At 38.9% G+C, this 144,179-nt stretch overlaps 1 protein-coding gene and 17 non-coding genes across 18 annotated transcripts; 1 reads left to right on the forward strand and 17 right to left on the reverse strand.

The window, feature by feature from the left end:
• Window positions 1-8,331: 8,331 nt before the first annotated feature.
• Window positions 8,332-8,453, reverse strand: TRNAL-CAA (transfer RNA leucine (anticodon CAA)). Its single transcript has 2 exons — window positions 8,416-8,453; window positions 8,332-8,377 (listed from the first exon to the last, which is right to left on the reverse strand). It is a non-coding gene; the product is annotated as a tRNA-Leu (tRNA).
• Window positions 8,454-13,901: 5,448 nt separating this feature from the next.
• TRNAL-CAA (transfer RNA leucine (anticodon CAA)) lies at window positions 13,902-14,023 on the reverse strand. Its single transcript has 2 exons — window positions 13,986-14,023; window positions 13,902-13,947 (listed from the first exon to the last, which is right to left on the reverse strand). It is a non-coding gene; the product is annotated as a tRNA-Leu (tRNA).
• Window positions 14,024-16,348: 2,325 nt separating this feature from the next.
• On the reverse strand, window positions 16,349-16,470 carry TRNAL-CAA (transfer RNA leucine (anticodon CAA)). Its single transcript has 2 exons — window positions 16,433-16,470; window positions 16,349-16,394 (listed from the first exon to the last, which is right to left on the reverse strand). It is a non-coding gene; the product is annotated as a tRNA-Leu (tRNA).
• Window positions 16,471-21,295: 4,825 nt separating this feature from the next.
• TRNAL-CAA (transfer RNA leucine (anticodon CAA)) lies at window positions 21,296-21,417 on the reverse strand. Its single transcript has 2 exons — window positions 21,380-21,417; window positions 21,296-21,341 (listed from the first exon to the last, which is right to left on the reverse strand). It is a non-coding gene; the product is annotated as a tRNA-Leu (tRNA).
• An 815-nt stretch (window positions 21,418-22,232) lies between these two features.
• TRNAL-CAA (transfer RNA leucine (anticodon CAA)) lies at window positions 22,233-22,354 on the reverse strand. Its single transcript has 2 exons — window positions 22,317-22,354; window positions 22,233-22,278 (listed from the first exon to the last, which is right to left on the reverse strand). It is a non-coding gene; the product is annotated as a tRNA-Leu (tRNA).
• A 437-nt stretch (window positions 22,355-22,791) lies between these two features.
• Window positions 22,792-22,913, reverse strand: TRNAL-CAA (transfer RNA leucine (anticodon CAA)). The gene is made up of 2 exons: window positions 22,876-22,913; window positions 22,792-22,837 (listed from the first exon to the last, which is right to left on the reverse strand). It is a non-coding gene; the product is annotated as a tRNA-Leu (tRNA).
• Window positions 22,914-23,728: 815 nt separating this feature from the next.
• On the reverse strand, window positions 23,729-23,850 carry TRNAL-CAA (transfer RNA leucine (anticodon CAA)). Its single transcript has 2 exons — window positions 23,813-23,850; window positions 23,729-23,774 (listed from the first exon to the last, which is right to left on the reverse strand). It is a non-coding gene; the product is annotated as a tRNA-Leu (tRNA).
• A 626-nt stretch (window positions 23,851-24,476) lies between these two features.
• Window positions 24,477-24,597, reverse strand: TRNAL-AAG (transfer RNA leucine (anticodon AAG)). The gene is made up of 2 exons: window positions 24,560-24,597; window positions 24,477-24,512 (listed from the first exon to the last, which is right to left on the reverse strand). It is a non-coding gene; the product is annotated as a tRNA-Leu (tRNA).
• A 1,202-nt stretch (window positions 24,598-25,799) lies between these two features.
• Window positions 25,800-25,921, reverse strand: TRNAL-CAA (transfer RNA leucine (anticodon CAA)). Its single transcript has 2 exons — window positions 25,884-25,921; window positions 25,800-25,845 (listed from the first exon to the last, which is right to left on the reverse strand). It is a non-coding gene; the product is annotated as a tRNA-Leu (tRNA).
• An 815-nt stretch (window positions 25,922-26,736) lies between these two features.
• On the reverse strand, window positions 26,737-26,858 carry TRNAL-CAA (transfer RNA leucine (anticodon CAA)). The gene is made up of 2 exons: window positions 26,821-26,858; window positions 26,737-26,782 (listed from the first exon to the last, which is right to left on the reverse strand). It is a non-coding gene; the product is annotated as a tRNA-Leu (tRNA).
• A 996-nt stretch (window positions 26,859-27,854) lies between these two features.
• Window positions 27,855-27,975, reverse strand: TRNAL-AAG (transfer RNA leucine (anticodon AAG)). The gene is made up of 2 exons: window positions 27,938-27,975; window positions 27,855-27,890 (listed from the first exon to the last, which is right to left on the reverse strand). It is a non-coding gene; the product is annotated as a tRNA-Leu (tRNA).
• Window positions 27,976-33,457: 5,482 nt separating this feature from the next.
• TRNAL-AAG (transfer RNA leucine (anticodon AAG)) lies at window positions 33,458-33,578 on the reverse strand. The gene is made up of 2 exons: window positions 33,541-33,578; window positions 33,458-33,493 (listed from the first exon to the last, which is right to left on the reverse strand). It is a non-coding gene; the product is annotated as a tRNA-Leu (tRNA).
• Window positions 33,579-34,952: 1,374 nt separating this feature from the next.
• TRNAL-CAA (transfer RNA leucine (anticodon CAA)) lies at window positions 34,953-35,074 on the reverse strand. Its single transcript has 2 exons — window positions 35,037-35,074; window positions 34,953-34,998 (listed from the first exon to the last, which is right to left on the reverse strand). It is a non-coding gene; the product is annotated as a tRNA-Leu (tRNA).
• Window positions 35,075-39,618: 4,544 nt separating this feature from the next.
• On the reverse strand, window positions 39,619-39,741 carry TRNAL-CAA (transfer RNA leucine (anticodon CAA)). The gene is made up of 2 exons: window positions 39,704-39,741; window positions 39,619-39,664 (listed from the first exon to the last, which is right to left on the reverse strand). It is a non-coding gene; the product is annotated as a tRNA-Leu (tRNA).
• Window positions 39,742-54,354: 14,613 nt separating this feature from the next.
• TRNAL-CAA (transfer RNA leucine (anticodon CAA)) lies at window positions 54,355-54,476 on the reverse strand. The gene is made up of 2 exons: window positions 54,439-54,476; window positions 54,355-54,400 (listed from the first exon to the last, which is right to left on the reverse strand). It is a non-coding gene; the product is annotated as a tRNA-Leu (tRNA).
• Window positions 54,477-58,882: 4,406 nt separating this feature from the next.
• On the reverse strand, window positions 58,883-59,004 carry TRNAL-CAA (transfer RNA leucine (anticodon CAA)). The gene is made up of 2 exons: window positions 58,967-59,004; window positions 58,883-58,928 (listed from the first exon to the last, which is right to left on the reverse strand). It is a non-coding gene; the product is annotated as a tRNA-Leu (tRNA).
• Window positions 59,005-65,105: 6,101 nt separating this feature from the next.
• Window positions 65,106-65,227, reverse strand: TRNAL-CAA (transfer RNA leucine (anticodon CAA)). Its single transcript has 2 exons — window positions 65,190-65,227; window positions 65,106-65,151 (listed from the first exon to the last, which is right to left on the reverse strand). It is a non-coding gene; the product is annotated as a tRNA-Leu (tRNA).
• Window positions 65,228-103,092: 37,865 nt separating this feature from the next.
• LOC149623934 (uncharacterized) lies at window positions 103,093-104,024 on the forward strand. Its single transcript, XM_089852239.1, has 2 exons — window positions 103,093-103,269; window positions 103,341-104,024. Exons 1-2 carry the CDS (start codon window positions 103,093-103,095, stop codon window positions 104,022-104,024), a joined length of 861 nt encoding a protein of 286 aa, XP_089708365.1.
• The last annotated feature ends 40,155 nt before the right edge of the window (window positions 104,025-144,179 follow it).

Genomic DNA, 144,179 nt, shown 5'->3' on the forward strand with positions numbered 1-144,179 from the left:
CCAAAAACCCTTACATATTTAAACAGCATTAAAAAACAATATAAACAAAAAAACCCTTTTACCCAAAAAAAAATCCCTATTAATTAATTGTTTTTAAAAATTTTTTTTCAAATTCCGTTATCCTTTGGCGAAAGCGTTGGTCGTTGATGAGGTCAAAGTTCACGCGAGACTCGGAGGGTAGTTGGTACACACGCACTACAGAAGAAAACACGACGGATTTATGCGCACGCGCACTTTTTCGTTTCCCGACCGCTCTTTGTTGGTGGCTGGGCATGTTTGGATTAGAGGCTCGCAAACATCCTCGCCCTCGCTGGTCGGGAATTCGGGAAACCCCTGACGCAGTGGTTTGTTGTTGCACGGTTTTTTGGAAACCATCGGACACGATGGACTGTGCTTCCGATGTTCCCTCGATGGATGGTCCGTGCAACGCCACTGGTACAAGGCGATGCCGCAAAAGGCGCAGCGCGTCGTCTGTGTTTCTACATCTGCAAGATAGAAACCGTCTTTGGCCAGGGCTTCGATAGGAACGCAAGATTCCCACAAGCCCTCAAAAGTATGTCTTCGCCTAGCCTCGTAATTCATGCGAAAGAGATGTTGAAGCGGGTGTTGCCTCTTTGAAACCGTAGGGTCGACTGGTTGTCAAATCGGCGTTCAACAATCTCTTATTCGAGGTTTGGCGAAATCTTTTGGTGATTTTAACGGCCTCTAGCTGCAGCTTGTATTTATCCCGTTTAAAATTAAAAGGGACATTGACTGTAACTTCCTTTTCCGGGTTCATCGCTACACTTTCAAAGGTTTCAAAGTCAAGTTTTTCAAGATTTTCTCGATTTAACGTCAACCCTTTAATTTTCTTGACTTCTTTTCCTTTGCTAGTGCGAAACGAGTAACTTTTGGCACCGGTACTACAAAAGGAAGTTATATAATCACCGCCGAGTTCGTCCGCCCAGCAACCAATATGATTGCCAGTTGGAATGTCAAACTTTTCCGGTAGATGGCGGTAGATTATCGAGTCGGTGTCACAATACAAAGCTGCGCGGTCTAATTGAAGCAACATCTTGTTCAATTCGAGTCGCCCGTAGCAAGAAACAAAGCTCCCCACAATGGCGGACCCCAGTTTGTAGTCTAGAATGTAATCGCTTTTGGCTTTGTACGATAAGAGAGCGATCGACTCTGTAACTGGCCGTAAGTCGACTAATTCCAGAGTGTAATCGCTCGCGTATCGTATCAATTCGTAACAATTGTTGATAAAGATGCTGCGAATCTTTCCCGTATTCAGAGCCATGCGACCCCAAAGAGAATTTAAATTAATCTTAGCGATATTACGCAGGGAAGGATTTGATTGAATATCCGCCACTGTCAGAGAAAGCTTTTCATTCTTGTTTATATCAGCGATATACGCCTCTTTTTGCAGAGGCGTTTGCGCGTGAGCGGGAAATCCGGAATTCTTCACTTTCAAGGCGATAAAATCAGTCATGTACTGGGCAAAGAAATATTCCGTTTTTGGATAATGGTACACCTCGAATATATCGAGGAGTTTATAACCATGTTCCATAGCGGCATAGACTTCGACCGTTGGCCAGACTGATTCGAAAGCCCGTTCATTAACAGTGTGATCGCAGATTTCCGCTCGCAATTCTAGGCACGTGCGACAGAGGGCGTAAGCTAATTTACCACCGCTGCGAAAGGGAATTAAGGGAATGTGGAGATCTTGAGGGGCCAACAGACGACAACTCATAACGCCAAAATACCACCCTGGCGATTTGTCAAAATCTCTGTTATAGATTATGGGGTGGCCGCTAGGGTACGGACAATCGCGACAAACTTTCGGGTACAAAGAAATAATATCCTTGTAGAAAATTTTCTCCTCACCTTGCACGTGGCAGTTAAGAACAAAATTTTCCGTTCGTCCCCCATAGAGAGCGCTACGGGCTGATATTTGAGGTCGAAAAGTTAAACTTTTGCAGAAAGCCTTTGCTTCGGCGTTTTCTTTTAAAAGCTTAGCAAATTGACACTCAAAAATCGAGGTATATTCATACCCGACCATCTTCTCTTTAATAAACAGCTCTCTATCTAGAGTCCGTTCGTACAGAAATCTGTTGCTGGCTTTGAGTTGGGTATTGTAGGCATTAAGTTTTTGGCATGGACAACCGTGAAAGTAGCAACCGTGGAAATCGTAGATTTTGGGCGGAGTTTCGCTATAGCCGTCGACTAAATAGCGCCCCACCCGATATTCACCCCCATAGCTTAAAGCCGTTCGCAATTTTATATTTTCCGTTTTCTCCACCCAAGCGAGATATTTTAAGCTAATCTGACTGTGATTAAATTTTGCGTTATAGCCGTTAGAAGGAACAATACCCATGCTGTAAGGTTTATAGTAATTGTTAAGATAAATAGTGGTTAAAGCACCCGCCAAAGTAATATTTTTTAAGCAAAAAGGGTCTAATTTTGTTAGATCTACGTAAATTTTTCTAAAAGCTTCGACGCCTTGTCTTAGGACTTTGACGTCTTGAATGCAATATTTAATAAGCTCCTCTTTGATGTTATAAATAGATCCTTCCATTGACGCGTACCAAGTTTGAAAATCTCGATAATCATTGGCTTTCATTTGAGCTACGTTAAAGTACGACGCTTCAGGGATGACACCAATGTAATTAAGATTTTCTTCGGTATGAAAATCAAATGGAAAGAATCCTTTCGCCACATCGCGGAGGCTAAACATGCTAGTGAAATTACGCAGAGGTTGACTAATGTAATTAAAGCTATCGAGGAATCTAATTTGCGGTCCCTCGAGATGAATCATGAGAATTTTACTACCATCGAAAATAACGGCAGGGGTAACGTGTCTATGAACTAAAGCGTTAAGAATTAAGAAGTTATCAAAAGCTTTCGCGTAATGAGCTACGACTTGAGTGTTAGTAAAGCGCGGTTGGTACGTCTTACGTTTTTGTCCAGTCAAAACTACCTGCTCTACGCTAAATAAATAATTTAAAAATTGCTCGACGCAATTGGCGCCGTAAAAAATTTTAGTTTCAAAGCCGGCTTCAGTCTCTACATCGCAAACTAATAAAATGGGGACGTGAATATTATTTCTAAGAATAGTCTCAATGTCGTAATAAATAAACCGCGAGGCTTTCATTTTGGTTTCCAAAGGCATAACAAAATGTTCACCTGGCGGATGGACTATTTTACATTGAGAGCATTCGGGATTGCAGTCGTGATCGTCACCCATTAGTCGCCCACATTCTAAACATCGTTTTTGGCTCGCGCAGGTGCCATTAAGTAAATGAGTTTCGTAGCAGGGGCCCGGGAAAAAGTAGCGGTGGCATTCGTCACAACGTTTTAAAGCATCCTCGTTGGTTAAATGAAAAGCTTCTCCTTGACACCGAAAACATATATAGGGCTTTGTATCCTCGGGGCATTTATGCTCTTTTAACAATTCGTATTTGTAAAAGGATTTTAAGCATAAATCGCAAGAGACACAACCGCCCATCATACCGTGCCAAGTTTTCGCGGGGTGGATATGATCGCCAATTTTTAATAAATAAATAAATTTAGGAGCTTGGGGGCCTTTGAAAAATATGGTAAAATTATTCGCAGCATCAACGATTACGATTCGATAATGGGGAGCTAAATAATTTTGAAATTTTTGAATATCTTCTAGAGTAACGAAACCCTCGGGGACGCCGGCTTTCCTGTGCAAGATTTTCGCAATATTACCTTGAAGGTCGCTATTGCGTCTCAGTTTGTCAAAATTGTTCCGGTTAAATGGCTGACCTTGCTTTTTTTGTCGATAAAAATTGCGATCGGCTAGCTCTTTACCCAAAACTAAACTCCGAGCAAAACAAAGGTTATCATTGTTCTCCATAAAAATAAATTGGTTATTTTGTTTAACGAAATAATCCAAATTAACCAAAGTTCTATTTTTTATAGATTTATAATAAACTCCTATATTCGCGTCGAGGTTTAAAAAAATAATGTCAAACTGAAAATCTTCCCCATTAAAGACAAAGTCCCGACTAGATTGCGTTATTCTATAGATGGTTCGCATGATTCGCTTACTGGTGAATTTGTCAATTTTTATAAATTTAATATTAACGGGAGTCGTCAATCCGGGGGAGCTTAAAACAAATCGAACCCGATTATACCCGGGATTCTCGGTTACTAATTTACGTATAACTTCGTCGAGAATTTTTCGAAAAATTCGAAAAAAATCTCTTGTTGGGATGTCATTCAAATTTTTAAAAGCTATACGCAAATCGATTTGTTTACACTTATGTCTACAAAATAGTCCCCTTTTCGCGGGGGGACTCGTGTCTCGAAGTATTGGCCGTCACTCCTCAACCTGTACGACCCTTCAATGCCGTGAATGCCCACGACGTGTTTTTGTAGTACGTCTTGGACGAACGTCTCGTCGTCCGAGTCGATTAACACCTCGACAGGGTCGGGCTTCAAAAATTGATTTATGGTCCACTTACCGCTGCTGGTGCCGGCTCGATCCCCAGGAGAAGACGGTGGAGAGTCAAACATAGACTGTGATTCTTGAGGATATTTGCTACTCATGGCTGGATTGATTGTGAAAATCCAATGCCCATGCTCGAGCTTTTATACCCAAAATCTCAGGGGCATTTTTTTTTTAAAATACAGGCCCAGACATGGTTTTTTATAACACAACTTTATTCGATTCATATTAAGAGTTTCAAAAAATATAATTATGTCTGATACGTTATTTTTTAATTTAACCTAAAATACATTTTTTTTATTGCGAAGTTGATACTAAAGATTAAAGAGGACCTTAATATATCTATCTATATAAAAAATAACCTCTCTAGTTTAATATTAATATACATTTATTTAGATTTAAATCATGTTAAAAAACAATTTCCGTCCCTCCCAAAGTAATTAGTTTTAACCTTCACTAATAAATTGTTTTTCTTATATAAAGCGATCTCGTGAGAATTATTCAAATTATTCGAAACACGCCTAAACAAGCTTTCGCATACGAATAACATTTCTCCCCTTAGGCATTTATCAAAGTAACTTCTTTTTAACCTTCGCTAAAGGGTTTTTTTATATAACACGATCTCGTTTGAATTATTTAAAACACACCTAGACAACTTTTTTGCATACGAAAAAAAACTTAGACCTCGGAGAGATTTTGTAATTTTATGTCTATATATCTAATTAACTTTTTGCTATTTATTGAATTTTAAGAATCTTGAAAGTATTGGCTAGACACTATTAGATTTGACCTCGCTAATTTTGTATATAAGCCCCAAGTTTCAAATTGAAAGTTATCAGTTGTTTAACTTCTGTTTCTGAAACACTATCCCAAAAACTTTAAGATGTCTTTTTCCACCGCTCCTCGTTTGCCCTGCCTGCCCGTGATCAAAATCCATCCGGCAGCGCTTACTCCCCGTCGTGCCACCCCCCAGTCGGCCGGACTGGACTTATATTGTCCAGTGGATACCGTAATCGACCCTCACGGTATCAAAATCGTGTCGACTGGGTTAGGTGTGATGCTGCCCGAGAACAGCTACGGCCGCATTGTTGGCCGTAGCAGTTTAACGGCCCAAGGGCTGTTTGTCGCCGAGGGGACGATAGGTATGTTTATTAGTTATTTTATAGTGCGTAAAAGTATAATAATTCTTAACAATAATAGACGCCGACTATCGGGGACCCCTAAAAGTCGTCATCGCCAACGTCGGGGACACCGCCTACAATATTCGGCGGGGCAATAGGCTTGCCCAATTGATAGTGACCCCGGTTATATTGCTAAGACCGGTGGAAACGGCGGTAAATATTTTCAAGTTTTTAATTTAGGTTTCAACATGTAACACATTTTTATGTTGTTTCTAGAGTCTGACCCCTACATCACGTGGCACTGGGGGGTTCGGCTCGACCGGTGTTTAATCTTTTTAAATGGTGGTGGGTTTTTCATATAAATATTTGTTATTGTATATATTATATTGTTTGTTATTAAAAAATTTTTATTTCTATATTTGTTATTCTTGTCAGACTTATAATTATAGGCTTATTTTCTAACTCCACCTTAATTATCCTATCCAATGATATTATCTCTTTACTTACGCTCCGCCTAATGTGACAAATAGGATCCAATTAAAACTGCCGCTTAACTCTCTAGTATGTTACATATAGCACGTATTAGCAATTTAAATATCATTTGCTATCATACCCCTCGCAATATGTTGTGCCTCATTTTCTTTTTTGTTTACGGGTTAATAGTCAACGTTTTGTTAACTCTTTACGAAATTGAACGGCGAAGCAGAAAACAATTAGAAAATAAACCTAAACGTCCCTCCGCCGATTGCACTTCCGAGTCAAATAACGATACAGGGTCAACGTGAAAAATGAACTCTTTAAAACATGTTTGTTTATCCTTGCTGGTTGTTGATTATTTTGTACTATATATTCTGTATTTATTTATTACGCATATCTGTACATCTTATAAAAAGTAAATATTTGATGTCTTAAAATATGTGTTTTTATTAACTTTAGGCTTACAGAAAGCTGGAGTGGTTAAAGGGTAACACCCAATGTTAGCAAGCCAGGGATGACGTGAAGGTTGACTATAGCTTTTAGTTTTAGTTTAAGTTAAGAAGATGATGTCATGGGGGTTGAAACTAACAGCTCGGGCTAGTCCAGACTTGTCTGAAAAGTTGGTTTGAGTTGGTAGATGGGGAGAGGGCGGCCATCTTGGGGTGGCGGCCATCTTGGATCCATGCGTATTTGTATAGCTATCACTACTAATTTGGACCTTTTAAAAATTACATCTATTCCAGTAAATTTCATAAAACATCGTGTCAGAAATGGGATTCGAACCCACGCACACATACGAGGACCAGAATACACAGATTCACCTCGCGAACGAAGGAAAGTAAGACCCTTGAGTTTGGCGCCTTAGACCGGTCGGTAATCCTGACATAGTTTTATGCAATTTGGACGTTTTATAAATTACATCTCTTCCATTTAATTTCATAAAACATATCGTGTCAGAAGTGGGATTCGAACCCACGCCCTACTACGAGAACCAGAATACACAGATTCACTTCGTGAACGAAGGAAACTAAGACCCTTGGGTCAGGCGCCTTAGACCGCTTGGCCATCCTGACGTGGTTGTACGTAATCTAGACGTTTTATAAATTACATCTCTTCCAGGAAATTTCTTAAAACATATCGTGTCAGAAGTGGGATTCGAACCCACGCCCTCATACTAGGACCAGAATACACAGATTCACCTCGTGAACGAAGGAAACCAAGTCCCTTGAGTTTGGCGCCTTAGACCGGTCGGCCATCCTGACGTGGTTTTTTGCAATTTGGACGTTTTATAAATTACATCTCTAACAGTTAATTTCATAAAACATATCGTGTCAGAAGTGGGATTCGAACCCACGTCCTACTACGAGGACCAGAATACACAGATTCACCTCGTGAACGAAGGAAACCAAGTCCCTTGAGTTTGGCGCCTTAGACCGGTCGGTGATCCTGACATAGTTTTATGCAATTTGGACGTTTTATAAAATACATCTCTAACAGTTAATTTCATAAAACGTATCATGTCAGAAGTGGGAATCGAACCCACGCCCTACTACGAGGACCAGAATACACAGATTCACTTCGTGAACGAAGGAAACTAAGTCCCTTGAGTTTGGCGCCTTAGACCGGTCGGTAATCCTGACATAGTTTTATGCAATTTGGACGTTTTATAAATTACATCTCTTCCATTTAATTTCATAAAACATATCGTGTCAGAAGTGGGATTCGAAACCACGCCCTACTACGAGGACCAGAATACACAGATTCACTTCGTGAACGAACGAAACTAAGTACCTTGAGTCTTGCGCCTTAGACCGCTCGGCCATCCTGACGTGATTTTTTGCAATTTGGACGTTTTATAAATTACATCTCTAACAGCTAATTTCAAAAAACATGTCGTGTCAGAAGTGGGATTCGAACCCACGCCCTCATACGAGGACCAGAATACACAGATTCACATCATGAACGAAGGAAACTAAATCCCTTGAGTTTGGCGCCTTAGATCGCTCGGCCATCCTGACGTGGTTTTATGCAATTTGGACGTTTTATAAATTACATCTCTAACAGCTAATTTCAAAAAACATGTCGTGTCAGAAATGGGATTCGAACCCACGCCCTCACACGAGGACCAGAATACACAGATTCAACTCATGAACGAAGGAAACTAAGTCCTTCGAGTTTGGCGCCTTAGACCGGTCGGTAATCCTCAAATAGTTTTATGCAATTTGGACGTTTAATAAATTACATCTCTAACAGCTAAATTCTAAAAACATATCGTGTCAGAAGTGGGATTCGAACCCACGCCCTCATACGAGGACCAGAATACACAGATTCACCTCGTGAACGAAGGAAACCAAGTCCCTTGAGTCTGGCGCCTTAGACCGCTCAGCCATCCTGACGTGGTTTTATGCAATTTGGACGTTTTATAAATTACATCTCTAACAGTTAATTTCTTAAACATATCGTGTCAGAAATGGGATTCGAACCCACGCCCTCACACGAGGACCAGAATACACAGATTCAACTCGTGAACGAAGGAAACTTAAGTCCCTTGAGTCTGGCGCCTTAGACCGCTCGGTAATCCTCACATAGTTTTATGCAATTTGGACGTTTTATAAATTACATCTCTTCCATTTAATTTCATAAAACATATCGTGTCAGAAGTGGGTTTCGAACCCACGCCCTTCTACGAGGACCAGAATACACAGATTCACCTCGTGAACGAAGGAAACTAAGTACCTTGAGTCTTGCGCCTTAGACCGCTCGGCCATTCTGACGTGGTTTTTTGAAATTTGGACGTTTTATAAATTATATCTCTAACAGCTAAATTCTAAAAACATATCGCGTCAGAAGTGGGATTCGAACCCACGCCCTCATACGAGGACCAGAATACACAGATTCACATCATGAACGAAGGAAACTAAGTCCTTTGAGTTTGGCGCCTTAGATCGCTCGGCCATCCTGACGTGGTTTTATGCAATTTGGACGTTTTATGAATTACATCTCTAACAGTTAATTTCTTAAAACATATCGTGTCAGAACTGGGATTCGAACTTACGCCCTCATACGAGGACCAAAATACACAGATTCAACTCGTGAACGAAGGAAACTTAAGTTCCTTGAGTCTGGCGCCTTAGACCGCTCGGCCATCGCGACGTGGTTGTACGTAATTTGGACCTTTTAAAAATTACATCTATTCCAGTAAATTTCATAAAACATATCGTGTCAGAAGTGGGATTCGAACCCACGCCCTACTACGAGGACCAGAATACACAGATTCACTTCGTGAACGAAGGAAACTAAGACCCTTGGGTCAGGCGCCTTAGACCGCTTGGCCATCCTGACGTGGTTGTACGTAATCTAGACGTTTTATAAATTACATCTCTTCCAGGAAATTTCTTAAAACATATCGTGTCAGAAGTGGGATTCGAACCCACGCCCTCATACTAGGACCAGAATACACAGATTCACCTCGTGAACGAAGGAAACCAAGTCCCTTGAGTTTGGCGCCTTAGACCGGTCGGCCATCCTGACGTGGTTTTTTGCAATTTGGACGTTTTATAAATTACATCTCTAACAGTTAATTTCATAAAACATATCGTGTCAGAAGTGGGATTCGAACCCACGTCCTACTACGAGGACCAGAATACACAGATTCACCTTGTGAACGAAGGAAACCAAGTCCCTTGAGTTTGGCGCCTTAGACCGGTCGGTGATCCTGACATAGTTTTATGCAATTTGGACGTTTTATAAATTACATCTCTTCCATTTAATTTCATAAAACATATCGTGTCAGAAGTGGGATTCGAACCCACGCCCTACTACGAGGACCAGAATACACAGATTCACCTCGCGAACGAAGGAAAGTAAGACCCTTGGGTCAGGCGCCTTAGACCGCTTGTCCATCCTGACGTGGTTGTACGTAATCTAGACGTTTTATAAATTACATCTCTTCCAGGTAATTTCTTAAAACATATCGTGTCAGAAGTGGGATTCGAACCCACGCCCTCATACTAGGACCAGAATACACAGATTCACCTCGTGAACGAAGGAAACAAAGTCCCTTGAGTTTGGCGCCTTAGACCGGTCAGTAATCCTGACACAGTGTTATGCAATTTGGACGTTTTATAAATTACATCTCTTCCATTTAATTTCATAAAACATATCGTGTCAGAAGTGGGATTCGAACCCACGCCCTACTACGAGGACCAGAATACACAGATTCACCTCGTGAACGAAGGAAACCAAGTCCCTTGAGTCTGGCGCCTTAGACCGCTCGGCCATCCTGACGTGGTTTTATGCAATTTGGACGTTTTATAAATTACATCTCTAACAGTTAATTTCATAAAACATATCATGTCAGAAGTGGGATTCGAACTCACGCCTTCATACGAGGACCAGAATACACAGATTCACCTCGTGAACGAAGGAAACCAAGTCCCTTGAGTTTGGCGCCTTAGACCGGTCGGTAATCCTGACATAGTTTTATGCAATTTGGACGTTTTATAAATTACATCTCTTCCATTTAATTTCATAAAACATATCGTGTCAGAAGTGGGATTCGAACCCACGCCCTACTACGAGGACCAGAATACACAGATTCACTTCGTGAACGAACGAAACTAAGTACCTTGAGTCTTGCGCCTTAGACCGCTCGGCCATCCTGACGTGATTTTTTGCAATTTGGACGTTTTATAAATTACATCTCTAACAGCTAATTTCAAAAAACATGTCGTGTCAGAAGTGTGATTCGAACCCACGCCCTCATACGAGGACCAGAATACACAGATTCACATCATGAACGAAGGAAACTAAATCCCTTGAGTTTGGCGCCTTAGATCGCTCGGCCATCCTGACGTGGTTTTATGCAATTTGGACGTTTTATAAATTACATCTCTAACAGTGAATTTCATAAAACATATCATGTCAGAAGTGGGATTCGAACCCACGCCTTCATACGAGGACCAGAATACACAGATTCACATCATGAACGAAGGAAACTAAGTCCCTTGAGTTTGGCGCCTTAGATCGCTCGGCCATCCTGACGTGGTTTTATGCAATTTGGACGTTTTATGAATTACATCTCTAACAGTTAATTTCTTAAACATATCGTGTCAGAAATGGGATTCGAACCCACGCCCTCACACGAGGACCAGAATACACAGATTCAACTCGTGAACGAAGGAAACTTAAGTCCCTTGAGTCTGGCGCATTAGACCGCTCGGTAATCCTCACATAGTTTTATGCAATTTGGACGTTTTATAAATTACATCTCTTCCATTTAATTTCATAAAACATATCGTGTCAGAAGTGGGATTCGAACCCACGCCCTTCTACGAGGACCAGAATACACAGATTCACCTCGTGAACGAAGGAAACTAAGTACCTTGAGTCTTGCGCCTTAGACCGCTCGGCCATTCTGACGTGGTTTTTTGAAATTTGGACGTTTTATAAATTACATCTCTAACAGCTAAATTCTAAAAACATATCGCGTCAGAAGTGGGATTCGAACCCACGCCCTCATACGAGGACCAGAATACACAGATTCACATCATGAACGAAGGAAACTAAGTCCCTTGAGTTTGGCGCCTTAGATCGCTCGGCCATCCTGACGTGGTTTTATGCAATTTGGACGTTTTATGAATTACATCTCTAACAGTTAATTTCTTAAAACATATCGTGTCAGAACTGGGATTCGAACTTACACCCTCATACGAGGACCAGAATACACAGATTCAACTCGTGAACGAAGGAAACTTAAGTTCCTTGAGTCTGGCGCCTTAGACCGCTCGGCCATCCCGACGTGGTTGTACGTAATTTGGACCTTTTAAAAATTACATCTATTCCAGTAAATTTCATAAAACATCGTGTCAGAAATGGGATTCGAACCCACGCACACATACGAGGACCAGAATACACAGATTCACCTCGCGAACGAAGGAAAGTAAGACCCTTGGGTCAGGCGCCTTAGACCGCTTGGCCATCCTGACGTGGTTGTACGTAATCTAGACGTTTTATAAATTACATCTCTTCCAGGTAATTTCATAAAACATCGTGTCAGAAGTGGGATTCGAACCCACGCCCTCATACGAGGACCAGAATACACAGATTCACCTCGCGAACGAAGGAAACCAAGTCCCTTGAGTTTGGCGCCTTAGACCGGTCGGTAATCCTGACATAGTTTTATGCAATTTGGACGTTTTATAAATTACATCTCTTCCATTTAATTTCATAAAACATATCGTGTCAGAAGTGGGATTCGAACCCACGCCCTACTACGAGGACCAGAATACACAGATTCACCTCGCGAACGAAGGAAAGTAAGACCCTTGGGTCAGGCGCCTTAGACCGCTTGGCCATCCTGACGTGGTTGTACGTAATCTAGACGTTTTATAAATTATATCTCTTCCAGGTAATTTCTTAAAACATATCGTGTCAGAAGTGGGATTCGAACCCACGCCCTCATACTAGGACCAGAATACACAGATTCACCTCGTGAACGAAGGAAACCAAGTCCCTTGAGTTTGGCGCCTTAGACCGCTCGGCCATCCTGACGTGGTTTTATGCAATTTGGACGTTTTATAAATTACATCTCTAACAGTTAATTTCATAAAACATATCATGTCAGAAGTGGGATTCGAACCCACGCCTTCATACGAGGACCAGAATACACAGATTCACCTCGTGAACGAAGGAAAACAATTCCCTTGAGTTTGGCGCCTTAGACCGGTCGGTATTCCTGACATAGTTTTATGCAATTTGGACGTTTTATAAATTACATCTCTTCCATTTAATTTCATAAAACATATCGTGTCAGAAGTGGGATTCGAACCCACGCCCTACTACGAGGACCAGAATACACAGATTCACTTCGTGAACGAAGGAAACTAAGTCCCTTGAGTTTGGCGCCTTAGACCGGTCGGTAATCCTGACATAGTTTTATGCAATTTGGACGTTTTATAAATTACATCTCTTCCATTTAATTTCATAAAACATATCGTGTCAGAAGTGGGATTCGAACCCACGCCCTACTACGAGGACCAGAATACACAGATTCACCTCGCGAACGAAGGAAAGTAAGACCCTTGAGTTTGGCGCCTTAGACCGGTCGGTGATCCTGACATAGTTTTATGCAATTTGGACGTTTTATAAATTACATCTCTTCCATTTAATTTCATAAAACATATCGTGTCAGAAGTGGGATTCGAACCCACGCCCTACTACGAGGACCAGAATACACAAATTCACCTCGCGAACGAAGGAAAGTAAGACCCTTGGGTCAGGCGCCTTAGACCGCTTGGCCATCCTGACGTGGTTGTACGTAATCTAGACGTTTTATAAATTACATCTCTTCCAGGTAATTTCTTAAAACATATCGTGTCAGAAGTGGGATTCGAACCCACGCCCTCATACTAGGACCAGAATACACAGATTCACCTCGTGAACGAAGGAAACCAAGTCCCTTGAGTTTGGCGCCTTAGACCGGTCAGTAATCCTGACATAGTGTTATGCAATTTGGACGTTTTATAAATTACATCTCTTCCATTTAATTTCATAAAACATATCGTGTCAGAAGTGGGATTCGAACCCACTCCCTACTACGAGGACCAGAATACACAGATTCACCTCGTGAACGAAGGAAACCAAGTCCCTTGAGTCTGGCGCCTTAGACCGCTCGGCCATCCTGACGTGGTTTTATGCAATTTGGACGTTTCACATCATGAACGAAGGAAACTAAGTCCTTTGAGTTTGGCGCCTTAGACCGGTCGGTAATCCTCACATAGTTTTATGCAATTTGGACGTTTTATAAATTACATCTCTAACAGCTAAATTCTAAAAACATATCGTGTCAGAAGTGGGATTCGAACCCACGCCCTCATACGAGGACCAGAATACACAGATTCACCTCGTGAACGAAGGAAACCAAGTCCCTTGAGTCTGGCGCCTTAGACCGCTCGGCCATCCTGACGTGGTTTTATGCAATTTGGACGTTTTATAAATTACATCTCTAACAGTGAATTTCATAAAACATATCATGTCAGAAGTGGGATTCGAACCCACGCCTTCAAACGAGGACCAGAATACACAGATTCACATCATGAACGAAGGAAACTAAGTTCCTTGAGTTTGGCGCCTTAGATCGCTCGGCCATCCTGTCGTGGTTTTATGCAATTTGGACGTTTTATGAATTACATCTCTAACAGTTAATTTCTTAAACATATCGTGTCAGAAATGGGATTCGAACCCACGCCCTCACACGAGGACCAGAATACACAGATTCAACTCGTGAACGAAGGAAACTAAGTACCTTGAGTCTTGCGCCTTAGACCGCTCGGCCATTCTGACGTGGTTTTTTGAAATTTGGACGTTTTATAAATTACATCTCTAACAGCTAAATTCTAAAAACATATCGCGTCAGAAGTGGGATTCGAACCCACGCCCTCATACGAGGACCAGAATACACAGATTCACATCATGAACGAAGGAAACTAAGTCCCTTGAGTTTGGCGCCTTAGATCGCTCGGCCATCCTGACGTGGTTTTATGCAATTTGGACGTTTTATGAATTACATCTCTAACAGTTAATTTCTTAAAACATATCGTGTCAGAACTGGGATTCGAACTTACACCCTCATACGAGGACCAGAATACACAGATTCAACTCGTGAACGAAGGAAACTTAAGTTCCTTGAGTCTGGCGCCATAGACCGCTCGGCCATCCCGACGTGGTTGTACGTAATTTGGACCTTTTAAAAATTACATCTATTCCAGTAAATTTCATAAAACATCGTGTCAGAAATGGGATTCGAACCCACGCACACATACGAGGACCAGAATACACAGATTCACCTCGCGAACGAAGGAAAGTAAGGCCCTTGGGTCAGGCGCCTTAGACCGCTTGGCCATCCTGCCGTGGTTGTACGTAATCTAGACGTTTTATAAATTACATCTCTTCCAGGTAATTTCATAAAACATATCGTGTCAGAAGTGGGATTCGAACCCACGCCCTCATACGAGGACCAGAATACACAGATTCACCTCGTGAACGAAGGAAACTAAGTCCCTTGAGTCTGGCGCCTTAGAGCGCTCGGCCATCCTGACGTGGTTTTTTGCAATTTGGACGTTTCATAAATTACATCTCTTCCATTTAATTTCATAAAGCATATCGTGTCAGAAGTGGGATTCGAACCCACGCCCTACTACGAGGACCAGATTACACAGATTCACCTCGTGAACGAAGGAAACCAAGTCCCTTGAGTTTGGCGCCTTAGACCGGTCGGTAATCCTGACATAGTTTTATGCAATTTGGACGTTTTATAAATTACATCTCTTCCATTTAATTTCATAAAACATATCGTGTCAGAAGTGGGATTCGAACCCACGCCCTACTACGAGGACCAGAATACACAGATTCACCTCGCGAACGAAGGAAAGTAAGACCCTTGGGTCAGGCGCCTTAGACCGCTTGGCCATCCTGACGTGGTTGTACGTAATCTAGACGTTTTATAAATTACATCTCTTCCATTTAATTTCATAAAACATACCGTGTCAGAAGTGCGATTCGAACCCACGCCCTCATACGAGGACCAGAATACACAGATTCACCTCGTGAACGAAGGAAACTAAGTCCCTTGAGTCTGGCGCCTTAGACCGCTCGGTCACGGTTTTATGCAATTTGGAGGTTTCATAAATTACATCTCTTCCAGTTAATTTCATAAAACATATCGTGTCAGAAGTGGGATTCGCACCCACGCCCTCATACGAGGACCAGAATACACAGATTCACATCATGAACGAAGAAAACTAAGTCCCTTGAGTTGGGCGCCTTAGACCGATCGGCCATCCTGACGTGGTTTTATGCAATTTGGACGTTTTATGAATTACATCTCTAACAGCTAATTTCTGAAAACATATCGTGTCAGAAGTGGGATTCGAACCCACGCCCTCATACGAGGACCAGAATACACAGATTCACATCATGAACGAAGGAAACTAAGTCCCTTGAGTTTGGCGCCTTAGATCGCTCGGCCATCCTGACGTGGTTTTATGCAATTTGGACGTTTTATGAATTACATCTCTAACAGTTAATTTCTTAAAACATATCGTGTCAGAACTGGGATTCGAACTTACGCCCTCATACGAGGACCAGAATACACAGATTCACCTCGCGAACGAAGGAAAGTAAGACCCTTGGGTCAGGCGCCTTAGACCGCTTGGCCATCCTGACCTGGTTGTACGTAATCTAGACGTTTTATAAATTACATCTCTTCCATTTAATTTCATAAAACATACCGTGTCAGAAGTGGGATTCGAACCCACGCCCTCATACGAGGACCAGAATACACAGATTCACCCCGTGAACGAAGGAAACTAAGTCCCTTGAGTCTGGCGCCTTAGACCGCTCGGCCATCCTGACGTGGTTGTACGTAATCTAGACGTTTTATAAATTACATCTCTTCCAGGTAATTTCATAAAACATATCGTGTCAGAAGTGGGATTCGAACCCACGCCCTACTACGAGGACCAGAATACACAGATTCACCTCGTGAACGAAGGAAACTAAGTCCCTTGAGTCTGGCGCCTTAGACCGCTCTGCCATCCTGACGTGGTTTTTTGCAATTTGGACGTTTTATAAATTACATCTCTAACAGTTAATTTCATAAAACATATCGTGTCAGAAGTGGGATTGGAACCCTCGCCCTCATACGAGGACCAGAATACAAAGATTCACCTCGTGAACGAAGGATACTAAGACCCTTGAGTCTGGCGCCTTAGACCGCTCGGCCATCATGACGTGGTTTTATGCAATTTGGAGGTTTCATAAATTACATCTCTTCCAGTTAATTTCATAAAACATATCGTGTCAGAAGTGGGATTCGAACCCACGCCCTCATACGAGGACCAGAATACACAGATCCTAAGAAAAACACTAACATGTACAAAAATGGGCCAAGCCTCGCTTCGTGCCCTCTCCGCCGTAAAAAGTTCTGAGATCCCATGTAGAGCCAAGTCTGCCTTTTGTTCTCATTCAATCGCCAATTGAACAATTATGTTATAAATTAAGTCCTTTTCCTAATTAATAACCAATATTCTTTGACTCTATCATTATTATACATCTTTGTTCGTATCAAAAATATCGTGACTTGGCAATCGCAGATAAGTAATAATAAAAGGAAGTCGAGGGGATATTCACTAAATCGTTTATGGTCGAGGGGATATGTACAAGTTTATAAGATGAGTCATGCACAACCCTATGTACAAATTATATGGTGAGTTATGCATAACCCTATTTACAAGTTTATAAGGCGAGTTATGCATAACCTTAAGTACACCTGCGCTTGCCAAGTCACGATATTTTTGATACGAACAAAGATGTATAATAATGATAGAGTCAAAGAATATTGGTTATTAATTAGGAAAAGGACCTTATTTATAACATAATTGTTCAATTGGCGATTGAATGAGAACAAAAGGCAGACTTGGCTCTACATGGGATCTCAGAACTTTTTACGGCGGAGAGGGCACGAAGCGAGGCTTGGCCCATTTTTGTACATGTTAGTGTTTTGCTTAGGATCTCACTTCTTTTTGTAGACCCTCTCGTTATACTTCGGTAGTTATATTAAAACAAGACCCTCTCGTGGTACTTCGTTTGCCAATATAATCGCTAACGTTTGTCCATATTTACGCTGAATTACCCCTTTCGACCCGCAGAGAATATGCAATAAAGATAGTACGCGATATCCTAATAAAAGAATGTAGCATCAGTTACGACAGATTTCTATTAAACTACTACTCCTATTAGCTTTAATATATATTTAACTTTTGGTTAGCTTTGGACCATTACGTCCTTTCATCAAGAACACACACTATTTCTGTTGAAAAGACGGCAGCGCCATCTAGTTTTAAAATAAAGAACTTAATAACAATTTTATAAAAATTTCGGGATGTTTTAATTTTTCTGTGCTTTATAAAATAAATGAAAACTAAATCCTGAATTTTAAGTTTCTATCTCCTCTAGAAGTACCTTAGAATTTTGATGATCGGTGAGTGAGTGAGTGAGTGACAAAATAAGGTAAATTTCACCTGCGATATTTCGAAAAGTATATAGGGTAGGAACTTGAAATTTGAACACTATAGCTACGATTGACAGTCCTCGCTGCAAGCAAAACTTCAGACTTTTACCTGTATCCGTCACGAAGTTACAGTGGGCTTAAAAGTGCCACGAGTTGCTTCGAGAAAAGGATGTCAGTGCTCGACTTGGCTGGGAGCACTGCCGTGCTCCCAGATTCACATCATGAACGAAGAAAACTAAGTCCCTTGAGTTGGGCGCCTTAGACCGATCGGCCATCCTGACGTGGTTTTATGCAATTTGGACGTTTTATGAATTACATCTCTAACAGCTAATTTCTAAAAACATATCGTGTCAGAAGTGGGATTCGAACCCACGCCCTCATACGAGGACCAGAATACACAGATTCACATCATGAACGAAGGAAACTAAGTCCCTTGAGTTTGGCGCCTTAGATCGCTCGGCCATCCTGACGTGGTTTTATGCAATTTGGACGTTTTATGAATTACATCTCTAACAGTTAATTTCTTAAACATATCGTGTCAGAACTGGGATTCGAACCCACGCCCTCACACGAGGACCAGAATACACAGATTCAACTCGTGAACGAAGGAAACTTAAGTCCCTTGAGTCTGGCGCCTTAGACCGCTCGGCCATCCCGACTTGGTTATACGTCATTTGGACCGTTTAAAAATTACATCTATTCCAGTAAATTTCATAAAACATATCGTGTCAGAAATGGGATTCGAACCCACGCACACATACGAGGACCAGAATACACATATTCACCTCGCGAACGAAGGAAAGTAAGACCCTTGGGTCAGGCGCCTTAGACCGCTTGGCCATCCTGACGTGGTTGTACGTAGTCTAGACGTTTTATAAATTACATCTCTTCCAGGTAATTTCATAAAACATATCGTGTCAGAAGCGGGATTCGAACCTACGCCCTCATACGAGGACCAGAATACACAGATTCACCTCGTGAACGAAGGAAACCAAGCCCCTTGAAACTGGCGCCTTAGACCGCTCGGCCATCCTGACGTGGTTTTATGCAATTTGGACGTTTTATAAATTACATCTCTAACAGTTAATTTCATAAAACATAACGTGTCAGAAGTGGGATTCGAACCCACGCCTTCATACGAGGACCAGAATACACAGATTCACCTCGTGAACGAAGGAAACTAAGTCCCTTGAGTTTGGCGCCTTAGACCGGTCGGTAATCCTGACATAGTTTTATGAAATTTGGACGTTTTATAAATTACATCTCTTCCATTTAATTTCATAAAACATATCGTGTCAGAAGTGGGATTCGAAGGACCAGAATACACAGATTCACTTCGTGAACGAAGGAAACTAAGTACCTTGAGTCTTGCGCCTTAGACCGCTCGGCCATCCTGACGTGATTTTTTGCAATTTGGACGTTTTATAAATTACATCTATTCCAGTAAATTTCATAAAACATATCGTGTCAGAAATGGGATTCGAACCCACGCACACATACGAGGACCAGAATACACATATTCACCTCGCGAACGAAGGAAAGTAAGACCCTTAGGTCAGGCGCCTTAGACCGCTTGGCCATCCTGACGTGGTTGTACGTAGTCTAGACGTTTTATAAATTACATCTCTTCCAGGTAATTTCATAAAACATATCGTGTCAGAAGTGGGATTCGAACCTACGCCCTCATACGAGGACCAGAATACACAGATTCACCTCGTGAACGAAGGAAACCAAGTCCGTTGAGTCTGGCGCCTTAGACCGCTCGGCCATCCTGACGTGGTTTTATGCAATTTGGACGATTTATAAATTACATCTCTAACAGTTAATTTCATAAAACATATCATGTCAGAAGTGGGATTCGAACCCACGCCCTCATACGAGGACCAGAATACACAGATTCACCTCGTGAACGAAGGAAACTAAGTCCTTTGAGTTTGGCGCCTTAGACCGGTCGGTAATCCTCACATAGTTTTATGCAATTTGGACGTTTTATAAATTACATCTCTAACAGCTAAATTCTAAAAACATATCGTGTCAGAAGTGGGATTCGAACCCACGTCCTCATACGAGGACAAGAATACACAGATTCACATCATGAACGAAGGAAACTAAGTCCCTTGAGTTTGGCGCCTTAGATCGCTCGGCCATCCTGACGTGGTTTTATGCAATTTGGACGTTTTATGAATTACATCTCTAACAGTTAATTTCTTAAAACATATCGTGTCAGAACTGGGATTCGAACTTACGCCCTCATACGAGGACCAGAATACACAGATTCAACTCGTGAACGAAGGAAACTTAAGTTCCTTGAGTCTGGCGCCTTAGACCGCTCGGCCATCCCGACGTGGTTGTACGTAATTTGGACCTTTTAAAAATAACATCTATTCCAGTAAATTTCATAAAACATATCGTGTCAGAAATGGGTTTTCGAACCCACGCACACATACGAGGACCAGAATACACAGATTCACCTCGCGAACGAAGGAAAGTAAGACCCTTGGGTCAGGCGCCTTAGACCGCTTGGCCATCCTGACGTGGTTGTACGTAATCTAGACGTTTTATAAATTACATCTCTTCCAGGTAATTTCATAAAACATATCGTGTCAGAAGTGGGATTCGAACCCACGCCCTAATACTAGGACCAGAATACACAGATTCACATCATGAACGAAGAAAACTAAGTCCCTTGAGTTAGGCGCCTTAGACCGATCGGCCATCCTGACGTGGTTTTATGCAATTTGTACGTTTTATGAATTACATCTCTAACAGTTAATTTCTGAAAACATATCGTGTCAGAAGTGGGATTCGAACCCACGCCCTCATACGAGGACCAGAATACACAGATTCACATCATGAACGAGGGAAACTAAGTCCCTTGAGTTTGGCGCCTTAGATCGCTCGGCCATCCTGACGTGGTTTAATGAAATTTGGACGTTTTATGAATTACATCTCTAACAGTTAATTTCTTAAAACATATCGTGTCAGAACTGGGATTCGAACTTACGCCCTCATACGAGGACCAGAATACACAGATTCACCTCGCGAACGAAGGAAAGTAAGACCCTTGGGTCAGGCGCCTTAGACCGCTTGGCCATCCTGACCTGGTTGTACGTAATCTAGACGTTTTATAAATTACATCTCTTCCATTTAATTTCATAAAACATACCGCGTCAGAAGTGGGATTCGAACCCACGCCCTCATACGAGGACCAGAATACACAGATTCACCTCGTGAACGAAAGAAACTAAGTCCCTTGAGTCTGGCGCCTTAGACCGCTCGGCCATCCTGACGTGGGTTTTTGCAATTTGGACGTTTTATAAATTACATCTCTAACAGTTAATTTCATAAAACATATCGTGTCAGAAGTGGGATTCGAACCCTCGCCCTCATACGAGGACCAGAATACAAAGATTCACCTCGTGAACGAAGGAAACCAAGTCCCTTGAGTCTGGCGCCTTAGACCGCTCGGTCATGGTTTTATGCAATTTGGAGGTTTCATAAATTACATCTCTTCCAGTTAATTTCATAAAACATATCGTGTCAGAAGTGGGATTCGCACCCACGCCCTCATACGAGGATCAGAATACACAGATTCACATCATGAACGAAGAAAACTAAGTCCCTTGAGTTGGGCGCCTTAGACCGATCGGCCATCCTGACGTGGTTTTATGCAATTTGGACGTTTTATGAATTACATCTCTAACAGCTAATTTCTGAAAACATATCGTGTCAGAAGTGGGATTCGAACCCACGCCCTCATACGAGGACCAGAATACACAGATTCACATCATGAACGAAGGAAACTAAGTCCCTTGAGTTTGGCGCCTTAGATCGCTCGGCCATCCTGACGTGGTTTTATGCAATTTGGACGTTTTATGAATTACATCTCTAACAGTTAATTTCTTAAAACATATCGTGTCAGAACTGGGATTCGAACTTACGCCCTCATACGAGGACCAGAATACACAGATTCACCTCGCGAACGAAGGAAAGTAAGACCCTTGGGTCAGGCGCCTTAGACCTCTTGGCCATCCTGACGTGGTTGTACGTAATCTAGACGTTTTATAAATTACATCTCTTCCATTTAATTTCATAAAACATACCGTGTCAGAAGTGGGATTCGAACCCACGCCCTCATACGAGGACCAGAATACACAGATTCACCTCGTGAACGAAGGAAACTAAGTCCCTTGAGTCTGGCGCCTTAGACCGCTCGGCCATCCTGACGTGGGTTTTTGCAATTTGGACGTTTTATAAATTACATCTCTAACAGTTAATTTCATAAAACATATCGTGTCAGAAGTGGGATTCGAACCCTCGCCCTCATACGAGGACCAGAATACAAAGATTCACCTCGTGAACGAAGGAAACCAAGTCCCTTGAGTCTGGCGCCTTAGACCGCTCGGTCATGGTTTTATGCAATTTGGAGGTTTCATAAATTACATCTCTTCCAGTTAATTTCATAAAACATATCGTGTCAGAAGTGGGATTCGCACCCACGCCCTCATACGAGGACCAGAATACACAGATTCACATCATGAACGAAGAAAACTAAGTCCCTTGAGTTGGGCGCCTTAGACCGATCGGCCATCCTGACGTGGTTTTATGCAATTTGGACGTTTTATGAATTACATCTCTAACAGCTAATTTCTGAAAACATATCGTGTCAGAAGTGGGATTCGAACCCACACCCTCATACGAGGACCAGAATACACAGATTCACCTCGTGAACGAAGGAAACTAAGTCCCTTGAGTCTGGCGCCTTAGACCGCTCGGCCATCCTGACGTGGGTTTTTGCAATTTGGACGTTTTATAAATTACATCTCTAACAGTTAATTTCATAAAACATATCGTGTCAGAAGTGGGATTCGAACCCTCGCCCTCATACGAGGACCAGTATACAAAAATTCACCTCGTGAACGAAGGAAACCAAGTCCCTTGAGTCTGGCGCCTTAGACCGCTCGGTCATGGTTTTATGCAATTTGGAGGTTTCATAAATTACATCTCTTCCAGTTAATTTCATAAAACATATCGTGTCAGAAGTGGGATTCGCACCCACGCCCTCATACGAGGACCAGAATACACAGATTCACATCATGAACGAAGAAAACTAAGTCCCTTGAGTTGGGCGCCTTAGACCGATCGGCCATCCTGACGTGGTTTTATGCAATTTGGACGTTTTATGAATTACATCTCTAACAGCTAATTTCTGAAAACATATCGTGTCAGAAGTGGGATTCGAACCCACGCCCTCATACGAGGACCAGAATACACAGATTCACATCATGAACGAGGGAAACTAAGTCCCTTGAGTTTGGCGCCTTAGATCGCTCGGCCATCCTGACGTGGTTTTATGCAATTTGGACGTTTTATGAATTACATCTCTAACAGTTAATTTCTTAAAACATATCGTGTCAGAACTGGGATTCGAACTTACGCCCTCATACGAGGACCAGAATACACAGATTCACCTCGCGAACGAAGGAAAGTAAGACCCTTGGGTCAGGCGCCTTAGACCGCTTGGCCATCCTGACCTGGTTGTACGTAATCTAGACGTTTTATAAATTACATCTCTTCCATTTAATTTCATAAAACATACCGCGTCAGAAGTGGGATTCGAACCCACGCCCTCATACGAGGACCAGAATACACAGATTCACCTCGTGAACGAAGGAAACTAAGTCCCTTGAGTCTGGCGCCTTAGACCGCTCGGCCATCCTGACGTGGGTTTTTGCAATTTGGACGTTTTATAAATTACGTCTCTAACAGTTACTTTCATAAAACATATCGGGTCAGAAGTGGGATTCGAACCCTCGCCCTCATACGAGGACCAGAATACAAAGATTCACCTCGTGAACGAAGGAAACCAAATCCCTTGAGTCTGGCGCCTTAGACCGCTCGGTCATGGTTTTATGCAATTTGGAGGTTTCATAAATTACATCTCTTCCAGTTAATTTCATAAAACATATCGTGTCAGAAGTGGGATTCGCACCCACGCCCTCATACGAGGATCAGAATACACAGATTCACATCATGAACGAAGAAAACTAAGTCCCTTGAGTTGGGCGCCTTAGACCGATCGGCCATCCTTACGTGGTTTTGTGCAATTTGGACGTTTTATGAATTACATCTCTAACAGCTAATTTCTGAAAACATATCGTGTCAGAAGTGGGATTCGAACCCACGCCCTCATACGAGGACCAGAATACACAGATTCACATCATGAACGAAGGAAACTAAGTCCCTTGAGTTTGGCGCCTTAGATCGCTCGGCCATCCTGACCTGGTTGTACGTAATCTAGACGTTTTATAAATTACATCTCTTCCATTTAATTTCATAAAACATACCGTGTCAGAAGTGGGATTCGAACCCACGCCCTCATACGAGGACCAGAATACACAGATTCACCTCGTGAACGAAGGAAACTAAGTCCCTTGAGTCTGCGCCTTAGACCGCTCGGCCATCCTGACGTGGTTGTACGTAATCTAGACGTTTTATAAATTACATCTCTTCCAGGTAATTTCATAAAACATATCGTGTCAGAAGTGGGATTGGAACCCACGCCCTACTACGAGGAACAGAATACACAGATTCACCTCGTGAACGAAGGAAACTAAGTCCCTTGAGTCTGGCGCCTTAGACCGCTCGGCCATCCTGACGTGGTTTTTTGCAATTTGGACGTTTTATAAATTACATCTCTAACAGTTAATTTCATAAAACATATCGTGTCAGAAGTGGGATTCGAACCCACGCCCTCATACGAGGACCTGAATACACAGATTCACATCATGAACGAAGAAAACTAAGTCCCTTGAGTTGGGCGCCTTAGACCGATCGGCCATCCTGACGTGGTTTTATGCAATTTGGACATTTTATGAATTACATCTCTAACATCTAATTTCTAAAAACATATCGTGTCAGAAGTGGAATTCGAACCCACGCCCTCATACGAGGACCAGAATACACAGATTCAACTCGTGAACGAAGGAAACTTAAGTCCCTTGAGTCTGGCGCCTTAGACCGCTCGGCCATCCCGACTTGGTTGTATGTCATTTGGACCGTTTAAAAATTACATCTATTCCAGTAAATTTCATAAAACATATCGTGTCAGAAATGGGAATCGAACCCACGCACACATACGAGGACCAGAATACACATATTCACCTCGCGAACGAAGGAAAGTAAGACCCTTGGGTCAGGCGCCTTAGACCGCGTGGCCATCCTGACGTGGTTTTATGCAATTTGGACGTTTTATAAATTACATCTCTAACAGTTAATTTCATAAAACATATCATGTCAGAAGTGGGATTCGAACCCACGCCTTCATACGAGGACCAGAATACACAGATTCACCTCGTGAACGAAGGAAACTAAGTCCCTTGAGTTTGGCGCCTTAGACCGCTTGGCCATCCTGACGTGGTTGTACGTAATCTAGACGTTTTATAAATTACATCTCTTCCAGGTAATTTCATAAAACATATCGTGTCAGAAGTGGGATTCGAACCCACGCCCTCATACGAGGACCAGAATACACAGATTCACCTCGCGAACGAAGGAAAGTAAGACCCTTGGGTCAGGCGCCTTAGACCGCTTGGCCATCCTGACCTGGTTGTACGTAATCTAGACGTTTTATAAATTACATCTCTTCCATTTAATTTCATAAAACATACCGCGTCAGAAGTGGGATTCGAACCCACGCCCTCATACGAGGACCAGAATACACAGATTCACCTCGTGAACGAAAGAAACTAAGTCCCTTGAGTCTGGCGCCTTAGACCGCTCGGCCATCCTGACGTGGGTTTTTGCAATTTGGACGTTTTATAAATTACATCTCTAACAGTTAATTTCATAAAACATATCGTGTCAGAAGTGGGATTCGAACCCTCGCCCTCATACGAGGACCAGAATACAAAGATTCACCTCGTGAACGAAGGAAACCAAGTCCCTTGAGTCTGGCGCCTTAGACCGCTCGGTCATGGTTTTATGCAATTTGGAGGTTTCATAAATTACATCTCTTCCAGTTAATTTCATAAAACATATCGTGTCAGAAGTGGGATTCGCACCCACGCCCTCATACGAGGATCAGAATACACAGATTCACATCATGAACGAAGAAAACTAAGTCCCTTGAGTTGGGCGCCTTAGACCGATCGGCCATCCTGACGTGGTTTTATGCAATTTGGACGTTTTATGAATTACATCTCTAACAGCTAATTTCTGAAAACATATCGTGTCAGAAGTGGGATTCGAACCCACGCCCTCATACGAGGACCAGAATACACAGATTCACATCATGAACGAAGGAAACTAAGTCCCTTGAGTTTGGCGCCTTAGATCGCTCGGCCATCCTGACGTGGTTTTATGCAATTTGGACGTTTTATGAATTACATCTCTAACAGTTAATTTCTTAAAACATATCGTGTCAGAACTGGGATTCGAACTTACGCCCTCATACGAGGACCAGAATACACAGATTCACCTCGCGAACGAAGGAAAGTAAGACCCTTGGGTCAGGCGCCTTAGACCTCTTGGCCATCCTGACGTGGTTGTACGTAATCTAGACGTTTTATAAATTACATCTCTTCCATTTAATTTCATAAAACATACCGTGTCAGAAGTGGGATTCGAACCCACGCCCTCATACGAGGACCAGAATACACAGATTCACCTCGTGAACGAAGGAAACTAAGTCCCTTGAGTCTGGCGCCTTAGACCGCTCGGCCATCCTGACGTGGGTTTTTGCAATTTGGACGTTTAATAAATTACATCTCTAACAGTTAATTTCATAAAACATATCGTGTCAGAAGTGGGATTCGAACCCTCGCCCTCATACGAGGACCAGAATACAAAGATTAACCTCGTGAACGAAGGAAACCAAGTCCCTTGAGTCTGGCGCCTTAGACCGCTCGGTCATGGTTTTATGCAATTTGGAGGTTTCATAAATTACATCTCTTCCAGTTAATTTCATAAAACATATCGTGTCAGAAGTGGGATTCGCACCCACGCCCTCATACGAGGACCAGAATACACAGATTCACATCATGAACGAAGAAAACTAAGTCCCTTGAGTTGGGCGCCTTAGACCTCTCGGCCATCCTGACGTGGGTTTTTGCAATTTGGACGTTTTATAAATTACATCTCTAACAGTTAATTTCATAAAACATATCGTGTCAGAAGTGGGATTCGAACCCTCGCCCTCATACGAGGACCAGAATACAAAGATTCACCTCGTGAACGAAGGAAACCAAGTCCCTTGAGTCTGGCGCCTTAGACCGCTCGGTCATGGTTTTATGCAATTTGGAGGTTTCATAAATTACATCTCTTCCAGTTAATTTCATAAAACATATCGTGTCAGAAGTGGGATTCGCACCCACGCCCTCATACGAGGACCAGAATACACAGATTCACATCATGAACGAAGAAAACTAAGTCCCTTGAGTTGGGCGCCTTAGACCGATCGGCCATCCTTACGTGGTTTTGTGCAATTTGGACGTTTTATGAATTACATCTCTAACAGCTAATTTCTGAAAACATATCGTGTCAGAAGTGGGATTCGAACCCACGCCCTCATACGAGGACCAGAATACACAGATTCACATCATGAACGAAGGAAACTAAGTCCCTTGAGTTTGGCGCCTTAGATCGCTCGGCCATCCTGACCTGGTTGTACGTAATCTAGACGTTTTATAAATTACATCTCTTCCATTTAATTTCATAAAACATACCGTGTCAGAAGTGGGATTCGAACCCACGCCCTCATACGAGGACCAGAATACACAGATTCACCTCGTGAACGAAGGAAACTAAGTCCCTTGAGTCTGCGCCTTAGACCGCTCGGCCATCCTGACGTGGTTGTACGTAATCTAGACGTTTTATAAATTACATCTCTTCCAGGTAATTTCATAAAACATATCGTGTCAGAAGTGGGATTGGAACCCACGCCCTACTACGAGGAACAGAATACACAGATTCACCTCGTGAACGAAGGAAACTAAGTCCCTTGAGTCTGGCGCCTTAGACCGCTCGGCCATCCTGACGTGGTTTTTTGCAATTTGGACGTTTTATAAATTACATCTCTAACAGTTAATTTCATAAAACATATCGTGTCAGAAGTGGGATTCGAACCCACGCCCTCATACGAGGACCTGAATACACAGATTCACATCATGAACGAAGAAAACTAAGTCCCTTGAGTTGGGCGCCTTAGACCGATCGGCCATCCTGACGTGGTTTTATGCAATTTGGACATTTTATGAATTACATCTCTAACAGCTAATTTCTAAAAACATATCGTGTCAGAAGTGGAATTCGAACCCACGCCCTCATACGAGGACCAGAATACACAGATTCAACTCGTGAACGAAGGAAACTTAAGTCCCTTGAGTCTGGCGCCTTAGACCGCTCGGCCATCCCGACTTGGTTGTATGTCATTTGCACCGTTTAAAAATTACATCTATTCCAGTAAATTTCATAAAACATATCGTGTCAGAAATGGGAATCGAACCCACGCACACATACGAGGACCAGAATACACATATTCACCTCGCGAACGAAGGAAAGTAAGACCCTTGGGTCAGGCGCCTTAGACCGCGTGGCCATCCTGACGTGGTTTTATGCAATTTGGACGTTTTATAAATTACATCTCTAACAGTTAATTTCATAAAACATATCATGTCAGAAGTGGGATTCGAACCCACGCCTTCATACGAGGACCAGAATACACAGATTCACCTCGTGAACGAAGGAAACTAAGTCCCTTGAGTTTGGCGCCTTAGACCGGTCGGTAATCCTGACATAGTTTTATGCAATTTGGACGTTTTATAAATTACATCTCTTCCATTTAATTTCATAAAACATATCGTGTCAGAAGTGGGATTCGAAGGACCAGAATACACAGATTCACTTCGTGAACGAAGGAAACTAAGTACCTTGAGTCTTGCGCCTTAGACCGCTCGGCCATCCTGACGTGATTTTTTGCAATTTGGACGTTTTATAAATTACATCTCTAACAGCTAATTTCAAAAAACATGTCGTGTCAGAAGTGGGATTCGAACCCACGCCCTCATACGAGGACCAGAATACACAGATTCACATCATGAACGAAGGAAACTAAGTCCCTTGAGTTTGGCGCCTTAGACCGCTTGGCCATCCTGACGTGGTTGTACGTAATCTAGACGTTTTATAAATTACATCTCTTCCAGGTAATTTCATAAAACATATCGTGTCAGATGTGGGATTCGAACCCACGCCCTCATACGAGGACCAGAATACACAGATTCACCTCGTGAACGAAGGAAACCAAGTCCCTTGAGTCTGGCGCCTTAGACCGCTCGGCCATCCTGACGTGGTTTAATGTAATTTGGACGTTTTATAAATTACATCTCTAACAGTTAATTTCATAAAACATATCATGTCAGAAGTGGGATTCGAACCCACGCCCTCATACGAGGACCAGAATACACAGATTCACCTCGTGAACGAAGGAAACTAAGTCCTTTGAGTTTGGCGCCTTAGACCGATCGGTAATCCTCACATAGTTTTATGCAATTTGGACGTTTTATAAATTACATCTCTTCCATTTAATTTCATAAAACATATCGTGTCAGAAGTGGGATTCGAAGGACCAGAATACACAGATTCACTTCGTGAACGAAGGAAACTAAATACCTTGAGTCTTGCGCCTTAGACCGCTCGGCCATTCTGACGTGGTTTTTTGAAATTTGGACGTTTTATAAATTACATCTCTAACATCTAAATTCTAAAAACATATCGTGTCAGAAGTGGGATTGGAACCCACGCCCTCATACGAGGACCAGAATACACAGATTCACCTCGTGAACGAAGGAAACTAAGTCCTTTGAGTTTGGCGCCTTAGACCGATCGGTAATCCTCACATAGTTTTATGCAATTTGGACGTTTTATAAATTACATCTCTTCCATTTAATTTCATAAAACATATCATGTCAGAAGTGGGATTCGAACCCACGCCCTCATACGAGGACCAGAATACACAGATTCACCTCGTGAACGAAGGAAACTAAGTCCTTTGAGTTTGGCGCCTTAGACCGATCGGTAATCCTCACATAGTTTTATGCAATTTGGACGTTTTATAAATTACATCTCTTCCATTTAATTTCATAAAACATATCGTGTCAGAAGTGGGATTCGAAGGACCAGAATACACAGATTCACTTCGTGAACGAAGGAAACTAAATACCTTGAGTCTTGCGCCTTAGACCGCTCGGCCATTCTGACGTGGTTTTTTGAAATTTGGACGTTTTATAAATTACATCTCTAACATCTAAATTCTAAAAACATATCGTGTCAGAAGTGGGATTCGAACCCACGCCCTCATACGAGGACCAGAATACACAGATTCACATCATGAACTAAGGAAACTAAGTCCCTTGAGTTTGGCGCCTTAGATCGCTCGGCCATTCTGACGTGGTTTTATGCAATTTGGACGTTTTATGAATTACATCTCTAACAGTTAATTTCTTAAACATATCGTGTCAGAACTGGGATTCGAACCCACGCCCTCACACGAGGACCAGAATACACAGATTCAACTCGTGAACGAAGGAAACGTAAGTCCCTTGAGTCTGGCGCCTTAGACCGCTCGGCCATCCCGACTTGGTTGTACGTCATTTGGACCGTTTAAAAATTACATCTATTCCAGTAAATTTCATAAAACATATCGTGTCAGAAATGGGAATCGAACCCACGCACACATACGAGGACCAGAATACACATATTCACCTCGTGAACGAAGGAAACCAAGTCCCTTGAGTTTGGTGCCTTAGATCGCTCGGCCATCCTGACGAGGTTTTATGAAATTTGGACGTTTTATGAATTACATCTCTAACAGTTAATTTCTTAAAACATATCGTGTCAGAACTGGGATTCGAACTTTCGCCCTCATACGAGGACCAGAATACACAGATTCACCTCGCGAACGAAGGAAAGTAAGACCCTTGGGTCAGGCGCCTTAGACCGCATGGTCATCCTGACGTGGGTTTTTGCAATTTGGACGTTTTATAAATTACATCTCTAACAGTTAATTTCATAAAACATATCGTGTCAGAAGTGGGATTCGAACCCACGCCCTACTACGAGGACCAGAATACACAGATTCACCTCGTGAACGAAGGAAACTAAGTCCCTTGAGTCTGGCGCCTTAGACCGCTCGGCCATCCTGACGTGGTTTTATGCAATTTGGACGTTTTATGAATTACATCTCTAACAGTTAATTTCTTAAACATATCGTGTCAGAACTGGGATTCGAACCCACCCCCTCACACGAGGACCAGAATACACAGATTCAACTCGTGAACGAAGGAAACTTAAGTCCCTTAAGTCTGGCGCCTTAGACCGCTCGGCCATCCCGACTTGGTTGTACGTCATTTGGACCGTTTAAAAATTACATCTATTCCAGTAAATTTCATAAAACATATCGTGTCAGAAATGGGAATCGAACCCACGCACACATACGAGGACCAGAATACACATATTCACCTCGCGAACGAAGGAAAGTAAGACCCTTGGGTCAGGCGCCTTAGACCGCTTGGCCATCCTGACGTGGTTGTACGTAGTCTAGACGTTTTATAAATTACATCTCTTCCAGGTAATTTCATAAAACATATCGTGTCAGAAGTGGGATTCGAACCTACGCCCTAATACGAGGACCAGAATACACAGATTCACCTCGTGAACGAAGGAAACCAAGCCCCTTGAGTCTGGCGCCTTAGACCGCGTGGCCATCCTGACGTGGTTTTATGCAATTTGGACGTTTTATAAATTACATCTCTAACAGTTAATTTCATAAAACATATCATGTCAGAAGTGGGATTCGAACCCACGCCTTCATACGAGGACCAGAATACACAGATTCACCTCGTGAACGAAGGAAACTAAGTCCCTTGAGTTTGGCGCCTTAGACCGGTCGGTAATCCTGACATAGTTTTATGCAATTTGGACGTTTTATAAATTACATCTCTTCCATTTAATTTCATAAAACATATCGTGTCAGAAGTGGGATTCGAACCCACGCCCTACTACGAGGACCAGAATACACAGATTCACCTCGTGAACGAAGGAAACCAAGTCCCTTGAGTCTGGCGCCTTAGACCGCTCGGCCATCCTGACGTGGTTTTATGCAATTTGGACGTTTTATAAATTACATCTCTAATAGTTAATTTCATAAAACATATCATGTCAGAAGTGGGATTCGAACCCACGCCTTCATACGAGGACCAGAATACACAGATTCACCTCGTGAACGAAGGAAACCAAGTCCCTTGAGTTTGGCGCCTTAGATCGCTCGGCCATCCTGACGAGGTTTTATGAAATTTGGACGTTTTATGAATTACATCTCTAACAGTTAATTTCTTAAAACATATCGTGTCAGAACTGGGATTCGAACTTACGCCCTCATACGAGGACCAGAATACAAAGATTCACCTCGTGAACGAAGGAAACCAAGTCCCTTGAGTCTGGCGCCTTAGACCGCTCGGTCATGGTTTTATGCAATTTGGAGGTTTCATAAATTACATCTCTTCCAGTTAATTTCATAAAACATATCGTGTCAGAAGTGGGATTCGCACCCACGCCCTCATACGAGGACCAGAATACACAGATTCACATCATGAACGAAGAAAACTAAGTCCCTTGAGTTGGGCGCCTTAGACCTCTCGGCCATCCTGACGTGGGTTTTTGCAATTTGGACGTTTTATAAATTACATCTCTAACAGTTAATTTCATAAAACATATCGTGTCAGAAGTGGGATTCGAACCCTCGCCCTCATACGAGGACCAGAATACAAAGATTCACCTCGTGAACGAAGGAAACCAAGTCCCTTGAGTCTGGCGCCTTAGACCGCTCGGTCATGGTTTTATGCAATTTGGAGGTTTCATAAATTACATCTCTTCCAGTTAATTTCATAAAACATATCGTGTCAGAAGTGGGATTCGCACCCACGCCCTCATACGAGGACCAGAATACACAGATTCACATCATGAACGAAGAAAACTAAGTCCCTTGAGTTGGGCGCCTTAGACCGATCGGCCATCCTTACGTGGTTTTGTGCAATTTGGACGTTTTATGAATTACATCTCTAACAGCTAATTTCTGAAAACATATCGTGTCAGAAGTGGGATTCGAACCCACGCCCTCATACGAGGACCAGAATACACAGATTCACATCATGAACGAAGGAAACTAAGTCCCTTGAGTTTGGCGCCTTAGATCGCTCGGCCATCCTGACCTGGTTGTACGTAATCTAGACGTTTTATAAATTACATCTCTTCCATTTAATTTCATAAAACATACCGTGTCAGAAGTGGGATTCGAACCCACGCCCTCATACGAGGACCAGAATACACAAATTCACCTCGTGAACGAAGGAAACTAAGTCCCTTGAGTCTGCGCCTTAGACCGCTCGGCCATCCTGACGTGGTTGTACGTAATCTAGACGTTTTATAAATTACATCTCTTCCAGGTAATTTCATAAAACATATCGTGTCAGAAGTGGGATTGGAACCCACGCCCTACTACGAGGAACAGAATACACAGATTCACCTCGTGAACGAAGGAAACTAAGTCCCTTGAGTCTGGCGCCTTAGACCGCTCGGCCATCCTGACGTGGTTTTTTGCAATTTGGACGTTTTATAAATTACATCTCTAACAGTTAATTTCATAAAACATATCGTGTCAGAAGTGGGATTCGAACCCACGCCCTCATACGAGGACCTGAATACACAGATTCACATCATGAACGAAGAAAACTAAGTCCCTTGAGTTGGGCGCCTTAGACCGATCGGCCATCCTGACGTGGTTTTATGCAATTTGGACATTTTATGAATTACATCTCTAACAGCTAATTTCTAAAAACATATCGTGTCAGAAGTGGAATTCGAACCCACGCCCTCATACGAGGACCAGAATACACAGATTCAACTCGTGAACGAAGGAAACTTAAGTCCCTTGAGTCTGGCGCCTTAGACCGCTCGGCCATCCCGACTTGGTTGTATGTCATTTGGACCGTTTAAAAATTACATCTATTCCAGTAAATTTCATAAAACATATCGTGTCAGAAATGGGAATCGAACCCACGCACACATACGAGGACCAGAATACACATATTCACCTCGCGAACGAAGGAAAGTAAGACCCTTGGGTCAGGCGCCTTAGACCGCGTGGCCATCCTGACGTGGTTTTATGCAATTTGGACGTTTTATAAATTACATCTCTAACAGTTAATTTCATAAAACATATCATGTCAGAAGTGGGATTCGAACCCACGCCTTCATACGAGGACCAGAATACACAGATTCACCTCGTGAACGAAGGAAACTAAGTCATTTGAGTTTGGCGCCTTAGACCGGTCGGTAATCCTGACATAGTTTTATGCAATTTGGACGTTTTATAAATTACATCTCTTCCATTTAATTTCATAAAACATATCGTGTCAGAAGTGGGATTCGAAGGACCAGAATACACAGATTCACTTCGTGAACGAAGGAAACTAAGTACCTTGAGTCTTGCGCCTTAGACCGCTCGGCCATCCTGACGTGATTTTTTGCAATTTGGACGTTTTATAAATTACATCTCTAACAGCTAATTTCAAAAAACATGTCGTGTCAGAAGTGGGATTCGAACCCACGCCCTCATACGAGGACCAGAATACACAGATTCACATCATGAACGAAGGAAACTAAGTCCCTTGAGTTTGGCGCCTTAGACCGCTTGGCCATCCTGACGTGGTTGTACGTAATCTAGACGTTTTATAAATTACATCTCTTCCAGGTAATTTCATAAAACATATCGTGTCAGAAGTGGGATTCGAACCCACGCCCTCATACGAGGACCAGAATACACAGATTCACCTCGTGAACGAAGGAAACCAAGTCCCTTGAGTCTGGCGCCTTAGACCGCTCGGCCATCCTGACGTGGTTTAATGTAATTTGGACGTTTTATAAATTACATCTCTAACAGTTAATTTCATAAAACATATCATGTCAGAAGTGGGATTCGAACCCACGCCCTCATACGAGGACCAGAATACACAGATTCACCTCGTGAACGAAGGAAACTAAGTCCTTTGAGTTGGGCGCCTTAGACCGATCGGTAATCCTCACATAGTTTTATGCAATTTGGACGTTTTATAAATTACATCTCTTCCATTTAATTTCATAAAACATATCGTGTCAGAAGTGGGATTCGAAGGACCAGAATACACAGATTCACTTCGTGAACGAAGGAAACTAAATACCTTGAGTCTTGCGCCTTAGACCGCTCGGCCATTCTGACGTGGTTTTTTGAAATTTGGACGTTTTATAAATTACATCTCTAACATCTAAATTCTAAAAACATATCGTGTCAGAAGTGGGATTGGAACCCACGCCCTCATACGAGGACCAGAATACACAGATTCACCTCGTGAACGAAGGAAACTAAGTCCTTTGAGTTTGGCGCCTTAGACCGATCGGTAATCCTCACATAGTTTTATGCAATTTGGACGTTTTATAAATTACATCTCTTCCATTTAATTTCATAAAACATATCATGTCAGAAGTGGGATTCGAACCCACGCCCTCATACGAGGACCAGAATACACAGATTCACCTCGTGAACGAAGGAAACTAAGTCCTTTGAGTTTGGCGCCTTAGACCGATCGGTAATCCTCACATAGTTTTATGCAATTTGGACGTTTTATAAATTACATCTCTTCCATTTAATTTCATAAAACATATCGTGTCAGAAGTGGGATTCGAAGGACCAGAATACACAGATTCACTTCGTGAACGAAGGAAACTAAATACCTTGAGTCTTGCGCCTTAGACCGCTCGGCCATTCTGACGTGGTTTTTTGAAATTTGGACGTTTTATAAATTACATCTCTAACATCTAAATTCTAAAAACATATCGTGTCAGAAGTGGGATTCGAACCCACGCCCTCATACGAGGACCAGAATACACAGATTCACCTCGTGAACGAAGGAAACTAAGTCCTTTGAGTTTGGCGCCTTAGACCGATCGGTAATCCTCACATAGTTTTATGCAATTTGGACGTTTTATAAATTACATCTCTTCCATTTAATTTCATAAAACATATCATGTCAGAAGTGGGATTCGAACCCACGCCCTCATACGAGGACCAGAATACACAGATTCACCTCGTGAACGAAGGAAACTAAGTCCTTTGAGTTTGGCGCCTTAGACCGATCGGTAATCCTCACATAGTTTTATGCAATTTGGACGTTTTATAAATTACATCTCTTCCATTTAATTTCATAAAACATATCGTGTCAGAAGTGGGATTCGAAGGACCAGAATACACAGATTCACTTCGTGAACGAAGGAAACTAAATACCTTGAGTCTTGCGCCTTAGACCGCTCGGCCATTCTGACGTGGTTTTTTGAAATTTGGACGTTTTATAAATTACATCTCTAACATCTAAATTCTAAAAACATATCGTGTCAGAAGTGGGATTCGAACCCACGCCCTCATACGAGGACCAGAATACACAGATTCACATCATGAACTAAGGAAACTAAGTCCCTTGAGTTTGGCGCCTTAGATCGCTCGGCCATTCTGACGTGGTTTTATGCAATTTGGACGTTTTATGAATTACATCTCTAACAGTTAATTTCTTAAACATATCGTGTCAGAACTGGGATTCGAACCCACGCCCTCACACGAGGACCAGAATACACAGATTCAACTCGTGAACGAAGGAAACGTAAGTCCCTTGAGTCTGGCGCCTTAGACCGCTCGGCCATCCCGACTTGGTTGTACGTCATTTGGACCGTTTAAAAATTACATCTATTCCAGTAAATTTCATAAAACATATCGTGTCAGAAATGGGAATCGAACCCACGCACACATACGAGGACCAGAATACACATATTCACCTCGTGAACGAAGGAAACCAAGTCCCTTGAGTTTGGTGCCTTAGATCGCTCGGCCATCCTGACGAGGTTTTATGAAATTTGGACGTTTTATGAATTACATCTCTAACAGTTAATTTCTTAAAACATATCGTGTCAGAACTGGGATTCGAACTTACGCCCTCATACGAGGACCAGAATACACAGATTCACCTCGCGAACGAAGGAAAGTAAGACCCTTGGGTCAGGCGCCTTAGACCGCATGGTCATCCTGACGTGGGTTTTTGCAATTTGGACGTTTTATAAATTACATCTCTAACAGTTAATTTCATAAAACATATCGTGTCAGAAGTGGGATTCGAACCCACGCCCTACTACGAGGACCAGAATACACAGATTCACCTCGTGAACGAAGGAAACTAAGTCCCTTGAGTCTGGCGCCTTAGACCGCTCGGCCATCCTGACGTGGTTTTATGCAATTTGGACGTTTTATGAATTACATCTCTAACAGTTAATTTCTTAAACATATCGTGTCAGAACTGGGATTCGAACCCACCCCCTCACACGAGGACCAGAATACACAGATTCAACTCGTGAACGAAGGAAACTTAAGTCCCTTGAGTCTGGCGCCTTAGACCGCTCGGCCATCCCGACTTGGTTGTACGTCATTTGGACCGTTTAAAAATTACATCTATTCCAGTAAATTTCATAAAACATATCGTGTCAGAAATGGGAATCGAACCCACGCACACATACGAGGACCAGAATACACATATTCACCTCGCGAACGAAGGAAAGTAAGACCCTTGGGTCAGGCGCCTTAGACCGCTTGGCCATCCTGACGTGGTTGTACGTAGTCTAGACGTTTTATAAATTACATCTCTTCCAGGTAATTTCATAAAACATATCGTGTCAGAAGTGGGATTCGAACCTACGCCCTAATACGAGGACCAGAATACACAGATTCACCTCGTGAACGAAGGAAACCAAGCCCCTTGAGTCTGGCGCCTTAGACCGCGTGGCCATCCTGACGTGGTTTTATGCAATTTGGACGTTTTATAAATTACATCTCTAACAGTTAATTTCATAAAACATATCATGTCAGAAGTGGGATTCGAACCCACGCCTTCATACGAGGACCAGAATACACAGATTCACCTCGTGAACGAAGGAAACTAAGTCCCTTGAGTTTGGCGCCTTAGACCGGTCGGTAATCCTGACATAGTTTTATGCAATTTGGACGTTTTATAAATTACATCTCTTCCATTTAATTTCATAAAACATATCGTGTCAGAAGTGGGATTCGAACCCACGCCCTACTACGAGGACCAGAATACACAGATTCACCTCGTGATCGAAGGAAACCAAGTCCCTTGAGTCTGGCGCCTTAGACCGCTCGGCCATCCTGACGTGGTTTTATGCAATTTGGACGTTTTATAAATTACATCTCTAACAGTTAATTTCATAAAACATATCATGTCAGAAGTGGGATTCGAACCCACGCCTTCATACGAGGACCAGAATACACAGATTCACCTCGTGAACGAAGGAAACCAAGTCCCTTGAGTTTGGCGCCTTAGATCGCTCGGCCATCCTGACGAGGTTTTATGAAATTTGGACGTTTTATGAATTACATCTCTAACAGTTAATTTCTTAAAACATATCGTGTCAGAACTGGGATTCGAACTTACGCCCTCATACGAGGACCAGTATACACAGATTCACCTCGCGAACGAAGGAAAGTAAGACCCTTGGGTCAGGCGCCTTAGACCGCTTGGCCATCCTGACGTGGGTTTTTGCAATTTGGACGTTTTATAAATTACATCTCTAACAGTTAATTTCATAAAACATATCGTGTCAGAAGTGGGATTCGAACCCACGCCCTACTACGAGGACCAGAATACACAGATTCACCTCGTGAACGAAGGAAACTAAGTCCCTTGAGTCTGGCGCCTTAGACCGCTCGGCCATCCTGATGTGGTTTTATGCAATTTGGAGGTTTCATAAATTACATCTCTTCCAGTTAATTTCATAAAACATATCGTGTCAGAAGTGGGATTCGAACCCTCGCCCTCATACGAGGACCAGAATACAAAGATTCACCTCGTGAACGAAGGATACTAAGACCCTTGAGTCTGGCGCCTTAGACCGCTCGGCCATCCTGATGTGGTTTTATGCAATTTGGAGGTTTCATAAATTACATCTCTTCCAGTTAATTTCATAAAACATATCGTGTCAGAAGTGGGATTCGAACCCTCGCCCTCATACGAGGACCAGAATACAAAGATTCACCTCGTGAACGAAGGAAACCAAGTCCCTTGAGTCTGGCGCCTTAGACCGCTCGGTCATGGTTGTATGCAATTTGGAGGTTTCATAAATTACATCTCTTCCAGTTAATTTCATAAAACATATCGTGTCAGAAGTGGGATTCGCACCCACGCCCTCATACGAGGACCAGAATACACAGATTCACATCATGAACGAAGAAAACTAAGTCCCTTGAGTTGGGCGCCTTAGACCGATCGGCCATCCTGACGTGGTTTTATGCAATTTGGACGTTTTATGAATTAAATCTCTAACAGCTAATTTCTGAAAACATATCGTGTCAGAAGTGGGGTTCGAACCCACGCCCTCACACGAGGACCAGAATACACAGATTCAACTCGTGAACGAAGGAAACTTAAGTCCCTTGAGTCTGGCGCCTTAGACCGCTCGGCCATTCCGACTTGGTTGTACGTCATTTGGACCGTTTAAAAATTACATCTATTCCAGTAAATTTCATAAAACATATCGTGTCAGAAATGGGAATCGAACCCACGCACACATACGAGGACCAGAATACACATATTCACCTCGCGAACTAAGGAAACTAAGTCCCTTGAGTCTGCGCCTTAGACCGCTCGGCCATCCTGACGTGGTTGTACGTAATCTAGACGTTTTATAAATTACATCTCTTCCAGGTAATTTCATAAAACATATCGTGTCAGAAGTGGGATTCGAACCCACGCCCTACTACGAGGACCAGAATACACAGATTCACCTCGTGAACGAAGGAAACTAAGTCCCTTGAGTCTGGCGCCTTAGACCGCTCGGACATCCTGACGTGGTTTTTTGCAATTTGGAGGTTTCATAAATTACATCTCTTCCAGTTAGTTTCATAAAACATATCGTGTCAGAAGTGGGATTCGAACCCACGCCCTCATACGAGGACCTGAATACACAGATTCACATCATAAACGAAGAAAACTAAGTCCCTTGAGTTGGGCGCCTTAGACCGATCGGCCATCCTGACGTGGTTTTATGCAATTTGGACGTTTTATGAATTACATCTCTAACAGCTAATTTCTAAAAACATATCGTGTCAGAAGTGGGATTCGAACCCACGCCCTCATACGAGGACCAGAATACACAGATTCACATCATGAACGAAGGAAACTAAGTCCCTTGAGTTTGGCGCCTTAGATCGCTCGGCCATCCTGACGTGGTTTTATGCAATTTGGACGTTTTATGAATTACATCTCTAACAGTTAATTTCTTAAACATATCGTGTCAGAACTGGGATTCGAACCCACGCCCTCACACGAGGACCAGAATACACAGATTCAACTCGTGAACGAAGGAAACTTAAGTCCCTTGAGTCTGGCGCCTTAGACCGCTCGGCCATTCCGACTTGGTTGTACGTCATTTGGACCGTTTAAAAATTACATCTATTCCAGTAAATTTCATAAAACATATCGTGTCAGAAATGGGAATCGAACCCACGCACACATACGAGGACCAGAATACACATATTCACCTCGCGAACGAAGGAAAGTAAGACCCTTGGGTCAGGCGCCTTAGACCGCTTGGCCATCCTGACGTGGTTGTACGTAGTCTAGACGTTTTATAAATTACATCTCTTCCAGGTTATTTCATAAAACATATCGTGTCAGAAGTGGGATTCGAACCTACGCCCTCATACGAGGACCAGAATACACAGATTCACCTCGTGAACGAAGGAAACCAGGCCCCTTGAGTCTGGCGCCTTAGACCGCTCGGCCATCCTGACGTGGTTTTATGCAATTTGGACGTTTTATAAATTACATCTCTAACAGTTAATTTCATAAAACATATCATGTCAGAAGTGGGATTCGAACCCACGCCTTCATACGAGGACCAGAATACATAGATTCACCTCGTGAACGAAGGAAACTAAGTCCCTTGAGTTTGGCGCCTTAGACCGGTCGGTAATCCTGACATAGTTTTATGCAATTTGGACGTTTTATAAATTACATCTCTTCCATTTAATTTCATAAAACATATCGTGTCAGAAGTGGGATTCGAACCCACGCCCTACTACGAGGACCAGAATACACAGATTCACCTCGTGAACGAAGGAAACTAAGTCCCTTGAGTCTGGCGCCTTAGACCGCTCGGCCATCCTGATGTGGTTTTATGCAATTTGGAGGTTTCATAAATTACATCTCTTCCAGTTAATTTCATAAAACATATCGTGTCAGAAGTGGGATTCGAACCCTCGCCCTCATACGAGGACCAGAATACAAAGATTCACCTCGTGAACGAAGGATACTAAGACCCTTGAGTCTGGCGCCTTAGACCGATCGGCCATCCTGACGTGGTTTTATGCAATTTGGACGTTTTATGAATTAAATCTCTAACAGCTAATTTCTGAAAACATATCGTGTCAGAAGTGGGATTCGAACCCACGCCCTCATACGAGGACCAGAATACACAGATACACATCATGAACGAAGGAAACTAAGTCCCTTGAGTTTGGCGCCTTAGATCGCTCGGCCATCCTGACCTGGTTGTACGTAATCTAGACGTTTTATAAATTACATCTCTTCCATTTAATTTCATAAAACATACCGTGTCAGAAGTGGGATCGAACCCACGCCCTCATACGAGGACCAGAATACACAGATTCACCTCGTGAACGAAGGAAACTAAGTTCCTTGAGTCTGCGCCTTAGACCGCTCGGCCATCCTGACGTGGTTGTACGTAATCTAGACGTTTTATAAATTACATCTCTTCCAGGTAATTTCATAAAACATATCGTGTCAGAAGTGGGATTCGAACCCACGCCCTACTACGAGGACCAGAATACACAGATTCACCTCGTGAACGAAGGAAACTAAGTCCCTTGAGTCTGGCGCCTAAGACCGCTCGGACATCCTGACGTGGTTTTTTGCAATTTGGAGGTTTCATAAATTACATCTCTTCCAGTTAGTTTCATAAAACATATCGTGTCAGAAGTGGGATTCGAACCCACGCCCTCATACGAGGACCTGAATACACAGATTCACATCATAAACGAAGAAAACTAAGTCCCTTGAGTTGGGCGCCTTAGACCGATCGGCCATCCTGACGTGGTTTTATGCAATTTGGACGTTTTATGAATTACATCTCTAACAGCTAATTTCTAAAAACATATCGTGTCAGAAGTGGGATTCGAACCCACGCCCTCATACGAGGACCAGAATACACAGATTCACATCATGAACGAAGGAAACTAAGTCCCTTGAGTTTGGCGCCTTAGATCGCTCGGCCATCCTGACGTGGTTTTATGCAATTTGGACGTTTTATGAATTACATCTCTAACAGTTAATTTCTTAAACATATCGTGTCAGAACTGGGATTCGAACCCACGCCCTCACACGAGGACCAGAATACACAGATTCAACTCGTGAACGAAGGAAACTTAAGTCCCTTGAGTCTGGCGCCTTAGACCGCTCGGCCATTCCGACTTGGTTGTACGTCATTTGGACCGTTTAAAAATTACATCTATTCCAGTAAATTTCATAAAACATATCGTGTCAGAAATGGGAATCGAACCCACGCACACATACGAGGACCAGAATACACATATTCACCTCGCGAACGAAGGAAAGTAAGACCCTTGGGTCAGGCGCCTTAGACCGCTTGGCCATCCTGACGTGGTTGTACGTAGTCTAGACGTTTTATAAATTACATCTCTTCCAGGTTATTTCATAAAACATATCGTGTCAGAAGTGGGATTCGAACCTACGCCCTCATACGAGGACCAGAATACACAGATTCACCTCGTGAACGAAGGAAACCAGGCCCCTTGAGACTGGCGCCTTAGACCGCTCGGCCATCCTGACGTGGTTTTATGCAATTTGGACGTTTTATAAATTACATCTCTAACAGTTAATTTCATAAAACATATCAGGTCAGAAGTGGGATTCGAACCCACGCCTTCATACGAGGACCAGAATACATAGATTCACCTCGTGAACGAAGGAAACTAAGTCCCTTGAGTTTGGCGCCTTAGACCGGTCGGTAATCCTGACATAGTTTTATGCAATTTGGACGTTTTATAAATTACATCTCTTCCATTTAATTTCATAAAACATATCGTGTCAGAAGTGGGATTCGAACCCACGCCCTACTACGAGGACCAGAATACACAGATTCACTTCGTGAACGAAGGAAACTAAGACCCTTGGGTCAGGCGCCTTAGACCGCTTGGCCATCCTGACGTGGTTGTACGTAATCTAGACGTTTTATAAATTACATCTCTTCCAGGTAATTTCATAAAACATATCGTGTCAGAAGTGGGATTCGAACCCACGCCCTCATACTAGGACCAGAATACACAGATTCACCTCGTGAACGAAGGAAACCAAGTCCCTTGAGTTTGGCGCCTTAGACCGGTCGGTAATCCTGACATAGTGTTATGCAATTTGGACGTTTTATAAATTACATCTCTTCCATTTAATTTCATAAAACATATCGTGTCAGAAGTGGGATTCGAACCCACGCCCTACTACGAGGACCAGAATACACAGATTCACCTCGTGAACGAAGGAAACCAAGTCCCTTGAGTCTGGCGCCTTAGACCGCTCGGCCACCCTGACGTGGTTTTATGCAATTTGGACGTTTTATAAATTACATCTCTAACAGTTAATTTCATAAAACATATCATGTCAGAAGTGGGATTCGAACCCACGCCTTCATACGAGGACCAGAATACACAGATTCACCTCGTGAACGAAGGAAACCAAGTCTTTTGAGTTTGGCGCCTTAGACCGGTCGGTAATCCTGACATAGTTTTATGCAATTTGGACGTTTTATAAATTACATCTCTTCCATTTAATTTCATAAAACATATCGTGTCAGAAGTGGGATTCGAACCCACGCCCTACTACGAGGACCAGAATACACAGATTCACTTCGTGAACGAAGGAAAGTAAGACCCTTGGGTCAGGCGCCTTAGACCGCTTGGCCATCCTGACGTGGTTGTACGTAATCTAGTCGTTTTATAAATTACATCTCTTCCAGGTAATTTCATAAAACATATCGTGTCAGAAGTGGGATTCGAACCCACGCCCTCATACGAGGACCAGAATACACAGATTCACCTCGTGAACGAAGAAAACTAACTCTCTTGAGTTTGGCGCCTTAGACCGCTCGGCCATCCTGACGTGGTTTTATGCAATTTGGACGTTTTATAAATTACATCTCTAACAGTTAATTTTATAAAACATATCATGTCAGAAGTGGGATTCGAACTCACACCCTCATACGAGGAACAGAATACACAGATTCACCTCGTGAACGAAGGAAACTAAATACCTTGAGTCTTGCGCCTTAGACCGCTCGGCCATTCTGACGTGGTTTTTTGAAATTTGGACGTTTTATAAATTACATCTCTAACATCTAAATTCTAAAAACATATCGTGTCAGAAGTGGGATTCGAACCCACGCCCTCATACGAGGACCAGAATACACAGATTCACATCATGAACGAAGGAAACTAAGTCCCTTGAGTTTGGCGCCTTAGATCGCTCGGCCATCCTGACGTGGTTTTATGCAATTTGGACGTTTTATGAATTACATCTCTAACAGTTAATTTCTTAAAACATATCGTGTCAGAACTCGGATTCGAACTTACGCCCTCATACGAGGACCAGAATACACAGATTCAACTCGTGAACGAAGGAAACTTAAGTTCCTTGAGTCTGGCGCCTTAGACCGCTCGGCCATCCCGACGTGGTTGTACGTAATTTGGACCTTTTAAAAATTACATCTATTCCAGTAAATTTCATAAAACATATCGTGTCAGAAATGGAATTCGAACCCACGCACACATACGAGGACCAGAATACACAGATTCACCTCGCGAACGAAGGAAAGTAAGACCCTTGGGTCAGGCGCCTTAGACCGCTTGGCCATCCTGACGTGGTTGTACGTAATCTAGACGTTTTATAAATTACATCTCTTCCAGGTAATTTCATAAAACATATCGTGTCAGAAGTGGGATTCGAACCCACGCCCTCATACGAGGACCAGAATACACAGATTCACCTCGTGAACGAAGGAAACTAACTCCCTTGAGTCTGGCGCCTTAGAGCGCTCGGCCATCCTGACGTGGTTTTTTGCAATTTGGACGTTTTATAAATTACATCTCTAACAGTTAATTTCATAAAACATATCGTGTCAGAAGTGGGATTCGAACCCACGCCCTACTACGAGGACCAGATTACACAGATTCACCTCGTGAACGAAGGAAACCAAGTCCCTTGAGTTTGGCGCCTTAGACCGGTCGGTAATCCTGACATAGTTTTATGCAATTTGGACGTTTTATAAATTACATCTCTTCCATTTATTTTCATAAAACATATCGTGTCAGAAGTGGGATTCGAACCCACGCCCTACTACGAGGACCAGAATACACAGATTCACTTCGTGAACGAAGGAAACTAAGACCCTTGGGTCAGGCGCCTTAGACCACTTGGCCATCCTGACGTGGTTGTACGTAATCTAGACGTTTTATAAATTACATCTCTTCCAGGTAATTTCATAAAACATATCGTGTCAGAAGTGGGATTCGAACCCACGCCCTCATACTAGGACCAGAATACACAGATTCACCTCGTGAACGAAGGAAACCAAGTCCCTTGAGTTTGGCGCCTTAGACCGGTCGGTAATCCTGACATAGTGTTATGCAATTTGGACGTTTTATAAATTACATCTCTTCCATTTAATTTCATAAAACATATCGTGTCAGAAGTGGGATTCGAACCCACGCCCTACTACGAGGACCAGAATACACAGATTCACCTCGTGAACGAAGGAAACCAAGTCCCTTGAGTCTGGCGCCTTAGACCGCTCGGCCATCCTGACGTGGTTTTATGCAATTTGGACGTTTTATAAATTACATCTCTAACAGTTAATTTCATAAAACATATCATGTCAGAAGTGGGATTCGAACCCACGCCTTCATACGAGGATCAGAATACACAGATTCACCTCGTGAACGAAGGAAACCAAGTCCCTTGAGTTTGGCGCCTTAGACCGGTCGGTAATCCTGACATAGTTTTATGCAATTTAGACGTTTTATAAATTACATCTCTTCCATTTAATTTCATAAAACATATCGTGTCAGAAGTGGGATTCGAACCCACGCCCTACTACGAGGACCAGAATACACAGATTCACTTCGTGAACGAAGGAAAGTAAGACCCTTGGGTCAGGCGCCTTAGACCGCTTGGCCATCCTGACGTGGTTGTACGTAATCTAGTCGTTTTATAAATTACATCTCTTCCAGGTAATTTCATAAAACATATCGTGTCAGAAGTGGGATTCGAACCCACGCCCTCATACGAGGACCAGAATACACAGATTCACCTCGTGAACGATAGAAACTAAGTCCCTTGAGTCTGGCGCCTTAGAGCGCTCGGCCATCCTGACGTGGTTTTATGCAATTTGGACGTTTTATGAATTACATCTCTAACAGTTAATTTCTTAAAACATATCGTGTCAGAACTCGGATTCGAACTTACGCCCTCATACGAGGACCAGAATACACAGATTCAACTCGTGAACGAAGGAAACTTAAGTTCCTTGAGTCTGGCGCCTTAGACCACTCGGCCATCCCGACGTGGTTGTACGTAATTTGGACCTTTTAAAAATTACATCTATTCCAGTAAATTTCATAAAACATATCGTGTCAGAAATGGAATTCGAACCCACGCACACATACGAGGACCAGAATACACAGATTCACCTCGCGAACGAAGGAAAGTAAGACCCTTGGATCAGGCGCCTTAGACCGCTTGGCCATCCTGACGTGGTTGTACGTAATCTAGACGTTTTATAAATTACATCTCTTCCAGGTAATTTCATAAAACATATCGTGTCAGAAGTGGGATTCGAACCCACGCCCTCATACGAGGACCAGAATACACAGATTCACCTCGTGAACGAAGGAAACTAACTCCCTTGAGTCTGGCGCCTTAGAGCGCTCGGCCATCCTGACGTGGTTTTTTGCAATTTGGACGTTTTATAAATTACATCTCTAACAGTTAATTTCATAAAACATATCGTGTCAGAAGTGGGATTCGAACCCACGCCCTACTACGAGGACCAGATTACACAGATTCACCTCGTGAACGAAGGAAACCAAGTCCCTTGAGTTTGGCGCCTTAGACCGGTCGGTAATCCTGACATAGTTTTATGCAATTTGGACGTTTTATAAATTACATCTCTTCCATTTATTTTCATAAAACATATCGTGTCAGAAGTGGGATTCGAACCCACGCCCTACTACGAGGACCAGAATACACAGATTCACTTCGTGAACGAAGGAAACTAAGACCCTTGGGTCAGGCGCCTTAGACCACTTGGCCATCCTGACGTGGTTGTACGTAATCTAGACGTTTTATAAATTACATCTCTTCCAGGTAATTTCATAAAACATATCGTGTCAGAAGTGGGATTCGAACCCACGCCCTCATACTAGGACCAGAATACACAGATTCACCTCGTGAACGAAGGAAACCAAGTCCCTTGAGTTTGGCGCCTTAGACCGGTCGGTAATCCTGACATAGTGTTATGCAATTTGGACGTTTTATAAATTACATCTCTTCCATTTAATTTCATAAAACATATCGTGTCAGAAGTGGGATTCGAACCCACGCCCTACTACGAGGACCAGAATACACAGATTCACCTCGTGAACGAAGGAAACCAAGTCCCTTGAGTCTGGCGCCTTAGACCGCTCGGCCATCCTGACGTGGTTTTATGCAATTTGGACGTTTTATAAATTACATCTCTAACAGTTAATTTCATAAAACATATCATGTCAGAAGTGGGATTCGAACCCACGCCTTCATACGAGGATCAGAATACACAGATTCACCTCGTGAACGAAGGAAACCAAGTCCCTTGAGTTTGGCGCCTTAGACCGGTCGGTAATCCTGACATAGTTTTATGCAATTTAGACGTTTTATAAATTACATCTCTTCCATTTAATTTCATAAAACATATCGTGTCAGAAGTGGGATTCGAACCCACGCCCTACTACGAGGACCAGAATACACAGATTCACTTCGTGAACGAAGGAAAGTAAGACCCTTGGGTCAGGCGCCTTAGACCGCTTGGCCATCCTGACGTGGTTGTACGTAATCTAGTCGTTTTATAAATTACATCTCTTCCAGGTAATTTCATAAAACATATCGTGTCAGAAGTGGGATTCGAACCCACGCCCTCATACGAGGACCAGAATACACAGATTCACCTCGTGAACGAAGAAAACTAACTCTCTTGAGTTTGGCGCCTTAGACCGCTCGGCCATCCTGACGTGGTTTTATGCAATTTGGACGTTTTATAAATTACATCTCTAACAGTTAATTTCTTAAAACATATCGTGTCAGAACTGGGATTCGAACCCACGCCCTCATACGAGGACCAGAATACACAGATTCACCTCGTGAACGAAGGAAAGTAAGACCCTTGGGTCAGGCGCCTTAGACCGCTTGGCCATCCTGACGTGGTTGTACGTAATCTAGACGTTTTATAAATTATATCTCTTCCAGGTAATTTCATAAAACATATCGTGTCAGAAGTGGGATTCGAACCCACGCCCTCATACGAGGACCAGAATACACAGATTCACCTCGTGAACGATAGAAACTAAGTCCCTTGAGTCTGGCGCCTTAGAGCGCTCGGCCATCCTGACGTGGTTTTATGCAATTTGGACGTTTTATGAATTACATCTCTAACAGTTAATTTCTTAAAACATATCGTGTCAGAACTCGGATTCGAACTTACGCCCTCATACGAGGACCAGAATACACAGATTCAACTCGTGAACGAAGGAAACTTAAGTTCCTTGAGTCTGGCGCCTTAGACCGCTCGGCCATCCCGACGTGGTTGTACGTAATTTGGACCTTTTAAAAATTACATCTATTCCAGTAAATTTCATAAAACATATCGTGTCAGAAATGGAATTCGAACCCACGCACACATACGAGGACCAGAATACACAGATTCACCTCGCGAACGAAGGAAAGTAAGACCCTTGGGTCAGGCGCCTTAGACCGCTTGGCCATCCTGACGTGGTTGTACGTAATCTAGACGTTTTATAAATTACATCTCTTCCAGGTAATTTCATAAAACATATCGTGTCAGAAGTGGGATTCGAACCCACGCCCTCATACGAGGACCAGAATACACAGATTCACCTCGTGAACGAAGGAAACTAACTCCCTTGAGTCTGGCGCCTTAGAGCGCTCGGCCATCCTGACGTGGTTTTTTGCAATTTGGACGTTTTATAAATTACATCTCTAACAGTTAATTTCATAAAACATATCGTGTCAGAAGTGGGATTCGAACCCACGCCCTACTACGAGGACCAGATTACACAGATTCACCTCGTGAACGAAGGAAACCAAGTCCCTTGAGTTTGGCGCCTTAGACCGGTCGGTAATCCTGACATAGTTTTATGCAATTTGGACGTTTTATAAATTACATCTCTTCCATTTATTTTCATAAAACATATCGTGTCAGAAGTGGGATTCGAACCCACGCCCTACTACGAGGACCAGAATACACAGATTCACTTCGTGAACGAAGGAAACTAAGACCCTTGGGTCAGGCGCCTTAGACCGCTTGGCCATCCTGACGTGGTTGTACGTAATCTAGACGTTTTATAAATTACATCTCTTCCAGGTAATTTCATAAAACATATCGTGTCAGAAGTGGGATTCGAACCCACGCCCTCATACTAGGACCAGAATACACAGATTCACCTCGTGAACGAAGGAAACCAAGTCCCTTGAGTTTGGCGCCTTAGACCGGTCGGTAATCCTGACATAGTGTTATGCAATTTGGACGTTTTATAAATTACATCTCTTCCATTTAATTTCATAAAACATATCGTGTCAGAAGTGGGATTCGAACCCACGCCCTACTACGAGGACCAGAATACACAGATTCACCTCGTGAACGAAGGAAACCAAGTCCCTTGAGTCTGGCGCCTTAGACCGCTCGGCCATCCTGACGTGGTTTTATGCAATTTGGACGTTTTATAAATTACATCTCTAACAGTTAATTTCATAAAACATATCATGTCAGAAGTGGGATTCGAACCCACGCCTTCATACGAGGACCAGAATACACAGATTCACCTCGTGAACGAAGGAAACCAAGTCCCTTGAGTTTGGCGCCTTAGACCGGTCGGTAATCCTGACATAGTTTTATGCAATTTGGACGTTTTATAAATTACATCTCTTCCATTTAATTTCATAAAACATATCGTGTCAGAAGTGGGATTCGAACCCACGCCCTACTACGAGGACCAGAATACCAAGATTCACTTCTTGAACGAAGGAAAGTAAGACCCTTGGGTCAGGCGCTTTAGACCGCTTGGCCATCCTGACGTGGTTGTACGTAATCTAGTCGTTTTATAAATTACATCTCTTCCAGGTAATTTCATAAAACATATCGTGTCAGAAGTGGGATTCGAACCCACGCCCTCATACGAGGACCAGAATACACAGATTCACCTCGTGAACGAAGAAAACTAACTCTCTTGAGTTTGGCGCCTTAGACCGCTCGGCCATCCTGACGTGGTTTTATGCAATTTGGACGTTTTATAAATTACATCTCTAACAGTTAATTTCTTAAATCATATCGTGTCAGAACTGGGATTCGAACCCACGCCCTCATACGAGGACCAGAATACACAGATTCACCTCGTGAACGAAGGAAAGTAAGACCCTTGGGTCAGGCGCCTTAGACCGCTTGGCCATCCTGACGTGGTTGTACGTAATCTAGACGTTTTATAAATTACATCTCTTCCAGGTAATTTCATAAAACATATCGTGTCAGAAGTGGGATTCGAACCCACACCCTCATACGAGGACCAGAATACACAGATTCACCTCGTGAACGAAGGAAACTAAGTCCCTTGAGTCTGGCGCCTTAGAGCGCTCGGCCATCCTGACGTGGTTTTTTGCAATTTGGACGTTTTATAAATTACATCTCTAACAGTTAATTTCATAAAACATATCGTGTCAGAAGTGGGATTCGAACCCACGCCCTACTACGAGGACCAGAATACACAGATTCACCTCGTGAACGAAGGAAACCAAGTCCCTTGAGTTTGGCGCCTTAGACCGGTCGGTAATCCTGACATAGTTTTATGCAATTTGGACGTTTTATAAATTACATCTCTTCCATTTAATTTCATAAAACATATCGTGTCAGAAGTGGGATTCGAACCCACGCCCTACTACGAGGACCAGAATACACAGATTCACTTCGTGAACGAAGGAAACTAAGACCCTTGGGTCAGGCGCCTTAGACCGCTTGGCCATCCTGACGTGGTTGTACGTAATCTAGACGTTTTATAAATTACATCTCTTCCAGGTAATTTCTTAAAACATATCGTGTCAGAAGTGGGATTCGAACCCACGCCCTCATACTAGGACCAGAATACACAGATTCACCTCGTGAACGAAGGAAACCAAGTCCCTTGAGTTTGGCGCCTTAGACCGGTCGGCCATCCTGACGTGGTTTTTTGCAATTTGGACGTTTTATAAATTACATCTCTAACAGTTAATTTCATAAAACATATCGTGTCAGAAGTGGGATTCGAACCCACGCCCTACTACGAGGACCAGAATACACAGATTCACCTCGTGAACGAAGGAAACCAAGTCCCTTGAGTTTGGCGCCTTAGACCGGTCGGTAATCCTGACATAGTGTTATGCAATTTGGACGTTTTATAAATTACATCTCTTCCATTTAATTTCATAAAACATATCGTGTCAGAAGTGGGATTCGAACCCACGCCCTACTACGAGGAACAGAATACACAGATTCACCTCGTGAACGAAGGAAACCAAGTCCCTTGAGTCTGGCGCCTTAGACCGCTCGGCCATCCTGACGTGGTTTTATGCAATTTGGACGTTTTATAAATTACATCTCTAACAGTTAATTTCATAAAACATATCATGTCAGAAGTGGAATTCGAACCCACGCCTTCATACGAGGACCAGAATACACAGATTCACCTCGTGAACGAAGGAAACCAAGTCCCTTGAGTTTGGCGCCTAAGATCGCTCGGCCATCCTGACGTGGTTTTATGCAATTTGGACGTTTTATGAATTACATCTCTAACAGTTAATTTCTTAAAACATATCGTGTCAGAACTCGGATTCGAACTTACGCCCTCATACGAGGACCAGAATACACAGATTCAACTCGTGAACGAAGGAAACTTAAGTTAATTGAGTCTGGCGCCTTAGACCGCTCGGCCATCCCGACGTGGTTGTACGTAATTTGGACCTTTTAAAAATTACATCTATTCCAGTAAATTTCATAAAACATATCGTGTCAGAAATGGAATTCGAACCCACGCACACATACGAGAACCAGAATACACAGATTCACCTCGCGAACGAAGGAAAGTAAGACCCTTGGGTCAGGCGCCTTAGACCGCTTGGCCATCCTGACGTGGTTGTACGTAATCTAGACGGTTTATAAATTACATCTCTTCCAGGTAATTTCATAAAACATATCGTGTCAGAAGTGGGATTCGAACCCACGCCCTACTACGAGGACCAGATTACACAGATTCACCTCGTGAACGAAGGAAACCAAGTCCCTTGAGTTTGGCGCCTTAGACCGGTCGGTAATCCTGACATAGTGTTATGCAATTTGGACGTTTTATAAATTACATCTCTTCCATTTAATTTCATAAAACATATCGTGTCAGAAGTGGGATTCGAACCCACGCCCTACTACGAGGACCAGAATACACAGATTCACCTCGTGAACGAAGGAAACCAAGTCCCTTGAGTCTGGCGCCTTAGACCGCTCGGCCATCCTGACGTGGTTTTATGCAATTTGGACGTTTTATAAATTACATCTCTAACAGTTAATTTCATAAAACATATCATGTCAGAAGTGGGATTCGAACCCACGCCTTCATACGAGGACCAGAATACACAGATTCACCTCGTGAACGAAGGAAACCAAGTCCCTTGAGTTTGGCGCCTTAGATCGCTCGGCCATCCTGACGTGGTTTTATGAAATTTGGACGTTTTATGAATTACATCTCTAACAGTTAATTTCTTAAAACATATCGTGTCAGAACTGGGATTCGAACTTACGCTCTCATACGAGGACCAGAATACACAGATTCACCTCGCGAACGAAGGAAAGTAAGACCCTTGGGTCAGGCGCCTTAGACCGCTTTGCCATCCTGACGTGGGTTTTTGCAATTTGGACGTTTTATAAATTACATCTCTAACAGTTAATTTCATAAAACATATCGTGTCAGAAGTGGGATTCGAACCCTCGCCCTCATACGAGGACCAGAATACAAAGATTCACCTCGTGAACGAAGGAAACCAAGTCCCTTGAGTCTGGCGCCTTAGACCGCTCGGTCATGGTTTTATGCAATTTGGAGGTTTCATAAATTACATCTCTTCCAGTTAATTTCATAAAACATATCGTGTCAGAAGTGGGATTCGCACCCACGCCCTCATACGAGGATCAGAATACACAGATTCACATCATGAACGAAGAAAACTAAGTCCCTTGAGTTGGGCGCCTTAGACCGATCGGCCATCCTGACGTGGTTTTATGCAATTTGGACGTTTTATGAATTACATCTCTAACAGCTAATTTCTGAAAACATATCGTGTCAGAAGTGGGATTCGAACCCACGCCCTCATACGAGGACCAAAATACACAGATTCACATCATGAACGAAGGAAACTAAGTCCCTTGAGTTTGGCGCCTTAGATCGCTCGGCCATCCTGACGTGGTTTTATGCAATTTGGACGTTTTATGAATTACATCTCTAACCGTTAATTTCTTAAAACATATCGTGTCAGAACTGGGATTCGAACTTACGCCCTCATACGAGGACCAGAATACACAGATTCACCTCGCGAACGAAGGAAAGTAAGACTCTTGGGTCAGGTGCCTTAGACCCCTTGGCCATCCTGACCTGGTTGTACGTAATCTAGACGTTTTATAAATTACATCTCTTCCATTTAATTTCATAAAACATACCGTGTCAGAAGTGGGATTCGAACCCACGCCCTCATACGAGGACCAGAATACACAGATTCACCTCGTGAACGAAGGAAACTAAGTCCCTTGAGTCTGGCGCCTTAGACCGCTCGGCCATCCTGACGTGGTTTTTTGCAATTTGGACGTTTTATAAATTACATCTCTAACAGTTAATTTCATAAAACATATCGTGTCAGAAGTGGGATTCGAACCCTCGCCCTCATACGAGGACCAGAATACAAAGATTCACCTCGTGAACGAAGGATACTAAGACCCTTGAGTCTGGCGCCTTAGACCGCTCGGCCATCCTGATGTGGTTTTATGCAATTTGGAGGTTTCATAAATTACATCTCTTCCAGTTAATTTCATAAAACATATCGTGTCAGAAGTGGGATTCGAACCCTCGCCCTCATACGAGGACCAGAATACAAAGATTCACCTCGTGAACGAAGGAAACCAAGTCCCTTGAGTCTGGCGCCTTAGACCGCTCGGTCATGGTTTTATGCAATTTGGAGGTTTCATAAATTACATCTCTTCCAGTTAATTTCATAAAACATATCGTGTCAGAAGTGGGATTCGCACCCACGCCCTCATACGAGGACCAGAATACACAGATTCACATCATGAACGAAGAAAACTAAGTCCCTTGAGTTGGGCGCCTTAGACCGATCGGCCATCCTGACGTGTTTTATGCAATTTGGACGTTTTATGAATTACATCTCTAACAGCTAATTTCTGAAAACATATCGTGTCAGAAGTGGGATTCGAACCCACGCCCTCATACGAGGACCAGAATACACAGATTCACATCATGAACGAAGGAAACTAAGTCCCTTGAGTTTGGCGCCTTAGATCGCTCGGCCATCCTGACCTGGTTGTACGTAATCTAGACGTTTTATAAATTACATCTCTTCCATTTAATTTCATAAAACATACCGTGTCAGAAGTGGAATTCGAACCCACCCACACATACGAGGACCAGAATACACAGATTCACCTCGCGAACGAAGGAAAGTAAGACCCTTGGGTCAGGCGCCTTAGACCGCTTGGCCATCCTGACGTGGTTGTACGTAATCTAGACGTTTTATAAATTACATCTCTTCCAGGTAATTACATAAAACATATCGTGTCAGAAGTGGGATTCGAACCCACGCCCTCATAAGAGGACCAGAATACACAGATTCACCTCGTGAACGAAGGAAACTAACTCCCTTGAGTCTGGCGCCTTAGAGCGCTCGGCCATCCTGACGTGGTTTTTTGCAATTTGGACGTTTTATAAATTACATCTCTAACAGTTAATTTCATAAAACATATCGTGTCAGAAGTGGGATTCGAACCCACGCCCTACTACGAGGACCAGATTACACAGATTCACCTCGTGAACGAAGGAAACCAAGTCCCTTGAGTTTGGCGCCTTAGACCGGTCGGTAATCCTGACATAGTGTTATGCAATTTGGACGTTTTATAAATTACATCTCTTCCATTTAATTTCATAAAACATATCGTGTCAGAAGTGGGATTCGAACCCACGCCCTACTACGAGGACCAGAATACACAGATTCACCTCGTGAACGAAGGAAACCAAGTCCCTTGAGTCTGGCGCCTTAGACCGCTCGGCCATCCTGACGTGGTTTTATGAAATTTGGACGTTTTATAAATTACATCTCTAACAGTTAATTTCATAAAACATATCATGTCAGAAGTGGGATTCGAACCCACGCCTTCATACGAGGACCAGAATACACAGATTCACCTCGTGAACGAAGGAAACCAAGTCCCTTGAGTTTGGCGCCTTAGACCGGTCGGTAATCCTGACATAGTTTTATGCAATTTGGACGTTTTATAAATTACATCTCTTCCATTTAATTTCATAAAACATATCGTGTCAGAAGTGGGATTCGAACCCACGCCCTACTACGAGGACCAGAATACACAGATTCACTTCGTGAACGAAGGAAAGTAAGACCCTTGGGTCAGGCGCCTTAGACCGCTTGGCCATCCTGACGTGGTTGTACGTAATCTAGTCGTTTTATAAATTACATCTCTTCCAGGTAATTTCATAAAACATATCGTGTCAGAAGTGGGATTCGAACCCACGCCCTCATACGAGGACCAGAATACACAGATTCACCTCGTGAACGAAGAAAACTAACTCTCTTGAGTTTGGCGCCTTAGACCGCTCGGCCATCCTGACGTGGTTTTGTGCAATTTGGACGTTTTATAAATTACATCTCTAACAGTTAATTTCTTAAAACATATCGTGTCAGAACTGGGATTCGAACCCACGCCCTCATACGAGGACCAGACTACACAGATTCACCTCGTGAACGAAGGAAAGTAAGACCCTTGGGTCAGGCGCCTTAGACCGCTTGGCCATCCTGACGTGGTTGTACGTAATCTAGACGTTTTATAAATTACATCTCTTCCAGGTAATTTCATAAAACATATCGTGTCAGAAGTGGGATTCGAACCCACGCCCTCATATGAGGACCAGAATACACAGATTCACCTCGTGAACGAAGGAAACTAAGTCCCTTGAGTCTGGCGCCTTAGTGCGCTCGGCCATCCTGACGTGATTTTATGCAATTTGGACGTTTTATGAATTACATCTCTAACAGTTAATTTCTTAAAACATATCGTGTCAGAACTCGGATTCGAACTTACGCCCTCATACGAGGACCAGAATACACAGATTCAACTCGTGAACGAAGGAAACCAAGTCCCTTGAGTCTGGCGCCTTAGACCGCTCGGCCATCCTGACGTGGTTTTATGCAATTTGGACGTTTTATAAATTACATCTCTAACAGTTAATTTCATAAAACATATCATGTCAGAAGTGGAATTCGAACCCACGCCTTCATACGAGGACCAGAATACACAGATTCACCTCGTGAACGAAGGAAACCAAGTCCCTTGAGTTTGGCGCCTTAGACCGGTCGGTAATCCTGACATAGTTTTATGCAATTTGGACGTTTTATAAATTACATCTCTAACAGTTAATTTCTTAAAACATATCGTGTCAGAACTCGGATTCGAACTTACGCCCTCATACGAGGACCAGAATACACAGATTCAACTCGTGAACGAAGGAAACTTAAGTTAATTGAGTCTGGCGCCTTAGACCGCTCGGCCATCCCGACGTGGTTGTACGTAATTTGGACCTTTTAAAAATTACATCTATTCCAGTAAATTTCATAAAACATATCGTGTCAGAAATGGAATTCGAACCCACGCACACATACGAGAACCAGAATACACAGATTCACCTCGCGAACGAAGGAAAGTAAGACCCTTGGGTCAGGCGCCTTAGACCGCTTGGCCATCCTGACGTGGTTGTACGTAATCTAGACGGTTTATAAATTACATCTCTTCCAGGTAATTTCATAAAACATATCGTGTCAGAAGTGGGATTCGAACCCACGCCCTACTACGAGGACCAGATTACACAGATTCACCTCGTGAACGAAGGAAACCAAGTCCCTTGAGTTTGGCGCCTTAGACCGGTCGGTAATCCTGACATAGTGTTATGCAATTTGGACGTTTTATAAATTACATCTCTTCCATTTCATTTCATAAAACATATCGTGTCAGAAGTGGGATTCGAACCCACGCCCTACTACGAGGACCAGAATACACAGATTCACCTCGTGAACGAAGGAAACCAAGTCCCTTGAGTCTGGCGCCTTAGACCGCTCGGCCATCCTGACGTGGTTTTATGCAATTTGGACGTTTTATAAATTACATCTCTAACAGTTAATTTCATAAAACATATCATGTCAGAAGTGGGATTCGAACCCACGCCTTCATACGAGGACCAGAATACACAGATTCACCTCGTGAACGAAGGAAACCAAGTCCCTTGAGTTTGGCGCCTTAGATCGCTCGGCCATCCTGACGTGGTTTTATGAAATTTGGACGTTTTATGAATTACATCTCTAACAGTTAATTTCTTAAAACATATCGTGTCAGAACTGGGATTCGAACTTACGCCCTCATACGAGGACCAGAATACACAGATTCACCTCGCGAACGAAGGAAAGAAAGACCCTTGGGTCAGGCGCCTTAGACCGCTTTGCCATCCTGACGTGGGTTTTTGCAATTTGGACGTTTTATAAATTACATCTCTTCCAGTTAATTTCATAAAACATATCGTGTCAGAAGTGGGATTCGCACCCACGCCCTCATACGAGGATCAGAATACACAGATTCACATCATGAACGAAGGAAACTAAGTCCCTTGAGTTTGGCGCCTTAGACCGATCGGCCATCCTGACGTGGTTTTATGCAATTTGGACGTTTTATGAATTACATCTCTAACAGCTAATTTCTGAAAACATATCGTGTCAGAAGTGGGATTCGAACCCACGCCCTCATACGAGGACCAAAATACACAGATTCACATCATGAACGAAGGAAAGTAAGACTCTTGGGTCAGGCGCCTTAGACCCCTTGGCCATCCTGACCTGGTTGTACGTAATCTAGACGTTTTATAAATTACATCTCTTCCATTTAATTTCATAAAACATACCGTGTCAGAAGTGGGATTCGAACCCACGCCCTCATACGAGGACCAGAATACACAGATTCACCTCGTGAACGAAGGAAACTAAGTCCCTTGAGTCTGGCGCCTTAGACCGCTCGGCCATCCTGACGTGGTTTTTTGCAATTTGGACGTTTTATAAATTACATCTCTAACAGTTAATTTCATAAAACATATCGTGTCAGAAGTGGGATTCGAACCCTCGCCCTCATACGAGGACCAGAATACAAAGATTCACCTCGTGAACGAAGGATACTAAGACCCTTGAGTCTGGCGCCTTAGACCGCTCGGCCATCCTGATGTGGTTTTATGCAATTTGGAGGTTTCATAAATTACATCTCTTCCAGTTAATTTCATAAAACATATCGTGTCAGAAGTGGGATTCGAACCCTCGCCCTCATACGAGGACCAGAATACAAAGATTCACCTCGTGAACGAAGGAAACCAAGTCCCTTGAGTCTGGCGCCTTAGACCGCTCGGTCATGGTTTTATGCAATTTGGAGGTTTCATAAATTACATCTCTTCCAGTTAATTTCATAAAACATATCGTGTCAGAAGTGGGATTCGCACCCACGCCCTCATACGAGGACCAGAATACACAGATTCACATCATGAACGAAGAAAACTAAGTCCCTTGAGTTGGGCGCCTTAGACCGATCGGCCATCCTGACGTGGTTTTATGCAATTTGGACGTTTTATGAATTACATCTCTAACAGCTAATTTCTGAAAACATATCGTGTCAGAAGTGGGATTCGAACCCACGCCCTCATACGAGGACCAGAATACACAGATTCACATCATGAACGAAGGAAACTAAGTCCCTTGAGTTTGGCGCCTTAGATCGCTCGGCCATCCTGACCTGGTTGTACGTAATCTAGACGTTTTATAAATTACATCTCTTCCATTTAATTTCATAAAACATACCGTGTCAGAAGTGGAATTCGAACCCACGCACACATACGAGGACCAGAATACACAGATTCACCTCGCGAACGAAGGAAAGTAAGACCCTTGGGTCAGGCGCCTTAGACCGCTTGGCCATCCTGACGTGGTTGTACGTAATCTAGACGTTTTATAAATTACATCTCTTCCAGGTAATTACATAAAACATATCGTGTCAGAAGTGGGATTCGAACCCACGCCCTCATAAGAGGACCAGAATACACAGATTCACCTCGTGAACGAAGGAAACTAACTCCCTTGAGTCTGGCGCCTTAGAGCGCTCGGCCATCCTGACGTGGTTTTTTGCAATTTGGACGTTTTATAAATTACATCTCTAACAGTTAATTTCATAAAACATATCGTGTCAGAAGTGGGATTCGAACCCACGCCCTACTACGAGGACCAGATTACACAGATTCACCTCGTGAACGAAGGAAACCAAGTCCCTTGAGTTTGGCGCCTTAGACCGGTCGGTAATCCTGACATAGTGTTATGCAATTTGGACGTTTTATAAATTACATCTCTTCCATTTAATTTCATAAAACATATCGTGTCAGAAGTGGGATTCGAACCCACGCCCTACTACGAGGACCAGAATACACAGATTCACCTCGTGAACGAAGGAAACCAAGTCCCTTGAGTCTGGCGCCTTAGACCGCTCGGCCATCCTGACGTGGTTTTATGAAATTTGGACGTTTTATAAATTACATCTCTAACAGTTAATTTCATAAAACATATCATGTCAGAAGTGGGATTCGAACCCACGCCTTCATACGAGGACCAGAATACACAGATTCACCTCGTGAACGAAGGAAACCAAGTCCCTTGAGTTTGGCGCCTTAGACCGGTCGGTAATCCTGACATAGTTTTATGCAATTTGGACGTTTTATAAATTACATCTCTTCCATTTAATTTCATAAAACATATCGTGTCAGAAGTGGGATTCGAACCCACGCCCTACTACGAGGACCAGAATACACAGATTCACTTCGTGAACGAAGGAAAGTAAGACCCTTGGGTCAGGCGCCTTAGACCGCTTGGCCATCCTGACGTGGTTGTACGTAATCTAGTCGTTTTATAAATTACATCTCTTCCAGGTAATTTCATAAAACATATCGTGTCAGAAGTGGGATTCGAACCCACGCCCTCATACGAGGACCAGAATACACAGATTCACCTCGTGAACGAAGAAAACTAACTCTCTTGAGTTTGGCGCCTTAGACCGCTCGGCCATCCTGACGTGGTTTTGTGCAATTTGGACGTTTTATAAATTACATCTCTAACAGTTAATTTCTTAAAACATATCGTGTCAGAACTGGGATTCGAACCCACGCCCTCATACGAGGACCAGACTACACAGATTCACCTCGTGAACGAAGGAAAGTAAGACCCTTGGGTCAGGCGCCTTAGACCGCTTGGCCATCCTGACGTGGTTGTACGTAATCTAGACGTTTTATAAATTACATCTCTTCCAGGTAATTTCATAAAACATATCGTGTCAGAAGTGGGATTCGAACCCACGCCCTCATACGAGGACCAGAATACACAGATTCACCTCGTGAACGAAGGAAACTAAGTCCCTTGAGTCTGGCGCCTTAGTGCGCTCGGCCATCCTGACGTGATTTTATGCAATTTGGACGTTTTATGAATTACATCTCTAACAGTTAATTTCTTAAAACATATCGTGTCAGAACTCGGATTCGAACTTACGCCCTCATACGAGGACCAGAATACACAGATTCAACTCGTGAACGAAGGAAACTTAAGTTCCTTGAGTCTGGCGCCTTAGACCGCTCGGCCATCCCGACGTGGTTGTACGTAATTTGGACCTTTTAAAAATTACATCTATTCCAGTAAATTTCATAAAACATATCGTGTCAGAAATGGAATTCGAACCCACGCACACATACGAGGACCAGAATACACAGATTCACCTCGCGAACGAAGGAAAGTAAGACCCTTGGGTCAGGCGCCTTAGACCGCTTGGCCATCCTGACGTGGTTGTACGTAATCTAGACGTTTCATAAATTACATCTCTTCCAGGTAATTTCATAAAACATATCGTGTCAGAAGTGGGATTCGAACCCACGCCCTCATACGAGGACCAGAATACACAGATTCACCTCGTGAACGAAGGAAACTAACTCCCTTGAGTCTGGCGCCTTAGAGCGCTCGGCCATCCTGACGTGGTTTTTTGCAATTTGGACGTTTTATAAATTACATCTCTAACAGTTAATTTCATAAAACATATCGTGTCAGAAGTGGGATTCGAACCCACGCCCTACTACGAGGACCAGATTACACAGATTCACCTCGTGAACGAAGGAAACCAAGTCCCTTGAGTTTGGCGCCTTAGACCGGTCGGTAATCCTGACATAGTTTTATGCAATTTAGACGTTTTATAAATTACATCTCTTCCATTTATTTTCATAAAACATATCGTGTCAGAAGTGGGATTCGAACCCACGCCCTACTACGAGGACCAGAATACACAGATTCACTTCGTGAACGAAGGAAACTAAGACCCTTGGGTCAGGCGCCTTAGACCGCTTGGCCATCCTGACGTGGTTGTACGTAATCTAGACGTTTTATAAATTACATCTCTTCCAGGTAATTTCTTAAAACATATCGTGTCAGAAGTGGGATTCGAACCCACGCCCTCATACTAGGACCAGAATACACAGATTCACCTCGTGAACGAAGGAAACCAAGTCCCTTGAGTTTGGCGCCTTAGACCGGTCGGCCATCCTGACGTGGTTTTTTGCAATTTGGACGTTTTATAAATTACATCTCTAACAGTTAATTTCATAAAACATATCGTGTCAGAAGTGGGATTCGAACCCACGCCCTACTACGAGGACCAGAATACACAGATTCACCTCGTGAACGAAGGAAACCAAGTCCCTTGAGTTTGGCGCCTTAGACCGGTGGGTAATCCTGACATAGTGTTATGCAATTTGGACGTTTTATAAATTACATCTCTTCCATTTAATTTCATAAAACATATCGTGTCAGAAGTGGGATTCGAACCCACGCCCTACTACGAGGAACAGAATACACAGATTCACCTCGTGAACGAAGGAAACCAAGTCCCTTGAGTCTGGCGCCTTAGACCGCTCGGCCATCCTGACGTGGTTTTATGCAATTTGGACGTTTTATAAATTACATCTCTAACAGTTAATTTCATAAAACATATCATGTCAGAAGTGGAATTCGAACCCACGCCTTCATACGAGGACCAGAATACACAGATTCACCTCGTGAACGAAGGAAACCAAGTCCCTTGAGTTTGGCGCCTAAGATCGCTCGGCCATCCTGACGTGGTTTTATGCAATTTGGACGTTTTATGAATTACATCTCTAACAGTTAATTTCTTAAAACATATCGTGTCAGAACTCGGATTCGAACTTACGCCCTCATACGAGGACCAGAATACACAGATTCAACTCGTGAACGAAGGAAACTTAAGTTAATTGAGTCTGGCGCCTTAGACCGCTCGGCCATCCCGACGTGGTTGTACGTAATTTGGACCTTTTAAAAATTACATCTATTCCAGTAAATTTCATAAAACATATCGTGTCAGAAATGGAATTCGAACCCACGCACACATACGAGAACCAGAATACACAGATTCACCTCGCGAACGAAGGAAAGTAAGACCCTTGGGTCAGGCGCCTTAGACCGCTTGGCCATCCTGACGTGGTTGTACGTAATCTAGACGGTTTATAAATTACATCTCTTCCAGGTAATTTCATAAAACATATCGTGTCAGAAGTGGGATTCGAACCCACGCCCTACTACGAGGACCAGATTACACAGATTCACCTCGTGAACGAAGGAAACCAAGTCCCTTGAGTTTGGCGCCTTAGACCGGTCGGTAATCCTGACATAGTGTTATGCAATTTGGACGTTTTATAAATTACATCTCTTCCATTTAATTTCATAAAACATATCGTGTCAGAAGTGGGATTCGAACCCACGCCCTACTACGAGGACCAGAATACACAGATTCACCTCGTGAACGAAGGAAACCAAGTCCCTTGAGTCTGGCGCCTTAGACCGCTCGGCCATCCTGACGTGGTTTTATGCAATTTGGACGTTTTATAAATTACATCTCTAACAGTTAATTTCATAAAACATATCATGTCAGAAGTGGGATTCGAACCCACGCCTTCATACGAGGACCAGAATACACAGATTCACCTCGTGAACGAAGGAAACCAAGTCCCTTGAGTTTGGCGCCTTAGATCGCTCGGCCATCCTGACGTGGTTTTATGAAATTTGGACGTTTTATGAATTACATCTCTAACAGTTAATTTCTTAAAACATATCGTGTCAGAACTGGGATTCGAACTTACGCCCTCATACGAGGACCAGAATACACAGATTCACCTCGCGAACGAAGGAAAGTAAGACCCTTGGGTCAGGCGCCTTAGACCGCTTTGCCATCCTGACGTGGGTTTTTGCAATTTGGACGTTTTATAAATTACATCTCTAACAGTTAATTTCATAAAACATATCGTGTCAGAAGTGGGATTCGAACCCTCGCCCTCATACGAGGACCAGAATACAAAGATTCACCTCGTGAACGAAGGAAACCAAGTCCCTTGAGTCTGGCGCCTTAGACCGCTCGGTCATGGTTTTATGCAATTTGGAGGTTTCATAAATTACATCTCTTCCAGTTAATTTCATAAAACATATCGTGTCAGAAGTGGGATTCGCACCCACGCCCTCATACGAGGATCAGAATACACAGATTCACATCATGAACGAAGAAAACTAAGTCCCTTGAGTTGGGCGCCTTAGACCGATCGGCCATCCTGACGTGGTTTTATGCAATTTGGACGTTTTATGAATTACATCTCTAACAGCTAATTTCTGAAAACATATCGTGTCAGAAGTGGGATTCGAACCCACGCCCTCATACGAGGACCAAAATACACAGATTCACATCATGAACGAAAGAAACTAAGTCCCTTGAGTTTGGCGCCTTAGATCGCTCGGCCATCCTGACGTGGTTTTATGCAATTTGGACGTTTTATGAATTACATCTCTAACCGTTAATTTCTTAAAACATATCGTGTCAGAACTGGGATTCGAACTTACGCCCTCATACGAGGACCAGAATACACAGATTCACCTCGCGAACGAAGGAAAGTAAGACTCTTGGGTCAGGCGCCTTAGACCCCTTGGCCATCCTGACCTGGTTGTACGTAATCTAGACGTTTTATAAATTACATCTCTTCCATTTAATTTCATAAAACATACCGTGTCAGAAGTGGGATTCGAACCCACGCCCTCATACGAGGACCAGAATACACAGATTCACCTCGTGAACGAAGGAAACTAAGTCCCTTGAGTCTGGCGCCTTAGACCGCTCGGCCATCCTGACGTGGTTTTTTGCAATTTGGACGTTTTATAAATTACATCTCTAACAGTTAATTTCATAAAACATATCGTGTCAGAAGTGGGATTCGAACCCTCGCCCTCATACGAGGACCAGAATACAAAGATTCACCTCGTGAACGAAGGATACTAAGACCCTTGAGTCTGGCGCCTTAGACCGCTCGGCCATCCTGATGTGGTTTTATGCAATTTGGAGGTTTCATAAATTACATCTCTTCCAGTTAATTTCATAAAACATATCGTGTCAGAAGTGGGATTCGAACCCTCGCCCTCATACGAGGACCAGAATACAAAGATTCACCTCGTGAACGAAGGAAACCAAGTCCCTTGAGTCTGGCGCCTTAGACCGCTCGGTCATGGTTTTATGCAATTTGGAGGTTTCATAAATTACATCTCTTCCAGTTAATTTCATAAAACATATCGTGTCAGAAGTGGGATTCGCACCCACGCCCTCATACGAGGACCAGAATACACAGATTCACATCATGAACGAAGAAAACTAAGTCCCTTGAGTTGGGCGCCTTAGACCGATCGGCCATCCTGACGTGGTTTTATGCAATTTGGACGTTTTATGAATTACATCTCTAACAGCTAATTTCTGAAAACATATCGTGTCAGAAGTGGGATTCGAACCCACGCCCTCATACGAGGACCAGAATACACAGATTCACATCATGAACGAAGGAAACTAAGTCCCTTGAGTTTGGCGCCTTAGATCGCTCGGCCATCCTGACCTGGTTGTACGTAATCTAGACGTTTTATAAATTACATCTCTTCCATTTAATTTCATAAAACATACCGTGTCAGAAGTGGAATTCGAACCCACGCACACATACGAGGACCAGAATACACAGATTCACCTCGCGAACGAAGGAAAGTAAGACCCTTGGGTCAGGCGCCTTAGACCGCTTGGCCATCCTGACGTGGTTGTACGTAATCTAGACGTTTTATAAATTACATCTCTTCCAGGTAATTACATAAAACATATCGTGTCAGAAGTGGGATTCGAACCCACGCCCTCATAAGAGGACCAGAATACACAGATTCACCTCGTGAACGAAGGAAACTAACTCCCTTGAGTCTGGCGCCTTAGAGCGCTCGGCCATCCTGACGTGGTTTTTTGCAATTTGGACGTTTTATAAATTACATCTCTAACAGTTAATTTCATAAAACATATCGTGTCAGAAGTGGGATTCGAACCCACGCCCTACTACGAGGACCAGATTACACAGATTCACCTCGTGAACGAAGGAAACCAAGTCCCTTGAGTTTGGCGCCTTAGACCGGTCGGTAATCCTGACATAGTGTTATGCAATTTGGACGTTTTATAAATTACATCTCTTCCATTTAATTTCATAAAACATATCGTGTCAGAAGTGGGATTCGAACCCACGCCCTACTACGAGGACCAGAATACACAGATTCACCTCGTGAACGAAGGAAACCAAGTCCCTTGAGTCTGGCGCCTTAGACCGCTCGGCCATCCTGACGTGGTTTTATGAAATTTGGACGTTTTATAAATTACATCTCTAACAGTTAATTTCATAAAACATATCATGTCAGAAGTGGGATTCGAACCCACGCCTTCATACGAGGACCAGAATACACAGATTCACCTTGTGAACGAAGGAAACCAAGTCCCTTGAGTTTGGCGCCTTAGACCGGTCGGTAATCCTGACATAGTTTTATGCAATTTGGACGTTTTATAAATTACATCTCTTCCATTTAATTTCATAAAACATATCGTGTCAGAAGTGGGATTCGAACCCACGCCCTACTACGAGGACCAGAATACACAGATTCACTTCGTGAACGAAGGAAAGTAAGACCCTTGGGTCAGGCGCCTTAGACCGCTTGGCCATCCTGACGTGGTTGTACGTAATCTAGTCGTTTTATAAATTACATCTCTTCCAGGTAATTTCATAAAACATATCGTGTCAGAAGTGGGATTCGAACCCACGCCCTCATACGAGGACCAGAATACACAGATTCACCTCGTGAACGAAGAAAACTAACTCTCTTGAGTTTGGCGCCTTAGACCGCTCGGCCATCCTGACGTGGTTTTGTGCAATTTGGACGTTTTATAAATTACATCTCTAACAGTTAATTTCTTAAAACATATCGTGTCAGAACTGGGATTCGAACCCACGCCCTCATACGAGGACCAGACTACACAGATTCACCTCGTGAACGAAGGAAAGTAAGACCCTTGGGTCAGGCGCCTTAGACCGCTTGGCCATCCTGACGTGGTTGTACGTAATCTAGACGTTTTATAAATTACATCTCTTCCAGGTAATTTCATAAAACATATCGTGTCAGAAGTGGGATTCGAACCCACGCCCTCATACGAGGACCAGAATACACAGATTCACCTCGTGAACGAAGGAAACTAAGTCCCTTGAGTCTGGCGCCTTAGTGCGCTCGGCCATCCTGACGTGATTTTATGCAATTTGGACGTTTTATGAATTACATCTCTAACAGTTAATTTCTTAAAACATATCGTGTCAGAACTCGGATTCGAACTTACGCCCTCATACGAGGACCAGAATACACAGATTCAACTCGTGAACGAAGGAAACTTAAGTTCCTTGAGTCTGGCGCCTTAGACCGCTCGGCCATCCCGACGTGGTTGTACGTAATTTGGACCTTTTAAAAATTACATCTATTCCAGTAAATTTCATAAAACATATCGTGTCAGAAATGGAATTCGAACCCACGCACACATACGAGGACCAGAATACACAGATTCACCTCGCGAACGAAGGAAAGTAAGACCCTTGGGTCAGGCGCCTTAGACCGCTTGGCCATCCTGACGTGGTTGTACGTAATCTAGACGTTTTATAAATTACATCTCTTCCAGGTAATTTCATAAAACATATCGTGTCAGAAGTGGGATTCGAACCCACGCCCTCATACGAGGACCAGAATACACAGATTCACCTCGTGAACGAAGGAAACTAACTCCCTTGAGTCTGGCGCCTTAGAGCGCTCGGCCATCCTGACGTGGTTTTTTGCAATTTGGACGTTTTATAAATTACATCTCTAACAGTTAATTTCATAAAACATATCGTGTCAGAAGTGGGATTCGAACCCACGCCCTACTACGAGGACCAGATTACACAGATTCACCTCGTGAACGAAGGAAACCAAGTCCCTTGAGTTTGGCGCCTTAGACCGGTCGGTAATCCTGACATAGTTTTATGCAATTTAGACGTTTTATAAATTACATCTCTTCCATTTATTTTCATAAAACATATCGTGTCAGAAGTGGGATTCGAACCCACGCCCTACTACGAGGACCAGAATACACAGATTCACTTCGTGAACGAAGGAAACTAAGACCCTTGGGTCAGGCGCCTTAGACCGCTTGGCCATCCTGACGTGGTTGTACGTAATCTAGACGTTTTATAAATTACATCTCTTCCAGGTAATTTCATAAAACATATCGTGTCAGAAGTGGGATTCGAACCCACGCCCTCATACTAGGACCAGAATACACAGATTCACCTCGTGAACGAAGGAAACCAAGTCCCTTGAGTTTGGCGCCTTAGACCGGTCGGTAATCCTGACATAGTGTTATGCAATTTGGACGTTTTATAAATTACATCTCTTCCATTTAATTTCATAAAACATATCGTGTCAGAAGTGGGATTCGAACCCACGCCCTACTACGAGGACCAGAATACACAGATTCACCTCGTGAACGAAGGAAACCAAGTCCCTTGAGTCTGGCGCCTTAGACCGCTCGGCCATCCTGACGTGGTTTTATGCAATTTGGACGTTTTATAAATTACATCTCTAACAGTTAATTTCATAAAACATATCATGTCAGAAGTGGGATTCGAACCCACGCCTTCATACGAGGACCAGAATACACAGATTCACCTCGTGAACGAAGGAAACCAAGTCCCTTGAGTTTGGCGCCTTAGACCGGTCGGTAATCCTGACATAGTTTTATGCAATTTGGACGTTTTATAAATTACATCTCTTCCATTTAATTTCATAAAACATATCGTGTCAGAAGTGGGATTCGAACCCACGCCCTACTACGAGGACCAGAATACACAGATTCACTTCGTGAACGAAGGAAACTAAGACCCTTGGGTCAGGCGCCTTAGACCGCTTGGCCATCCTGACGTGGTTGTACGTAATCTAGACGTTTTATAAATTACATCTCTTCCAGGTAATTTCTTAAAACATATCGTGTCAGAAGTGGGATTCGAACCCACGCCCTCATACTAGGACCAGAATACACAGATTCACCTCGTGAACGAAGGAAACCAAGTCCCTTGAGTTTGGCGCCTTAGACCGGTCGGCCATCCTGACGTGGTTTTTTGCAATTTGGACGTTTTATAAATGACATCTCTAACATTTAATTTCATAAAACATATCGTGTCAGAAGTGGGATTCGAACCCACGCCCTACTACGAGGACCAGAATACACAGATTCACCTCGTGAACGAAGGAAACCAAGTCCCTTGAGTTTGGCGCCTTAGACCGGTCGGTAATCCTGACATAGTTTTATGCAATTTGGACGTTTTATAAATTACATCTCTTCCATTTAATTTCATAAAACATATCGTGTCAGAAGTGGGATTCGAACCCACGCCTACTACGAGGACCAGAATACACAGATACACTTCGTGAACGAAGGAAACTAAGACCCTTGGGTCAGGCGCCTTAGACCGCTTGGCCATCCTGACGTGGTTGTACGTAATCTAGACGTTTTATAAATTACATCTCTTCCAGGTAATTTCTTAAAACATATCGTGTCAGAAGTGGGATTCGAACCCACGCCCTCATACTAGGACCAGAATACACAGATTCACCTCGTGAACGAAGGAAACCAAGTCCCTTGAGTTTGGCGCCTTAGACCGGTCGGCCATCCTGACGTGGTTTTTTGCAATTTGGACGTTTTATAAATTACATCTCTAACAGTTAATTTCATAAAACATATCGTGTCAGAAGTGGGATTCGAACCCACGCCCTACTACGAGGACCAGAATACACAGATTCACCTCGTGAACGAAGGAAACCAAGTCCCTTGAGTCTGGCGCCTTAGACCGCTCGGCCATCCTGACGTGGTTTTATTCAATTTGGACGTTTTATAAATTACATCTCTAACAGTTAATTTCATAAAACATATCATGTCAGAAGTGGAATTCGAACCCACGCCTTCATACGAGGACCAGAATACACAGATTCACCTCGTGAACGAAGGAAACCAAGTCCCTTGAGTTTGGCGCCTTAGACCGGTCGGTAATCCTGACATAGTTTTATGCAATTTGGACGTTTTATAAATTACATCTCTAACAGTTAATTTCTTAAAACATATCGTGTCAGAACTGGGATTCGAACCCACGCCCTACTACGAGGACCAGAATACACAGATTCACCTCGTGAACGAAGGAAACCAAGTCCCTTGAGTTTGGCGCCTTAGACCGCTCGGCCATCCTGACGTGGTTTTATGCAATTTGGACGTTTTATAAATTACATCTCTTCCATTTAATTTCATAAAACATATCGTGTCAGAAGTGGGATTCGAACCCACGCCCTACTACGAGGACCAGAATACACAGATTCACCTCGTGAACGAAGGAAACCAAGTCCCTTGAGTCTGGCGCCTTAGACCGCTCGGCCATCCTGACGTGGTTTTATGCAATTTGGACGTTTTATAAATTACATCTCTAACAGTTAATTTCATAAAACATATCATGTCAGAAGTGGAATTCGAACCCACGCCTTCATACGAGGACCAGAATACACAGATTCACCTCGTGAACGAAGGAAACCAAGTCCCTTGAGTTTGGCGCCTTAGACCGGTCGGTAATCCTGACATAGTTTTATGCAATTTGGACGTTTTATAAATTACATCTCTAACAGTTAATTTCTTAAAACATATCGTGTCAGAACTGGGATTCGAACCCACGCCCTCATACGAGGACCAGAATACACAGATTCACCTCGTGAACGAAGGAAACCAAGTCCCTTGAGTCTGGCGCCTTAGACCGCTCGGCCATCCTGACGTGGTTTTTTGCAATTTGGACGTTTTATAAATTATATCTCTAACAGTTAATTTCATAAAACACATCGTGTCAGAAGTGGGATTCGAACCCTCGCCCTCATACGAGGACCAGAATACACAGATTCACCTCTTGAACGAAGTCCCTTGAGTCTGGCGCCTTAGACCGCTCGGCCATCCTGACGTGGGTTTTTGCAATTTGGACGTTTTATAAATTATATCTCTAACAGTTAATTTCATAAAACATATCGTGTCAGAAATGGGATTCGATTCGTCGGTTTAGGGTTGAGTCGGCACTTGCGACCTAATTACGACTATTATACAACTCCACTTGCCTACTCCGCGTCAATGTCGGCCTAGGGACCTAACATTTTGGGCTGGTGTAACGTATCGTTTGAAGTCGGCTCTCTAACTCAAAGTTTACGTCGGCAATTCGACCAATTACCAATCAATAAGCGTATAGTCTGTGTGCAGAACCAACCATCGACCAAATTCTGTAAAACAAGAATGTTGAGTTTTAGTCGGTTCTTACTCGAAATGTACGACTTAGTTCCGACTCTAAAACAACTTCACAGGACAATTCCGGTTTAAAGTCGTTTTCAAAGACGTTAAGTATATATTGACTAACATCAACACCCAGGTCGGTTGCTCGCCCCATTACAAGGGGTTTTTGGGCCTTCAGAAGTTTAAAAATTAATGCCGGCACTTCCACCTACTAACCGTCCACATTTCTTCGCCTTTCAAAAACGGCGCCCAATATTGAAAGTTTAGCGTGCCACCTATCCTCTTAAAAGTTTATAATAAAAATCATTTATATCTTTTTATAATTCACCAGAATTAATTTACTACAGTTAATTATTTATTTTTATTATTTGATATTTACTATGAATAACGTGATTAATTTTGGGCGTAATATCTTTCAGATATGAACTACTTTATTTTCTATACAGTTTAACATGGCATGGCTTATTAATCCCCTAGCCTCCGCTATCGTAGATTGTCCGTTTTCTCTACATGCTCTGCCCCAAAAATATGGCATAGATGCCAAGTTTGGTGGGGAAACATAGCCACTGGGCGTTTAAGAAAATAAAATCATTATAATGAAGCTTTATGAATTAAAGCCTCATTAGGATGCGATGAAAGGATAAAGATATATGCTTTGAAAGTAATTTTGTTTGTGGTTGACACGAAAATTTTTGATATATTGAAAATTAAATTGGAAGTGGGCGGATTTTGGGCTATTTCGAGATTGTGCTTGGCTAGTAAAAACTGGCAACGATACACGCAAGGCAACGCGGCTACGCGCTAGGCGGAAAGCCGTTTCTCTTTGTCTGGTCATTTCACTCCGTGACTCCTCTCTCGGCTTGAGACTCGGGCCCTGTGAAAGCGTTGATATAATTTCGCGCCGTTCTATCATGCTTTGGTATTGATTTTCCGTTGTAATTTTGTTACAAAAATGCGGCCAGAATAATTAGATCATTCATAACGTGAACGCTTTCTATCAAATATTGTTGAAAAGGTGAGTCTATTTATTTGAAAATTCCCTAGTCAAAACTATTTGTAAGCCTTTGCGGGAGTGCTAGGATTCCGCTTTCAATTTCTAAGCATGGGCAAATTCCTGTTTTTGACTGTGGAGACAAATATCGAATAACGAAAAATTTTCTTATCGAACAATAATTTTTGGGAATCTAATATCAAATAGTTAGGCTTAACTTAAAATTGGCCATATCGAATAGTGCGAAACCAAAACTAAAACTTTTCTACCCTTTTGCATTTTTTAACGAGTAATAGGGACTTGGCAATTCGGGCTTAACTCCGCCCCCGCAGCGCCATTATGATATGTTTTTTTAACAGAATGAAAACTACATAAGCCCCACCTCCCTGGTATGTTTTATAGCTCTAGTGGAAGGTGGCCTGACGTTGAATGACGTGGTACTGCCAAGTCCCTATAATGTAAGGTAAATAACCCGAGAAATGGAAGTGGCCAGTCAGAAGCGTGGGAATAAAGGTCCAAACTTTCTCATACCATTTATTAGTAACGCCCCCTCCCCATAGAATTTCTCTTCAAGTTAATTAAGATGTTCTACTTTCTGGGCCTAGTTATTCGATTTCTCGAATAGTTAATCGAATATTTAACGTATAGTGAACCCCGAATAGTACCAAGTTTCCACGCTAAAACTGAAGTTAGTTTTGTCAAGATACTCTCACTCCTGCATAGGCTAGTAGTAATCCAACTAGCCACTCGTGTCGATCTTTGTAACAAATATTTCTCTCTTAATATTTAGGTTTAAGACCTCTGATTTAAAACCTCGTATAAGGTAAGAAGATCATTTTTTTAAATTTGGAAAATTTGTCAACGGTAAATGATTTTAAGCAATTATATTTTTCGGTAATCAAACACGAAATTATGTCTGATAAGGGTACTAACTCACGAGGAAGTTATAAATCGCTAGATGATTTAAGCGGTAGGCAGAAACGCCGAAAGAGGGCCAAATATCTCGCAAATGTGTTAGATAGAGTTGATGAAAATAATCATACATTAGTTGATAATGCTTTTGTGGAAAATGCGCCTTCTTTATCTAACACTACCAATAGTTGCACTCAGAATTTAGTTTTGATTGATGAGCCTTCGACTGCCCAAGATAAAAGACGTGGTTTAAGTCAATGTAGTATTTTTCAAGAACAATCAAATTCAAAATATCCTAGTCTCGTTTCCGATGAGAGAAACTCTCGACCCAATGCTTCTGCTTGTCTCGGTGCTTCAATTGTGGATAGCCCTGCCCCAAGTGGTTCTATTCAGGGTAGCCCTCTTCCAGGAGGCTCTGTTCAGAGTAGCCCAATTCCAGGTGGTTCTTTTAACGATAGCCCAATTCCAGGTAGCTCTCTTCCAGGTGGTTCTGTTCAGGGTAGCCCTCTTTCAAGTGGTGCAGTTCAGGGTAGCCCTCTTACGAGTACTGATTCTATACAGGGTATTAGTGGTTCAAATATTGGTAGTCCTCATAGTAATTCAAATATGGGCAGTAGCTCAGATCCCAGTGATTCAAATGATGACTCTGACCATAGTTCAACCAGCTCATCCGAAGAGGAAATCATAGAGATGAGGTCTGGGTTGCAAAACTGGGCTATAAATTACAACGTTAATCTTGTAACCATTAATGCCCTTCTATAGCTGTTGCGAGCTAATTTAATGAATTTACACAAGGATTCCCTTACTCTATTAAAAATTCCAAGATCAGCTGTTTTAACTATAGAAAATGGTGAATACTTTCATGCCGGATTTAGTGACGGTTTAGAGGCTTTTTTAAGTGAAAGACCAGATTATGACAGAGAAATCTCTTTTGCCATTAACATAGATGGCCTTCCAATTTTTAAAAGTGATGCTAAACACTTCTGGCCCAGACACACAGACACACACACACACACCCACACACACCCACACACACACACACACCCAAACACACAAACACACCCACGATCGTTACAGAACCTCTCCGTGACTTACGTCACTTTGAGAGGTAAAAATTAAAGAATTATGCTAAATGAACTGGAAGATCCCTTATTACCAATGGTGAGATAGGCGAGCCTTATGTATGTCTTGTCTAGGAGGATATAGGGGTGAGGGAGTCTTCGACTGCCAGTTCTTAGAGCTCAGGTTGGCTCTCGAAGTTGGGGAAGCAAGCTAGATGGAGTGTTTTCTCTTCCCCCCTCTTGCTTTGGCTTCCCTCTCGTGTTCTTAACTTAAAGGCCCGTCTGGAAAACTTCGTGGAGACGCAGGGCATTCTTGGGGAGTTACAGAATGGCTTCAGGCGCGACCGTCGGGGTGCGGATAACCTCTTCATACTAACCCAATTGATAGAGATGGCCAGGCTTGAAAACAGAAACCTATATGTTGCACTTCTGGATTTACGAAAGGCGTATGATAGTGTATGCCGAGACAAGCTCTGGCAAACCCTTCAGGATCTTGAGCTTTCTAGTGCGTTCGTACATCATCTGCACTGCCTCTACTCACGCACCCTCTATCGCTTTTGGTATGGCGATGTGTCAACAGACTTTCTGCCAAGTACGGTGGGTCTGAAGCAGGGCTGTCCTCTATCGCCGATTCTCTTCGCACTCTATCTTCAACCGCTCGATCGCAGCTTGCGAACATCGAACCGGGGTTTCCGTCTGACGCATCCATCGTACAGCCATCTTGATTTTTCTCTGCCAGCAATGTTTTTCGCTGATGATATTGTTGTGTTTGCTGAGACCCTGACGGACTTGCAGGGTATATTGGATATCTGTGGGCATTACGCCTCGGATTATGGGCTGCAGTTTAGTCCTCCCAAATGCAAAATGCTTCGACTAGACGCCCAATTGCCTGCTGAGGATGTCACATTAACTCTGCACGGCTCTAAAATCCTCGTCTCAGAGATAGTAGAATACTTGGGAATTGCCTTTATACCAAGCACCAATTACCTCGCTGAGTATGAAAAGAAGATGTGTGGTAAAGCGAACAGATTATTGGGCGCGGTTAAGCATAAAGGTTGTCATTCCTATAATAAGTACCGGGTCATTAGAACGCTTTGGAAGGGAGTAGCTGTACCGGCTCTAACGTATGGCAATGAGGTCCTCTGTCTCAAGGAATATACAATTAAGACCTACGAACGGGCCCAAAATGCAGCTGGTAAGGCGGCAGTGGGCGGAAATTTCATCTCTGCGTCGGCTGCCATAACTGGAGAGATGGACTGGTCTTCTTTCGTGGCCAGGGAAGCTAAAAGCAAGTTGCGGTACCTCGGACGTTTCCGCTTTGTGTCGGACCAGCGTATGGTAAAGAAAGTTTACCTGTACCTTCGTGCCGTGGGACATAGAACGAAGTGGGCTACTCGCCTAAGCTTTCTTGATAGGGAGTATGGTAGTGCGACGGCACGAGCTGGCGCTGCTAACGTCAGGGAGTTGTATGCACTAGTGGTCGAGTCGTTACAGTTAGTTTCGCGAAGGAAATGGTCAATGGAAGTGGCCCGACACCCTAGCCTCTCGTTATACCTCATGAATACTAAACCCGAGATAGAGGCCTTTTACTGTAATGGTAAGGCCAGCGACCTGCTATTCTTAGCCAGATCAGGGGCGCTCCCCACTGCGTCTAGACGTGCGAGAATTTTTGGTGAGAACCCCATGTGCCTAAATTGCGGAGAAGTAGCAGAGGATGTTAGGCATGTGCTCCATTGTCCAGCTGGAATTAGAGAGGGCTTCGAGCCTTCCTGGGGAGGGATAGATCCCTTGCCCGTTTATCTTGGTTTCGGTGATGAAATCAACTTCCCGGCGGTGGCAGTGTCGAAGCGCGTTCTGCAGCAAGGGTTTTCTCTGAATTTACAGCTCTAATCGCATTTGAACTATGTCTTTAAATCACTTTTTACTGTTTCCATAAATTTTTTTTCTGTTTTATACTGATTTCATTATGTAACACATTTATTGTTGTACTAGTACTTGTAACTTGTGGACAAATTAGCTTGCTCCTCCCTGTTCTAAAAGGGATCTCTTTGAGAAAGTTAATAAACATTCATTCATTCATTCACACACGCTATCTTGGATCCTCATCAATGCGTTGTATCACACCTCTTCGGTGGTGAGAGCTGGTAACCACTACGTTGTGTGGGCTAAATGGATACGCGTCCTTCTCAAACCAAGGTGTTGAGGCATCGTGCCGAGGGCTGCATGGTACTGGGGAAGTAAAACTACGGTATCGCTAACGATCCCCTCGGGGAACTAGGCGACACTCCGTTGGTCGCCAGGCGGTGGGGGACTACCGCTTGGCGACCATTTACTTGCCCCCTTACTCGTGGGATTATTATGGATTCTGAACTAATTACCAATTTAACAAGATGACCCAGTCATATAGTTTTTACCGCCTTCTAGTGACAAGAATTAGTATTACTATATGCATTATAAGATGACCCCAGCTAATTTAGCATTTCGGGTTTTTTTTTCATTGTTTGTAAAATAGCATTCCTATTATGAATAAAATCAATCTAGTAATAAACTATAGTAACTTACTCATTAGGTTCATTTTAAACTTAACCTACAGAACTTTATCTTAATTAAATTACAGAACAATATTTATTAAAATAGGGTCGATACTGGTAAATGTGAACGATTCTATTTTTTCTTTAACATTTTGTAGCTAATTTTTGGGTGGCTTAAATTCCTTTTAAAAGGGCTCTATTTGTAGATTGAATATTGAGGATTACGATAAAAATGGTATGAACATTGTAGGAATACGTGGATGAAAGATACGAACCTATATACACACCAACTCGAACTAATCAACTTAAGTTGATGCCAATTTTAGGTGTTGCTTAACACAATACCATCGGGGAATAAGCTCTAGGAAGAGTTAAAATAATCCCACGATAACAAACCTTTAATCGTTATATAGATCACGTTTTTCACTATAAAATTGATATTAATATCTGTGGTTTCGATTCGGAATTCGATTTTAGAGTTGGAAAAAACCAGGTAAAAATTCAATTGTTTCAAGGTTAATTAGAATCCTTTTTAAGCTATTTTACTAAAAAATAAAAGTAAAAGTTATAATAATAACTTTAAAATACATCATTGACCCAAAAAAGACTCAAATTTCGCGCCATTAGTAAGTTTTTCAATTTAGCGGTAAGAGGGCGGTAGCTACGACTACTTATTGGGCGGGAAAGCGAGAAAACGAGACAGCTGTTATGCGAGGTATCGAAATAAATAGGACTTCTCAACAAATTATTGAACATTTTGGCTCGGGTATTGATTTAACTATATTATCCTATTATCACTTATCACATCTGCGTAAACTTTAATCTAGGTGCATGGATTTAGGCCCTACGTAATGGTAGGGTTGCCACGGAATTTTCAGAACCAAATTCCCTGACTTTTCCAGGTTTTCCCTGACCTTTTTCTCAGATTTTCCCTGACCTTTTAGGCCGAAAAAGTGAATGTTTACTGCACGTTTTAAGTGGTTATAATTAAATAAACTCTCAACATTAAATTTTCCCATGTATTTGTTGCACCAAAACAAATAAGAAACATTTTAACTATAAATAACAGTCTAAGAGAGCATTTACTTTACAAAAACAATTCTAGACATTTTTAAGGATTAATCTAGAGTTTTCTGTGTTGAGAGAGCATGAGGAGAAACTTTCATTACTCTTTCAATAAAGACTTATTCCCAGAAGTTTTACCCACTAAATCAAATTCCCTGACTTTTCCAGATTTTCCAGGATTTCCAGGTACTGTGGCAACCCTGTCCTTTCCTAGGGCCTTTTTTATTCCTCCCATTTGATTATCATTGTTGTCCACATTTGGGTCCAGTGTTCATTCACTACCTCCTTCAGTATTTAGGGTCAGGGTGTTTACATTTACCAGCGATTGTTCACAATTGGGGTCCTCCGAGGGGATTGGGAAATAGGATATTGTGCAAAATTTAAGAGAGTTAAAAAGCTGAAAACATAGCGAATTGTGTATAAAGAATCATACTTCATATCCTGAAAGTTTCTGGTGTCTAACGTTAGCTCCACGGAAGTTATTCAAAGATTTGCAAAAAGTGTCCATAATTACCAAAACCAACCCTATAGTAACTTCCTCAATCGGTTAGTTTTAAACTTAACTAAACTACATCATTATTTGTAAAGTTATCATAAACTATAGTATCATGATAATATTAATTAAATTAAAGTATAATATTAATTAAATTAAAGTATAATATTAATTAAATTAAAGTGTAATATTAATTAAATTAAAGTATAATATTAATTAAATTAAAGTATAATATTAATTAAATTAAAGTATAATATTAATTAAATTAAAGTATAATATTAATTGAATTAAAGTATAATATTAATTGAATTAAAGTATAATATTAATTAAATTAAAGTATAATATTAATTAAATTAAAGTATAATATAAATTAAATTAAAGTATAATATAAATTAAATTAAAGTATAATATTAATTAAATTAAAGTATAATATTAATTAAATTAAAGTATAATATTAATTAAATTAAAGTATAATATTAATTAAATTAAAGTATAATATTAATTAAATTAAAGTATAATATTAATTAAATTAAAGTATAATATTAATTAAATTAAAGTATAATATTAATTAATCTAAAGTAAATTCCTCAATTAACTTACTTGAAACATCATTATTTATAATTATCATTTATCTCACTCGTGAATTTATATTTATTTTAATCTTAATTAAATTACAGAATAATATATATTGAACTATTGTAACTTCATCAATTTTAATTAAATTAAAGTATAATATTAATTAAATTAAATCATAATATTTATTAAATTAAAGTATAATATTAATTAATCTACAGTGAATTCCTCAATTAACTTACTTGAAACATCATTATCTATAATTATCATTAATCTCACTCGTGAATATATATTTATTTTTATCTTAATTAAATTACAGAATAATATATATTGAACTATTGTAACTTCCTCAATTTTAATTAAATTAAAGTATAATATTAATTAAATTAAAGTATAATATTTATTAAATTAAAGTATAATATTAATTAATCTACAGTGAATTCCTCAATTAACTTACTTGAAACATCATTATCTATAATTATCGTTAATCTCACTCGTGAATATATATTTATTTTAATCTTAATTAAATTACAGAATAATATATATTGAACTATTGTAACTTCCTCAATCGGTTAATTTTAAACTTAATTAAACTACATCATTATTTATAAAGTTATCATTAATCTCACTTGTAAACGTGGACTGCCCGCTTAACTAAGTAGAGTTGCTGACGAGTTTTCAAGAGACGATATCATTGGTTAACTCATGGTGAACTTTGCCTGCTAATTCGTTTCTCTCTACATTCCAGACTGATAAGGTTTTAGGAAAAGAACTCTAAGCTTCAGACGTGACTTTGAGGCCGGCTTAACGTCATATTAACGTGGTAGTGGGCGATTATTAAACTTCTCTCTCTTAGCGCGAAACGCGCCTAGACTCGAGATGGATTTCGATCCCAGCTCATATCTTATGAAAGCAAAGGTCTACATAAGCATTCGGTGGCGCAGTTCTAGCGTGCCGGGATTCCGAACTCTAGCGTTAACGTTGGTACGTTCGAGTCCCGTCGGGGATTTGGAAATTTGCGAAATAAAATAATATGAAGGTTAGCTACCCTAGGTCCATCTGTTAGCGTTTTAGAGCATGCATTATGAATAAATTAACGCGAAAATGGGCGGGGTTAAGACGCCCAACCAGCCGTAACATAGGATATAATGGGGGAAAAAAGGGTGTAATATAGGGGGGAAAGGCACTAAAAAAAGGGGGAAACGGGGGGAAAAGTGGGGTTGAAAGGGGTAAAAGTGGGGGTAGTAAATCTTCGGTATAAATGCATTAGTTTTTAGCCCATCAATAGATGGCGCTAAAAACTAAAAACTACTAAAACTACAGTGCAAGGTCTGCTCCTGGCAAAACTCTCACTGATGCCACAAAGCTAGGACCTGGATCCAGCGATACTCGCTCCGATTTATCGGTGCGTGTGACTGGCTCCACCCAGCCCCCAAGGCTTCGAAACGTACCCAGCGACGCCGGCTTAAACGGCAGATTGCTGGCAAAAGGCTAAACCGGGTTCTGAAGCGGTCTCCACCCCTGTCGGGGGTGCGGCGACACGCGACAACTCGACGAAGAGACCGAGAGTGGAGGACTCGACTCCTTTGCTCGGCAATTCGCAGGCGGCGGCCAAAAGGACTAAGTCCTATAGGGATGCCGCCAGCTCAAAAAAGATGGCCATTGTCAAAAATGGATATCCGACTGCGGTCATCACGGAGGAAGATGCGGGCCCAATCTAGAAGGTGATTCTAGGGGCGCTGGATGGGATACCTTCGGGGAGCCGTCTACTGCGCCTTGGGAATTTCAACCTGATGGCCGGGGCCCTAACGTACTCCTGTGAAGATGCGTTTAATGGGCAGTAACTGAAGGAAAACATATCCTACTCGGTGGTGGGGGATGCAGTGATCTCAGTGATGAGAGCTAGCGAACTCCCTAAGCCGTTTAAGGTGATGTTCCGAACCAGGGACCAGATTACAAAGGAATCGGCGGTGCTGTTCCGGCGCCTGAAGATCCTCAACAGTGGCTTTGCCACTGAACGTTTGAAATGTATCCGGACGTACGTGAATAATGCCGTACGGTACTGGGTACTGTCCATCGATTTTTCCTCTTTGGATGCCATTAAGAACGCTGGTTTTGTGGGCTTTACTGGAGTGGATAAGGGAACTTTCAAGCTCCTACTGCCCACGGAAACCACTACAACAGCTGCAGCTGAGTCTGCGCCAATAGACGGGACGAGCGAGCTGGGAGCTCTGGCTGTAGAGCTCGCCGGTGTCGCTTTAGGTACAGAGGGAAGATTTATCTTCCATGGATGAGTCCACCCTACTGGAAGAATCGGATGCGAGTTTGCGACCCTTCGGGGTTCAGACGATGAGCGTTCTATTGATCCTGACGGGGGGAGGATTTTGGGACTGGGAGCTAGCCTGTCAGGGGGGAGGTGCTACTAGCCGTCTCAGGACTGATGAGGTGTAGCCAGGTCTCTTCTGAACCCCTCTCTTAAGGAACATGGGGACGCTACGTGCAATTCAAATCAATTTGCACCATAGTAAGGCAGCTTCCGCAGTACTCTGTAGGAGGTTTGCTATAGAGCGTCTTGATGTGGCCCTCATACAAGAACCGTGGATTTACCATGGCAAAATCCTCGGTCTCGACACAGCGGGGCGGCTCCTCTATGACCACACTGCTGTTAGACCTAGGGCGTGTATTTTGTTTCGGAAAGACCTTTGCTGTATCTCTCTGCCGCTATACACGTCTCAGGATACGGCGGCCGTGAAGTTGGTCCTATTCTGAGACGTTCGGTAGGACGTCTACCGAACGAAATTTGTCGTTAGCGGCCGAAAATTTCGTTAGAGGGCAAAAAAGCGATTCTGAGGCGTTCGGTAGAGATTTTGTTCGGTAGGAATGGCGTGAAATGATCGGTACGATAACGATAGGGATTTGCTTTCGTTAGGGCTTGTACCGAAGATGTTTTCTTCGAAAAGACAATTTTAAAATGGCGGATATTTTGCGACGTGAAGTTTTAAGGTTAGCAATAATTGCCTCGACGTGATTTAAGACGTCAAAGAATAATTAGAGATAGGCTTCAAGCTTTTGAACTAAATGATTATAGGTTTCGAAGGTTATTTAGAATTAGGAAAGAGATAGTTTTCATATTTGTGATAGGCTTGGCGAGATACTTACGGGGCAAAACGTTTTGGCCATTCCTCCAAATATTAAGGTTAAGGTAAAGATTTCTCTTATTTAGTCTAACAAATACTGTTTAACCATTTTAATGTCATTTAGATTTTAACGGCCATTAGGTTTTTCAGCAAGGCTATTGTTGATATTTTATCCCCGGAGAATATAAGATTTCCAGTCTCTGATGATAAAATTAAGACTAATAAAATAGTGTATCGATTAATTCCACATTTCCTAATTTTCTTTTTTGTTAATTAAATGTTTCGTATCGAAAGATTTAGCAAAATAGCTCAATTTCAAAATCTAAAAATGTTGATTGTTATTAAACGCAGCTCTTTTCTTACGTTCCCTTATGAATGCAGCCGCGGCGCTGCAGCGTAGTCTCGTAGATCACTGCGAACTGCCGCTACTGCGTGGATAAAGAGGAAACGTCGTCTACTACAAATTTTCTTTAATATGATTGGTACTTGTGTAGGAGGAAAAAAAACCTTCTATCATCCTATACCGAAAACCGCGTTGCTTCTATCACCGAAGGACGAGGTAACGAAAGCGATAAAAAATGTGTTTAGAATTGCTCCTTTTTCGGGTGGCAGAAAATATTCGTTACGGGCTTTTCGTTAGCCCGATCGTTAGGAAATTTTCGGTAGCGCTAACGAACGTCTCAGAATAGGACCCACTGGGCTCTGGGCGGGCCGAGATGACGTTCACGGCTGCCTCTGCTTAATTTGCCCACGATGCGGACTCTCTTCCGACATTAGAGGTGATCAATTTGGTCGATCAATGTGATAAACTTTTAATTGGCTGCGACGCCAATGCTCATCATGTCACGTGGGGCAGTTTTGACTGCAACAGGAGATGGGATCATCAACTGGAATATCAAGTTGGTTCTAAACTCTATATTCTTAATCAAAACAATGAACCTACTTTTGTTACCTCTTACAGAAGGGAGGACATTGACCTTTCGTTAGCCACGGAAAATCTTGCATCTTCTGTGTCTAATTGGCATGTATCTAATGAGCCATATCTGTCAGACCATAGGCATATTTGCTTTACTGTCGCGACTACTTCTGTCCCGGTGGGGACGGAGATACGCAATCCAAAACGGACCAATTGGGCCGGCTATTGGGAAGACTTACTCCTACGCTACGGGGGTGGTCATACCCCTAAGCTAACTTCACTTTAGGATCTTGAGAGGGCAGCTGGTGTCCTACAGTGCCCTATTATTGAGTCCTATCACCGAAACTGTCCACTTAAGACCGCAAACCGCTCGAGGCTTGTTCGACTTGAAACTATTAAGTTCCTAGAGGGTGTGTACACTAAGTCTGGGACTGAGGCTCTCAAGCATATGCTGGGGGTCCACTATCCTGACTCAACTTTAATCAGTCCAACGAGAACTGACTATCTCTACCCTGTTCTGCACAGGGCGAAGAGAGAGGACTGGCTTGTAGCCAGGCAGGTTGTTACAATTCCTAAGCTTCGGTGGGCTGTCAACTGTTTTGAGCCCTACAAGTCGCCGGGTATCGATGGGGTCTTCCATCTGCTTTTGCAGGAGGGCTTGGATCACATTGTTTCTCCGTTATGCAAAATCTATAGACTTTGCATTGCTCTCGGTCACATACCTCGTGACTGGAAGCGCTCTAGGGTAATCTTTATTCCCAAGCCCGGGAAGGTCTCCTATCTCGAGGCGAAGGCATTTAAGCCCATATGCCAGACCTCCTTCTTCCTCAAATGTTTGGAGAAGCTGGTGGACAGGTACATTGGTAACTCCTCTCTCTTCTTCAAAATTTGCCTATCAAAAAGGAAAATCGACTGAGACGGCCCTTCACGGCCTTACAAATTGCCTTGATAGGGGATTCGAGTTTCAGGAAATTTCACTGGCCATCTTCCTTGATATTGAGGGGGCCTTTGATAAGGTCTCCAGCTCGGTTATTACTGAAGCTGTTAAGAGATTTGGTATCAGCGACACTCTTGGCCGCTGGATCAAGTCCATGCTTACCGACCGCGAGGTGACGGCGTCCCTCCTTGGGGACTCTCTGAGGGTGACCACCAGCGTGGGCTGCCCTCAGGGTGGAGTTATCTCCCCCTGTTGTGGAACCTGGTGGTGGACGAGCTCTTGGGGAGGCTCGGGGGTGTTGGGGGCTGCCACTGCTTCGGTTATGCGGACGATGCGGCGATAGTTTTTACGGGGAAGTTCCCGGCTACTGTCATCGCGCGGCCAAGAATCTCCCAGAACGAGTGAAAACGGGAAAAACCACGGCCGATAATCTGTAAGCGCGTTTCAATGGGAAAACGGGCAGTCGAAGACTCCGTCACCAATATATCCTCCTAGGTCTTTTCCTTCATAAGGAGCTGCTGGTAGACCCCGTTATTATCTAACAAGGGAGCAGGTAATGTTATGTCGTGATCTACTTCACTTGTCGTGAGTTAGAAGGGCAACCAATAAGTGGCCGACAAATTTAAATTACTTTTGATGAACGGTCAGTGATTGCTCCCAGAAAATACTTTGTTTTGTGAAATTATACTTATTGAAAATCTTAATAGATTGAAAATATCTCTTTGTACAACTTCATTATCCATTTAAAACCTTGATCCTACTTTCCCCATTTTCTTTGAAGAAAACTAGATTGTCAAGCCCATAATAATAACGCCACACACTGGCCGGCGATTGGCCTTTAGAGTCTGAAATTTACTTGAAAGTCAAAATCCCGCACGCCTTTCGGGATCACATTCCAAAACAAGAACCACATTATTAAACACAACTAAAAATTAGTGTGATATTTAAGGGGAAAGGGATAAAACGACACATATTCCAGTATCGGGAGGATATTTGACAGGTAAGTATTTAAAGACCAAGTGCTATTGAAAAGGTTCTAGTCCGCGCCAACTCGACTATATTTGTTCACGCTTGAAAGCTTAGCCTGAAAACCTCGCTTGATACTCGGCGTTTAAGCACCTTTTACCCAGAGAGGCAGTTAGATGAAGGGCGATAGGCCTAGGTTCAAAAAAATATTTCGTGAAAAATGTTTGAAAAAAATATAAATTGTTTTAAAAAAATTATAAACTGTTTGAAAAGATAATTAAGGCGCGTTCGGCGCCTCATACAGGACTACTGCAACAATTATCTTCAAAAAGTGTGTATAATAAAGCCACCTCTTTTGAGGAATTTTTCGAGTAAACTTTACCCAATTGTTTTTAACTCACATGTAATTCAGTCGCTCTCGAACAATCAAAGGGAGCCGTTCGTTGATTAGGACATTATCGATTGCTTGAATAATGATTTCTTTTCCAAGGTATACTTTTCTATTCGATTTTTCTATTTCATCTCTATGGTCCCAGAGAAACTCAAACATAATGTAGTCGCCTATGATCATTGCTCCAACTCCACTGACGAAAAGGCTTGCTTGTAGGTAGAAATTGTCAACGAAAATTCCGTTCTTTTTCATTCGTTTTGAAAGACGGGAAAACTTCGCTGTTCTTTTTTTCTTGAAAACATCAATTAGAAGCAAAAAAGCTTTTTAGACCTCTTATTTAAGGTGATAAGAGTTTAAGACGACTCATTGATTCGCCCGTCATTAAAAGTAACCTTAACAAGTTGAAAAACCATAATATTGGTTTTCCGAAAATCTAGAAACAAATTAGCAAATACAATGAACGAATTTTAAACATTGGATTTATGTAAATGTTGAGACTTATTGACTTTAATTTCTGTTTTAATAAGGAATCTAATGTCAAAATATTAAGGTAAATTTTGAGTATACTTAAAAATATTATCCCATTTAAAGTTCAAAACTAGTTTCTCAGCTCCATAAAATATCTTTTTTTCTAAAAGTAACTAGGAAATAGGATCTTTAAATTGAGGAAATTTCTAGACGCCTAGGAAAAGCTTTAAGATGTATTTTCCTCGACGGCGTAGCCGAAGAAGGAGTATTGCATAATACAATCTCTTCCTTTTTTGATTTTATCACACTTTTCTCTGGAGGATTAGGTTTCGCCTGCTTCTTGCTTTCTTTGGGTTTGTTCACTTTCTTGCTTGGCCAGCTGCATTTTCCTGCTTTCGTTGGTGGCTTGGAATAGGCTTCTTTCGTTGGTGACTTGAATTTGGATTCATTTGAAAGTTTCGGTGGTGGCATGGATTTGGCTTCTTTCGGTGAAGGCTTAGATTTGGCATCTTTCCTTGGTGGCTTGGATTTGGATTCTTTCGTTGGTGGCTAGGATTTGGCTTCATTCGGTGAAAGCTTAGACTTGGCTCCTTTCCTTAGTGGCTTGGATTTGGCTTCTTTCGTTGGTGGCTTGAATTTGGCTTCTTTTGTTGGTGGCTTGGATTTGGATTCTTTCGGTGAAGGCTTAAATTTGGCTTCTCTCCTTGGTGGCTTGGATTTGGCTTCCTTCTTTGGTGGCTTGAATTTCGCTTCTTTTGTTGGTGGCTTAAATTTGGCTTCTCTCCTTGGTGGCTTGGATTTGGCTTCCATCTTTGGTGGCTTGAATTTGGCTTCTTTTGTTGGTGGCTTAAATTTGGCTTCTTTCGGTGGTGGGTTGGATCTCTTAGTTACTTTCTTGGCTCGCTTGGGTTCTGGGTTGTTTTGGCGCCTCCACGTTGAATTATTGTTTGATTCATTCGTTGGATTAGTTTTAGAGGCTTCAGTCAAATCTGCTTGGGCCGATCGCTGAGATTGTTTAAAGTTCGACCTTTAACCCTTCGAATTTTTTATCCTTCACAGCATTCTCAGTTTGTCCCTTAACATGTATCCGCCGTCGGAAGTTGATCTCTATCGAAAATTATTGAAATAATTGAAACCAAATATTCCTTTACTTACAGCAATTAAAACAAGAGCAAAGGTATCAAGCTTCGTTGAAAATTTAAAATTAACAACCAAAATATATTCATTTTCCTTTATTTTTACCTTTGATTGACACTTCTATAAATTCTTTTTCTAGGATTATTGTAACCACATATCTGTAAAAATACTTCTGGGTTACTCTGAGTGTTTTTTTGTTATACTTGGGTTAAGCATTTTTTGCGAAAAAAAAATGCTTAACTAGTTAACCATTTTTTTTGCGAAATACGCGTTTTGCCGTCGAAGGTTCTATTTCTATTTTTCGTTTTTTCTTCCTTTGCCTTTTTACCTCTCCGAGTGACGTATGTCACGGAGAGGTATTACACTGGACGTGTGTTTGTGTGTCTGTCTGTCACGCCCCACGTGACCGCGTTCGCAGTTTGCGTATCGGAGCAAACGTGTTCCCAATTTCCGGACTACATTGACAGTTCACGGAAATTTGGGTTTGTCTCCTCTGGCTACTCTACTTGAGTTCCAACACCACCAGCTTTGTTTTTCGTCCACTCCACATGTACACTAGTCTGTACTTGCTAGTTTCCAAGCACCACCATCTTCTGTTCTTCGTCAATTCCACATTGACACCAGCTTCTATGCACCACCATCTTCTGTTCTTCGTCAATTCCACATTGACACCAGCTTCTATGCACCACCATCTTCTGTTCTTCGTCAATTCCACATTGACACCAGCTTCAATGCACCACCATCTTCAGGTCTTTTGTCCATTCCACATGGACGCCAGTCAGTACATTCTGACTTCTTTTCCTCCGTCATCGTTTGGTTTCAAGATATACGCGGCGATCGGCTAGGGTTACGAGAAACGTCTAGCCTCCCAATGGCAGGGCTTCCACCATCGGTTCACGCGAATGCGTTTTTATCTATTATTTGGTTTTAAGATATCCGCGGCGATCAGCTAGGGTTACGAGAAACGTCTAGCCTCCCAATGGGAGGGCTTCCACCATCGGTTCACGCGAATGCGTTTTTATCTATTATTATAATGGAAACGAATCGTATATATACCGCAAAATTTGAAAAAAGCGGGCAAAGGGGTACCCTTCACTTTAAACGTCAATATTAGCAAAGTTTCGAAAGATAATAGGAACAACTTTATTTTAAACGATTAAACTATTTTTAAAGTTATTTACTGGCGATTAAAATAACTAAAAATAATTATATTTATTTAATTATTAAAGATAAACCCAAGAACCGAAGTCGTTAAATCATTGCCTCCTATATCTATCAAGGCCCGTGCATTGCGTTATATTTCCTACATTGTCTCTTATATCTATTTAGGCCCGTGCATTGCGTTATATTTCCTACATTGCCTCCTGTATCTATCAAGGCCCACGCATTGTGATATATTTCCTTCATTGCCTCCTATATCCAACAAGGCCCGTGCATTGCGATATATTTTTGAGAACAACAACCAAAATGGGAAGCACCTCTCAGAACCATAATAATTTGTTTTCTCTGTTATATGAAATGAAAATATGGATAATATTTTCTGCAATTCGATTTGAATGGCTCTTTCTGATGTATCATTCTCTCAGCACTGTTCATAATGGACAGGAACGTAGAGATTCGAGACACTAGGAATTACGATAGTGTTTCAAATCCTCTGTAATGAGGGCTTAAAGGCTTGGAGTGAGTCGAAAGATAAATACACATCCTAGTTTTTAGTTGTACCATGCGTACCACAATGTTCCCAGGCGTTTATTGAAGGATGCTTGGGTACTATTACAGAATGTTACGTCTACCAAGTTTCCTAGCATCCAACATTAAATAGGATTCATTAAGCGCATGTCATGGGTCAAGTCGTTAAATATATCGACGCAGTTAAATATCTGATGGCATTATTTTATCCACTTTCTCATTGCGTTTCGAGAGGAAGTTCAACTTTGGCACGGACGACAGATGGCGCTCTTAACCTTCTACCCCCAAAAATCGCTGTTGTCTGCTCGTTTTCCCGTTCCGCGTTTTTTCGTTATAAACTTATGATTTAACGAACTGTTAAGATAAAATTTCATATTTCCTAAGACAGATAAGCTTCTACTCCTTTCATCTTACTCCCAGTTAGATTTAACCTTGTTAAAACATAATCAGATGAATTTGAGTTACAATGTCGAAAAATCCTGTGCATACAGTTACTAGGAGTGATAGAGACATTTTTAACGATGCCTAGAGATGATAAACTTAAGCGAAATTGTTTTACGTTTGAATAAAAATACCGCTTCCAGTAGTGGGTTTATAGTACTCCTTGTTTGTGTAAGATTAGTGTAGCTGTAGAGCGTAATAATGGTAAACACTTAAAAATATATATTTTCAATAAAAACACCGCTTCCACTAGTGGATTTATACTCCTTGTTTGTGTAAGATTAGTGTAGGTGTAGAGAGTAATCATTATAAACGCTTAAAAATATATTTTCAAAAATGAAGAATATAGAACATTTATTTTGTATCAAAAAGTATTTTGGTGCTAATATAGCTTTAGAAAAATCCAAACGGCTAGGTATTGGTAAAAAAGACATGTGTAAGCTATTTGTAGATGAGATAATGTTTTACATGTTTTAAATGAGGCTAAAACTTCCACTATTGTGTCTAAAAAAGTGTTGGCAATGTATATTTTTTAAATATGACGGAATTGCGGTTGATATGATAGCGCCCTATTTGCGAAAAAAAACTTTTTTTAAACAGTTGAATCACTCTTTGATGATAGAATTTCAAAGGCAGAAGTTAAACGTTAAATTTGCTCGATTAATTTTGTTCGGAAAATAATATATTTAAGCGCTACGTATTACTGAAGGAGATTGATTTTGCCAATCTTTGTGAGTATTTAACTGTTTAATAATTATTTTGGTTAAGTGGGAGCCTAGCTTATGTGTGATTGGGTTGTGGCTTCCATGTTTTGGGGACATTTGCTTTTTGTGTGGCGAGGTATGATTCAGCTTTGATATGGACAAATGCTACAAATCATACTGGTAGACTAAGAATACGGTTGAGGTATAGCGAGAGAGTAGAGTTTCCACAGCAATTGAGAGATATTGAAAAGGCTTGAACAATTGACTATTTTAAAATTGAATTCCAGCACTTGCAAAGAATTAAAAAAAGCGATAGATGAATATATTTAGGTTGTTTAAGGGGTAGTGATAGTCATCTCCACTCGGAGAGGTAATATTTTGGCTTTCTCAACTTGTTTCTTACGCACTAACCGACCAATCATAGGCTTTCTTCGTTTGACGTCTTTGAACACACGTGTAAAGGTTTTAATTTGCGTCGCCATTTTATAATCTACACTCGCTTAGCTATGTGCTAAGCCTTGGTTGGTACTTGCTTGTGATTTAGAAATTATACAAATTAGAACCACGTGGCTTTGTGATATTTATGTGTTGAAATTCAGTACGACATTACTAATTGAAAAAATTATGAAGTATCCATATCTTTTAGGATAAAATATAACAGAATAACTTCAATCGCCGCAATGTTCGCATACTTTGCCGGTTTATTTTCTCGTTTTTCACTCAGTGAAAACCGACACGCGTCAATAAAAACCACTGCCGCGAATTTTAGGTTTTCCCGTTATTTAGCGATATTTAGGCTCCGCGACAATTTGGCACCGAGACATTTAGGCGCCGCGACATTGCAGTATAATTTTCGTGAAAGATTTGAGATATTTAATAAAGGAACAAGACAAGTACTTTTATCCTTATATTATTTTTATTCAACTGACATCATATAATATGCCTTTTCCAAAATATTGTTGTTTATTTTCATTGACTTCCCAAAATAATATGCCTTTTCCAAAACATTGTTGTTTATCTTCATTGACTTCCCAACTTAGGTTAGGTTAGGATATCTTTTGTAAAAACAGGTAAGGTTTTGTGTCCTTTAATGGGGATTGCGAACATAGTCATGCAGTGACGCACAGGGACAATACATGGGTTGCAAATTGCGAGGTCATTACGGATTTTTAGAAGAAATAGCGGCAAAATTATCGGCACGTAAATGTCGCGGAGCCTAAATGTCACGGCGCCTAATTGTTTTGGCGCCTACATGTCACGGAGCCTAATTGTCTCGGCGCCTTAATGTCACGGCGCCTAATTGTCTTGGCGGCTTAATGGCGGCGCTTAAATAACTAGCGCCTAAGTGGCGGCGTTTAAATGTCACGGACCAGCGTTACTGCTAGGCAATGCTTTACGTCGGCGGGTGCGGAGTAATGGATTGTCGTCCGCTAAAATGGATCCTATCATTCATGGTCCAACGTAAAGTTACGTTTGAATAAACAATTTTTCCGTTAACTTAGGTTATAATATTTAAACTTCATGAAAATTTAAAATCGTTAAATATAAGATCTGAGTTGCATCTATGGTAAATAATATCTTCGGAAACGAGGATTACCGCGGAACCGAAAAGTATGCGACTGTTCTGTTTGGCTGCCTTGTCGGGTACGGCCTTTAATCTATCAAACAAGAGGAGCGAGCTAACTTCCAAGATTGGTAATCAATAATTGTGCCATCTATGGATCGGTTTAACAAAACCACTTCATCTAATGACGAGCCATCTTCCAACCCTGACGTCGTAGGTGGGCAGTGGTGGTTGGAATTTGAGGGGTACGCAACAGGGGTCAGCAGTGAAACAAATTCACACAATAGCCGTTGCTGTGCTAAAAATAACATTTTACCACAACTTGCAATCTTCATTACTCGTTCTATGTAATCAGATTAGAAAAGTGTCAGTTAAAAGAAGTTTTTCTTCAGTAACTTAATAAATATAAATATATTATTTTCATCGTATGTTTTTTTTTAATTAATTGCAGTTAAATAATTTTAAAAAACATTTGTCCTAACATCAATTGAAACTTTGCTATTTTTGAGCTTTGACACCTAGCGTATGCCTTTTTTCAAAGATTGTTTGTAAATCGGGGCAGCGGCATATTCCAAATAACTGATAGGAAAAAGCACGTTCTTTTGAACTTTTGGAGGATGCGTCGCCATTTGTGGCTAGCCGATTGCCGCGTAAATTTTATTCCTAACGATTGTAGTGGAGTAGAAACGAATGTTACAGGTTGGTTTCTAGACAAAGAACAAAAGATGGTATATGAAGGCACTAAGTACAGATTGGTGTCTATTTGGGATAGACTGAGGCCAGAAGTGCTTGAAGCCAATAAGGAGAATTAGTCGTGTCCCAGTGGAATGGACGACTAACTAAAATGTCAGTAAAAGCGGGGATAGAACATAAGTGTGATAGCTGACGTAATAGGCCCGTTCGCAAAGGAGCTTTCAGCTCAAGCTGATTGCTGATAGAAGAGAATGCAGTTCCTGCTTCCAATTTACTCGATAAGCGTCTGCTTTACGCCGTCAGCTTCAGCTTGTGCGAATTCGTACACATAAACGCTGGTTTGGTGGCGCTGATTCTTGAATCTAATCACTGGCGTCAAGAAAATAGAGGACGAACCCAGGGAACGGATCGAAAAATTTTAAATTCCTTACATGAAAAATAGGATTTTATAGGAGAAAAACTGTGTTTTTTAGGCAAATATTGGAAAAAAATGCTTATACAGTATATGGTATTATTTTCGCGTAAATTATCTCATAAGTAAAAATACAATACTTTGAAAAGAGGAACTTTATTAAAATATAATTTTAAACAAATCTGAGCAAGCAAAGAAAACTCTGCAATTTTGGTGTCTAGTCGATTTACTCCCATTTAACCCAAACCGTTTCTCCCAATTCCCATATCTCCCAATCCCATTTGACCCAACACTTTGTCTTTTCCCCCAATTTCTTTTCTCCCAATTCAGCATAAAACAAATGTTAATAAATTCAAGAGATTTTTTTGTTTTATTAACAATGATATGTTTTACATATTCAGTTTAGTTTGAATTTCCATTTTATGATTTCTAGATATTCAAATGGAGTTTTTCTCCCCGCATCCAGTTCCCATTTTAGTTTTTTTATTCTTTCCTCCTGAATCTTGTATTTTCTGTTTGGTGGTCGAACAGGTTACTCCCCATTTCACCCAATTTAAAACACCCAATTCCCATTTACCCAAACATCATTCAACCCAAATCCCAGTTCTCCTATTCCAATTAACCCAATATTGCACACCCAAAAAGACTCAAATAGAGTAGAATTTGATGGTTTTACTTATTTATTTTTTCATTTCTTAAGGGATACACTTACTTGAAGTGTATAACCGCTCCAAAGAGGAAGAGACGTCCTCCTAACCAAACCAAACCTAACCTTACATAACATAACAGTAATGTTTTGGAAAAGGCTTATTATTTGAGAAGTCAATGAAGCTAAACGTCAATATTTTGGAAAAGGCGTAACATTGTTAAATGATTTATAAAATATTACTAACCTAACTTAACCAAACCAAACCTAACCTATCATAACAGTAATGTTTTGGAAAAGGCATATTATTTGAGAAGTCAATGAAGCTAAACATCAATATTTTAGAAAAGGCGTACCATAGCTAAATGATTTATAAAATATTATTAACCAAACCTAACCTAACATAACACAACAGTAATGTTTTGGAAAAGGCATATTATTTGAGAAGTCAATGAAGCTAAACATCAATATTTTGGAAAAGGCGTACCATAGTTAAATGATTTATAAAACACGAACTTTCTCGTGGATCTAGCAGAAAAATATAATACATTTAGAATAACACTTCACATTAATTGGTAGGAAAATTATTTAACCTAACCTAACCCAACCAAACCAAACCAAACCTAACCTAACCTAACCAAACCTAACCTAACCTAACATAACAGTAATGTTTTGGAAAAGGCATATTATTTGAGAAGTCAATGAAGTTAAACATTAATATTTTGGAAAAGGCGTACCATAGTTAAAAGATTTATAAAACACGAACTTTCTCGTGGATCTAGCAGAAAAATATAATACATTTGGAATAACACTTCACATTAATTGGTAGGAAAATTATTTAACCTAACCTAACCTAACCAAACCAAACCTAACCTAAACTAAACTAAACTAACCTAACCTAACCTAACCTATTCGCATTAAAAATAATCAAAGTCGTTTTGAAAGCAACCCTTTGCAGCATAAAATATTAGACGAAACCATTCGATTGGGAGAAATGAGAATTTAATAGTTTGGGATAAAAATTCCTATTGGGAAATATAAGATTGGGAGAACTGGGAATCGGAAAGTTTGGGATAAAAATGTATTTTGGGAAACACAGAATTGGGAGAAATGGGACCATACCGTCTAGTCAAATGCGATCGCGATAAAAGAGCTAAACACTGATAAATTTGATGGTAAACCATAGGAAAACTTCGACATAGTGAAAAATATCGGATATTTTAGGACCTTTCATGAAATTATATTATAATATAGGACATGTTCAAAAATATAAGACTTAAATAGGAATTGTGAGAAGATGGATATCGAGCTAAAGTTTTGCTTTTAAGCCTATTATAATTATTGTTAAAAAGGAAAAATAAAGCCAAACGAAAATTATCAATATATTTCGTTCTCCGTTCAGCTATTAAAGCCTTTTCGGAAAAGTTCGCTTCTGATTGTTTTAGCAGACGACAAAAATAACGCTGGTCAGCTATATATCTAGCAGCGATAGATCGAGGCTGACTCCGACGATCAGCCTCTGCTACCAGCGTACGCCCATATGAAACCCGCTTAAGCTCTTTTCAGAACAGTCATGGAAGAAGCCGAGAGCGAACTCAGCCTACTCTCTCAGCAATCAGCTTGAGCTTAAAGCGCCTTTGCGAACGGGCCTATAGAGATCTTCCTAAAATCCTGTGAACCATGAACTCGGTCCAGATGTTGGGAAGACCTTGCTCCGATTTGCTAACTGCAAACACGATCCCCGCCAGACAGACACGGACACATAGGTCCGGTGTAATGCGTGACGTCACGGTTACTGTGTTAGCCATACGGACGTCTTAATCAGCCATGACCATAACAAAAAGAATTTATATTTCTAAAATAAATATTTCTTACTTTAATTTCCACGCCAACCTTAAATTGTTTTTGTACTATGGGTCTTAGTCGAACATTTTGTAGAAGCTCGTCGATATTATCCACGAAGACCGATTTGTCAATTGTCATTTCGCTTTTGAGTGCGGAGGAATACCATTTTAAGAAAACAAAAGAGAAGAGTAAAAAGGAACATTTTAAAACGGCAGAACGCTTGTCGAAGTTCTTTGGAACTGTAAAGATTTGAACTTTGTTGAAATTTAACATATTGACTGAACTCGAGGAGCTGAATTGTCAAAAATGTAATACATTTTTGACATGTAAACCGCCAATTAGAGGATAGAATGCTCAATGCGGTACTTAACAGTTTTCGAAGAAACAACAGGTGAGTTCCCACAGATTTTCGGAAAAGGTTGCCAACTGAGAAAAGACCCTTGTTTTGAGGTTTTCTTCAATATGTGATGCAAAAGCCACTGCCACGATTAACAGGATCGTAATTAGCCAAATAGTTGAATCGAAGCCTTGTATCAATAAACGTTCATCATCGTGGTTGTTGAGGGCGTTGACGGTCGTAATTATATGGTATTGTGAATACTGAGCGGGAGGAGCGATGTGATATCGTAGAGGAGTTGATGGATTTGCCATGTAATATACCACAACGGTGTCCACAACCTATTAAAATAAATCTGAAATCATCATTTGTACCGATTATTTTGTCGGTACAGGTAGGTAGTAGTAGACGAAAATGTTGTTGTTGATTTATATTGCTAATATTTTAATCACAATAGTCCTTGAATTTTTGATAAGCCCTAACATTAATTTTTATTAATATTCACTTCAGTATGACCATGGTAAGAGTGCTACCAAGGATTACGGCTCGGTATTTTAGTCACCCGTTATTGTCTGAATATACACAAGCCATTTCTCGCATTATTTAAAAAACAAACTATTAGCACAGAAACTTTGGATGTGACTCAAAATTTTTTATAGAGTAATTTCGTTCTCAGCAACGTCATAGCCCTCTACCTCTTACCTAAGTGATATCCCCCTTTCTGAGAGCAAAAAGCATTCTCTATAACAAAGTTCACTCCCCCTCTCGACCAAATTTACCCTATGCCATTGAGCCTGTATCTGAAAAGGAGAGGCTAAGGCTGCGTTAAGTAACGCTCAACGGAAGCTCCGTTGAATGCGCATTCGCCACTGAACGATTTTCGGAATTTCCGGTTTGACGTCACGATTGTAGGCGAAGAAGCATCGAAGTCATCGGCTGTTAGAACCGATTACTCCGTTGAGCAACGCATTTTGTGACGTATTAGCAATGGCGGAAACTTATATCCGTGAAGGATTTCGAGAAGTTAATTTGACAGATAATTTCGGAAGTGTTTATAAAATCGGTGTAGCAGCGACTGATTGCGAAAGAATGTCTGACAGTATTTTATGAAATTTTTTCGATTTATATCTACGAAGCTTAAAAGTTATTGGGTTTTAAAGCTTAAGCCTTGGCTAAGTTACTGGTCAGAGTTTTCTCTGATTTCGGTTAGCAGGCCCTCGCATATCCATTTCCATTAACAGTACGAGGACGACACAACGCAAAGTTTGCAAAAAAACCGTTCAGTAGTTAATACGTCACATAACGTTACGTTGATTCGGTATTCGATCAAATTATTCGATTCAAACGGTTAACCACAAATCTCTAGTACAATCCAAGAATAACTTGATTTCACTTTGGTTGTCCCAAGGTTAGAACAGAAATGTCTAGAGATTCCTTCTCATGCGTTTTTATGCACGAGGAGTTGACAAAAGAGGGGGAGGAATTTTCGCCCTTTTTGAATATTGGATACAAGAGTGCTTTTAGAGTTCATCTTTAGAAGCGAGACAAACATTTCGTTCTTTACAATTTTGAGCACTGTGACGAAAGGGTTAAATACAGTATTGACAAGTTGGGAAACCAAAATATTGCCTCTCCGAGTCAAGAGGTCTACTACTATAAACTTATTTACCTAGATATGGAATTATTTCTCTTTTTTGAAGTAAAAATTTACGAAATATTGAAGCAGTATTCCAAGCAGTAAAGCAGACGAAATTTACATCTAATAAGGATAAATCTTGGACACAAGGAAATCAGTCAATGGGGAAAATAACAGGAAATAAAGTCTACGCTTCAGCTGTTTATCGTATATTCTGATAGCTACATTCACAACTGGTTTGCAGTGTAAACACTATCGTCTCGTCTCACCTCAACAATATTCTTAGTTTGCCAACATGTGTGTTAACGTTAAATAACACCAAAGCTAAATTGTAGCTAGACGCACTAATAGTCAATACGCACCATAAAGAGAATAAAAAGTCTGCAGCTACTACCCGTTTACCATTATCCCTTTTACTATTCTAATTGCCACCATGATCTTTACTTCTATTATAAAATCTTAACCTGATTATTTAAGAGTGTATTTAACTTTCGGCTCACTCTGAACCGTTGATGTCTCTTCATTTCAGACACGAAAATCAAAGCCCAAAGTTTACTTCACCTCAGGCCTCAATTATTTACTCTTTGTTTCACTAAGCTTATTGCGGATAATACTTGATATACCCGCCGGAGTCTAGGTCTTAGCTTTCTTCACGAAATCACTAAACCAAGGATTATTCTATATTCAGATGTACTATAGCTTTAGTAATATATAAACAGCCATTTCAAATAACAATATTAAAAAAATCTTTGGAATATCAAAATGAAACAGAGCTTTAAAGCTACAAAAGTACTAAATGCATCTAAATTACGAAAAATGCTTCCACATTTTCACTTTATATTATGGAAAAAGCGAATATTAATGATTTCTTGACACATCAACACAAGGCTAACTGCTGACGCGACGCACTAGTGTAACAATGGACGGACAAACACAGACAAAAACATAGACTGCTTTGTAACTCTTTCCGTATTAATTTCGAGTTGAGAAACAAGATAATCTTAAATATTAAAATAAATATAATTAATATTAAATATTTTCTTCGTTACTTGTTCGCCTTATTGAGCGTTACATCGTTTTGATAAAGAACAATTAAACATTCTTGAGAGACTTGACTAATATTGGTGTTTGAAATGAAGCATACGCCGGTTGCTTCGCCTTAGTCAAATAGGTAGTATATAAGGGTGTCGAACTACAGTTAAAATCAACAACATCCGCAATTGCGAAAACCTTTGGTGGACAACCCACCCTAGGGAGGCTAGACGTTTCTCGTAACCCTAGCTGATCGCCGCGAATGACTTAAACCAAACGATGACGATGGAGTTAGAAGCCAATGTAACAGATTGTTGTCTATGTGGAATAGACGGAAGACCAGTAGATGGTGGTGTTTAGAAGCCAGTATGTAGAAGACTGGTGTCCAAGTGGAATGGACGAAGACCAGAAGATGGTGGTGATTAGAAGCCAGTATGTACAGTCTGGTGTCCATGTGGGATGGACGCAGACGAAAAGATGGTGGCGATTAGAAGCCAGTAAGTACAGACTGGGATGGGCAAAGACCAAAATATGGTGGTGTGAGAACTCAAGTAGAGGAGCCATTTCCGTGACTGTGAATGCAGTTCGGAAATGGCGAACACGTTTGCTCCGATTTGGAAACTGCGAACGCGATCACGTGGGTGTAACAACAGACACACAGACAGACAGACAGACACACACGATCGTTACAGAACCTCTCCGTGACATACATCACTCGGAGAGGTAAAAGGTTAGGGGGAGTAGGCACATGAGTGTTCAGTATTTAGATACAAATATGTAAGATGAATTAAATTATAGAAGTTCGTAAATTGAAGTAGAAAGAAAGTAACTTGTTACAACGTAAACCTCATATTAAAAGAATAAAGCTCTGCGTATAATTTACAGCCATGATGTTGTAATTTAAACAGAATTAGTAGTTTTTTAACCCCATAGAGAAAAGGCCAATTTATAAAAAAGTGACATTTTAGACAGTATGTTTTTTTATCTTGTTTTATCACAACTTCTGGACTAATATTTTTTGGCCTAGTAAAATATTAAACAATCGTCAGAAGAATTAGTTGAGTTCTAGCTTTCGGACTATGAAGACCTAATTTAGTCGGATTATGTAAAGGAATATTATATGATTTTACCAAGTTTAAATAAATTGGGTCTTTAAGTTTATGAATTCGTGTGTATTTTAATGGTGTTACCAGTCAACAATCGAACAATTTTAAACTAAGTTGAACCATAAGGACATTATCTCTCTCTCTAAGGGCCAAAGATTCTATGTTACGGTTGAAATGTATGTATGTCCGATTGGGTCAGCCATCCGTCTCATCTCAAGTGGTATAATAATTGTATAGCCTAAACAGAGGCCGAGCGCATTCGCTGCAGAGTAACCCGGCATTGAACATTTTTCCCTCCTTCAAAGATTTCTCACGACAGCTCTTCGTGATTTTTACTTATCGCGAATTTACCTCTTGTGTCTGAGAGAGCTGGGGGGTTCTGGAAATTCTCTTAATTATTTTTTCCCCTCAGTCCTTCCTCTCTCGCCTACCCGCCTGTTTTAGTTTGATTCCCAACCGCTTGGGACCGTTATCTCAGAGCTTGCCTCTGGACCACGACCGGCTTAGGATATCGGTCGTGGCTGATATTGAAAATTATTTTTCTCTCCCGCGAATTTGACGAAAAATTCGGAAGGAGCCCCTATACTAAATCTACGTCACATCTAGCAGAACTAGATGTTTTTGCTAATAGATGCGCTTGGGCCTTTAGAGAGAGAGAGAGAGAGATAATCTCCGTATGGTTGAACGTATTACTTCAAACTACACGAACGTAAATCAACACAATTGGGAAAATAACATGGTGCCGAAAACCCCGGGTCTGGTAGAACACCGTTGATCAGAACAAATCACCGGATATCGAAATCTGCATATCAGCTTTTTGGTGAGTGAAAACTATTCTTCAATACGCGACACTCTCTGCTAGAACTATACAGAGTTGTGCTAATTAGCTGACAACTAATTTAATAAGAATTTGTAATTAGGTAAATATTTATGAACTAATTAATTAGCCAATTAGCAATTAGACATAGAAACTAATTCAATTCAATTAGAAATTAGGCATTTATTTATCAAACTAATTAATTAGGATTACTAATTTCTAATTAATTACTTGTCTAATTAAGGAAAAAGAAACCATAAGTAAACATAAAAGTGCCCATGGATTTAGTACTTTTGTAGTGCAAAGTTTAATGTTTTAATGCCATTGAAAAACGGGTACAGAAGCCGTGAATTATTCAAGAAAAATGAGACAAGCCTCGAGCCTTCCGTCATGTTAAAATTTGTCTCATTTCTTCATTTTCTTGCCACAGTTCCTATAATGGACTCCTGAGTAGTAAATACATGCGCACTGCTATTAATTCGAGTAGGTAAAACAGTCGAAATTTCGAAATGGGGCAGCTGCGAACTTCGAAATTTTCTACTAGTACTCGTATTCTCTCATGTTTGAGTAGCTGAAAAATTTAGAGTAGCACTAAGGTTCCCTCATTGATATAATAAGGCTTTTTCATATTTAAATAGATGGATCAAGAGTTAACTCCTCGATATTTACAACAAAATGGCGTAAACGATTAATTGAAAATCTAATTGGCTAATTAGTTAGTCCTAAATCGAATTAAATTTTAATTAGATAATTACCTTTCCGATTCATACTAATTAATTAGAGTTACTTCACAATTAGCACTAAGGTAATTAAACTTCAATTTCCATTTTCAATTAGTAAATATTGCTAATTAATTAGAAATTCAATGAGCTAACTAATTAATTAGCCCAGCTCTGTTCAACTATATCAGAAACCCAGCCGGACTTGTTCGAACTCTAAAAATCATACAACGAAGTAAGAATTAAGAATACATTAAAGATGAACGCCATAGCATATTCTAAAGAGGAAAATAGTTGATTTGACTAAGAAACTTATGAATACAATAAATGAAGAATTAGCTAATGATGACGCGTCCTGCGATTTGTCCGAGTTACAAGCCTGCTTACCGAAACTCGAAGATAAGAAAAATAAAATAGATCCCCTTAATGAAGAAATCGAAACCCACTTAACTGATCCAGAACAATACCAAAGGGAAATATATTTTGTAGAAGAATGGGACGAACGAGTAATTAATTTTAAGAAGATTGTAGAACTTAGAATTGAAAGTCTGCTAAACGCTAACCGAGCTAGCGCGGTAGTGGCAAGCTCAATTGCAAGCGCAAATAGAACTAAACACGTCAAGCTACCTAGAATAATCATTGAAAAGTTTGATGGAGACCGTAGTAAATGGAAAGACTTTTGGTCACAGTTTTCATTCTCAGTACACGAAGACGAGGATTTGGATGGTTCAGTGAAATTTACCTACTTGAAGCAGTATTTTATAGGACTGCCTTATCAGCAACAGAGGCTAACTTTCAAAAGGCTATTAAACTCTTAAAATAACGTTTCGGGAAGAAAGAAAAAGTTAAGAGCACGCATTTGATTAAATTGCTAAATATCCCGCATATTAAGAAGGCTAACGACATCGTTGCGCTTAGAAAACTCTACGATAACTGCGAAATTCAAATCAGAAGCCTTCAAACATTAGGGGTTGGTCCAGACACATTCAAAAAGTATTTTGCGAGCAAATTCTGCAAAACCGTCCAGAAGAAATTACCCTTCACTTCACTCGGACAGTTGATGACCAATTCAATTTGAAGGCAGAAGATATCCTGAAATTTCTAAGAAAAGAAGTTGATATTCGCGAAAAGGGTTAGGAACTATCCCAAATTAAAGGGAACGAGACAACGAAGGGAGTTGAACCCCTCAAGAACAAACCAACTACGCGTTGGACCCGAGATAGAAACCACAGAGCGCAACCTACTACTGTAACACTACACGCTAACGTCAAGCCCCAGATCGAAGAAAGGACTTGTATATTTTGTGATAAACGAGATCACAAATTCTTTGAATGCAACGACTTAAGCTACGTCGAAAGAAAGGAAGCGTTAAAGAAATATGGACGATGGTTTATCTGTACGCGGATAGGACACCGTAATCGCTTAAAATGCCCAGTTTGTGGAAAGCATCACGACAAAGTAGTTTGCCCGGTAAAATACCCAGAAGCCAGCAACAATCAGAATATAGAAGAAAACACTACAGATAATCAAGAAAGACCAACGGAAACCGGCTCAGCTGTAATAATGTCTACAATGATGAGCATGGATAGTAACGTCTATTTTCAAACCGCCTACGTTGAAGTTATATCAGGTCAATCCGTAGTTATCGCACGTTGTCTTTTAGACAACGGAGTCCAACGAACGTTTGTCTCAAAAGAACTATCAAGAAACCTGAACTTGCCACTATTAGGAAACACAGTGGTGGGAATAGATAGCTTTGAAGGAAAGGAACCGAAAATAGAAACGAGAAATGTCGTTCTACTCACTTTAAGAAGTAGAAACGGATCCAGAGAATTTACCTGCGATGCACTGGAAACACCCAAAATAAGCAGCGCTTTATTAGAAGTTCCAAACGAAGACGTTCTACAAAAAATGGAAGCTAGAGGATTGGTAATGGCTGACACTCCTTCCAAGTTCTCCAATGTCTCTAACGAATGCTACTGGAAGATAGTCAAAGGAGCAGTAGTACGGCTGACTGACACACTCTGTGCCCTGGACACTATATTTGGATGGACCATAAACGGGCCATAAACCAACTTCAATGTAGCTGTGTCAACGGTACAAGTAATGAGCGTCACCGTTAGTCATATATCTGAAGATCAAATGATTTCCCAAACCTTGAAAGGTTTCTGGGAATTAGAATCCATGGGTATCGTAGACGATCCTAAAGAAGAGACACCAGTCGAAATAGAAGCGATGGAATTCTTCGACTCCACAATCACACAAAAAGATGGCAGATACGAAGTACGACTACCCTGGAAAGAAGACCACAATTACTTACAGACAATTTCCAAGGAGCAAAGAAACGACTTTAGTCTTTGATGAAGCAGTTGGAAGTTAACTCGAGTTTACTTGAAAGATATAAAGCGGTTTTTGATGACTACCTGAAACAGGAAATCATTGAGAAGCTCGCAGAAAATAATTTCGGAACTCCAGGTGAAACGTTTTACCTTCCCCACCGAGGAATAGAACGACTGGACAGAATACCACCAAAGCTAAGAATAGTTTTTGACGGATCTGCGCACGAGAAGAATGCACCTTCCTTAAATGACTGTTTACACGCGGAGAAAAATCTGAATCCTGGATTATTGGAAATACTGGTTAACTTCCGGAAGTACCTTATTGCATTTATGGCTGACATTGAAAAGGCATTTCTTCAAATCAAGTTAGCACCGGAGGATCGGGACATCACAAGATTCCTATGGTTCAATCCTCAAACTAAAGATATATTTGCAGTGACATCCAGCCCGTTCTTACTCGCCGCAATGATCAAGAAACATCTTAAAGCCTATGAAAAGTACTATCCTGAAGCTTGCAAGTTATTAAACGAAGCACTCTACGTTGACGATTTGCTAGGTGGAGCTAACGATGTCCATGAAGCTTACTCGTTATCAACAGATTGTGAAAGGGTCTTAAGGGAAGCCACAATGCCACTGTGCAAAAGGCAAACGAACTCGGAAGAATTGCGTCAACGTTGGAACGACGTATTTCCCAACTAAACCAAAGACAAAGTCGAATTGAGTCTTCAAAGAATACCAGGCCCTATGAAAGTTCTAGGAATCACATGGATACCAGAAACGCAGACGTATTCAAATTCGATGTAGACTCATTGCTCGAATTTCTTCTAACCAGGCAAAACACCAAGCAATATATATTACAAGCTTCCTCGCGCATCTTTGATCCGATGAGATTCCTGTCTTATTTCACTGCAAGGGTGAAATGCCTATATCAAAGCTTATGGCGAAAGGGATTAAAGTGGGATGAAGAACTAAAAGATGACATAGTCCCCAAATGGAATGAATGGTGCTCAGAATTGCACGAACTACAACATCTAACCATACCAAGATGTTACATATCTAAAGCTAAAGCCGGAGAAGTATCAACGCAACTTTACTGTTTCTGTGACGCTAGCAAACAAGCCTTCGGAGCTGTGGTCTACATTCGAACCGAATAAAACGAATCAATTGACGTAATTTTAGTAGCCTCTAAGAAAAAGGTAGCACCTCTACAACCAATCACCATACCAAGATGGAATTACTAGGAGCGTTAGTAGGAGCACGTTTAACCAAAAAACTCGCACAGTACTTAGTAGAAGAGAACCCTTCCTTATATTACTGGACTGATTCAATGGCGACATATCATTGGATCAATGATATGTCAACCAAGAATTGGAAACCTTTCGTATCGAATCGAATAACCGAAATCCACACATTGACTGAACCAGAGAACTGGTCTTATATCCGTGGATGAGACAACCCAACCGATCTACTTACCAGAGGGATCAAAATGTCTACCCTTATTCAAGGCGTTAATTGTGGAAAGGAGTTTCTCCAGAGACCAGAATTCGAATGGCCTAAAAACTCAAAGCCAGATGCCAGAAAGGAAATCAAGGAAGAAGTTGAAATAGAACTCAGACCCAAGTACGCGCTACAAGCAAATTCGCAAATCCAATTCCAAAGGAAACCTTTATTTGACTTGGACTAATACAGTTCGCTAATGCGACCGTTAAGAATTACCGCTTGGATTTTACGACTCACTAACAACGTAAGAAACAAAGACAAGAACGATCTTGAAGCAATAACTACGAAATAAATCACAAGGGCGGAAGGTTACTGGGTCAGGGTTTCTGAGAACAACGAATACCATCAAGAGATTTTCAGATTAAAAAATAATCTACCGCTAGAAGAAAACTTCAAGATTAATAATCTCAACCCCTTTCTCGATGAGAGGAAGACAATTTGCTTAGAGTAGGCGAGAGATTACAAGAATCACAGTTCAGTTACGCAAAGCAACACCCCATCATTTTACCAGAGTCCTAACACTTTACCATGATTCCATGAAAAGGTGTTTCATCTCGGAGTTGCCTCAACCCTAACGTATATTAGAGAAAAATACTGGATCGTAAAGGGACAACAACTAGTAAAGCAATTGTCTGTTGGGAGGTAGAGGAAACCTCTTCAACGGTTCGATACCAAGGCCCATGGAATGCTCGGGTGACATGGCGGAAAATTTTCTATCTTTTCGCGACGCCTATCAAGATAACGCAACAGCGACAGCGATATCCACTAAAGCACACCCAGTACAGGTGGCTACGTTGCGCTCTATAGTTGGAGAGGAATGCCGCAAGATTTTACGTAACCTAGCACTATCAGCCGAAGAAGCTAGTACTCAAGATGCCATTCTACAGGCGCTGGAGAAACATTTTGCGCAGATAAAAAACGTAAGATATCAACGTTTTTTGTTTCGTTCTGCTGTCCAGTTACCAAGCGAGTCCGTGGATCAGTTTTATGTAAGAGTGCGAGCACTCGGAAAACTCTGCAAGTTCGACGCCTTGGAAAATGACCTCATCGCCGATCAACTCATCTTTGGAACACGTGACAAGGCCCCGCTTGCTGAGTTGATCCGGTCGAGGGACGAAGTAACCCTCAGTCAAGTACTGGAAGCTCTCCGCATCAGCGCTACCACTCAAGCAGAGTTCAAACATTTTGACTTAGAATCATCATCCTCAGCTAACACCGAAGAAGTAAGCTTTGTCCGTTCTTTTCCTTATCAACACCGGTCACAGTCAGCACATCTCCGAGGTGCCTCAAGCCACTCTCAAATGCCATTGCGCGCGCGAGCCCAAGCCTGGGCTCTTGGCAGCGCTTCTCAGGCCGCACTGCGAGACGTTCTACACCAACACGTCAATACTGCGGCACAGCCCATGGTCCACAGAGACAATGTCCCGCGTCCGGTCAAGAATGTTCTTTCTGCCATCGCCTCAACCATTTTGCCAACGTATGCCGCCGGAAATGAGCTTTACAGGCGCCCGCCAATAGGCCTTCAGTTCACTATGCCAACGACCAGTCGAACTCGCAAGATCAGCCAGATCAAAGCTTTGGGATTTTACAAATCAAGTCTATAACCTCGCACCTGACGAAGTACCCTCAGATTCGGAAGATCTATTCCGTGTGACTACATTGCTTTCAGACCAAAACTCGCAAACACCAAAGAAGTTGTTCTGCAATCTCCAAGTTCATGAGGCGGGCAAGCCGTCGAAGAACCTCCGTTGCCAACTCGACACCGGCGCTACTGTCAGTGTCATGAATGCGATAGATCTACAGCATTTAAACCCGGAACCCTCAGCGTTCACGGCCCATAGCCCACAAATGCTCTCTCTATATGACAGCTCGTTATTGCGGACAATCGGAGAATGCAAACTGGAATGCTCAGTCGAGCAACGCCGTCTACTTGTCACATTTAACATAGTTGTGGGTCCCCATAAACCGCCGCTGCTCTCAGCACGCGCGTGCATTGATTTGGGACTAATATCTGGCAACTCGTTATGTTATACTTCTGAGCCGCCACCGGAAGGAGCCAGATATACACAGGCGCCGCGATTAGCGGCGGATATATTGGCACGTTTCCCAAATACCTTTGAAGGGCTTGGACAACTGCCGGGAGAGTACCACATAGAAGTAGACCCAACGGTCACGCCAGTACAGCACGCTCCCGGCTGAAGCAAAAGTTAGCAGAGCTAGAACAAAAAGGAATCATAGCCGAGGTGGCCACACCAACGGATTGGATTAGTAGCTTAGTAACCGTACACCGTAAGAACAAGATCCGTATATGAATAGACCCAAAGGATTTGAATCAAGTTATCAAGCGACCCAAGTACCTCATGCCGATACTTGACGACATTTTACCGCACTTGACGAAGGCTAAGATCTTCTCCGTATTAGATGCAAAGAATGGATTTTATCAGGTACGCCTGACCGAGTCCAGCTCATATTAAACCATCTTTGGACCCCGTTTGGGAGGTATCGGTTCAGGCGCATGCTTTTCGGTATATCCTCGGCCCCAGAAGAGTTCCAACGAGGGATACTTGAAACGCTAGAAGGGCTTGACGGGGTATTCGCCATCCACGACGATGTCTTGGTTGTTGGACTCGGCGAGACGGTGCAAGAAGCGATAGTCGACCATAACCGAAACCTGACAGCGCTGCTGGAAAGAGCATCAGAAAACAACTTGAGATTTAATCGAAGCAAAGTGCGCTTAGCTCTACCGGAGGTCACCTATATGGGCAATGTAATAGCAGCCGATGGCATTAAGCCGGACCCGGGGAAAATAAGAGCGATCGTGGACATGCCAGCACCCACTGAAAAAAGGCGTGCAACGCCTTTTGGGATGCGCGAACTACCTCGGCTGGTTTGTTCCTGCGTTATCGGAGGTCACAGAACCGTTAAGGAAGCTAATGGAGAATGAGGTCGAGTTTATGTGGCAGCGGTCAAAAATAGAGGCTTTCAAGCTACTCAAAGAAAAACTCACACAAGCACCTCTTTTAAGCTACTACGATCAACGAAAACCAGTGACCATACAGGGCGACGCGTCCAAGGCGGGCCTAGGAGCCGTTCTTCTCCAAGAGGGGCGTCCGGTAGCATATGCGTCGCGCGCCTTAACGTCCACAGAGAAATGTTATGCACAGATGGAGAAAGAATGCCTAGCCATAGTTTTCGGATGCACAAGGTTTCACCATTACATTGGAGGGTCACGAGAGGTCGTCGTTTAAACGGACCACAAACCCCTCGTACCCATTTTTGGAAAAGCACTCCGGTTCGCTCCTAAAAGACTACAAAGAAGGTTGCTGGCGCTACAGCCTTACTCCTTGAAGGTGATATATAAACCAGGATCCACGCTCTACACTGCGGACACCCTGAGCGGGCCTAGTACTAAAGAGAAACTCGAGCCGGGCATAAGAGAGTTTTGGAACTTCCGGGACGAACTCACGGCGCAAGACGATCTGATCTTCAAGGGGACCAGGCTAGTAATACCGGCAGCAATCAGAAAAGACATCATGTACCGCCTACATTACAGTCACGTTGGAGCAGAAGCGACACTGAGGAAAGCAAAGGATTTATTGTTCTGGATAAACATGGGAAGCGAAATAGTAGACTATGTAGATAAATGCACCTGTTGTCAAGCATTTCTCGACCGGCAGAGACGGGAACCTCTACAACCTTTTGAAATCCCTACATTGCCGTGGCAAATGGTCGGACAAGACATCTTTACATTGAACCAAGTCAACTATTTAGTCACAGTTGACTACTATAGTAGCTTCTGCGAAATGGACGTACTACCCAATATGGTGGCAACGACGATAGTACGCTGTACAAAGGCACACTTCGCCAGGCATGGAGTACTGCAAGTAGTGGTCACCAATAACGGCACAAATTTTGTGAGTCAGGAATACTCGAAGTCAAACGACTCGTAAAGAAAGCACGATACGCCCGACATGACGTGATGTTGGCCGTGTTGGATTGGCGTTGTGCACCACAGGCAGATGGTACTACCCCAGCGCAAAAGCTGTATTTCAGGAAAATCAACTCTCTGCTCCCGCTAACGGAAGAAAAACACCAGCCTGTTGTGGTAGCGAAAGTCACCGATATCATCGCCAGTCGTCAAGCAGCTATGAGGCCGTGGTACAATAGGAGCAAAAAAAGCCCTTGCGCCGCTTAGGATAGGCAAAACTGTTTTGGTCGACCCTAGGAAAAAGCACACCCCCTGGATTCAAGGAATTTGTCAAGCAGAAAGTGGCCCAAGGTCGTATACAATCATAACTGAACAGGGGAGTGCGATAAGGAGAAATCGAAGGGATATACGGCCGTTAAGGGCCAGTGAACAACGTCAACCAAGCATACCGTCGCCACCAGCCAGTAGAATCCTAAGGGGTGTCACGGAATGCTCCGCCCTTCGGGTAAATACAGCCAGTGAAAGCAAGCCAATCCAAGCAAGCACGTTCGGGATGAGCTCAAGCCAAGACCACCCGAGCCAGCACTCACAAACGGGGAATCAGCCAGTGTGCGGAAACGCACTGCAAGTACAGCCACCATCTAGTCAGTCACCAGCTCCTGTGTCACACCCAGAAGGGGGCCACTCATGAAAAGATGGCAGTCTGGAACAGCCAATACCATAGTCCACAGTGAGAGGAAAAACCTCGCTGGAAAGAACTGAACGCATCCTAAGGCCGAAGGACAAGTTGGTGAAGCCTAAGAAGTTTAACTTAATCTCAAAGGAGAAAAAAAATTACAGTAACATGTAATAGTTAAGAAACCAATGTTGTAGAATTTTATAGTTTATTGTGTATGTTATGGTTGTTTAAAGGGTTTGATTGATTTTATAATTGTTAAAGTTAATCTAGCGTTCGGAATAGTTTACGTTAATGTTGAAGATAGATTTTAATATTGGACAGAGTGTTTATTATGTACTGACTGTTAAACAATTAATAAAAAAGGGGAGATGTTGGTGGTGTAGCCTGTGCACCACTGGCACCGACCAAATAATATGTACTGCCCGATCCGAGGTTACGTCGTCTGCTGTAACTTCTAAGGCAGGCAGAGTTCAACCAGTTGTCGGACAATAAACCTGTTCTAACTTTTAACTGGCTTGTTAATTCCCCCGACAACACCGGTTCTAAGGAAGGGGAGGAAAAAAAGGACCCAAATAAAAGAATAAGAATATACGTGAGTGTACCTTTAAATGGTGTTTACGATTTTAAATGACGAGTAAAATGTTGAGATTGAGTTTGCAATGTTTACACACTGTTAACAGACTAGGAGGATTCATACCTTTTACACATGGAGGCCATGCTTCAGATGTTACACAAGGAGGACTGACTCACTGGGTGAGTCTGAAGCCAGGCCTCCTTGTGTAAAAGGTATGAATCCTCCTAGTTTGTAAACTGTGTTTAGATTCAGTTTGCAATGTTTATTTTGAGTTTGCAATGTTTAGATTTTATCTCATTAATTCTTACATTGATTAGAATGTTTCTTTAAGATTTTATCTCCTTAACTCTTAGATTGTTTAGAATGTATGTTTAAGATCTATAACGAATGTTTGAATAGGTTCTTTTCGGTATGTTTGAATAGGTTCTTTTCAGAATGTTTGAATAGGTTTTTTCCAGAATGTTTGAATAGGTTTTTTCCAGAATGTTTGAATAGGTTCTTTTCAGAAATTTTGATTAGGTTAGTTTCAGAAAGTTTGTTAAGGTTCTTTTCAGAAAGTTTGTTTAGGTTCTTTTCAGAATATTTGAATAGGTTCTTTCCAGAATGTTTGAATAGGTTCTTTTCAGAATGTTTGAATAGGTTCTTTTCAGAATGTTTAAATAGGTTCTTTTCAGAATGTTTGAATAGGTTCTTTTCAGAATGTTTAAATAGGTTCTTTTCAGAAATTTTGAATAGGTTCTTTTCAGAATGTTTGAATAGGTTCTTTTCAGAATGTTTGAATAGGTTCTTTTCAGAATGTTTGAATAGGTTCTTTTCAGAAATTTTGAAGAGGTTACTTTCAGAATGTTTGTATAGGTTCTTTTCAGAATGTTTGAATAGGTTCTTTTCAGAATGTTTGAATAGGTTCTTTTCAGAATGTTTGAATGGGTTCTTTTCCGAATGTTTGAATGGGTTCTTTTCAGAATGTTTGAATAGGTTCTTTTCAGAATGTTTGAATAGGTTCTTTTCAGAATGTTTGAATAGGTTCTTTTCAGAATGTTTGTTTAGGTTCTTTTCAGAATGTCTGAATAGGTTTTTTTCAGAAAGTTTGTTTAGGTTCTTTTCAGAAAGTTTGTTTAGGTTCTTTTCAGAATGTTTGAATAGGTCCTTTTCAGAAATTTTGAAGAGGTTCTTTTCAGAATGTTTGAATAGGTTCTTTTCAGAATGTTTGAATAGGTTCTTTTCAGAATGTTTGAATAGGTTCTTTTCAGAATGTTCGAATAGGTTCTTTTCAGAATGTTTGAATAGGTTCTTTTCAGAAATTTTGAAGAGGTTCTTTTCAGAATGTTTGAATAGGTTCTTTTCAGAATGTTTGAATAGGTTCTTTTCAGAATGTTTGAATAGGTTCTTTCAGAAATTTTGAAGAGGTTCTTTTCAGAATGTTTGAATAGGTTCTTTTCAGAATGTTTGAATAGGTTCTTTTCAGAATGTTTGAATAGGTTCTTTTCAGAAATTTTGAAGAGGTTCTTTTCAGAAAGTTTGAATAGGTTCTTTTCAGAATGTTTGAATAGGTTCTTTTCAGAATGTTTGAATAGGTTCTTTTCAGAATGTTTGAATAGGTTCTTTTCAGAATGTTTGAATAGGTTCTTTTCAGAAATTTTGAATAGGTTCTTTTCAGAATGTTTGAATAGGTTCTTTTCAGAATGTTTGAATAGGTTCTTTTCAGAATGTTTGAATAGGTTCTTTTCAGAATGTTTGAATAGGTTATTTTCAGAATGTTTGAATGGGTTCTTTTCAGAATGTTTGAATGGGTTCTTTTCAGAAATTTTGAAGAGGTTATTTTCAGAATGTTTGAATAGGTTCTTTTCAGAATGTTTGAATAGGTTCTTTTCAGAATGTTTGAATAGGTTCTTTTCAGAATGTTTGAATGGGTTCTTTTCAGAATGTTTGAATAGGTTGTTTTCAGAATGTTTGAATAGGTTCTTTTCAGAATGTTTGAATAGGTTCTTTTCAGAATGTTTGAATAGGTTCTTTTCAGAATGTTTGATTAGCTTTTTTTCAGAAAGTTTGTTTAGGTTCTTTTCAGAAAGTTTGTTTAGGTTCTTTTCAGAAAGTTTGTTTAGGTTCTTTTCAGAATGTTTGGATAGGTTCTTTTCAGAATGTTTGAATAGGTTCTTTTCAGAAATTTTGAAGAGGTTCTTTTCAGTATGTTTGAATAGGTTTTTTTCAGAATGTTTGAATAGGTTCTTTTCAGAAATTTTGAAGAGGTTCTTTTCAGAATGTTTGAATAGGTTCTTTTCAGAATGTTTGAATAGGTTCTTTTCAGAAAGTTTGTTTAGGTTCTTTTCAGAAAGTTTGATTAGGTTCGTTTCAGAAAGTTTGTTAAGGTTCTTTTCAGAAAGTTTGTTTAAGTTCTCTTCAGAAAGTTTGTTTAGGTTCTTTTCAGAATGTTTGAATAGGTTCTTTTCAGAATGTTTGAATAGGTTCTTTTCAGAATGTTTGAATAGGTTCTTTTCAGAATGTTTGAATAGGTTCTTTTCAGAAATTTTGAATAGGTTCTTTTCAGAATGTTTGAATAGATTCTTTTCAGAATGTTTGAATAGGTTCTTTTCAGAATGTTTGAATAGGATCTTTTCAGAATGTTTGAATAGGTTCTTTTCAGAAATTTTGAAGAGGTTCTTTTCAGAAATTTTGAAGAGGTTCTTTTCAGAATGTTTGAATAGGTTCTTTTCAGAATGTTTGAATAGGTTCTTTTCAGAATGTTTGAATAGGTTCTTTTCAGAATGTTTGAATAGGTTCTTTTCAGAAATTTTGAATAGGTTCTTTTCAGAATGTTTGAATAGGTTCTTTTCAGAATGTTTGAATAGGATCTTTTCAGAATGTTTGAATAGGTTCTTTTCAGAAATTTTGAAGAGGTTCTTTTCAGAATGTTTGAATAGGTTCTTTTCAGAATGTTTGAATAGGTTCTTTTCAGAATGTTTGAATAGGTTCTTTTCAGAAATTTTGAAGAGGTTCTTTTCAGAAAGTTTGTTTAGGTTCTTTTCAGAATGTTTAAATAGGTTCTTTTCAGAATGTTTGAATAGGTTCTTTTCAGAATGTTTGAATAGGTTCTTTTCAGAATGTTTGATTAGCTTTTTTTCAGAAAGTTTGTTAAGGTTCTTTTCAGAAAGTTTGTTTAGGTTCTTTTCAGAAAGTTTGTTTAGGTTCTTTTCAGAAAGTTTGTTTAGGTTCTTTTCAGAATGTTTGGATAGGTTCTTTTCAGAATGTTTGAATAGGTTCTTTTCAGAAATTTTGAAGAGGTTCTTTTCAGTATGTTTGAATAGGTTTTTTTCAGAATGTTTGAATAGGTTCTTTTCAGAAATTTTGAAGAGGTTCTTTTCAGAATGTTTGAATAGGTTCTTTTCAGAAAGTTTGTTTAGGTTCTTTTCAGAAAGTTTGATTAGGTTCGTTTCAGAAAGTTTGTTAAGGTTCTTTTCAGAAAGTTTGTTTAAGTTCTCTTCAGAAAGTTTGTTTAGGTTCTTTTCAGAATGTTTGAATAGGTTCTTTTCCGAATGTTTGAATAGGTTCTTTTCAGAATGTTTGAATAGGTTCTTTTCAGAATGTTTGAATAGGTTCTTTTCAGAAATTTTGAATAGGTTCTTTTCAGAATGTTTGAATAGATTCTTTTCAGAATGTTTGAATAGGTTCTTTTCAGAATGTTTGAATAGGATCTTTTCAGAATGTTTGAATAGGTTCTTTTCAGAAATTTTGAAGCGGTTCTTTTCAGAATGTTTGAATAGGTTCTTTTCAGAATGTTTGAATAGGTTCTTTTCAGAATGTTTGAATAGGTTCTTTTCAGAATGTTTGAATAGGTTCTTTTCAGAAATTTTGAATAGGTTCTTTTCAGAATGTTTGAATAGGTTCTTTTCAGAATGTTTGAATAGGATCTTTTCAGAATGTTTGAATAGGTTCTTTTCAGAAATTTTGAAGAGGTTCTTTTCAGAATGTTTGAATAGGTTCTTTTCAGAATGTTTGAATAGGTTCTTTTCAGAATGTTTGAATAGGTTCTTTTCAGAATGTTTGAATAGGTTCTTTTCAGAAATTTTGAAGAGGTTCTTTTCAGAATGTTTGAATAGGTTCTTTTCAGAATGTTTGAATAGGTTCTTTTCAGAATGTTTGAATAGGTTATTTTCAGAAATTTTGAAGAGGTTCTTTTCAGAAAGTGTGTTTAGGTTCTTTTCAGAATGTTTAAATAGGTTCTTTTCAGAATGTTTGAATAGGTTCTTTTCAGAATGTTTGAATAGGTTCTTTTCAGAAATTTTGAAGAGGTTCTTTTCAGAATGTTTGAATAGGTTCTTTTCAGAATGTTTGAATAGGTTCTTTTCAGAATGTTTGAATAGGTTCTTTTCAGAATGTTTGAATAGGTTCTTTTCAGAAATTTTGAAGAGGTTCTTTTCAGAATGTTTGAATAGGTTCTTTTCAGAATGTTTGAATAGGTTCTTTTCAGAATGTTTGAATAGGTTCTTTTCAGAAATTTTGAAGAGGTTATTTTCAGAATGTTTGAATAGGTTCTTTTCAGAATGTTTGAATAGGTTCTTTTCAGAATGTTTGAATAGGTTCTTTTCAGAATGTTTGAATGGGTTCTTTTCAGAATGTTTGAATGGGTTCTTTTCAGAATGTTTGAATAGGTTGTTTTCAGAATGTTTGAATAGGTTCTTTTCAGAATGTTTGAATAGGTTCTTTTCAGAATGTTTGAATAGGTTCTTTTCAGAATGTTTGATTAGCTTTTTTTCAGAAAGTTTGTTTAGGTTCTTTTCAGAAAGTTTGTTTAGGTTCTTTTCAGAATGTTTGAATAGGTTCTTTTCAGAAATTTTGAAGAGGTTCTTTTCAGAATGTTTGAATAGGTTCTTTTCAGAATGTTTGAATAGGTTCTTTTCAGAATGTTTGAATAGGTTCTTTTCAGAATGTTTGGATAGGTTCTTTTCAGAATGTTTGAATAGGTTCTTTTCAGAAATTTTGAAGAGGTTCTTTTCAGTATGTTTGAATAGGTTTTTTTCAGAATGTTTGAATAGGTTCTTTTCAGAAATTTTGAAGAGGTTCTTTTCAGAATGTTTGAATAGGTTCTTTTCAGAATGTTTGAATAGGTTCTTTTCAGAAAGTTTGTTTAGGTTCTTTTCAGAAAGTTTGATTAGGTTCGTTTCAGAAAGTTTGTTAAGGTTCTTTCAGAAAGTTTGTTTAGGTTCTCTTCAGAAAGTTTGTTTAGGTTCTTTTCAGAATGTTTGAATAGGTTCTTTTCAGAATGTTTGAATAGGTTCTTTTCAGAAATTTTGAATAGGTTCTTTTCAGAAATTTTGAATAGGTTCTTTTCAGAATGTTTGAATAGGTTCTTTTCAGAATGTTTGAATAGGATCTTTTCAGAATGTTTGAATAGGTTCTTTTCAGAAATTTTGAAGAGGTTCTTTTCAGAATGTTTGAATAGGTTCTTTTCAGAATGTTTGAATAGGTTCTTTTCAGAATGTTTGAATAGGTTCTTTTCAGAAATTTTGAAGAGGTTATTTTCAGAATGTTTGAATAGGTTCTTTTCAGAATGTTTGAATAGGTTCTTTTCAGAATGTTTGAATGGGTTCTTTTCAGAATGTTTGAATGGGTTCTTTTCAGAATGTTTGAATAGGTTCTTTTCAGAATGTTTGAATAGGTTCTTTTCAGAATGTTTGAATAGGTTCTTTTCAGAATGTTTGAATAGGTTCTTTTCAGAATGTTTGATTAGGTTTTTTTCAGAAAGTTTGTTAAGGTTCTTTTCAGAAAGTTTGTTTAGGTTCTTTTCAGAAAGTTTGTTTAGGTTCTTTTCAGAAAGTTTGTTTAGGTTCTTTTCAGAATGTTTGAATAGGTTCTTTTCAGAATGTTTGAATAGGTTCTTTTCAGAAATTTTGAAGAGGTTCTTTTCAGAATGTTTGAATAGGTTCTTTTCAGAATGTTTGAATAGGTTCTTTTCAGAATGTTTGAATAGGTTCTTTTCAGAATGTTTAAATAGGTTCTTTTCAGAATGTTTGAATAGGTTCTTTTCAGAATGTTTAAATAGGTTCTTTTCAGAAATTTTGAATAGGTTCTTTTCAGAATGTTTGAATAGGTTCTTTTCAGAATGTTTGAATAGGTTCTTTTCAGAAATTTTGAAGAGGTTCTTTTCAGTATGTTTGAATAGGTTTTTTTCAGAATGTTTGAATAGGTTCTTTTCAGAAATTTTGAAGAGGTTCTTTTCAGAATGTTTGAATAGGTTCTTTTCAGAATGTTTGAATAGGTTCTTTTCAGAAAGTTTGTTTAGGTTCTTTTCAGAAAGTTTGATTAGGTTCGTTTCAGAAAGTTTGTTAAGGTTCTTTTCAGAAAGTTTGTTTAGGTTCTCTTCAGAAAGTTTGTTTAGGTTCTTTTCAGAATGTTTGAATAGGTTCTTTTCAGAATGTTTGAATAGGTTCTTTTCAGAAATTTTGAATAGGTTCTTTTCAGAAATTTTGAATAGGTTCTTTTCAGAATGTTTGAATAGGTTCTTTTCAGAATGTTTGAATAGGATCTTTTCAGAATGTTTGAATAGGTTCTTTTCAGAAATTTTGAAGAGGTTCTTTTCAGAATGTTTGAATAGGATCTTTTCAGAATGTTTGAATAGGTTCTTTTCAGAAATTTTGAAGAGGTTCTTTTCAGAATGTTTGAATAGGTTCTTTTCAGAATGTTTGAATAGGTTCTTTTCAGAATGTTTGAATAGGTTCTTTTCAGAAATTTTGAAGAGGATATTTTCAGAATGTTTGAATAGGTTCTTTTCAGAATGTTTGAATAGGTTCTTTTCAGAATGTTTGAATGGGTTCTTTTCAGAATGTTTGAATGGGTTCTTTTCAGAATGTTTGAATAGGTTCTTTTCAGAATGTTTGAATAGGTTCTTTTCAGAATGTTTGAATAGGTTCTTTTCAGAATGTTTGAATAGGTTCTTTTCAGAATGTTTGATTAGGTTTTTTTCAGAAAGTTTGTTAAGGTTCTTTTCAGAAAGTTTGTTTAGGTTCTTTTCAGAAAGTTTGTTTAGGTTCTTTTCAGAATGTTTGAATAGGTTCTTTTCAGAATGTTTGAATAGGTTCTTTTCAGAAATTTTGAAGAGGTTCTTTTCAGAATGTTTGAATAGGTTCTTTTCAGAATGTTTGAATAGGTTCTTTTCAGAATGTTTGAATAGGTTCTTTTCAGAATGTTTAAATAGGTTCTTTTCAGAATGTTTGAATAGGTTCTTTTCAGAATGTTTAAATAGGTTCTTTTCAGAAATTTTGAATAGGTTCTTTTCAGAATGTTTGAATAGGTTCTTTTCAGAATGTTTGAATAGGTTCTTTTCAGAATGTTTGAATTGGTTCTTTTCAGAAATTTTGAAGAGGTTACTTTCAGAATGTTTGTATAGGTTATTTTCAGAATGTTTGAATAGGTTCTTTTCAGAATGTTTGAATAGGTTCTTTTCAGAATGTTTGAATGGGTTCTTTTCAGAATGTTTGAATGGGTTCTTTTCAGAATGTTTGAATAGGTTCTTTTCAGAATGTTTGAATAGGTTCTTTTCAGAATGTTTGAATAGGTTCTTTTCAGAATGTTTGTTTAGGTTCTTTTCAGAATGTCTGAATAGGTTTTTTTCAGAAAGTTTGTTTAGGTTCTTTTCAGAAAGTTTGTTTAGGTTCTTTTCAGAAAGTTTGAATAGGTTCTTTTCAGAATGTTTGAATGGGTTCTTTTCAGAATGTTTGAATGGGTTCTTTTCAGAAATTTTGAATAGGTTCTTTTCAGAATGTTTGAATAGGTTCTTTTCAGAATGTTTGAATAGGTTCTTTTCAGAATGTTTGAATAGGTTCTTTTCAGAAATTTTGAAGAGGTTATTTTCAGAATGTTTGAATAGGTTCTTTTCAGAATGTTTGAATAGGTTCTTTTCAGAATGTTTGAATGGGTTCTTTTCAGAATGTTTGAATGGGTTCTTTTCAGAATGTTTGAATAGGTTCTTTTCAGAATGTTTGAATAGGTTCTTTTCAGAATGTTTGAATAGGTTCTTTTCAGAATGTTTGAATAGGTTCTTTTCAGAATGTTTGATTAGGTTTTTTTCAGAAAGTTTGTTAAGGTTCTTTTCAGAAAGTTTGTTTAGGTTCTTTTCAGAAAGTTTGTTTAGGTTCTTTTCAGAAAGTTTGTTTAGGTTCTTTTCAGAATGTTTGAATAGGTTCTTTTCAGAAATTTTGAAGAGGTTCTTTTCAGAATGTTTGAATAGGTTCTTTTCAGAATGTTTGAATAGGTTCTTTTCAGAAAGTTTGTTTAGGTTCTTTTCAGAAAGTTTGATTAGGTTCGTTTCAGAAAGTTTGTTAAGGTTCTTTTCAGAAAGTTTGTTTAGGTTCTCTTCAGAAAGTTTGTTTAGGTTCTTTTCAGAATGTTTGAATAGGTTCTTTTCAGAATGTTTGAATAGGTTCTTTTCAGAAATTTTGAATAGGTTCTTTTCAGAAATTTTGAATAGGTTCTTTTCAGAATGTTTGAATAGGTTCTTTTCAGAATGTTTGAATAGGATCTTTTCAGAATGTTTGAATAGGTTCTTTTCAGAAATTTTGAAGAGGTTCTTTTCAGAATGTTTGAATAGGTTCTTTTCAGAATGTTTGAATAGGTTCTTTTCAGAATGTTTGAATAGGTTCTTTTCAGAAATTTTGAAGAGGTTATTTTCAGAATGTTTGAATAGGTTCTTTTCAGAATGTTTGAATAGGTTCTTTTCAGAATGTTTGAATGGGTTCTTTTCAGAATGTTTGAATGGGTTCTTTTCAGAATGTTTGAATAGGTTCTTTTCAGAATGTTTGAATAGGTTCTTTTCAGAATGTTTGAATAGGTTCTTTTTAGAATGTTTGAATAGGTTCTTTTCAGAATGTTTGATTAGGTTTTTTTCAGAAAGTTTGTTAAGGTTCTTTTCAGAAAGTTTGTTTAGGTTCTTTTCAGAAAGTTTGTTTAGGTTCTTTTCAGAAAGTTTGTTTAGGTTCTTTTCAGAATGTTTGAATAGGTTCTTTTCAGAATGTTTGAATAGGTTCTTTTCAGAAATTTTGAAGAGGTTCTTTTCAGAATGTTTGAATAGGTTCTTTTCAGAATGTTTGAATAGGTTCTTTTCAGAATGTTTGAATAGGTTCTTTTCAGAATGTTTAAATAGGTTCTTTTCAGAATGTTTGAATAGGTTCTTTTCAGAATGTTTAAATAGGTTCTTTTCAGAAATTTTGAATAGGTTCTTTTCAGAATGTTTGAATAGGTTCTTTTCAGAATGTTTGAATAGGTTCTTTTCAGAAATTTTGAAGAGGTTCTTTTCAGTATGTTTGAATAGGTTTTTTTCAGAATGTTTGAATAGGTTCTTTTCAGAAATTTTGAAGAGGTTCTTTTCAGAATGTTTGAATAGGTTCTTTTCAGAATGTTTGAATAGGTTCTTTTCAGAAAGTTTGTTTAGGTTCTTTTCAGAAAGTTTGATTAGGTTCGTTTCAGAAAGTTTGTTAAGGTTCTTTTCAGAAAGTTTGTTTAGGTTCTCTTCAGAAAGTTTGTTTAGGTTCTTTTCAGAATGTTTGAATAGGTTCTTTTCAGAATGTTTGAATAGGTTCTTTTCAGAAATTTTGAATAGGTTCTTTTCAGAAATTTTGAATAGGTTCTTTTCAGAAATTTTGAATAGGTTCTTTTCAGAATGTTTGAATAGGTTCTTTTCAGAATGTTTGAATAGGATCTTTTCAGAATGTTAGAATAGGTTCTTTTCAGAAATTTTGAAGAGGTTCTTTTCAGAATGTTTGAATAGGTTCTTTTCAGAATGTTTGAATAGGTTCTTTTCAGAATGTTTGAATAGGTTCTTTTCAGAATGTTTGAATAGGATCTTTTCAGAATGTTTGAATAGGTTCTTTTCAGAAATTTTGAAGAGGTTCTTTTCAGAATGTTTGAATAGGTTCTTTTCAGAATGTTTGAATAGGTTCTTTTCAGAATGTTTGAATAGGTTCTTTTCAGAAATTTTGAAGAGGTTATTTTCAGAATGTTTGAATAGGTTCTTTTCAGAATGTTTGAATAGGTTCTTTTCAGAATGTTTGAATGGGTTCTTTTCAGAATGTTTGAATGGGTTCTTTTCAGAATGTTTGAATAGGTTCTTTTCAGAATGTTTGAATAGGTTCTTTTCAGAATGTTTGAATAGGTTCTTTTCAGAATGTTTGAATAGGTTCTTTTCAGAATGTTTGAATAGGTTCTTTTCAGAATGTTTGATTAGGTTTTTTTCAGAAAGTTTGTTAAGGTTCTTTTCAGAAAGTTTGTTTAGGTTCTTTTCAGAAAGTTTGTTTAGGTTCTTTTCAGAATGTTTGAATAGGTTCTTTTCAGAATGTTTGAAAAGGTTCTTTTCAGAAATTTTGAAGAGGTTCTTTTCAGAATGTTTGAATAGGTTCTTTTCAGAATGTTTGAATAGGTTCTTTTCAGAATGTTTGAATAGGTTCTTTTCAGAATGTTTAAATAGGTTCTTTTCAGAATGTTTGAATAGGTTCTTTTCAGAATGTTTAAATAGGTTCTTTTCAGAAATTTTGAATAGGTTCTTTTCAGAATGTTTGAATAGGTTCTTTTCAGAATGTTTGAATAGGTTCTTTTCAGAATGTTTGAATTGGTTCTTTTCAGAAATTTTGAAGAGGTTACTTTCAGAATGTTTGTATAGGTTATTTTCAGAATGTTTGAATAGGTTCTTTTCAGAATGTTTGAATAGGTTCTTTTCAGAATGTTTGAATGGGTTCTTTTCAGAATGTTTGAATGGGTTCTTTTCAGAATGTTTGAATAGGTTCTTTTCAGAATGTTTGAATAGGTTCTTTTCAGAATGTTTGAATAGGTTCTTTTCAGAATGTTTGTTTAGGTTCTTTTCAGAATGTCTGAATAGGTTTTTTTCAGAAAGTTTGTTTAGGTTCTTTTCAGAAAGTTTGTTTAGGTTCTTTTCAGAAAGTTTGAATAGGTTCTTTTCAGAATGTTTGAATGGGTTCTTTTCAGAATGTTTGAATGGGTTCTTTTCAGAAATTTTGAAGAGGTTCTTTTCAGAATGCTTGAATAGGTTCTTTTCAGAATGTTTGAATAGGTTCTTTTCAGAAATTTTGAAGAGGTTCTTTTCAGAATGTTTGAATAGGTTCTTTTCAGAATATTTGAATAGGTTCTTTTCAGAAATTTTGAAGAGGTTCTTTTCAGAATGTTTGAATAGGTTCTTTTCAGAATGTTTGAATAGGTTCTTTTCAGAAATTTTGAAGAGGTTCTTTTCAGAAAGTTTGTTTAGGTTCTTTTCAGAATGTTTGAATAGGTTCTTTTCAGAATGTTTGAATAGGTTCTTTTCAGAATGTTTGAATAGGTTCTTTTCAGAAATTTTGAAGAGGTTCTTTTCAGAATGTTTGAATAGGTTCTTTTCAGAATGTTTGAATAGGTTCTTTTCAGAATGTTTGAATAGGTTCTTTCAGAAATTTTGAAGAGGTTCTTTTCAGAATGTTTGAATAGGTTCTTTTCAGAATGTTTGAATAGGTTCTTTTCAGAATGTTTGAATAGGTTCTTTTCAGAAATTTTGAAGAGGTTCTTTTCAGAAAGTTTGTTTAGGTTCTTTACAGAATGTTTAAATAGGTTCTTTTTAGAATGTTTGAATAGGTTCTTTTCAGAATGTTTGAATAGGTTCTTTTCAGAAATTTTGAAGAGGTTCTTTTCAGAATGTTTGAATAGGTTCTTTTCAGAATGTTTGAATAGGTTCTTTTCAGAATGTTTGAATAGGTTCTTTTCAGAATGTTTGAATAGGTTCTTTTCAGAATGTTTGAATAGGTTCTTTTCAGAAATTTTGAATAGGTTCTTTTCAGAATGTTTGAATAGGTTCTTTTCAGAATGTTTGAATAGGTTCTTTTCAGAATGTTTGAATAGGTTCTTTTCAGAATGTTTGAATAGGTTATTTTCAGAATGTTTGAATGGGTTCTTTTCAGAATGTTTGAATGGGTTCTTTTCAGAAATTTTGAAGAGGTTATTTTCAGAATGTTTGAATAGGTTCTTTTCAGAATGTTTGAATAGGTTCTTTTCAGAAAGTTTGTTTAGGTTCTTTTCAGAAAGTTTGTTTAGGTTCTTTTCAGAAAGTTTGTTTAGGTTCTTTTCAGAATGTTTGATTAGCTTTTTTCAGAAAGTTTGTTTAGGTTCTTTTCAGAAAGTTTGTTTAGGTTCTTTTCAGAAAGTTTGTTAAGGTTCTTTTCAGAAAGTTTGTTTAGGTTCTTTTCAGAAAGTTTGTTTAGGTTCTTTTCAGAAAGTTTGTTTAGGTTCTTTTCAGAATGTTTGATTAGCTTTTTTTCAGAAAGTTTGTTTAGGTTCTTTTCAGAAAGTTTGTTTAGGTTCTTTTCAGAAAGTTTGTTTAGGTTCTTTTCAGAATGTTTGGATAGGTTCTTTTCAGAATGTTTGAATAGGTTCTTTTCAGAAATTTTGAAGAGGTTCTTTTCAGTATGTTTGAATAGGTTTTTTTCAGAATGTTTGAATAGGTTCTTTTCAGAATGTTTGAATAGGTTCTTTTCAGAAATTTTGAAGAGGTTCTTTTCAGAATGTTTGAATAGGTTCTTTTCAGAATGTTTGAATAGGTTCTTTTCAGAATGTTTGAATAGGTTCTTTTCAGAAATTTTGAAGAGGTTCTTTTCAGAATGTTTGAATAGGTTCTTTTCAGAATGTTTGAATAGGTTCTTTTCAGAATGTTTGAATAGGTTCTTTTCAGAAATTTTGAAGAGGTTCTTTTCAGAAAGTTTGTTTAGGTTCTTTTCAGAATGTTTAAATAGGTTCTTTTCAGAATGTTTGAATAGGTTCTTTTCAGAATGTTTGAATAGGTTCTTTTCAGAAATTTTGAAGAGGTTCTTTTCAGAATGTTTGAATAGGTTCTTTTCAGAATGTTTGAATAGCTTCTTTTCAGAATGTTTGAATAGGTTCTTTCAGAAATTTTGAAGAGGTTCTTTTCAGAATGTTTGAATAGGTTCTTTTCAGAATGTTTGAATAGGTTCTTTTCAGAAAGTTTGTTTAGGTTCTTTTCAGAAAGTTTGTTTAGGTTCTTTTCAGAATGTTTGGATAGGTTCTTTTCAGAATGTTTGAATAGGTTCTTTTCAGAAATTTTGAAGAGGTTCTTTTCAGTATGTTTGAATAGGTTTTTTTCAGAATGTTTGAATAGGTTCTTTTCAGAATGTTTGAATAGGTTCTTTTCAGAAATTTTGAAGAGGTTCTTTTCAGAATGTTTGAATAGGTTCTTTTCAGAATGTTTGAATAGGTTCTTTTCAGAATGTTTGAATAGGTTCTTTTCAGAAATTTTGAAGAGGTTCTTTTCAGAATGTTTGAATAGGTTCTTTTCAGAATGTTTGAATAGGTTCTTTTCAGAATGTTTGAATAGGTTCTTTTCAGAAATTTTGAAGAGGTTCTTTTCAGAAAGTTTGTTTAGGTTCTTTTCAGAATGTTTAAATAGGTTCTTTTCAGAATGTTTGAATAGGTTCTTTTCAGAATGTTTGAATAGGTTCTTTTCAGAAATTTTGAAGAGGTTCTTTTCAGAATGTTTGAATAGGTTCTTTTCAGAATGTTTGAATAGCTTCTTTTCAGAATGTTTGAATAGGTTCTTTCAGAAATTTTGAAGAGGTTCTTTTCAGAATGTTTGAATAGGTTCTTTTCAGAATGTTTGAATAGGTTCTTTTCAGAATGTTTGAATAGGTTCTTTTCAGAAATTTTGAAGAGGTTCTTTTCAGAAAGTTTGTTTAGGTTCTTTTCAGAATGTTTAAATAGGTTCTTTTCAGAATGTTTGAATAGGTTCTTTTCAGAATGTTTGAATAGGTTCTTTTCAGAAATTTTGAAGAGGTTCTTTTCAGAATGTTTGAATAGGTTCTTTTCAGAATGTTTGAATAGGTTCTTTTCAGAATGTTTGAATAGGTTCTTTTCAGAATGTTTGAATAGGTTCTTTTCAGAATGTTTGAATAGGTTATTTTCAGAATGTTTGAATGGGTTCTTTTCAGAATGTTTGAATGGGTTCTTTTCAGAAATTTTGAAGAGGTTATTTTCAGAATGTTTGAATAGGTTCTTTTCAGAATGTTTGAATAGGTTCTTTTCAGAATGTTTGAATAGGTTCTTTTCAGAATGTTTGAATGGGTTCTTTTCAGAATGTTTGAATAGGTTGTTTTCAGAATGTTTGAATAGGTTCTTTTCAGAATGTTTGAATAGGTTCTTTTCAGAATGTTTGAATAGGTTCTTTTCAGAATGTTTGATTAGCTTTTTTTCAGAAAGTTTGTTAAGGTTCTTTTCAGAAAGTTTGTTTAGGTTCTTTTCAGAAAGTTTGTTTAGGTTCTTTTCAGAAAGTTTGTTTAGGTTATTTTCAGAATGTTTGATTAGCTTTTTTTCAGAAAGTTTGTTTAGGTTCTTTTCAGAAAGTTTGTTTAGGTTCTTTTCAGAAAGTTTGTTTAGGTTCTTTTCAGAATGTTTGGATAGGTTCTTTTCAGAATGTTTGAATAGGTTCTTTGCAGAAATTTTGAAGAGGTTCTTTTCAGTATGTTTGAATAGGTTTTTTTCAGAATGTTTGAATAGGTTCTTTTCAGAATGTTTGAATAGGTTCTTTTCAGAAATTTTGAAGAGGTTCTTTTCAGAATGTTTGAATAGGTTCTTTTCAGAATGTTTGAATAGGTTCTTTTCAGAATGTTTGAATAGGTTCTTTTCAGAAATTTTGAAGAGGTTCTTTTCAGAATGTTTGAATAGGTTCTTTTCAGAATGTTTGAATAGGTTCTTTTCAGAATGTTTGAATAGGTTCTTTTCAGAATGTTTGAATAGGTTCTTTTCAGAAATTTTGAAGAGGTTCTTTTCAGAAAGTTTGTTTAGGTTCTTTTCAGAATGTTTAAATAGGTTCTTTTCAGAATGTTTGAATAGGTTCTTTTCAGAATGTTTGAATAGGTTCTTTTCAGAAATTTTGAAGAGGTTCTTTTCAGAATGTTTGAATAGGTTCTTTTCAGAATGTTTGAATAGCTTCTTTTCAGAATGTTTGAATAGGTTCTTTCAGAAATTTTGAAGAGGTTCTTTTCAGAATGTTTGAATAGGTTCTTTTCAGAATGTTTGAATAGGTTCTTTTCAGAATGTTTGAATAGGTTCTTTTCAGAAATTTTGAAGAGGTTCTTTTCAGAAAGTTTGTTTAGGTTCTTTTCAGAATGTTTAAATAGGTTCTTTTCAGAATGTTTGAATAGGTTCTTTTCAGAATGTTTGAATAGGTTCTTTTCAGAAATTTTGAAGAGGTTCTTTTCAGAAAGTTTGTTTAGGTTCTTTTCAGAATGTTTAAATAGGTTCTTTTCAGAATGTTTGAATAGGTTCTTTTCAGAATGTTTGAATAGGTTCTTTTCAGAAATTTTGAAGAGGTTCTTTTCAGAATGTTTGAATAGGTTCTTTTCAGAATGTTTGAATAGCTTCTTTTCAGAATGTTTGAATAGGTTCTTTCAGAAATTTTGAAGAGGTTCTTTTCAGAATGTTTGAATAGGTTCTTTTCAGAATGTTTGAATAGGTTCTTTTCAGAATGTTTGAATAGGTTCTTTTCAGAAATTTTGAAGAGGTTCTTTTCAGAAAGTTTGTTTAGGTTCTTTTCAGAATGTTTAAATAGGTTCTTTTCAGAATGTTTGAATAGGTTCTTTTCAGAATGTTTGAATAGGTTCTTTTCAGAAATTTTGAAGAGGTTCTTTTCAGAATGTTTGAATAGGTTCTTTTCAGAATGTTTGAATAGGTTCTTTTCAGAATGTTTGAATAGGTTCTTTTCAGAATGTTTGAATAGGTTCTTTTCAGAATGTTTGAATAGGTTATTTTCAGAATGTTTGAATGGGTTCTTTTCAGAATGTTTGAATGGGTTCTTTTCAGAAATTTTGAAGAGGTTATTTTCAGAATGTTTGAATAGGTTCTTTTCAGAATGTTTGAATAGGTTCTTTTCAGAATGTTTGAATAGGTTCTTTTCAGAATGTTTGAATGGGTTCTTTTCAGAATGTTTGAATAGGTTGTTTTCAGAATGTTTGAATAGGTTCTTTTCAGAATGTTTGAATAGGTTCTTTTCAGAATGTTTGAATAGGTTCTTTTCAGAATGTTTGATTAGCTTTTTTTCAGAAAGTTTGTTAAGGTTCTTTTCAGAAAGTTTGTTTAGGTTCTTTTCAGAAAGTTTGTTTAGGTTCTTTTCAGAAAGTTTGTTTAGGTTATTTTCAGAATGTTTGATTAGCTTTTTTTCAGAAAGTTTGTTTAGGTTCTTTTCAGAAAGTTTGTTTAGGTTCTTTTCAGAAAGTTTGTTTAGGTTCTTTTCAGAATGTTTGGATAGGTTCTTTTCAGAATGTTTGAATAGGTTCTTTTCAGAAATTTTGAAGAGGTTCTTTTCAGTATGTTTGAATAGGTTTTTTTCAGAATGTTTGAATAGGTTCTTTTCAGAATGTTTGAATAGGTTCTTTTCAGAAATTTTGAAGAGGTTCTTTTCAGAATGTTTGAATAGGTTCTTTTCAGAATGTTTGAATAGGTTCTTTTCAGAATGTTTGAATAGGTTCTTTTCAGAAATTTTGAAGAGGTTCTTTTCAGAATGTTTGAATAGGTTCTTTTCAGAATGTTTGAATAGGTTCTTTTCAGAATGTTTGAATAGGTTCTTTTCAGAAATTTTGAAGAGGTTCTTTTCAGAAAGTTTGTTTAGGTTCTTTTCAGAATGTTTAAATAGGTTCTTTTCAGAATGTTTGAATAGGTTCTTTTCAGAATGTTTGAATAGGTTCTTTTCAGAAATTTTGAAGAGGTTCTTTTCAGAATGTTTGAATAGGTTCTTTTCAGAATGTTTGAATAGCTTCTTTTCAGAATGTTTGAATAGGTTCTTTCAGAAATTTTGAAGAGGTTCTTTTCAGAATGTTTGAATAGGTTCTTTTCAGAATGTTTGAATAGGTTCTTTTCAGAATGTTTGAATAGGTTCTTTTCAGAAATTTTGAAGAGGTTCTTTTCAGAAAGTTTGTTTAGGTTCTTTTCAGAATGTTTAAATAGGTTCTTTTCAGAATGTTTGAATAGGTTCTTTTCAGAATGTTTGAATAGGTTCTTTTCAGAAATTTTGAAGAGGTTCTTTTCAGAATGTTTGAATAGGTTCTTTTCAGAATGTTTGAATAGGTTCTTTTCAGAATGTTTGAATAGGTTCTTTTCAGAATGTTTGAATAGGTTCTTTTCAGAATGTTTGAATAGGTTATTTTCAGAATGTTTGAATGGGTTCTTTTCAGAATGTTTGAATGGGTTCTTTTCAGAAATTTTGAAGAGGTTATTTTCAGAATGTTTGAATAGGTTCTTTTCAGAATGTTTGAATAGGTTCTTTTCAGAATGTTTGAATAGGTTCTTTTCAGAATGTTTGAATGGGTTCTTTTCAGAATGTTTGAATAGGTTGTTTTCAGAATGTTTGAATAGGTTCTTTTCAGAATGTTTGAATAGGTTCTTTTCAGAATGTTTGAATAGGTTCTTTTCAGAATGTTTGATTAGCTTTTTTTCAGAAAGTTTGTTAAGGTTCTTTTCAGAAAGTTTGTTTAGGTTCTTTTCAGAAAGTTTGTTTAGGTTCTTTTCAGAAAGTTTGTTTAGGTTATTTTCAGAATGTTTGATTAGCTTTTTTTCAGAAAGTTTGTTTAGGTTCTTTTCAGAAAGTTTGTTTAGGTTCTTTTCAGAAAGTTTGTTTAGGTTCTTTTCAGAATGTTTGGATAGGTTCTTTTCAGAATGTTTGAATAGGTTCTTTTCAGAAATTTTGAAGAGGTTCTTTTCAGTATGTTTGAATAGGTTTTTTTCAGAATGTTTGAATAGGTTCTTTTCAGAATGTTTGAATAGGTTCTTTTCAGAAATTTTGAAGAGGTTCTTTTCAGAATGTTTGAATAGGTTCTTTTCAGAATGTTTGAATAGGTTCTTTTCAGAATGTTTGAATAGGTTCTTTTCAGAAATTTTGAAGAGGTTCTTTTCAGAATGTTTGAATAGGTTCTTTTCAGAATGTTTGAATAGGTTCTTTTCAGAATGTTTGAATAGGTTCTTTTCAGAAATTTTGAAGAGGTTCTTTTCAGAAAGTTTGTTTAGGTTCTTTTCAGAATGTTTAAATAGGTTCTTTTCAGAATGTTTGAATAGGTTCTTTTCAGAATGTTTGAATAGGTTCTTTTCAGAAATTTTGAAGAGGTTCTTTTCAGAATGTTTGAATAGGTTCTTTTCAGAATGTTTGAATAGCTTCTTTTCAGAATGTTTGAATAGGTTCTTTCAGAAATTTTGAAGAGGTTCTTTTCAGAATGTTTGAATAGGTTCTTTTCAGAATGTTTGAATAGGTTCTTTTCAGAATGTTTGAATAGGTTCTTTTCAGAAATTTTGAAGAGGTTCTTTTCAGAAAGTTTGTTTAGGTTCTTTTCAGAATGTTTAAATAGGTTCTTTTCAGAATGTTTGAATAGGTTCTTTTCAGAATGTTTGAATAGGTTCTTTTCAGAAATTTTGAAGAGGTTCTTTTCAGAATGTTTGAATAGGTTCTTTTCAGAATGTTTGAATAGGTTCTTTTCAGAATGTTTGAATAGGTTCTTTTCAGAAAGTTTGTTTAGGTTCTTTTCAGAAAGTTTGTTTAGGTTCTTTTCAGAATGTTTGGATAGGTTCTTTTCAGAATGTTTGAATAGGTTCTTTTCAGAAATTTTGAAGAGGTTCTTTTCAGTATGTTTGAATAGGTTTTTTTCAGAATGTTTGAATAGGTTCTTTTCAGAATGTTTGAATAGGTTCTTTTCAGAAATTTTGAAGAGGTTCTTTTCAGAATGTTTGAATAGGTTCTTTTCAGAATGTTTGAATAGGTTCTTTTCAGAATGTTTGAATAGGTTCTTTTCAGAAATTTTGAAGAGGTTCTTTTCAGAATGTTTGAATAGGTTCTTTTCAGAATGTTTGAATAGGTTCTTTTCAGAATGTTTGAATAGGTTCTTTTCAGAAATTTTGAAGAGGTTCTTTTCAGAAAGTTTGTTTAGGTTCTTTTCAGAATGTTTAAATAGGTTCTTTTCAGAATGTTTGAATAGGTTCTTTTCAGAAATTTTGAAGAGGTTCTTTTCAGAATGTTTGAATAGGTTCTTTTCAGAATGTTTGAATAGCTTCTTTTCAGAATGTTTGAATAGGTTCTTTCAGAAATTTTGAAGAGGTTCTTTTCAGAATGTTTGAATAGGTTCTTTTCAGAATGTTTGAATAGGTTCTTTTCAGAATGTTTGAATAGGTTCTTTTCAGAAATTTTGAAGAGGTTCTTTTCAGAAAGTTTGTTTAGGTTCTTTTCAGAATGTTTAAATAGGTTCTTTTCAGAATGTTTGAATAGGTTCTTTTCAGAATGTTTGAATAGGTTCTTTTCAGAAATTTTGAAGAGGTTCTTTTCAGAATGTTTGAATAGGTTCTTTTCAGAATGTTTGAATAGGTTCTTTTCAGAATGTTTGAATAGGTTCTTTTCAGAATGTTTGAATAGGTTCTTTTCAGAATGTTTGAATAGGTTATTTTCAGAATGTTTGAATGGGTTCTTTTCAGAATGTTTGAATGGGTTCTTTTCAGAAATTTTGAAGAGGTTATTTTCAGAATGTTTGAATAGGTTCTTTTCAGAATGTTTGAATAGGTTCTTTTCAGAATGTTTGAATAGGTTCTTTTCAGAATGTTTGAATGGGTTCTTTTCAGAATGTTTGAATAGGTTGTTTTCAGAATGTTTGAATAGGTTCTTTTCAGAATGTTTGAATAGGTTCTTTTCAGAATGTTTGAATAGGTTCTTTTCAGAATGTTTGATTAGCTTTTTTTCAGAAAGTTTGTTAAGGTTCTTTTCAGAAAGTTTGTTTAGGTTCTTTTCAGAAAGTTTGTTTAGGTTCTTTTCAGAAAGTTTGTTTAGGTTCTTTTCAGAATGTTTGATTAGCTTTTTTTCAGAAAGTTTGTTTAGGTTCTTTTCAGAAAGTTTGTTTAGGTTCTTTTCAGAAAGTTTGTTTAGGTTCTTTTCAGAATGTTTGGATAGGTTCTTTTCAGAATGTTTGAATAGGTTCTTTTCAGAAATTTTGAAGAGGTTCTTTTCAGTATGTTTGAATAGGTTTTTTTCAGAATGTTTGAATAGGTTCTTTTCAGAATGTTTGAATAGGTTCTTTTCAGAATGTTTGAATAGGTTCTTTTCAGAATGTTTAAATAGGTTCTTTTCAGAATGTTTGAATAGGTTCTTTTCAGAATGTTTAAATAGGTTCTTTTCAGAAATTTTGAATAGGTTCTTTTCAGAATGTTTGAATAGGTTCTTTTCAGAATGTTTGAATAGGTTCTTTTCAGAATGTTTGAATTGGTTCTTTTCAGAAATTTTGAAGAGGTTACTTTCAGAATGTTTGTATAGGTTATTTTCAGAATGTTTGAATAGGTTCTTTTCAGAATGTTTGAATATGTTCTTTTCAGAATGTTTGAATGGGTTCTTTTCAGAATGTTTGAATGGGTTCTTTTCAGAATGTTTGAATAGGTTCTTTTCAGAATGTTTGAATAGGTTCTTTTCAGAATGTTTGAATAGGTTCTTTTCAGAATGTTTGTTTAGGTTCTTTTCAGAATGTCTGAATAGGTTTTTTTCAGAAAGTTTGTTTAGGTTCTTTTCAGAAAGTTTGTTTAGGTTCTTTTCAGAAAGTTTGAATAGGTTCTTTTCAGAATGTTTGAATGGGTTCTTTTCAGAATGTTTGAATGGGTTCTTTTCAGAAATTTTGAAGAGGTTCTTTTCAGAATGCTTGAATAGGTTCTTTTCAGAATGTTTGAATAGGTTCTTTTCAGAAATTTTGAAGAGGTTCTTTTCAGAATGTTTGAATAGGTTCTTTTCAGAATGTTTGAATAGGTTCTTTTCAGAAATTTTGAAGAGGTTCTTTTCAGAATGTTTGAATAGGTTCTTTTCAGAATGTTTGAATAGGTTCTTTTCAGAAAGTTTGTTTAGGTTCTTTTCAGAAAGTTTGATTAGGTTCGTTTCAGAAAGTTTGTTAAGGTTCTTTTCAGAAAGTTTGTTTAAGTTCTCTTCAGAAAGTTTGTTTAGGTTCTTTTCAGAATGTTTGAATAGGTTCTTTTCCGAATGTTTGAATAGGTTCTTTTCAGAATGTTTGAATAGGTTCTTTTCAGAATGTTTGAATAGGTTCTTTTCAGAAATTTTGAATAGGTTCTTTTCAGAATGTTTGAATAGGTTCTTTTCAGAATGTTTGAATAGGTTCTTTTCAGAATGTTTGAATAGGATCTTTTCAGAATGTTTGAATTCAGAAATTTTGAAGAGGTTCTTTTCAGAATGTTTGAATAGCTTCTTTTCAGAATGTTTGAATAGGTTCTTTTCAGAATGTTTGAATAGGTTCTTTTCAGAATGCTTGAATAGGTTCTTTTCAGAAATTTTGAATAGGTTCTTTTCAGAATGTTTGAATAGGTTCTTTTCAGAATGTTTGAATAGGATCTTTTCAGAATGTTTGAATAGGTTCTTTTCAGAATGTTTGAATAGGTTCTTTTCAGAATGTTTGAATAGGTTCTTTTCAGAATGTTTGAATAGGTTCTTTTCAGAAATTTTGAATAGGTTCTTTTCAGAATGTTTGAATAGGTTCTTTTCAGAATGTTTGAATAGGATCTTTTCAGAATGTTTGAATAGGTTCTTTTCAGAAATTTTGAAGAGGTTCTTTTCAGAATGTTTGAATAGGTTCTTTTCAGAATGTTTGAATAGGTTCTTTTCAGAATGTTTGAATAGGTTCTTTTCAGAAATTTTGAAGAGGTTCTTTTCAGAATGTTTGAATAGGTTCTTTTCAGAATGTTTGAATAGGTTCTTTTCAGAATGTTTGAATAGGTTCTTTTCAGAAATTTTGAAGAGGTTCTTTTCAGAAAGTTTGTTTAGGTTCTTTTCAGAATGTTTAAATAGGTTCTTTTCAGAATGTTTGAATAGGTTCTTTTCAGAATGTTTGAATAGGTTCTTTCAGAAATTTTGAAGAGGTTCTTTTCAGAATGTTTGAATAGGTTCTTTTCAGAATGTTTGAATAGGTTCTTTTCAGAATGTTTGAATAGGTTCTTTTCAGAAATTTTGAAGAGGTTCTTTTCAGAAAGTTTGTTTATGTTCTTTACAGAATGTTTAAATAGGTTCTTTTTAGAATGTTTGAATAGGTTCTTTTCAGAATGTTTGAATAGGTTCTTTTCAGAAATTTTGAAGAGGTTCTTTTCAGAATGTTTGAATAGGTTCTTTTCAGAATGTTTGAATAGGTTCTTTTCAGAATGTTTGAATAGGTTCTTTTCAGAATGTTTGAATAGGTTCTTTTCAGAATGTTTGAATAGGTTCTTTTCAGAAATTTTGAATAGGTTCTTTTCAGAATGTTTGAATAGGTTCTTTTCAGAATGTTTGAATAGGTTCTTTTCAGAATGTTTGAATAGGTTCTTTTCAGAATGTTTGAATAGGTTATTTTCAGAATGTTTGAATGGGTTCTTTTCAGAATGTTTGAATGGGTTCTTTTCAGAAATTTTGAAGAGGTTATTTTCAGAATGTTTGAATAGGTTCTTTTCAGAATGTTTGAATAGGTTCTTTTCAGAAAGTTTGTTTAGGTTCTTTTCAGAAAGTTTGTTTAGGTTCTTTTCAGAAAGTTTGTTTAGGTTCTTTTCAGAATGTTTGATTAGCTTTTTTCAGAAAGTTTGTTTAGGTTCTTTTCAGAAAGTTTGTTTAGGTTCTTTTCAGAAAGTTTGTTAAGGTTCTTTTCAGAAAGTTTGTTTAGGTTCTTTTCAGAAAGTTTGTTTAGGTTCTTTTCAGAAAGTTTGTTTAGGTTCTTTTCAGAATGTTTGATTAGCTTTTTTTCAGAAAGTTTGTTTAGGTTCTTTTCAGAAAGTTTGTTTAGGTTCTTTTCAGAAAGTTTGTTTAGGTTCTTTTCAGAATGTTTGGATAGGTTCTTTTCAGAATGTTTGAATAGGTTCTTTTCAGAAATTTTGAAGAGGTTCTTTTCAGTATGTTTGAATAGGTTTTTTTCAGAATGTTTGAATAGGTTCTTTTCAGAATGTTTGAAAAGGTTCTTTTCAGAAATTTTGAAGAGGTTCTTTTCAGAATGTTTGAATAGGTTCTTTTCAGAATGTTTGAATAGGTTCTTTTCAGAATGTTTGAATAGGTTCTTTTCAGAAATTTTGAAGAGGTTCTTTTCAGTATGTTTGAATAGGTTTTTTTCAGAATGTTTGAATAGGTTCTTTTCAGAATGTTTGAATAGGTTCTTTTCAGAATGTTTGGATGGGTTCTTTTCAGAATGTTTGAATAGGTTGTTTTCAGAATGTTTGAATAGGTTCTTTTCAGAATGTTTGAATAGGTTCTTTTCAGAATGTTTGAATAGGTTCTTTTCAGAATGTTTGATTAGCTTTTTTTCAGAAAGTTTGTTAAGGTTCTTTTCAGAAAGTTTGTTTAGGTTCTTTTCAGAAAGTTTGTTTAGGTTCTTTTCAGAAAGTTTGTTTAGGTTCTTTTCAGAAAGTTTGTTTAGGTTCTTTTCAGAAAGTTTGTTTAGGTTCTTTTCAGAAAGTTTGTTTAGGTTCTTTTCAGAAAGTTTGTTTAGGTTCTTTTCAGAATGTTTGAATAGGTTCTTTTCAGAAATTTTGAAGAGGTTCTTTTCAGTATATTTGAATAGGTTTTTTTCAGAATGTTTGAATAGGTTCTTTTCAGAAATTTTGAAGAGGTTCTTTTCAGAATGTTTGAATAGGTTCTTTTCAGAATGTTTGAATAGGTTCTTTTCAGAAAGTTTGTTTAGGTTCTTTTCAGAAAGTTTGATTAGGTTCGTTTCAGAAAGTTTGTTAAGGTTCTTTTCAGAAAGTTTGTTTAAGTTCTCTTCAGAAAGTTTGTTTAGGTTCTTTTCAGAATGTTTGAATAGGTTCTTTTCCGAATGTTTGAATAGGTTCTTTTCAGAATGTTTGAATAGGTTCTTTTCAGAATGTTTGAATAGGTTCTTTTCAGAAATTTTGAATAGGTTCTTTTCAGAATGTTTGAATAGATTCTTTTCAGAATGTTTGAATAGGTTCTTTTCAGAATGTTTGAATAGGATCTTTTCAGAATGTTTGAATAGGTTCTTTTCAGAAATTTTGAAGAGGTTCTTTTCAGAAATTTTGAAGAGGTTCTTTTCAGAATGTTTGAATAGGTTCTTTTCAGAATGTTTGAATAGGTTCTTTTCAGAATGTTTGAATAGGTTCTTTTCAGAATGTTTGAATAGGTTCTTTTCAGAAATTTTGAATAGGTTCTTTTCAGAATGTTTGAATAGGTTCTTTTCAGAATGTTTGAATAGGATCTTTTCAGAATGTTTGAATAGGTTCTTTTCAGAAATTTTGAAGAGGTTCTTTTCAGAATGTTTGAATAGGTTCTTTTCAGAATGTTTGAATAGGTTCTTTTCAGAATGTTTGAATAGGTTCTTTTCAGAATGTTTGAATAGGTTTTTTTCAGAAATTTTGAAGAGGTTCTTTTCAGAATGTTTGAATAGGTTCTTTTCAGAATGTTTGAATAGGTTCTTTTCAGAATGTTTGAATAGGTTCTTTTCAGAATGTTTGATTAGCTTTTTTTCAGAAAGTTTGTTAAGGTTCTTTTCAGAAAGTTTGTTTAGGTTCTTTTCAGAAAGTTTGTTTAGGTTCTTTTCAGAAAGTTTGTTTAGGTTCTTTTCAGAATGTTTGATTAGCTTTTTTTCAGAAAGTTTGTTTAGGTTCTTTTCAGAAAGTTTGTTTAGGTTCTTTTCAGAAAGTTTGTTTAGGTTCTTTTCAGAATGTTTGGATAGGTTCTTTTCAGAATGTTTGAATAGGTTCTTTTCAGAAATTTTGAAGAGGTTCTTTTCAGTATGTTTGAATAGGTTTTTTTCAGAATGTTTGAATAGGTTCTTTTCAGAATGTTTGAATAGGTTCTTTTCAGAATGTTTGAATAGGTTCTTTTCAGAATGTTTAAATAGGTTCTTTTCAGAATGTTTGAATAGGTTCTTTTCAGAATGTTTAAATAGGTTCTTTTCAGAAATTTTGAATAGGTTCTTTTCAGAATGTTTGAATAGGTTCTTTTCAGAATGTTTGAATAGGTTCTTTTCAGAATGTTTGAATTGGTTCTTTTCAGAAATTTTGAAGAGGTTACTTTCAGAATGTTTGTATAGGTTATTTTCAGAATGTTTGAATAGGTTCTTTTCAGAATGTTTGAATATGTTCTTTTCAGAATGTTTGAATGGGTTCTTTTCAGAATGTTTGAATGGGTTCTTTTCAGAATGTTTGAATAGGTTCTTTTCAGAATGTTTGAATAGGTTCTTTTCAGAATGTTTGAATAGGTTCTTTTCAGAATGTTTGTTTAGGTTCTTTTCAGAATGTCTGAATAGGTTTTTTTCAGAAAGTTTGTTTAGGTTCTTTTCAGAAAGTTTGTTTAGGTTCTTTTCAGAAAGTTTGAATAGGTTCTTTTCAGAATGTTTGAATGGGTTCTTTTCAGAATGTTTGAATGGGTTCTTTTCAGAAATTTTGAAGAGGTTCTTTTCAGAATGCTTGAATAGGTTCTTTTCAGAATGTTTGAATAGGTTCTTTTCAGAAATTTTGAAGAGGTTCTTTTCAGAATGTTTGAATAGGTTCTTTTCAGAATGTTTGAATAGGTTCTTTTCAGAAATTTTGAAGAGGTTCTTTTCAGAATGTTTGAATAGGTTCTTTTCAGAATGTTTGAATAGGTTCTTTTCAGAAAGTTTGTTTAGGTTCTTTTCAGAAAGTTTGATTAGGTTCGTTTCAGAAAGTTTGTTAAGGTTCTTTTCAGAAAGTTTGTTTAAGTTCTCTTCAGAAAGTTTGTTTAGGTTCTTTTCAGAATGTTTGAATAGGTTCTTTTCCGAATGTTTGAATAGGTTCTTTTCAGAATGTTTGAATAGGTTCTTTTCAGAATGTTTGAATAGGTTCTTTTCAGAAATTTTGAATAGGTTCTTTTCAGAATGTTTGAATAGGTTCTTTTCAGAATGTTTGAATAGGTTCTTTTCAGAATGTTTGAATAGGATCTTTTCAGAATGTTTGAATTCAGAAATTTTGAAGAGGTTCTTTTCAGAATGTTTGAATAGCTTCTTTTCAGAATGTTTGAATAGGTTCTTTTCAGAATGTTTGAATAGGTTCTTTTCAGAATGCTTGAATAGGTTCTTTTCAGAAATTTTGAATAGGTTCTTTTCAGAATGTTTGAATAGGTTCTTTTCAGAATGTTTGAATAGGATCTTTTCAGAATGTTTGAATAGGTTCTTTTCAGAATGTTTGAATAGGTTCTTTTCAGAATGTTTGAATAGGTTCTTTTCAGAATGTTTGAATAGGTTCTTTTCAGAAATTTTGAATAGGTTCTTTTCAGAATGTTTGAATAGGTTCTTTTCAGAATGTTTGAATAGGATCTTTTCAGAATGTTTGAATAGGTTCTTTTCAGAAATTTTGAAGAGGTTCTTTTCAGAATGTTTGAATAGGTTCTTTTCAGAATGTTTGAATAGGTTCTTTTCAGAATGTTTGAATAGGTTCTTTTCAGAAATTTTGAAGAGGTTCTTTTCAGAATGTTTGAATAGGTTCTTTTCAGAATGTTTGAATAGGTTCTTTTCAGAATGTTTGAATAGGTTCTTTTCAGAAATTTTGAAGAGGTTCTTTTCAGAAAGTTTGTTTAGGTTCTTTTCAGAATGTTTAAATAGGTTCTTTTCAGAATGTTTGAATAGGTTCTTTTCAGAATGTTTGAATAGGTTCTTTTCAGAAATTTTGAAGAGGTTCTTTTCAGAATGTTTGAATAGGTTCTTTTCAGAATGTTTGAATAGGTTCTTTTCAGAATGTTTGAATAGGTTCTTTCAGAAATTTTGAAGAGGTTCTTTTCAGAATGTTTGAATAGGTTCTTTTCAGAATGTTTGAATAGGTTCTTTTCAGAATGTTTGAATAGGTTCTTTTCAGAAATTTTGAAGAGGTTCTTTTCAGAAAGTTTGTTTATGTTCTTTACAGAATGTTTAAATAGGTTCTTTTTAGAATGTTTGAATAGGTTCTTTTCAGAATGTTTGAATAGGTTCTTTTCAGAAATTTTGAAGAGGTTCTTTTCAGAATGTTTGAATAGGTTCTTTTCAGAATGTTTGAATAGGTTCTTTTCAGAATGTTTGAATAGGTTCTTTTCAGAATGTTTGAATAGGTTCTTTTCAGAATGTTTGAATAGGTTCTTTTCAGAAATTTTGAATAGGTTCTTTTCAGAATGTTTGAATAGGTTCTTTTCAGAATGTTTGAATAGGTTCTTTTCAGAATGTTTGAATAGGTTCTTTTCAGAATGTTTGAATAGGTTATTTTCAGAATGTTTGAATGGGTTCTTTTCAGAATGTTTGAATGGGTTCTTTTCAGAATGTTTGAATAGGTTCTTTTCAGAAATTTTGAAGAGGTTCTTTTCAGAATGTTTGAATAGGTTCTTTTCAGAATGTTTGAATAGGTTCTTTTCAGAATGTTTGAATAGGTTCTTTTCAGAATGTTTGATTAGCTTTTTTTCAGAAAGTTTGTTAAGGTTCTTTTCAGAAAGTTTGTTTAGGTTCTTTTCAGAAAGTTTGTTTAGGTTCTTTTCAGAAAGTTTGTTTAGGTTCTTTTCAGAATGTTTGATTAGCTTTTTTTCAGAAAGTTTGTTTAGGTTCTTTTCAGAAAGTTTGTTTAGGTTCTTTTCAGAAAGTTTGTTTAGGTTCTTTTCAGAATGTTTGGATAGGTTCTTTTCAGAATGTTTGAATAGGTTCTTTTCAGAAATTTTGAAGAGGTTCTTTTCAGTATGTTTGAATAGGTTTTTTTCAGAATGTTTGAATAGGTTCTTTTCAGAATGTTTGAATAGGTTCTTTTCAGAATGTTTGAATAGGTTCTTTTCAGAATGTTTAAATAGGTTCTTTTCAGAATGTTTGAATAGGTTCTTTTCAGAATGTTTAAATAGGTTCTTTTCAGAAATTTTGAATAGGTTCTTTTCAGAATGTTTGAATAGGTTCTTTTCAGAATGTTTGAATAGGTTCTTTTCAGAATGTTTGAATTGGTTCTTTTCAGAAATTTTGAAGAGGTTACTTTCAGAATGTTTGTATAGGTTATTTTCAGAATGTTTGAATAGGTTCTTTTCAGAATGTTTGAATATGTTCTTTTCAGAATGTTTGAATGGGTTCTTTTCAGAATGTTTGAATGGGTTCTTTTCAGAATGTTTGAATAGGTTCTTTTCAGAATGTTTGAATAGGTTCTTTTCAGAATGTTTGAATAGGTTCTTTTCAGAATGTTTGTTTAGGTTCTTTTCAGAATGTCTGAATAGGTTTTTTTCAGAAAGTTTGTTTAGGTTCTTTTCAGAAAGTTTGTTTAGGTTCTTTTCAGAAAGTTTGAATAGGTTCTTTTCAGAATGTTTGAATGGGTTCTTTTCAGAATGTTTGAATGGGTTCTTTTCAGAAATTTTGAAGAGGTTCTTTTCAGAATGCTTGAATAGGTTCTTTTCAGAATGTTTGAATAGGTTCTTTTCAGAAATTTTGAAGAGGTTCTTTTCAGAATGTTTGAATAGGTTCTTTTCAGAATGTTTGAATAGGTTCTTTTCAGAAATTTTGAAGAGGTTCTTTTCAGAATGTTTGAATAGGTTCTTTTCAGAATGTTTGAATAGGTTCTTTTCAGAAAGTTTGTTTAGGTTCTTTTCAGAAAGTTTGATTAGGTTCGTTTCAGAAAGTTTGTTAAGGTTCTTTTCAGAAAGTTTGTTTAAGTTCTCTTCAGAAAGTTTGTTTAGGTTCTTTTCAGAATGTTTGAATAGGTTCTTTTCCGAATGTTTGAATAGGTTCTTTTCAGAATGTTTGAATAGGTTCTTTTCAGAATGTTTGAATAGGTTCTTTTCAGAAATTTTGAATAGGTTCTTTTCAGAATGTTTGAATAGGTTCTTTTCAGAATGTTTGAATAGGTTCTTTTCAGAATGTTTGAATAGGATCTTTTCAGAATGTTTGAATTCAGAAATTTTGAAGAGGTTCTTTTCAGAATGTTTGAATAGCTTCTTTTCAGAATGTTTGAATAGGTTCTTTTCAGAATGTTTGAATAGGTTCTTTTCAGAATGCTTGAATAGGTTCTTTTCAGAAATTTTGAATAGGTTCTTTTCAGAATGTTTGAATAGGTTCTTTTCAGAATGTTTGAATAGGATCTTTTCAGAATGTTTGAATAGGTTCTTTTCAGAATGTTTGAATAGGTTCTTTTCAGAATGTTTGAATAGGTTCTTTTCAGAATGTTTGAATAGGTTCTTTTCAGAAATTTTGAATAGGTTCTTTTCAGAATGTTTGAATAGGTTCTTTTCAGAATGTTTGAATAGGATCTTTTCAGAATGTTTGAATAGGTTCTTTTCAGAAATTTTGAAGAGGTTCTTTTCAGAATGTTTGAATAGGTTCTTTTCAGAATGTTTGAATAGGTTCTTTTCAGAATGTTTGAATAGGTTCTTTTCAGAAATTTTGAAGAGGTTCTTTTCAGAATGTTTGAATAGGTTCTTTTCAGAATGTTTGAATAGGTTCTTTTCAGAATGTTTGAATAGGTTCTTTTCAGAAATTTTGAAGAGGTTCTTTTCAGAAAGTTTGTTTAGGTTCTTTTCAGAATGTTTAAATAGGTTCTTTTCAGAATGTTTGAATAGGTTCTTTTCAGAATGTTTGAATAGGTTCTTTTCAGAAATTTTGAAGAGGTTCTTTTCAGAATGTTTGAATAGGTTCTTTTCAGAATGTTTGAATAGGTTCTTTTCAGAATGTTTGAATAGGTTCTTTCAGAAATTTTGAAGAGGTTCTTTTCAGAATGTTTGAATAGGTTCTTTTCAGAATGTTTGAATAGGTTCTTTTCAGAATGTTTGAATAGGTTCTTTTCAGAAATTTTGAAGAGGTTCTTTTCAGAAAGTTTGTTTATGTTCTTTACAGAATGTTTAAATAGGTTCTTTTTAGAATGTTTGAATAGGTTCTTTTCAGAATGTTTGAATAGGTTCTTTTCAGAAATTTTGAAGAGGTTCTTTTCAGAATGTTTGAATAGGTTCTTTTCAGAATGTTTGAATAGGTTCTTTTCAGAATGTTTGAATAGGTTCTTTTCAGAATGTTTGAATAGGTTCTTTTCAGAATGTTTGAATAGGTTCTTTTCAGAAATTTTGAATAGGTTCTTTTCAGAATGTTTGAATAGGTTCTTTTCAGAATGTTTGAATAGGTTCTTTTCAGAATGTTTGAATAGGTTCTTTTCAGAATGTTTGAATAGGTTATTTTCAGAATGTTTGAATGGGTTCTTTTCAGAATGTTTGAATGGGTTCTTTTCAGAAATTTTGAAGAGGTTATTTTCAGAATGTTTGAATAGGTTCTTTTCAGAATGTTTGAATAGGTTCTTTTCAGAAAGTTTGTTTAGGTTCTTTTCAGAAAGTTTGTTTAGGTTCTTTTCAGAAAGTTTGTTTAGGTTCTTTTCAGAATGTTTGATTAGCTTTTTTCAGAAAGTTTGTTTAGGTTCTTTTCAGAAAGTTTGTTTAGGTTCTTTTCAGAAAGTTTGTTAAGGTTCTTTTCAGAAAGTTTGTTTAGGTTCTTTTCAGAAAGTTTGTTTAGGTTCTTTTCAGAAAGTTTGTTTAGGTTCTTTTCAGAATGTTTGATTAGCTTTTTTTCAGAAAGTTTGTTTAGGTTCTTTTCAGAAAGTTTGTTTAGGTTCTTTTCAGAAAGTTTGTTTAGGTTCTTTTCAGAATGTTTGGATAGGTTCTTTTCAGAATGTTTGAATAGGTTCTTTTCAGAAATTTTGAAGAGGTTCTTTTCAGTATGTTTGAATAGGTTTTTTTCAGAATGTTTGAATAGGTTCTTTTCAGAATGTTTGAATAGGTTCTTTTCAGAAATTTTGAAGAGGTTCTTTTCAGAATGTTTGAATAGGTTCTTTTCAGAATGTTTGAATAGGTTCTTTTCAGAATGTTTGAATAGGTTCTTTTCAGAAATTTTGAAGAGGTTCTTTTCAGAATGTTTGAATAGGTTCTTTTCAGAATGTTTGAATAGGTTCTTTTCAGAATGTTTGAATAGGTTCTTTTCAGAAATTTTGAAGAGGTTCTTTTCAGTATATTTGAATAGGTTTTTTTCAGAATGTTTGAATAGGTTCTTTTCAGAAATTTTGAAGAGGTTCTTTTCAGAATGTTTGAATAGGTTCTTTTCAGAATGTTTGAATAGGTTCTTTTCAGAAAGTTTGTTTAGGTTCTTTTCAGAAAGTTTGATTAGGTTCGTTTCAGAAAGTTTGTTAAGGTTCTTTTCAGAAAGTTTGTTTAAGTTCTCTTCAGAAAGTTTGTTTAGGTTCTTTTCAGAATGTTTGAATAGGTTCTTTTCCGAATGTTTGAATAGGTTCTTTTCAGAATGTTTGAATAGGTTCTTTTCAGAATGTTTGAATAGGTTCTTTTCAGAAATTTTGAATAGGTTCTTTTCAGAATGTTTGAATAGATTCTTTTCAGAATGTTTGAATAGGTTCTTTTCAGAATGTTTGAATAGGATCTTTTCAGAATGTTTGAATAGGTTCTTTTCAGAAATTTTGAAGAGGTTCTTTTCAGAAATTTTGAAGAGGTTCTTTTCAGAATGTTTGAATAGGTTCTTTTCAGAATGTTTGAATAGGTTCTTTTCAGAATGTTTGAATAGGTTCTTTTCAGAATGTTTGAATAGATTCTTTTCAGAAATTTTGAATAGGTTCTTTTCAGCATGTTTGAATAGGTTCTTTTCAGAATGTTTGAATAGGATCTTTTCAGAATGTTTGAATAGGTTCTTTTCAGAAATTTTGAAGAGGTTCTTTTCAGAATGTTTGAATAGGTTCTTTTCAGAATGTTTGAATAGGTTCTTTTCAGAATGTTTGAATAGGTTCTTTTCAGAATGTTTGAATAGGTTTTTTTCAGAAATTTTGAAGAGGTTCTTTTCAGAATGTTTGAATAGGTTCTTTTCAGAATGTTTGAATAGGTTCTTTTCAGAATGTTTGAATAGGTTCTTTTCAGAAATTTTGAAGAGGTTCTTTTCAGAAAGTTTGTTTAGGTTCTTTTCAGAATGTTTAAATAGGTTCTTTTCAGAATGTTTGAATAGGTTCTTTTCAGAATGTTTGAATAGGTTCTTTTCAGAATGTTTGATTAGCTTTTTTTCAGAAAGTTTGTTAAGGTTCTTTTCAGAAAATTTGTTTAGGTTCTTTTCAGAAAGTTTGTTTAGGTTCTTTTCAGAAAGTTTGTTTAGGTTCTTTTCAGAATGTTTGGATAGGTTCTTTTCAGAATGTTTGAATAGGTTCTTTTCAGAAATTTTGAAGAGGTTCTTTTCAGAATGTTTGAATAGGTTCTTTTCAGAATGTTTGAATAGGTTCTTTTCAGAATGTTTGAATAGGTTCTTTTCAGAATGTTTGAATAGGTTCTTTTCAGAATGTTTGAATAGGTTCTTTTCAGAATGTTTGAATAGGTTCTTTTCAGAAATTTTGAATAGGTTATTTTCAGAATGTTTGAATAGGTTCTTTTCAGAATGTTTGAATAGGTTCTTTTCAGAATGTTTGAATAGGTTCTTTTCAGAATGTTTGAATAGGTTATTTTCAGAATGTTTGAATGGGTTCTTTTCAGAATGTTTGAATGGGTTCTTTTCAGAAATTTTGAAGAGGTTATTTTCAGAATGTTTGAATAGGTTCTTTTCAGAATGTTTGAATAGGTTCTTTTCAGAAAGTTTGTTTAGGTTCTTTTCAGAAAGTTTGTTTAGGTTCTTTTCAGAAAGTTTGTTTAGGTTCTTTTCAGAATGTTTGATTAGCTTTTTTTCAGAAAGTTTGTTTAGGTTCTTTTCAGAAAGTTTGTTTAGGTTCTTTTCAGAAAGTTTGTTAAGGTTCTTTTCAGAAAGTTTGTTTAGGTTCTTTTCAGAAAGTTTGTTCAGGTTCTTTTCAGAAAGTTTGTTTAGGTTCTTTTCAGAATGTTTGATTAGCTTTTTTTCAGAAAGTTTGTTTAGGTTCTTTTCAGAAAGTTTGTTTAGGTTCTTTTCAGAAAGTTTGTTTAGGTTCTTTTCAGAATGTTTGGATAGGTTCTTTTCAGAATGTTTGAATAGGTTCTTTTCAGAAATTTTGAAGAGGTTCTTTTCAGTATGTTTGAATAGGTTTTTTTCAGAATGTTTGAATAGGTTCTTTTCAGAATGTTTGAATAGGTTCTTTCCAGAAATTTTGAAGAGGTTCTTTTCAGAATGTTTGAATAGGTTCTTTTCAGAATGTTTGAATAGGTTCTTTTCAGAATGTTTGAATAGGTTCTTTTCAGAAATTTTGAAGAGGTTCTTTTCAGAATGTTTGAATAGGTTCTTTTCAGAAATTTTGAAGAGGTTCTTTTCAGAATGTTTGAATAGGTTCTTTTCAGAATGTTTGAATAGGTTCTTTTCAGAATGTTTGAATAGGTTCTTTTCAGAATGTTTGAATAGGTTCTTTTCAGAATGTTTGAATAGGTTCTTTTCAGAAATTTTGAATAGGTTCTTTTCAGAATGTTTGAATAGGTTCTTTTCAGAATGTTTGAATAGGTTCTTTTCAGAATGTTTGAATAGGTTCTTTTCAGAATGTTTGAATAGGTTATTTTCAGAATGTTTGAATGGGTTCTTTTCAGAATGTTTGAATGGGTTCTTTTCAGAAATTTTGAAGAGGTTATTTTCAGAATGTTTGAATAGGTTCTTTTCAGAATGTTTGAATAGGTTCTTTTCAGAAAGTTTGTTTAGGTTCTTTTCAGAAAGTTTGTTTAGGTTCTTTTCAGAAAGTTTGTTTAGGTTCTTTTCAGAATGTTTGATTAGCTTTTTTCAGAAAGTTTGTTTAGGTTCTTTTCAGAAAGTTTGTTTAGGTTCTTTTCAGAAAGTTTGTTAAGGTTCTTTTCAGAAAGTTTGTTTAGGTTCTTTTCAGAAAGTTTGTTTAGGTTCTTTTCAGAAAGTTTGTTTAGGTTCTTTTCAGAATGTTTGATTAGCTTTTTTTCAGAAAGTTTGTTTAGGTTCTTTTCAGAAAGTTTGTTTAGGTTCTTTTCAGAAAGTTTGTTTAGGTTCTTTTCAGAATGTTTGGATAGGTTCTTTTCAGAATGTTTGAATAGGTTCTTTTCAGAAATTTTGAAGAGGTTCTTTTCAGTATGTTTGAATAGGTTTTTTTCAGAATGTTTGAATAGGTTCTTTTCAGAATGTTTGAATAGGTTCTTTTCAGAAATTTTGAAGAGGTTCTTTTCAGAATGTTTGAATAGGTTCTTTTCAGAATGTTTGAATAGGTTCTTTTCAGAATGTTTGAATAGGTTCTTTTCAGAAATTTTGAAGAGGTTCTTTTCAGAATGTTTGAATAGGT

This window comes from Phalangium opilio, unplaced genomic scaffold (assembly GCF_054372755.1).
Source record: "Phalangium opilio isolate 3A_F unplaced genomic scaffold, DU_Popi_V2 ptg000106l_1, whole genome shotgun sequence".
Taxonomy (NCBI): Eukaryota; Metazoa; Arthropoda; class Arachnida; order Opiliones; family Phalangiidae; genus Phalangium; species Phalangium opilio.

Bases quoted from the DNA above. Each gene is read 5' to 3' on its own strand.
- LOC149623934 (XM_089852239.1), top strand. From the start codon at position 103,093: ATGAGCGTCACCGTTAGTCATATATCTGAAGATCAAATGATTTCCCAA. The intron at 103,270-103,340 runs GTACGACTACCC...AAACGACTTTAG, and splicing joins AAAAAGATGGCAGATACGAA to TCTTTGATGAAGCAGTTGGA.